The sequence below is a fragment of the Medicago sativa genome, chromosome 4 (assembly GCF_051527215.1).
Source record: "Medicago sativa cultivar Bolivia chromosome 4, Bolivia_mono, whole genome shotgun sequence".
Classification (NCBI taxonomy): domain Eukaryota; kingdom Viridiplantae; phylum Streptophyta; class Magnoliopsida; order Fabales; family Fabaceae; genus Medicago; species Medicago sativa.
Genome location: NC_140752.1, coordinates 25,408,145 through 25,552,323, shown reverse-complemented (window position 1 = coordinate 25,552,323; position 144,179 = coordinate 25,408,145). Strand labels below are relative to the sequence as shown.

At 34.5% G+C, this 144,179-nt stretch overlaps 8 protein-coding genes, 5 long non-coding RNA genes and 1 pseudogene across 18 annotated transcripts; 5 read left to right on the top strand and 9 right to left on the bottom strand.

Moving 5' to 3' along the window:
- Positions 1-10,358: 10,358 nt before the first annotated feature.
- Positions 10,359-10,745, bottom strand: LOC146927259 (uncharacterized). The gene has a single exon (XM_085707047.1). The coding sequence runs from the start codon at positions 10,743-10,745 to the stop codon at positions 10,359-10,361; it is 387 nt and encodes a 128-aa protein (XP_085563173.1).
- Positions 10,746-21,316: 10,571 nt separating this feature from the next.
- On the bottom strand, positions 21,317-23,772 carry LOC146927258 (uncharacterized). The gene is made up of 3 exons (XM_085707046.1): positions 22,755-23,772; positions 22,176-22,316; positions 21,317-21,411 (listed from the first exon to the last, which is right to left on the bottom strand). Exons 1-3 carry the CDS (start codon positions 23,770-23,772, stop codon positions 21,317-21,319), a joined length of 1,254 nt encoding a protein of 417 aa, XP_085563172.1.
- A 2,011-nt stretch (positions 23,773-25,783) lies between these two features.
- LOC146927257 (uncharacterized) lies at positions 25,784-28,280 on the bottom strand. Its single transcript, XR_015005625.1, has 2 exons — positions 27,760-28,280; positions 25,784-27,666 (listed from the first exon to the last, which is right to left on the bottom strand). It is a non-coding gene; the product is annotated as an uncharacterized LOC146927257 (long non-coding RNA).
- An 11,556-nt stretch (positions 28,281-39,836) lies between these two features.
- Positions 39,837-45,820, bottom strand: LOC146927255 (uncharacterized). 3 transcript variants are annotated; one of them, XR_015005623.1, is made up of 5 exons: positions 45,394-45,819; positions 45,063-45,307; positions 44,796-44,897; positions 40,638-40,759; positions 39,837-40,175 (listed from the first exon to the last, which is right to left on the bottom strand). It is a non-coding gene; the product is annotated as an uncharacterized LOC146927255 (long non-coding RNA). The 3 variants fall into 3 exon arrangements; XR_015005622.1 differs by having other exon boundaries at positions 44,796-45,307; positions 45,394-45,820; XR_015005624.1 differs by lacking the exon at positions 44,796-44,897 and having other exon boundaries at positions 45,394-45,816.
- LOC146927256 (uncharacterized) lies at positions 40,902-43,772 on the bottom strand. Its single transcript, XR_015005621.1, has 3 exons — positions 43,569-43,772; positions 42,156-42,242; positions 40,902-41,228 (listed from the first exon to the last, which is right to left on the bottom strand). It is a non-coding gene; the product is annotated as an uncharacterized LOC146927256 (long non-coding RNA).
- A 3,979-nt stretch (positions 45,821-49,799) lies between the features above and the next one.
- On the bottom strand, positions 49,800-51,322 carry LOC146927254 (uncharacterized). 2 transcript variants are annotated; one of them, XR_015008186.1, is made up of 4 exons: positions 51,082-51,322; positions 50,814-50,916; positions 50,601-50,722; positions 49,800-50,138 (listed from the first exon to the last, which is right to left on the bottom strand). It is a non-coding gene; the product is annotated as an uncharacterized LOC146927254 (long non-coding RNA). The 2 variants fall into 2 exon arrangements; XR_015008185.1 differs by having other exon boundaries at positions 49,800-50,722.
- Positions 51,323-80,345: 29,023 nt separating this feature from the next.
- On the top strand, positions 80,346-83,996 carry LOC146927253 (uncharacterized; annotated as a pseudogene). Its single transcript, XR_015005620.1, has 4 exons — positions 80,346-80,422; positions 80,704-80,775; positions 81,715-81,776; positions 82,349-83,996. The product of XR_015005620.1 is annotated as an uncharacterized LOC146927253 (transcript).
- A 3,467-nt stretch (positions 83,997-87,463) lies between these two features.
- Positions 87,464-89,218, top strand: LOC146927252 (uncharacterized). The gene is made up of 3 exons (XR_015005619.1): positions 87,464-87,706; positions 87,986-88,057; positions 88,996-89,218. It is a non-coding gene; the product is annotated as an uncharacterized LOC146927252 (long non-coding RNA).
- An 8,736-nt stretch (positions 89,219-97,954) lies between these two features.
- On the top strand, positions 97,955-100,734 carry LOC146927251 (vesicle-associated protein 1-2-like). The gene is made up of 8 exons (XM_085700590.1): positions 97,955-98,682; positions 98,787-98,857; positions 99,006-99,096; positions 99,283-99,398; positions 99,486-99,572; positions 99,940-100,017; positions 100,144-100,227; positions 100,412-100,734. The coding sequence occupies exons 1-8, from the start codon at positions 98,475-98,477 to the stop codon at positions 100,448-100,450; spliced, it is 774 nt and encodes a 257-aa protein (XP_085556716.1). The 5' UTR covers positions 97,955-98,474; the 3' UTR covers positions 100,451-100,734.
- A 9,280-nt stretch (positions 100,735-110,014) lies between these two features.
- LOC146927250 (vesicle-associated protein 1-2-like) lies at positions 110,015-111,942 on the top strand. Its single transcript, XM_085707045.1, has 6 exons — positions 110,015-110,198; positions 110,307-110,371; positions 110,500-110,557; positions 111,154-111,248; positions 111,365-111,499; positions 111,772-111,942. The coding sequence occupies exons 1-6, from the start codon at positions 110,015-110,017 to the stop codon at positions 111,940-111,942; spliced, it is 708 nt and encodes a 235-aa protein (XP_085563171.1).
- A 5,075-nt stretch (positions 111,943-117,017) lies between these two features.
- On the bottom strand, positions 117,018-120,066 carry LOC146927249 (uncharacterized). Its single transcript, XM_085700588.1, has 3 exons — positions 119,695-120,066; positions 119,494-119,574; positions 117,018-119,201 (listed from the first exon to the last, which is right to left on the bottom strand). Exon 3 carries the CDS (start codon positions 118,459-118,461, stop codon positions 117,304-117,306), a length of 1,158 nt encoding a protein of 385 aa, XP_085556714.1. The 5' UTR covers positions 118,462-119,201; positions 119,494-119,574; positions 119,695-120,066; the 3' UTR covers positions 117,018-117,303.
- A 4,092-nt stretch (positions 120,067-124,158) lies between these two features.
- Positions 124,159-124,617, top strand: LOC146927248 (secreted RxLR effector protein 78-like). Its single transcript, XM_085707044.1, has one exon. It carries the CDS (start codon positions 124,159-124,161, stop codon positions 124,615-124,617), a length of 459 nt encoding a protein of 152 aa, XP_085563170.1.
- Positions 124,618-125,693: 1,076 nt separating this feature from the next.
- On the bottom strand, positions 125,694-136,085 carry LOC146927246 (uncharacterized). Of its 2 annotated transcripts, XM_085700586.1 has the most exons (6): positions 135,861-136,085; positions 128,298-128,686; positions 128,087-128,210; positions 127,465-127,761; positions 127,283-127,384; positions 125,694-126,529 (listed from the first exon to the last, which is right to left on the bottom strand). In XM_085700586.1, the coding sequence occupies exons 2-6, from the start codon at positions 128,684-128,686 to the stop codon at positions 126,047-126,049; spliced, it is 1,395 nt and encodes a 464-aa protein (XP_085556712.1). In that variant the 5' UTR covers positions 135,861-136,085; the 3' UTR covers positions 125,694-126,046. The 2 variants fall into 2 exon arrangements, with proteins under 2 accessions (XP_085556712.1, XP_085556713.1); XM_085700587.1 differs by lacking the exon at positions 135,861-136,085 and having other exon boundaries at positions 128,573-128,686.
- On the bottom strand, positions 128,779-132,658 carry LOC146927247 (uncharacterized). Its single transcript, XM_085707043.1, has 5 exons — positions 130,324-132,658; positions 129,907-130,215; positions 129,729-129,828; positions 129,020-129,628; positions 128,779-128,784 (listed from the first exon to the last, which is right to left on the bottom strand). The coding sequence occupies exons 1-5, from the start codon at positions 132,618-132,620 to the stop codon at positions 128,779-128,781; spliced, it is 3,321 nt and encodes a 1,106-aa protein (XP_085563169.1). The 5' UTR covers positions 132,621-132,658.
- Positions 136,086-144,179: the final 8,094 nt, after the last annotated feature.

Here is a 144,179-nt window from a genome sequence, read left to right as displayed (position 1 = left end):
TCATTTTCTCCTTGGAATTTGTTGTTTAGTTTGATAATTTTGCATCGTTTAAGTTGGTTTTTGTCTCTGAAAACGTTTTGAAAAGATGAAGAAGGAAAGAGAGAGAGTAGTGGTACTGGGTTTGAGTTTTTTTTGGAGAAGAAGAAGCTTTTGAAACCGTTTTTATATTACTCTTGCTGGACCGGTTCGGTTGAACCGACCCGTTTTTGAACCGGTCCAGTCTCCTTTGGTCCAGCCCGATCCTCCTCAGGCCCAACGTTACTTGTTTGTTTTTGCTCTTGGGCCTGGCTGCTTCTTTCTTTCTTCTGTTTGTTTATTATCCTTGCTGTTTGAACCCCCTGCACGCTCCTGCACCCCCCTGTGTCTCATTTTGAATCCCTTGCATTTTTTTCTAGTTTCGTTTGGGATTATATATATATATATATATATATATATATATATATATATATATATATATATATCTTTTTTTATCATTTTAATTGTGTCTACTATCATGCATTATTTTCAGCTTATTTAATTGTTTTAAAACTTGTTTCATGCATTTTGGTTCAAAGCATTTTTATATCATACACCTTTCATCACATGTTTTATTTAGTTTTGGTTACATTTTCTTACATCCTAATTCAAGAATCATTTTTACATTATGCATTATTGTTAATTTGGCTTTAAAACCATTTTATACATCTTTTGGGTGTGGGTTCATCAAATATTCTTACAACCTAGCTTTAGAATTTGGACATCTTGCATTCTAAGTCTCGTGTGGTCTCATCCATTTTTAAAAGCTTTAATTTCTATACTTTATCTTTTTTTTGGGTATTTGCCTTAAGGTTTATCTCATGCATCCTTTAATGTATTGTTCAAAGTTTTTCCATATAAACCTTGCTTTAATTCATGCTTTGCTAAAATTTCCTCAACATTATTACATTTCATTTTTAGTATATGATGCTTTTAATTTTCTCTTCATCTCCTTATATCATGATTGCTTTAGTTTTGGTGCCTATTCTTTTTTTTCCTATTGCAAAGCCCCATATTTTTAGTGTGTATAATTAGGGGAATGATGTAATTCATTATGGGCTTTGTATTTAGGAATGGTATTTAATAGCGTAGTAATTGCACACACCGACACAAGCACCGACACTTCACCATTTTTTTCCTTGCTTTATGATTGCTTTATTTTTCGCATCGTTACGTTAGTTTACCGTTAGTTTAGTAAAACCTTCTTATCTCAAAAATCAAATGAGCAAAAGTCAAATTATTTTTCTTAATAAGCCTTGGATCCAAATCCAAGAGATTTTTCCTTTATTTTCTTAATCAAATTCCTAAATGAACTTTAATTAAACTTAGACTAAATTTCTCAAATAAAAATGAAACAGCCTCACTTCTATTTTATTCTTCTATACCTTGAGGTCTCACAACCCTTCTCAAAATCATTTTCCAAATCAAATTAAAATCAACCTAACCCACAAAAATATTTTTATAAGAGAGAACTACGGCGGTTTTGATCCCTTTTAAGGGTACGTAGGCAGAGGCTTTATTCCTTTCAAATCGATCAAATAAAAATAACAAAAAAACTCCCACTTCTTCTCCCTCCATTATTTTACTTCAACTTTAAACAACAAATTTTCGAATAAAAATAAAGTTAGAAAGAGGTTCTCACGGAGTACCGTGAACGACGCGGGTGCCTAACACCTTCCCGAATCGTAACCGAACCCCGGATCCAAAAAGGGTTTTTCAATCTCATTTTTCCCTTCCCAAGAATAAAATGGAGCAAGTCCAACATTTGAAGGTTCAATTCCAATCAATGGATTGACACCCGGAAATCAATGGTCTACAGAGTCATTGAAGAAGAAGTGTTTGTCAAGCAACCTCCTAGTTTTGAGGATCTTAAGAATCCTGACCATGTTTTCAAACTTAAGAAATCACTATATGGCTTGAAACAAGCTCCCAGAGCTTGGTATGATAGACTAAGTAATTTCTTGATCAAAAATGATTTTAAAAGAGGCCAAGTTGACACAACACTCTTCAGAAGGACTCTTGAGAAAGACATTCTTGTTGTGCAGATATATGTTGATGATATAATATTTGGTTCTACTTTTGCATCTCTTTGCAAGGAATTTTCTAAGTTAATGCAGGATGAATTTGAAATGAGTATGATGGGAGAGCTGAAGTTCTTCCATGGAATTCAAATCAATCAAAGCAAAGATGGAGTCTATGTTCATCAAACAAAATACACTAAGGAGCTTCTGAAGAAGTTCAAGCTAGAAGATTGTAAAGTGATGAACACTCCAACGCATCCAACCTGCACTTTAAGCAAAGAAGATACTGGATCAACAGTAGATCAGAAGCTGTACAGAGGTATGATTGGTTCTTTGTTATACTTCACTGCATCTAGGCCAGATATTTTATTCAGTGTATGCTTGTGTGCAAGATTACAACCAGATTCTAGAGAATCTCATTTAACTGCTGTTAAGAGAATCTTCAGATATCTGAAAGGAACAACTAATCTTGGACTCCTGTATAGGAAATCCTTAGATTACCAGTTGGTTGGATTTTGTGATGCTGATTATGCTAGTGATAGGATTGAAAGAAAGTTAACCAGTGACAACTGTCAATTTCTGGGTGATAATCTGATATCCTGGGATAGCAAAAGACAAGCAACTATTGCTATGTCTACAGCAGAAGCAGAATACATCTCAGCTGCAAGTTGTTGTACACAACTACTTTGGATGAAACATTAGTTGGAAGACTATCAGATTAATGCTAAAAGTATTCTTATTTATTATGATAATACTGCTGCTATTTGTTTGTCAAAGAATCCAATTCTACATTTAAGAGCTAAGCATATTGAAATCAAGCACCATTTTATCAGAGACTATGTTCAAAAAGGAACTTTAGATATACAATTCATTGATACTGAACATCAATGGGCTGATATATTTACTAAGCCTTTAACTGTTGAAAGATTTGATTTTATAAAGAAAAATTTGAACATGCACTCTGTGTCTGATTAAAAGTTTGCTTGCTCCTGAATAGGAATTTAGGTCCTGAAGTCTGTTCAGAAGCTATGGTCCATCAGAAGCTCTTCATTGAGGTTCTGAGGAAAATGTGCTTCTGATGATGACGTCAGCATATGAACTCCAGAAGCTGAATTTTTTGCTTATGAATAGCAGAGTTAGTGGAAACGCTGGAAGTTACTTTTTGGTGACACCTGGCCCACTAACTTGGCAGTTACTCTGAGAACTTCTACCGTGGTTTATGTGTACGGTTGTATAACATAAGAGGGCAATGATGATTTAAGCTTTGAATGTACTATCACGCGCCCCAATGTCATTAATGTTGTGTTTGTTAGTCTTTTTCTGAATTGCAATCGTTTTTACTCAAAACACTTAGACAATTCACACACTACTCACTTCACAACAAACACTTTCTACTCTTAACCTTTCTCTGCGAAGTAAGCGTAACTTCTCAACTCAAAACCTAGAACCCTAAAATCCTCTTCAATCAACAATGGCATCATCATCTAGTTCCATTCCAAAATCATCTTCGAGCATGCAACAACAAGATATTTCAGAATCAACTATGCAAGACACTCCAGCATATGAGATTGCAGGAAGGACTATGGCATTAGAAGAATGGGATTTGAGGATTCAAACAGAGAATCCAGCAGATTTCGAATCTCTAGCTTTTCATGGTTGCGATATCAGAAGTCATTATGAGAAGCAAGACTTAATGGCTTATTTTGATATGTTGAATGGACCAACATACACAACCCTGGTAAGACACTTCTGGGTAAGAGCTTCAGTATACGATAGAGCCGTTTCTAAAGCTGAAGAAAGATAGAAGATTCTACTTGACCCTACTCTGGAAGGGAAAACAAGAGATGAAATGAGATTGGAACCATTCAAATGTGTGGAGATTAGGTCCAACATCATGGGCATTCCGGTATTTATCTCTGAAGAGGCCATTGCTTTTGTACTCCGAAGAGATACTTTTGGTCAATACTCAGGATCAGAGATACCCAATCCTAAGACTAGCCCTTGGAAGGAAGTTGTCAACAGAACCATGTTTGGTAGCAAGAAGAAGGGTAAATACATTGACTTAAGCATGGAGAAGAAGATGCTTCTGAAAATTCAGAATGAAGGCCTACTTCCAAAAGGTGGTGGTAGTGATCAACCATCACTGGGACACAGAGTGTTTCTTTACCATTTTATCAAGAAAGAAAGAGTCAATGTGCCTAAGTACATCTTTAAGCACATGATCAAAGAACTCAGGGAAAGTCAGCAAAGCAAGAGGTGCTGGGTTCCCTATGGAAGATTGAAATCAGAAATCCTTCATCAAGGAGGGATTCTGAAAGCTCTAAGCAGTGTCGACATATTTACAGATAAGCAGCTTGGCACTGAAACAGGAAAGTTCATCAATGGGAGCACACTCAAGCACATGAAGTTGATCAGTAAAGTCATAAAACTAAACATTGACTTGAGTGAATCCAGTGCAAGGTCAAACCTAATGGAAGACTTTCCTCCCATTTGCAAGAAGGATCCTCTTGAAGTTCAGATGAACTTTATTAAAGATCATTATGCAACATCTGGGAAAGTCATTAGACTTGAGGATGTTCCTGAGGAAATGTATGGAGGTGCTCTGCCTGTAGCCAGAGGCAGAAAGTCCAAGAGGAAGGTGACCTCTAAGGAAGAATATCTGGAAGATGAGCAACCCTCTAAGAAGGCCAGGAAGGAGAAAGCCTCTGACAAACTGAAGATTGGTGGCTCTGGCTTACCATCATTCCAAGAGGAAGTTCAGGACCTGGACACTGATGTGGTTCTGAACAAGAAGACCAGAAGTGGAAAAGCTGCTGCTTGTTCACAAACTGCCTTTAAACCACCTTAAGTACCCAAGAAAAAGAGGAAGGCTACACTAAAAAAGCTGCAAGAGTCTGCATATATGACTGAAGAAGTAGAAGGTATTGAAGCTGCTACTGATTTGGTTATAAGGGAGGTGAAGAGAAGGACTGATGAGGATGCTACTGCACTCCAGAAGGTTATGGAGATGGCAAAAGAGACTGAGATTCCTGTATCCAATCTTGCTAGAGAAGATGTAGCTACAAATGCTGAAGAAGTTGTGAAAGCCACTGAAGAACTACAAGAGCTAGTAGCTTCAGAAACTGGCAACAGGTTGATGTTGTGAGTGCTACTGAAGGTGTCCAGGAGGACAAAGCTGCTGGGACAGAAGCTGCTGCTCCAGAAGATGTTACAGGTATTCCTGATTCTCCACACTCTCATTCTGTTATAGAAGTAGAATCAGACTCTACCAAATCATCTTCCTCTCAATCCACCTCCTCATCATCATCTACTGATTATGATGATGTACCTTTAGGGAAACTTTACCCATCCACTCAAAAAGGCCATTCAACAACAACCAAAACTCACGAAAAGCCTTCTCAGAACATACTTTTTGAGCCAATGATTCCTAGTGTCAATGAAATGATAGGTGAAATGTTTGAGATGAGAAACAAAGTTTGTGAAAGACTACCCCTCAATCATCCCTTTCAACCACAAATAATTCAACCTCTCAGCATGGTTGTACCTGATGAGAATGTTGAACTATCTTCATCTCAACCACCCTCAACCAACCAAACGCAAGACACATCTGTCTTAGACAATCTGGTTAGTCACTATTCAGGTGAACTACCAGAAGTTAGGCCAAGCTTACAAAGAGCCTCTGAAGTTGCTTCTGAAGAAGTTGCTTCAGAAAGCCCCCCACAACAAGCACCTAACCAAAATATGACCACATCAACTAACCTTGAACAATTCATCCCTGAATATATTGTCCCTGAACAATATGTTCCTGGACAAATCCTTACACCTACCTCTCCTGAAACCATCAGTGAATCTGACTTCATGATCACATGAGATGTTCTTGATGTTGAGATTGAGCAATCAACCACAACTATGATTGAGAAGCCAATTCCTGATACACCATCAACCAACAATTCAACACCTAACTCAATAAACAACCTACCCTCATCTAGCACTCAAACTCCAACATCCACAAACAGCCAATCATCATCATCACTATCCTTAGCTATCCAATCTGTAGCTCCTCCAAAACCTACAAAAATACCCTCACCACCAACCATCTTCCTATATTCTACTCTACTCCAGGATGTGTGTGAGAATATAGGTCAGGAGCTGGTCAAGCTCATTCAAGCTAGGACTGACTTGGTTCACAAAGAGAGCTATGAAAAGAAGTGGAGCAGACTGAAAGAAAGAGTTGATTACATCATGTCTGCACTCCAAACAACTTGTGTTGATGCTCAAAATATAGCTCAACAAAAGCTTAAAGACTGGCTGAAAGGAGTAGATAACAGCCTGCAGGAAGTCAAGATCCTGAGAACTTGGGTGCAGAATCCTCCAAGTATCAAAGGAAGAGAAGTTACAGACTTCATCCCCTCTGGTGTGCATCCAAGAGAACTTGATTTGACCTTCCTCAACAAGGTCAATCTGAAGACAACTTCTCCTTATCTGGCTCTGATTCAAAGGAATGCAGTTTTGGAAAAGGAAGTTAAGAAGCTTCAGAAGGAATTATTAGAACAGAAGCTACTCATGCTGGAATACAAGTCTTCTACAGAAGCTAAGCTGGAAGAAGCCAGAGCAAGAGAAGAGCATCTGATAAAGAGCAATGAGGACTTTAAGAATGAGATGAAACAACAGCAAGAAGCTATGCAAAAGAAGCAAGAAGAGACCAACTTGATGATCAAGCAGATGATGGACATGCTACATAAACAAGCCCAACCTTAGTTGCACACCATTTTCTTGCTTGTTTAGTTTTTTATTTATAGTTTAGCATTTTCATACTCTATCTGTGCTTCTGACTTCATTGTTTGCTTCTGAACATCCTTGCGTTCTTGATTAATATATATGTTTCTGAACTTAATTGGTTTACTTATGATATTTATGCTCTGATATATTTGTTGAGTTATGCTCTGATATATATGATTCATGCTCTGATTAAAGAATATTTTCTCACTATCTTTTTCTTACTTCTTACTTTTTGTTTTTAGTTTTTAAACTTTTTGTTGATGATAAAAGGGGGAGTAGTATGTATAGTATTCATAGGCTCTGAGCCCTGATGACATGCTGTCATTACGTAATTTTTAGGACTTAATTTGACATTTTGATAGAGTTCTGAGCAATATAAAGTATCCAGGAGGTGTTAAAAGCAAGAAAATTGGAAGACTTGGAAGCTAGAAATCATGGTGCGATTTACACCACCATAATACGATTTTGGCTTGGCAGAATGCATGTTTTTGAAGTAACCAAATCGCAGTACGATAACTCCTGGCGTGGTACGATTTCAAGAAGGATCTGGAAGGAAATTAGGGTTTAATGCACAATCATGGTACGATTTTCACTGGCGTGGTACGATTTTGGGCGCAGCCAGAATTGCCTATTTAAGCTGAAGTCACTTCCAAACATAAGGATTACAATTTTGGAGAGCTAAAGTGCGATTTTAACACCCAGAAGGCTGCAGAAGAGGCGATTTCATCATCTCTAATCCAGTTTATGTATGTTTTAATTCTTTCATTGATTATGCTATTTGTAAACTCAATTATGAGTAGCTAAATCTCTCAGAGATTATGTCAGAGATGAATCTATGTAACCCTAATTGATCTATGTTGCTGTGAAACTCTATTTATTATGAATGACAATCTAGTATTTATTTAATTCAACTGTTGTTATTGCTTTTTGTATCTTGATCACATATAAACCTAGTGAGATTGAATGACTACTGACCATAGCTTTCAACTTAGACCGAATTGAATTGTTCTAATAAACAGGGTTAATCTAGGAATAGATAATCGTTTGTTAGTGATATTAGGTTAACGTGCTTAAACCTTCAAGAATTATTAGATCACCTAAGGAATTAGGGGCTGTAGTTTAAGAAGAGGGTCCTAACTCAAGGGATTGATTTGGGCTAATTTGTTAACTATCGTGAAACTAGAGAATCATTCATAAGAATAGGTGCAGTATACCAATTAGGGGAACAATAGGGGATTCGACAGACCTGATCTCATCTATCTCCATACTTTCTTAATCAAATCTTTATTTTCTGTTACTTGATTTCATAAAATCAAACCAAATCTACTGCCTAGTGGCAAAACAAAATAACTTTTATACATCCTATTTTAATAACGCGATTGAATTATTGAAATTAAAAACAGTCCTCGTGGGATCGATATTTTTACTACTTCGATAGTTATTGGTACACTTGCCAATCGTCTATCAAGCCCCATTAATTTAATTTTAATCAAGCTAAATTAATTAGGACCATCTTCTTATCTCTTAGTCTATTAATGTGAGAATTGTAACACCCCGTTTTCCCACCATAATTTTTTTTAAAATAATATCAGAGTTTAACAACTTAAACGGAATGTCTCATTCTTTTCTTAAAAGTCATAAATGGAATAATAAATATTAATCCTTCAAAAATCCAACAACATAATTATTTTAAAACTTCGCAGCGGAATAGTTCAACAACTTAAATCATCGTTGGCACAAGGGCCTCAACATAAAATCTTATAAATACTAAGTTTATCAACAATTCTGGAAAAATTCAAAAAATAATACGTAAGGAATAGAAAACAATGTCAAAACTCCCATCCCGTTACGTATCAGAGCACCTAAGACACACTTGTCACGAGTCCACTCACGACCACGCCTAATCTTGATTACCTGCAAGTTACCCATACGAAGAGTAACATTTCGAAGCAGAAGGGGTGAGATTTCACAAAAAACAATATTAAGCATATAATTCATCAATTACATTTAACAACTTAAACGTTATTAACATATCATCATAATAATCATGTTAAATCATAGCATCATAATAATCATTCATCAACATAGACATCGTAATCATTTATCATCATTGAACATCATAATCAACTTCTTACGACAACTTAACACTTGACTCGACAAATGCAACTCAACTTGACTATGCAACATCTTATCATCTTAAATCATCTTGAATATGCAAATGCATGTGATACCAATACAGGGCATCAAGCCCCCAACATATATGAGCGTAAAAAGGCTCCAGGGCATCAAGCCCCCAACATAATTGAGCAAAAGCTCCAGGGCATCAAGCCCCAACGTGGTTGAGCAATGGCTCTAAGGCATCAAGCCCCAAACTTTGAATGAGTATGCAATGGACTCAACATCTTAGATCTTAAAACATCTTAATCATCTTAAACATCTTATGTGACTCCAATAATTTGGACGGCATCTTACAACTTGACAACTTAGACTGACATATACAATTTTATGACATCAATAGTCAACAACAGCAAAACAGCAACATAGGCAACATATAACCATCTTATACAACATATCATCATTGAAGGATGAATCACATTAACTTAATCATCATAAATAATTCATATAATGCATGTATAATAATATCACTTCATTAATAATCTTAGTCACCTTAATTTAGGCTCTCTGGACAACTTCTAATAATCTAAACATCCTTCATTTCCTACTCTAAGATCATCTCAAGACTACACGTGCGAAAGGATCGCAAGAAAACATAAAAGGACTGCTCGCGGTGGCGAGCGATTTGCTCGCGAGGCGAGCAATGAATGTTCTTAGCTCGCGAGGCGAGCTATGCTGCTAGCCGCGGCGAGCGATGAATGTCAGCTCGGGCAGAATTCTGTTTTTCTCAATTTTTCACCTAATCACATGGTTCTAACCTCAAAACTACTTCCAATTATCATCCTTTGGATATTCTAAGGTCTGTATACAATTTCTACATCAATTCAACGAGTTTTCATCATCTAATCATCAAAATCGCTCTTAAAACCATAATTCTTAAATCCTCACAAACTCATCCTACATCATGTTAAATCTAATTATCAGAATCATAGACTTAATATTACTGAAAGTTAGTCTCACCCTTACCTTAATATGCAGAAATCGCAGCTCTCCTTGGTCTCTCCTCTTCTTTTGACTTTTCTCCTTTTTTCTCCAAAACTGAACGTACGTTGTAAAACTTTTCTAAACCTAACTTCTCTTATTTATAACCCCTCATCTAATTTATCTTATTTCCTCTTTCTACAACCAAACTTTCTAAATTCACAAAACAGCCCCACAACTCAATATTTATTTTATTTTCAAATCTTATTTTATTAAATAATAAAATAAGTCACAACATCTCATAAAATTCCCCAAAATCTCATAATTCATATAAATCACATATAACTGATATAAATATATCTCAAAAGTCATTAAAATAATTAAATAATTAAAACGGGCGTTACAACTCTCCCCAACTTATAGAATTTTCGTCCTCGAAAGTTTACCTCAAGCAAACAACTGTGGATAAGACTCCAGCATCTTACTCTCTCGCTCCCACGTCATGCTTTCACCCGTCGCTCCGTCCCAAACGACTTTCACAAGAGGTATCTCTTTGCCACACAACTTCTTCACTTCGCGACCTTCGATCCTCACTGGTAAGGTCTCAACCGTAAAGTTATCTCTAACTTGCACGTCATCTCTTTGGATCACATGAGATGGATCCGGAACATACTTCCTAAGTTGCGACACATGAAACACATCATGCAAATTCGAAAGATGCAGTGGTAAACCCACTCGGTAAGCCACCATTCTAATTCTTTCTGATATCTGATACGGACCTATAAACCTCGGAGTCAACTTCTTTGACTTCAATGCACGACCAACACCGGTCATGGGAGTAACTCTTAGGAATACATGATCTCCTTCTTGAAACTCAAGGTCTTTCCTACGTTTATCATGATAACTCTTTTGTCGACTCTGCGACGCTTTCATCTTTTCTCGAATCATCTTTACCTTCTCAGTAGTCCATTGAACAATCTCTGGTCCTAAAACCACGTTCTCACCTGACTCAAACCAACACAACAGAGTTCTGCACCTCCGACCATACAGGGCCTCAAAAGGTACCATTCCAATACTAGAATGGTAACTGTTATTATACGTGAACTCTATCAATGGAAGATGACTATCCCAAGTTCCACCCTGCTCAAGTACACAAACCCTCAACAAGTCTTCCAGCGACTGAATCGTTCTTTCCGACTGACCATCTGTCTGCGGATGATACGTCGAACTCAACCTCAACTTAGAACCTAAAGCCTCTTGCAAACTCTTCCAAAATCTAGAAGTAAATCTTGGATCTCTATCGGACACAATGCTCGAAGGAACACCATGCAGCTTCACCATATCTCGAATATAAATCTCTGCCAACTGAGCTACAGTAAAACTAATATTAATCGGAATGAAATGAGCCGACTTCGTCAATCTATCAACAATCACCCAAATAGCGTCATTCCCTTTAGGAGTATTCGGCAAACTCGTCACAAAGTCCATGGATATACTATCCCATTTCCATTCTGGCACATCTAACGGTGTCATTAATCCAGCAGGTTTCTGATGCTCAACTTTCAATTTCTGACAAACCAAACACGAATGCACGAACTGTGCCACATCACGTTTCAATCCAGACCACCAAAACAACTTCTTCAAGTCATGATACATCTTCGTAGCTCCCGGATGAATACTCAAGCTACTTCTATGACTCTCTTCAAGAATCATCTTCTTCATCTCATCATTGTCAGGAATACAAATCCTACCTCAAAATCTCAACACACCTTGATCATCGACCTTAAAGTCGCTATCTTCAGTCTGATTACTAGCAACCAACAAGTCCACAAACTTAAATTCAACTTTTCGCGCTTCTTTAATACTTTTCAAGAAATCACTATCAATCTTCAACATTCCCAGCTTAACACTTTGAAGTGACAATTCACACACCAAACTCAAGTCTCTAAACTGTTCCAGCAACTCAAACTCTTTAACCATCATAGCAGACATATGTAAAGTTTCTCTACTTAAAGCGTCTGTAACAACATTTGCTTTACCCGGATGATAATTCAAACCAAAGTCACAATCCTTCAACAATTCGAGCCACCTTCACTGTCTCATATTCAATTCCTTCTGATCAAACAAATACTTCAAGCTCTTGTGATCACTAAACACCTCAAATCTCGAACCATACAAGTAATGTCTCCAAATCTTAAATACAAATACAACTGCAGCTAATTCAAGATCATGAGTAGAATAATTTCGTTCATGAATTCTCAACTGTCTTGATGCATAAGCAACCACTTTACCGTCTTGCATAAGCACACCACCTAAGCCCAACTTGGACGCATCACAATACACCACAGTAGGTGCATCAGACTTTGGCAAAATCAAAATTGGAGCCGTCGTCAAACGCTTCTTCAATTCATTAAAACTGTTCTCACACTGATTATCCCACACAAAAGCTTTACCTTTACAAGTCAACTGCGTTAATGGAAGTGCCAACTTAGAAAATCCCTCTATAAGTCTTCTATAATAACCAGCCAATCCCAAAAATCTCCTAATCTCCGTAAGCGACTTAGGAATCTCCCATTGTGATACCGCTTCAACTTTAGACGGATCAACTGCAATACCACTACCAGAAATAACATGGCCAAGAAAACTTACCTCTTTCAACCAAAATTCACACTTTGACAACTTAGCATATAGCTTCTTCTCTTTTAGCACTTGCAAAACGATCTTCAAATGCTCAGCATGTTCTTCTTCAGACTTGGAGTAAATCAAAATATCGTCAATGAACACAACCACGAAGCGATCTAAAAATGCATGAAAAATACGATTCATGTACTCCATAAACACACCAGGCGCATTACTAACACCAAAAGGCATCACCTTATACTCATAATGTCCATATCGCGTTCTAAAAGCCGTCTTTTGCATATCTTCATCTTTTACTTTAATCTGGTGATAACCGGACGTCAAGTCAATCTTGCTAAACACACGTGCACCCACTAACTGATCCATCATGTAACACCCATACTAGACGTATCTAGAAAGTCTAGCATGTGCGTTAAGTTTATGTTGGATACATTAAGATTTACAACAGTAAAACTTCAAATGAATTTATATACAACAAAACGCGTTCGTACAATATCACTACATCATATATTGTCTAGTTTAAAATAAATACATCCTTGAGATCCATATTCTTCATGCTTCAGGTACGAACGAGCTCTTGCTGAAAAATCCATCCGGCTACTACTTTGACATCCAACCTGATATCTGAAACAAATAAGGATTGGGATGAGACATAATGTCTCAGTGAGATCCCCTAATCCTAGGCTATAGGTAACCTCAGGAGAAACCTACGGTCACCATGTGTCTACAGTACAATCTGACGGTTGATTATACATGTGTGGTCATGCTTTCCTAGACGGTAGTGCATGCTAGACCCGTCATAGGTTCATCTTACTTGTTATAGGCTTCACTTCCTATACGTGTCATGGCAGTCGAGGGGGAATCTAAAACCGCATTGCCAAGAATACGCTCTACGTATCAAAGCCTAAACATATCATAATCATGGCACGATTCTAAACTGGACGATCAGGGGAAACCTAAGATCGTCATCGGTATATCATTCTTTACTTGTTCCATTCCATGACTTGTACTTGTCTAATAGTATCTAGTGCTCTTGTTCTTAACATGATCATACATGAAAACATTCTTGAATAATCATAATCATAATCATAATCATAACATGCTTGGTCGTACATAAGTTCATTTATTAGGTTAGCGTTGAACAAACAATCATTATCTTGATTCATTTTACGGAAAGCCCCGGGTGGAGTAACCCCAAGAACAATCCCATCATGACCGATGTACGTACATCAGACTCCCTCGGTGTCATGCTGGTCCCTTATGGCTTGAACCATTCCCCTTGAGTCGAGAACCTCCCGTATCCCCCTGATGTGGATAACAAGAGACACGAACACCTACGACTTGTTACTCGGTGACATGCGGGTCCCTTACGGCTTGAATCGTTCTCATTATGAGAACCCCTTGTATCCCCTTGGCGTGGATAGTAAGAGACATGCCACCTACATTGTATTAATCATGGTCTTGTCGTTCATGTAGGATAAACCTATTCATGCTTACATGTTTACCTCGGAACCTTGATCGATCCGATTAATGGTAAATTCATACTTGTTCATGCTTGCTATCTTATTCTTGTTCATATGCGAAGAGATTATACTTCGCGTCTTATCATTCTAGGGATTCTTGCTAACATGCTAGTTCTCGACTACTATGTCGAGGCTCTAGTTCTTTCCCTTGCTTAATGAGTAACTTACTACCCGATTCATGACATGTTTCTCTCGTATGTTATGCCTTACTATCATACTTAATACTTGCTTCATTATCATAGAAATCTTGCCTACAATGATCATCATTTAGGACCTTGGTTTGAGGGGTTTACTTTTATAAATGACTGCACGAGAAGATCCGAAAATTAAAACACCGAACCTGCCAGAACGAGCAAGCAGTACCAGAAGGCACCATTTCTCCCCATGGTGAGTAAAATCATGTGGGAGGCAAGTAGCTGCTCGCCATGGCGAGTTGGAGGTGAGCAGGACCCCCTGTTCTGCCTTCTAGCTTGCTGTGGCGAGTAATGGCTCGCTGTGGCGAATTATGACAGTCCAGAACATGTAAAAATGGTATTTTAAGCCCAAAAACCTCAAACCAAGTGTCTCTAATTGTTTTGGAACATATTTGATCATGGGATACTTATAAAACATTCATATGGCAAGTATTAACATGTTTAGTATGCATGGCAAGAAAAGGGGCAACTAGCATCTTACATAACCCTAGAATTTTCATAGTTTTCATATTAATCATACATGGCATAAACATAATCCCAAGGGTAGGATATCTATCTATGGAACTCACCTATCAATAATCTTGTGACAGCTCCAAGCTCAAGCTCAATCAAGCCAAAACCCTAGCTCTTGATCTACATGCTTCCTTTGATCATACCATATCAATCTTGTTGTTTTCTTGCAATCTAAGGCTCCATAATCCTTGCTTCCTCATCCATCTTTAAGTACCTATCCCAACTCAAAGATTCCACCACCCAAACCCTAGCTTCAAGATTCATTCCTTGTGATGATGGAGTTGGAAAACAAACTCAACCCAAGTCCAATATTGCTTCTTTGATCTTGAAGGAACTTTATCATGTACAAGTTCATGCTCTAACATGCTCAAAACGAAACCTTAACTCCATTAACTTCTCTTGATGAGGAGGAGAAGAGAATCAAACCAAAACTAAGCTTTCACATGCTTTAGAGACCATGAAGGAATATAGTTTGAAAGTTTACCATGAGGGAATTAAGTTTGAGGAAAGTTTGGTGGAGAGGTGAAGAAAGGATGGCGTGAGAGAAGAGAAGAGAGAAGGAGAAGAAACCTTGCCAACAAGAGAGAGAAAGGATGAGATCAAAATGAGATATTTTGGGCCAACCACAATTAAATATCCTTTCCCGTGCAATTACCAAATTGCCCTTGTCTTAAACGTGTTTAATACGACACTGATACTTTATCCGTATTAAGCTGGCATAACATAATAGATATTTCCATTAACTTACTTTTCCATGAATTTAATTCCTCTGGCACGATCACGGGTAATATACCGATGCTGACAGGCGGGATATTACATCCTACCCCCCTTAAAAAAATTTCGTCCTCGAAATTTAGAAATCGACTACCAGTCATCATGACAAAAACTTACCATCTTTGGGCTAATCCATATATATTCATAGAGTTCGTTGTATCATGTCCTCATCTTGTTTCTTAACCCACATACATACGTATATAACCTCCTCAATCTTGGTACATCATGATTTGGAACTTTCCTTGCTACCATAGACTTATTGCCTCGGTCTTGTATCTTCCCCGCCTAACATAAACCATTCATAAAGGTAGCTTATCTTAAACTTGAACACTCAGGATTTGCCTTTTAACTGGAATCCTACCGAAAACCAGGTTTGCCCTGCAGTGCTTACTTGCAACATTAAACCTCTTTCATACATACATCCTATCGGGTAAACATATATTTCATACGTCATTCAACTTATTGAACCATGAGACAAATGTCCCTTACTTTCATTACTCGTCTAGACGATTCCACGAATCTCTTTCCCAGTCTTAAGAAATCTCCCGATCTCATTGCAATCTCATTGCATCTTATCACACCCGAACTAATGGGTTATTCATATAACTTGACATAGAGGAGTGAAATCGTACTTGCCACTTCATCTGACAATTTAATAACCAACGTTGTGGTACACATGCTCTTGAACTTTCTAGTAAGTCCATTTGCACTTATGTCGAATACTTTTAACACAATTCCGTGTATCATGTATGATATTGGCTTCATACGAACATTGTCGTTTCCATAACATGTGCATACTTTCAAGTGCCACTTCTTGTTAAATGATAACGATACGTGTTCCATTATCTTGTTTTAAAGAAATTTTCTTAAACTTTGGTATACGGGTTCTTGGAACGAATAGATACATGACTAAAATGATTTTATCATTTCCAAAACTGAATTTGTAATGGTACCACAGAACCACCGGACGAGTTTCTATATTTTGAAAAAAGATTTTACAACTCGCCCTAAACTTGTCCACGACAAGTTGGTCTTGAAGTTTGTACGTCTTAAGTGAGTTTACTTACAACGTATCTCATCAGTTTCGAAAATGTATAATTCCATGAGTTAAAAAAAAATAAGCATCGTTCCTAAGTTCCATAATACCAATCTTAACTTTAAAAGTTATAAATTATACTTTAACATTTCTTAACAAGTATCGTTTTCACTCAACAAGTATTGCATACAAGGGCATGAAGCTCATTGCATAAAACTCAAGAGCTGCATCTCCTTTCTTGATAACATGCTTAACTTCGAAAATGGGTTCTTCCCTTTTTAACCGATATACAAACTCGCAATACCGCTTACATATCCGTAGGAAATCCTTGGTCCTCTTGACATTAACTTGTTCCTATTCTTCGGAACACTAAACTTGAATCTTCAAATAATCTTTTCAAGTGTTACTTGAACATTACTACCTTCTCTGAATACCGGTCATCATTCTTGATGCTTCGATTCTTTACTTGAGTCACAAAAGGTAACCTTCTGAATCTTACATGTTTACATTATCATCATTCATGCATCCTAACTAATTCATATATGGCAACTCTTGTCTTTCTCATCTTACTTAGGTAAAGACACATACTTAAAACTTTTACCTTAGCCAATGCTGACTTTATAAACATCCATACATACTTATCACATCGAGAACTCTTCGCTTGCCTTATAATGCTTCTTGTTAAACTTGTGTTACCAACCGAACATCTTCATCAAAATTCATACTTACTAAAATTCCATGTTCCGTGATTACCGACTAACTTTTGCGGCGCTACTCTGATTCCCACCGGTTGGCTTAAACCGTTACTCTATCCCGTTAGAGCGAGTGAAACTTCACATTGCTGTTCGCCACTTCTCTAAGTCTTCCATTTTGCAACCAATGTCACAACCTTACACTTGTCTTTACTAATGCCTTGTCAGATCAAAACTCATGATAACTTATCGTATACTCATAATACTTTACTTGGGGATAGACCTTACGTTCTTGCTGGCTGGGTTTACCTGCTGAGGTACACATATCATACTTGAACTTGTTTCTGAGCAAACTCGAATTCCCTTGACAAACTTATCTAGCACTTGTACATACCTTTCTTGAGCATCTAACCTTGTACCTTCGTATTTTCGCATACTATATTTTGCTTAATCATACCAATGCTTGCTCGTTGATTTTTCTTTTAAAGAAAACTTCGTAATCTAACACACGGGTTATTGACATTGGTGATTTTCTACTATATACAAATACTGAGTTTAGGCCCCGGTTGTTACTCTAAATTCATAGAACGAGTTGATAACACATACGTGTCATCAAATCTAGATTCTAATGAGTCTAGCTCGCTCTACAAGTGTCGTAGCAGACCGGTTCCTAGAAAATCTCGTGAATTTTCAAAATGTCAACTTCAATCACCCATACGCGTAAATCTTTCTAAAATTATTTAAACTTTATGATTCCACTTCATAACGAGCCTTAGCAAGTCTATTAAGCAAAACATAGGTTCGAGAGATACGTAATAATCCCACAAAATCCGAGAACCTTGTGATTTCCCATAACTTTGCACCGCTTTAACTTCTTACTTCATACCTTCACATCTTCGACTTCCATATCAATACCGGAACTTACAAACTCTTGATCTGAGCTCTTTCTTGAACTTGACACATTAACTTCCAAAGCTACCTTAAACCGTATCGATTTTGTTGATTGTTGCCCATGCCTTTTCCCTTGAAATTCTTAGGATATGATATGCATTCGTTACTTGATGTCATAAAAGATTTTTGTCACATAAAAGATTATTGTGAAGACATCTCCCCATTAGTCATTGCAGACCATAGGAACGAACTGATAGGTTTCATAAAACGGAAAGTTTCGTCCAAGGCTTGCTATTGGTGAGCTTCTCCGACTCTATTTTTCAAAAAAAAACATTCTTTGAATGAATTTTTTTTTATTCCCAAGTATACAATGCACATCATTCATTCCTATCATCGTGAAATATTCTACAACATATGCATGGCAACATCAACCTTTTTCGATACAATTCTTGGCACGTTGGAAATCAATGCCTTAATCCTGATAACATAAAACTTCCTCTACTACGAATAGCTTACCTCTTTACGTTGCCACTTACACAACTTTCCGAACATACATGTCCTTAACTTCATTCATATAATGCTATTCCTGAGAGTCTGCTGACTCCGTCATCATATGTCGACTTCTCAATATCTTGTAACCTCGTACTGACATTCCAGAGTGTCATAAACTCGTTCCAACAACAACTCTTATCGAAACTTTCGGTCATGCTTAGATATATATATCCAACTTCTTCACTTACGGGTACATGAATTATCGCTAACATTTTACCCAACGATGTCGGAACGTACTTCTTAACGTTGCCTTACATTCCGAGAGGATTCATACTCCTACTTGCTTAGTTCACCGGCCACCTACTGGCACGATCAACTTCTTACTAATACTCATTCCGAGTCCTTACTTCTGAGTTCACACTTTCCAGTGCATCTTCATCACATACTTCATTCCTCCTGGGTCCTATTCAGCTCTCAGGCATCCGTTCTAATCGTCGAATGCTAAATTGAGTTGATCAGGCTCAACTAACATCAACAAATAGAACTTTTACTCGGAACCCAATGGTCCCACTACCTTAGTTGTAATTTAATGACCCAAGGCACGGTCTGAATCGACCTGCTCTGATACCAAATGTAACACCCATACTAGACGTATCTAGAAAGTCTAGCATGTGCGTTAAGTTTAGTGCTGGATACATTAAGATTTACAACAGTAAAACTTCGAATGAATTTATATACAACAAAACGCGTTCGTACAATATCACTACATCATATCTTGTCTAGTTTAAAATAAATACATCCTTGAGATCCATATTCTTCATGCTTCAGGTACGAACGAGCTCTTGCTGAAAAATCCATCCGGCTACTAAGGATTGGGATGAGACATAATAAGGATTGGGATGAGACATAATGTCTCAGTGAGATCCCCTAATCCTAGGCTATAGGTAACCTCAGGGGAAACCTACGGTCACCACATGTCTACATTACAACCTGACGGTTGATTATACGTGTGTGGTCATGCTTTCCTAGACGGTAGTGCATGCTAGACCCGTCATAGGTTCATCTTACTTGTTATAGGCTTCACTTCCTATACGTGTCATGGCGGTCGAGGGGGAATCTAAAACCACATTGCCAAGAATACGCTCTACGTATCAAGGCCTGAGCATATCATAATCATGGCACGATTCTAAACCGGACGATCAGGGGAAACCTAAGATCGTCATCGGTATATCATTCTTTACTTGTTCCTTTCCATGACTTGTACTTGTCTAATAGCATTTAGTGCTTTTGTTCTTAACATGATCATACATGAAAACATTCTTGAATAATCATAATCATAATCATAACATGCATGGTCGTACATTAGTTCATTTATTAGGTTAGTGTTGAACAAACAATCATTATCTTGATTCATTTTATGGAAAGCCCCAGGTGGAGTAACCCCAAGAACAATCCCATCATGACTGATGTACGTACATCAGACTCCCTCGGTGTCGTGCGGGTCCCTTACGGCTTGAACCGTTCCCTTTGAGTCGAGAACCTCCCGTATCCCCTTGATGTGGATAACAAGAGACACGAACACCTACGTCTTGTTACTCGGTGACATGCGGGTCCCTTACGACTTGAATCGTTCTCATTATGAGAACCCCTTGTATCCCCCTGGCATGGATAGCAAGAGACATGCCACCTACATTATATTAATCATGGTCTTGTCGTTCATGTAGGATAAACCTATTCATGCTTACATGTTTACCTCGGAACCTTGATCGATCCGATTAATGGTAAATTCATACTTGTTCATGCTTGCTATCTTATTCTTGTTCATATGCGAAAAGATTATACTTCGCGTCTTATCATTCTAGGGATTCTTCCTAACATGCTAGTTCTCGACTACTATGTCGAGGCTCTAGTTCTTTCCCTTGCTTAATGAGTAACTTACTACCCGATTCATGACATGTTTCTCTCGTATGCTATGCCTTACTATCATACTTAATACTTGCTTCATTATCATAGAAATCTTGCTTACAATAATCATCATTTAGGACCTTGGTGTGAGAGGTTTACTTTTATAAAAGATTGCACGAGAAGATCCGGAACAAAAAACAACGAACCTGCCAGAACGAGCAAGCAGTACCAGAAGGCACCATTTGCTCGCCATGGCGAGTAAAATCATGTGGGAGGCGAGCAGCTGCTCGCCATGGCGAGTTGGAGGCGAGCAGGACCCCCTGTTCTGCCTTCTAGCTCGCTGTAGTGAGTAATGGCTTGTTGTGGCGAGTTATGACAGTCCAGAACATGTAAAAATGGTATTTTAAGCCCAAAAACCTCAAACCAAGTGTCACTAAGTGTTTTGGAACATATTTGATCATGCGATACTTATAAAACATTCATATGGCAAGTATTAACATGTTTAGTATGCATGGCAAGAAAAGGGGCAACTAGCATCTTACATAACCCTAAAATTTTCATAGTTTTCATATTAATCATACATGGCATAAACATAATCCCAAGGGTAGGATATCTATCTATGGAACTCACCTATCAATAATCTTGTGACAGCTCCAAGCTCAAGCTCAGTCAAGCCAAAACCCTAGCTCTTGATCTACATGCTTCCTTTGATCATACCATATCAATCTTGTTGTTTTCTTGCAATCTAAGGCTCCATAATCCTTGCTTCCTCATCCATCTTTAAGTACCTATCCCAACTCAAAGCTTCCACCACCCAAACCCTAGCTTCAAGATTCATTCCTTGTGATGATGGAGTTGGAAAGCAAACTCAACCCAAGTCCAATATTGCTTCTTTGATCTTGAAGGAACTTTATCATGTACAAGTTCATGCTCTAACATGCTCAAAACCAAACCTTAACTCCATGAACTTCTCTTGATGAGGAGGAGTAGAGAATCAAACCAAAAATAAGCTTTCACATGCTTTAGAGACCATGAAGGAATATAGTTTGAAAGCTTACCATGAGGGAATAAAGTTTGAGGAAAGTTTGGTGGAGAGGTGAAGAAAGGATAGCGTGAGAGAAGAGAAGAGAGAAGGAGAAGAAACCTTGCCAACAAGAGAGAGAAAGGATGAGATCAAAATGAGATATTTTGGGCCAACCACAATTAAATATCATTTCTTGTGCAATTACCAAATTGCCCTTGTCTTAAACGTGTTTAATACGACACTGATACTTTATCCGTATTAAGCTGGCATAACATAATAGATATTTCAATTAACTTACTTCTCCATGAATTTAATTCCTCTGGCACGATCACGGGTAATATACCGATGCTGACAGGCGGGATATTACACATCAAGTCGTCAATTCTTGGAAGTGGATACCTATTCTTTATAGTTACTTTACCCAACTGTCGATAATCGATGCACAACCTCATACTACCATCTTTCTTCTTCACCAGCAACACCGGCGCTCCCCAAGGTGAAACACTTGGTCGTATAAACTTCTTATCAAGCAAATCCTCTAAATGTTTCTTCACTTCAGCTAACTCAGAAGTCGACATACGGTAAGGTGTCATAGACACAGGCTTCGTTCCCGGAATATGGTCAATCGTAAATTCAACTTCTCTATCTGGAGGTACATCGGGAATTTCATCAGGAAAAACTTCAGGAAACTCGCACACTACTTGTAACTTATCAATCATTGCTTGATTCTCAATAGACAAAGACGCCATCAACGAAAACATCAAAATTCCATCGCGTTCTAACTGCTTCCGCTGCTTAGTAGACAAAAACTCTGCTCCACTTTCCTCTTCGGCAGAAGAGAAATACACCGACTTACTAAAACAATTAATGTGAACATGGTTGTACTCTAACCAGTTCATACCAAGGATTACATCCATTCCACTCAAATGTAAACAAACTAAATCAATTTCAAAGTCTCGACCAAAAATAGACAAAGGACATCTTAAACAAACAAGAGAAGTAGTCACCGAACCCTTAGCTGGAGTTTCGACAACCATCTCTTCAGTCATATCAGACATAGTAAGACCCAACTTAGAGGCACAATCAATAGCAATAAAACAATGCGTAGCACCAGTATCAATAATAGCAACTAAAGGAGTATTATCAATATAACAAGTACCTCTAATCAAGCTATCCTCATTCTCTGTCTGGGTACCAATCAAAACAAAAACTCTCCCAGTAGTCTTAGTCTTCTTTGGTTTCTTGAATTGAGACCCAATATGACCTTCTTCACTGAAATTAAAGCACACAATATCCTCATGCTTACACTCTGTAAGCGAATGTCCTTTCTGGCCACAACGGAAACACCGTTTCTCATCTTTAATACAAGCATTATTCTTATGACCTTTCTCGCCACAAGTGAAACAAACAATCTCAGCAGCAACATCATTCTTTCTCAGCCTCCTCTCATCATTAACTCTTTGCTTTCCTTTATCAGCCGGAGCACTGTAAGGCTTCGGACGACTCTGCTGACCTTTACCTCTCTTCTCATTCACAATCTTATAATGAGCTTTCGTATCATCCTCATAGATTCTGCAGCTGCTCACTAATTCAGAAAAGTTACGAATCTTCTGGTAACCAATTGCCCTCTTGATGTCAGCACGCGAACCATTCTCAAACTTGATATATTTGGAGAACTCAGCAGTTTCAGCAGTGTAGTGCGGATAAAAATTAGCCAGCTCCACAAACTTTGCAGCATATTTAATCACAGACATGTTACCTTGCTTCAGCTCAAGGAACTCAATCTCTTTCTTCCCGCGAACATCCTTCGGAAAGTATCTGTTTAGGAACTCCCTCCTAAACACAGCCCAAGTAACAACCGCACCATCTTGCTCTAAGGTAGGTAGAAGGGTCACCCACCAGTCATCAGCTTCCTGAGCCAGCATGTGCGTACCAAAATGCAACTTCTGATCCTCCGTACATTGCATAACCCAGAAGACTCTCTCAATCTCTTTGAGCCACGTCTGAGCTCCATCAGGGTCATACCTTCCTTTGAAAGTAGGGGGATGATTCCTCATAAAAGTCTCCAACATTGTTCCTTCAGCATTAGCACCAGCATTCACATTAGGCTGTTGCCCTAAAGCTTGAGCCACAACTTCCAAAGCAGCAGCTATAGCAGCATCATTTCTTCCAGCCATCTTAGTTCTCTGCACAACACACAACAATCAGAATAACATAATAATGGTATTCCAACTGTTAGACTACACTACTCGACTCAACTACTTGGCCGGATGGACCGGCCTGCTCTGATACCAATTGTAACACCCCGTTTTCCCAACATAAAAATTTCTTAAATAAAATCAGAGTTTAACAACTTAAACGGAATGTCACATTCTTTTCTTAAAAGTCATAAATGGAATAATATATATTAATCCTTCAGAAATCCAAAAACATATTTATTTTAAAACTTTGCAGCGGAATAGTTCAACAACTTAAATCATCATTGACACAAGGGCCTCAACATAAAATCTTATAAATACTAAGTTCATCAACAATTCTGGAAAACTTCAAAAATAATACGTAAGGAATAGAAAACAATGTCAAAACTCCCATCCCGTTACGTATCAGCACCTAAGACACACTTGTGAGGAGCCCACTCACGACCACACCTAATCTTGATTATCTGCAAGTTACCCATACGAAGAGTAACATTTCGAAGCAGAAGGGGTGAGATTTCACAAACAACAATATTAAGCATATAATTCATCAATTACATTTAACAACTTAAACGTTATTAACATATCATCATAATAATCATGTTAAATCAAAGTATCATCATAATCATTCATCAACATAGACATCATAATCATTTATCATCATTGAACATCATAATCAACTTCTTAAGACAACTTGACTATGCAACTCTTATCATCTTAAATCATCTTGAATATGCAAATGCATGTGGTACCAATACAGGGCATCAAGCCCCCAACATATATGAGCGTAAAAAGGCTCCAGGGCATTAAGCCCCCAACATAATTGAGCAAAAGCTCCAGGGCATCAAGCCCCCAACGTGGTTGAGCAATGGCCCTAGGGCATCAAGCCCCCAACTTTGAATGAGTATGCAATGGACTCAACATCTTAGATCTTAAAACATCTTGAACATCTTAATCATCTTAAACATCTTATGTGACTCCAATAATTTGGACGACATCTTACAACTTGACAACTTAGACCGACATATACAATTTTATGACATCAATAGTCAACAACAGCAAAACAGCAACATAGGCAGCATATAACAATCTTATACAACATATCATCATTGAAGGATGAATCACATTAACTTAATCATCATAAATATTTCATATAATGCATATATAATAATATCACTTCATTAATAATCTTAGTCACCTTAATTTAGGCTCTCTAGACAGCTTCTAATAATCTAAACATCCTTCATTTCCTATTGTAAGATCATCTCAAGACTACACGTGCGAAAGGATCACAAGAAAACATTCTAAGCAGAATGCACAAGTTGCTCGCGAGGCGAGTTGGTCTGCTCGCTGCGGCGAGCAAAACGTGCTCACTGGACCTCTCAAAAGGCTTGCTCGCGAGGCGAGCGATGAATGTGAGCTCGGGAAGAATTCTGTTTTTCTCAATTTTTCACCTAATCACATGGTTCTAACCTCAAAACTACTTTCAATTATCATCCTTTGGATATTCTAAGGTCTGTATACAATTTCTACATCAATTCAACGAGTTTTCATCATCTAATCATCAAAATCGCTCTTAAAACCCTAATTCTTAAATCCTCACAAACTCATCCTACATCATGTTAAATCTAATTATCAGAATCATAGACTTAATATTTCTGAAAGTTAGTTTCACCCTTACCTTAATATGCAGAAATCGCAGCTCTCCTTGGTTTCTCCTCTTCTTTTGACTTTTCTCCCTTTTTCTCCAAAACTGAACTTACGTTGTAAAACTTTTCTAAACCTAACTTCTCTTATTTATAACCCCCTCATCTAATTTATCTTATTTCCTCTTTCTACCACCAAACTTTCTAAATTCACAAAACAGCCCCACAACTCAATATTTATTTTATTTTCAAATCTATTTTATTAAATAATAAAATAAGTCACAACATCTCATAAAATTCTCTAAAATCTCATAATTCATATAAATCACATATAACTGATATAAATATATCTCAAAACTCATTAAAATAATTAAATAATTAAAACGGGCGTTACAAGAATATTCTGAGTGTTACTACATTTTTAACTGATGAATTTAATTAACATGGATAGAACTCAGGGGGAGCTGACAAAACTAACCTTAAGAACTATTAGACTCAGGGGGAGCTTGCAAACCTCATACCCTTACAGTCAACTTGTTAATTGGGTTAACAACAATTGCACATTTTAAATACTATTGTTTGTCATCATCAAAAAGGGGGATATTGTTGGAACAAAATGTGTTTAACAACGAACCTTGAGAGTTTTGATGATAACAAGGTATTAAAAAATTGTCAATTGGACTAGCTAATATTTGTTCAAGTGTACAAGACCATAGACAAAAATTTACATATTAAATAGGTTCTGGATGAACAAAATAGAGCTAACAAATCAACAAAAAGGAAGCTTAAAGCGTCTGAAGAGAAGTGCTCCTGAAGTCAAAAGTGCTCCTGAAGACAAAGTGCTCCGGAAGTGATGACATCATCAAAAACAAGTTCATCAGAAGCAAGTTCATCAGAATCAACCTCATCAGAAGTTGAAAATCACCAGAAGCTAAAGTTCATTAGAAGATGGAAGACTTAAAGTTTCAAAAGTTGTTTAATGGATTTAAACTCGTCTAAGCATTTCAGAAGACTGGAAATGTGAAGCAACGGTCATTTTGAAAGGATTTGAAGGCATTTGATGCTTATCTTCAAAAAGCGTTGACAAAGTACAATTGTACAAAGTGTACAACCACTACCTCCACTACTCTGCTGTGTCTCTGCTACAAGACAAGAAAACAGCTCTGAAATACAGCTCTGCCTGCAACGATATTCCTTCACAATGGGAATGTATTTGAAATTGATCCTTCATAGGACAACTACCATATCAGACAAAAGATCATTGGTGATTGATCAAAACTTCAAACGACTCTTTTTGATGCGCTGGCAATTTCACAATGTCTCTTTCACACCTCTATATAAAGGAGCGAAGACTCAGAGATTGGTAATGGTTAACAACTAAAATTTACAAGTGCCAAAACTCTGCTGAAATTGTTCTGCATTCAAAGTTCACTTAGAATTTTTGCTTTAGAGTTCATATCTTAGAAATTTTAGAGTCTTAAGAGTCTGTATCTGATTTGTATTGTGAACACCACTGATTGTATATCAAGTGTTCAACCTCAAACATTTTTCTTTGTAATTCTGTTTGATTAGAAGTCTCTTGCAGTTGTGCTTGAGCAATAGAAGTCTCTTGATTGTGTTCAGGAGCATAGGAAGTCTCTTGCTTGTGTGCTTGAGCAGTTTAAAGTCTCTTGCTAGTTGTAGCAGTGAGCATTTGTAATCAGATATTACATTTTAGTGAACTCTCCTTGGAAGTGCAAGGGGAACAGGACTACTTCCTGTTTGTGGAAGGAACCTGTATAATTGCTTTGTGTCTCTCTCTCTCTCTCTCTCTCTCTCTCTCTCTCTCTCTCTCTCTCTCTCTCTCTCTCTCTCTCTCTCTCTCTCTCTCTCTCTCTCTCTCTCTCTCTCTCTCTCTCTCTATTTTTATCCGCTGCAAGTTAGTTTTGAATATCACTCCAGAAGCGTAACTCTATTTGATTCTGACCAGTGTTTTCAGCTTAGGAGAAAACGAAGAAAAAACTAACACAATTCAACCCCCCTTCTTGTGTTTTTCTCACCTTCATATTTAACCTGCGTGCAATTCTTTTAGCATGTATAATTGGCCATTTGCACCGTTCTCCTTTACCAATCAAATCCATAAATGAATTGGTTTGTGCAATTATATTACCCATGTGTTATACCTCTGATGCCATTGGAAACCCAAGAATGTATTGCTGGATTGTTATATTTTCAATCGCGTTCTTCCAAGCTAAAACAAATAATCATCAAATTATATTCAAATAATGTTTAATTGTGGGTAATAGATAATAAGCGCATAATTAAACGCATCATGAACACATACCTTTTGCATGCTGGAACTTTTGAACTCTGGCATGATGCTACTTAACTGTAACTTACGCAAGGCCCCAACATGTCGCACATCACATATTTCTAAGATAATTGTTTATGGTTTGTTCACATAATTGTTTAGTGGAATCTATAAAGAACCAAGTGAGGGATCATTCGATGGATATAGTTTGCAGCAAAGTTATTAAATTTAAATATTAGAAGCTTTTTATTTGTTGACCTTATTATTAGGTGAAGATCATCTCATAAGAAAAACAAAAAATATTCCTTCTTATACACAGTTGCATATTTAAATCAGATTTACTCTGAATAACCTTCTTTTTTAATGAATCATGCGGTGTCTTTTTGGATTTGGTTATTTAATAGTGTTCTATATGGTTTATATCATCTCAGAAAATAAAATTAAATATTCCTTCTTATATACATTTGTATATTTAAAACCGATTTACACTGAATAATATTTTTAAAAGTTTTTTGAACAAATGATGAGGCGTATATTTAATTTAGTTATTTAATAATGTTATATATGGTTTATTGTGGCAAAGGGTGTGGCTAATCAAATCCTCACGGTTATTAATTCTAATGGCCCACATTAGTTTAAAAGAGGCAATTTTCTTTGGCTATATCATTTGCATACACTATTAACAAGAGTCAAGGTCGTATATGTGGAAGATGGTGAAGATTTTGATTTTACATCTAACGTCGTATATGAGGAAATATTTAGTAATATTTGATATAAACATTATTATGTACGTGATTATTTGACTCCACCGACTATTTATTACATTTTATTATTCCATACATTACTATATAATGTAATGTTAATTTATTTTTTTAATCATCACATTTTAATTGTCGACGGATGTGTTCCAGCTTATATGACCCGTGCGGCGCACGGGTCAGCAATCTAGTTTTATATAAGGTCGCTTGTTTCAACTTATCTGTGTGAGTTTTATTCATGAATATTTAGATAAAATGATATTTGATTAATATTTTAATATTTTTGAGAACTTCAGTACGTTATTTATGGATTTATTTGATCGGCAAGGCTAACTTGTGCCATTAAGGCACAAATTTAGAGCCAAATATAAAAACTAAATTTTAAAAATTGTACGTTCAATGTTTTGAAAGTTTAAAAATTTATTTTTTAATACAAAACTTATGTTTTAATTTCTTTTTTAATCTTTGTCAATTTTTTTTTTAATGCTTAACTTGTACCCTAACTGTCTTTATTACTTCGATAATTTTTAGTACACATACTAAAAGTCTATCAATATACAAGAGGGGGGTCCATTGATTATATAATTGATTCAAATAATTGATGTGAATAAGAAAGTGGAAAAAATTATGCAATGAAATTTTTTAAATATACATTATTTATGATCAAATGATTTAATCAAAAAATAAATTGCTCATAACATACATTCTACTTGTTCATAAATATCCAATAGTGCTTTATATTCGCACATATTTTTATGTTGGTATAAATAAATTGCTCATAACATACATTCTATATATTGATTATTATTTTTATTACATGAAGTACTTCCTAAGTGTATTAAAAGGATAAAAATAACACGTTGATATATTTAAGTGACATTTAGTAATGATTTTAAAATTCTGAAGGGTTTTTAAAATTTTATAATGCTTAAACTATTTAATTATTTCTATAAGACCATGAAATTTATTATACATTATAAAGAGATCAAGTCATTTATTATTATTTGGATGCAAATAGGAAAAAATATGGTTGAAACACCAAAGCTAGTTTATGTTATAACTCTAATTCTTGCCATATTTCTTGGCATGACAGTATGTAATTCTTCTTTTAGTCAGATTTTTGAAGGTGCTTGTAAAACAGATAAAGATTGTCCAAAATTTCGAGGATCTAACGTTAGGTGTCGTAAAGACCATTGTGCACTGATCTAAAACATCCTAATGAGATAAATGAGTTCTTTCTCTAGCAAGAGAATTGTACCATATACCTTATGCTAGAATACTCCACATGTTGTCATTTAGTTTTTGTGTATGCACTCAATAATTATTATTTTCTTCTTATGTTTTTCCCAAATTTCATGAACCTTAAAGTTATGATTTTGTAATGTAAGATGATGGAAATGAAATAAGACAACAAATAGTTTTATTTATAAGATCTCCTTATCTCGTAATTTTTGAGGCATCGCCATGGCCTACAATCCAGATACATCACACCTTTTCGCCTGCCCCCACCTATAATAATAAGTTTAATAGTTATGTTGAAATTGGTAAACTACATTGAAAATAACACAAACTCAACATCACCAAAATTGAAATAGAAGACTATGTCCACTTTTAGTGTATGATTTGAGGTTTTTGATTGAATCAAAGAGAAGATATTTTTATCTCTTTACAGTGTATAATTTAGGTACAAAAAAGCTAAAAAAAAATTAGTTTTTAATTGTGTTTACTAGTCTAAAGTCAATTCGTCTAAAATCGAAAACAACACTCCGTTCAAACAAAATTTTAAGAGATGATGATAAAGTTAGCAAGTGCACTAAAATGTTTAAGTAATTTAGTAGTAAGATTATCATCTCCACAAGGATTGTTGTATGACGATAATGTTCTATTAAAGACATGAGTAACCACTCTCAAGTCAAAATTGCTTTGTTTGAATTCTATTCTTCCAAATCATATCTTGAACAGTGATGGAAAATTCATGGATCATCCTATGTCTTTTACTAGTGTAACGTCCCGCACGGGTTACATTTTATTTAAATTTTTTTAATGGGTTTTACACGTAAATAAGTTTTTTTAGATATTATTTGATTTTTTTTAGTTTGATTTCATTCCAGAATTTTGACATTATGTGGTACTTTATCCTCATATTTAAAATTGAAAGAATAAATCACCGTTTATTGGGAATTAAAAAGTTAAAATTTATAAAGATATAATTATTTTTGTGAGAATGATAAAATAGTGGGCAAAAGTACAATTATGCTTAAAATATAAAAATACTATGAATAATTAATATATTATGGGAGTTCTCTTTTTTCACTCATCTCTCTCAAACACAATACCCTAGCCGCCACCCACTACTTTCCCTGTTGTGTCCTCTCCTTCAAGGTCATCATTTAATTGTCGTGTGAGTGGTGTGGTCGCTTCACTGTTGCACCACTTGAAATATGAGGATAGAGTGGATTTGGTGCCCACGTTGCCACTGGTGAAGGAAAATCGAAAGATATCATACACAGCGGAAGAAGAAGAAGAAGAATTTCGATTTTCTTTCCTTGGATCATTACGAAATTCAAACATGAATCAGTGATTCGATTGTTACCTCGAAGTTTGGAATCTGAACGTGGGAAACTGGAAACTGGAATCTCGATCACAGCCAAGCAAGCAGCAAGCAGCAAAGCCTCTAGCAAGTCCACACGAACAGTGCTCCTCCAAAACTCGGTGCTAGCCAATGAATCGGAAGTGCAGAGAAGAAGGGTTGCTCCAAAACGTGTAACCAAAAACTTCAGCACCAGAGTTCTATTTATAGAACTTCTAGTGTGCTCTGCAAGTCATACGTCACTATTGGGCTTCAGTAAGCCCAACAACGAGTTTAGTAATTTTGCTAACTAATTAGCGTTATTTACTAAACGCACCCCTTATATAAGTCATACTTATATATTTCTCTTTTGACTGTTCTTTGTGTGTGACCCTATAGGTTCTAGTCACGTTGGCAATAATATTAAATCTAATATTTAATATTATAAACAATGAGCGGTATCTAGCAACACATCATTGCTACCCAAGTGACAAGAATGTCAAGTGATCTGACGAAACCTTTCCATGATAATACTCATGTGTACACTTACTCCTTTGTCTCGATATCTTTATTGATCCCAAGGCATAGATATTGTCACCCTTGTATAGATCAATGTTTATATTCCTTGATTCCGAAATATACTGAATAACGAATAAGTCCAATATCTTATATTGACTTAGTTCGGCATGGCCATGCAGTTTTACAGTCATATTTCATCAAGAGGCCTAAAGATATATCTCCCGTTTATGAGGAGGGACAAATCCCATCTAGGACACTCATGTCCCTCAGCATGCTTCATCAAGTACCCATCAACCAACGTTATGGTTATCCTTTTACAGACAACGTTAGAATGGCAACAAAGCACTTGAGTCCACATCTAGGGATCATAGTGGTTTCAGGTCTAAGAGCGATATACACTATTATCATTGTGAGAATATCTTATGACAATTTCATAACTTACTATGTAGTATTCTCACGGCGGGTCAATCCAATATAAATATTACTCCTAATATTTATATCTATGTGAAGACTTGATAACTCTTTATCCATGATCTGTGAGATGTGATCATCAGTCTACCCACATAATAGTCTCTATGCTTTAATGATATCCCACTTCTCATTAAAGCTTGACTACGGATACTTTTAGAATAGTTTCCTTATGTTTAACGGGGGTCTCACAATTAAGTTATACTTAATGTTCCATTAAACGGACTAACTATTCTAGGGACTTTATTATTTTGAAACAAAACAAAATCAATAAAGAAATGCCTTATTATTATATATTCACAATATATACTTATATCAATATCATGATACAAAGCCAAACCCAATTAACATAGATTGGCTATTAGGGCTTACTCCAACAATCTCCCACTAGCACTAAAAGCCAATCAAATATTAACTCAATATATATTGATCAAGTGTTAGCATCAAGCACACCCTGGGCATGATACTATTCTAGTAGATAAGGAACTCTTTCCTATGTTGGTAGGTTACACTTCTTTCAATTTCCATTTTCGATCTTCCATCGAAAAGAAATTGAAGTGTCAAAGTATACATTTGGATTATTGGTGAGATCAAGTATTCATTGCTCGCAAGATTAAACCAATTTCACCTCAGACGGGATCAATGGAATCCGCAACGCAAGAGACACATGGTTTCGCTCAGTTACGAGCTAAACAATCCAAATCATATATATTTGACATCTGTAATAGAAACAACAACTATTTGAAGCTTGTACTTTTACAAATTTCATAGTTGATATCCAAGCATAGCATTTATTCCAAATTGCGATTTGGATATACTGTACACCGATATTAAAGTCAGCATCATTGTAACTTCTTTACAATGTTCCTTTAATCCGTGTTCAAGAAACAATCCTTAGTCCTTTAAGACATCCATGGATATTCTTGAAAGTATTCTAGTGTCGAACACTACAATAAATTTTGGTACATATTGAAAATAATTTTCTAACCATGTCTCACATGTGTAGATAAATTGTTTTGGTGACTAGTATGTAATCCACATACTCCACCAAACTAATATCAATGCTCCCACTATTCTCCTTGTGTGCACAAGATTTTTATTAATCAAAGTTTTTCATAAAACTTCACTAATAAAACAAATAATTCAACTTCAAGAAGCTTGCTCCAATTCATACATGAATTTTGTAATATATATACCTTTCTAGCATCCTTTGGATTAACGAAAATCTACATATATGTCAAATACATATACAAGGTCATTCTAATTAAAGAATGCAACATCGTTGTCCATCTCCTAGAATTTGCATTATACAATAATGACAAGTGGGATCGTTAGATTTAAGCATTATGATGATGTAATAGTTTCGTCATGATTTGCATCACGAGTTGCATGAAACCTTCTACAATCAATTACATCTTAAATGTATTCATAATACCATCCATGTCAGCTTTCTACAAGAAAACTCACATTCATCTCACGAGTCATACTTATTTGGATGATTTAACCAATATCCATATATGGTTTGTGTACATGGATTCTTTATAAGATCCCATGGCATTTAGCCATTTCTCAAAGTTCAGGCCATTTACGACCTTCTAGTAAGTTTGGGGCTCATCTACCATGAAAATCATAACACCTTGTTGAGCCATGACAAAATCATGTTACTCATTGTAGTGATATGACATACCAAACTCATCTAGATCTTGTGCTACTTGAACTAGTGATTTAACAACAACCCTTTGTTGAATTAGTTCATGTTCCATTCTTAAAGATACATGTATTTTGTGGTACTTGACTTAATTCAAGTTCTACAACACTCCCACTGGCTCCTGCAGAGACATACTCCTTTAATAGGAATACTCCAGATCTAGAGACAAACGACTATTGTCATGAAAGGTGATGTATAATCAGTATCCCTTAGTTTCCTTAGGGTACCTCCACAAATGTACATTCATTTAATTTGTAGTTTAGTTTATCTAATAAACCATATAACCTCAAATTATCATAAAGTCAAAAACTAGGTACTCTTACCTCCATATCTAATATGGTGTCTTTATGATTACTCTATTGGAACTTGTAGTGGGTGAAGAATAACTGTAATTTAATTTAACATCAAAAGTCAATGAGTTATAACCAAACTATTTTAGATCGATTCATGTCAAACATGAAGCGATATAAATAATAATTATACTCATTAATCAAGCATTTACCATCACGATTTACTCATATGGTCTTTATACTTTTCAAACCTATTTCTTTTACTTCATTGTTAAACTCTTTGAACAATTTCAAAGATTTCTTGAATTGTGTCAAATACACTTTTCTCATATACTATTAATTAGTAATGTTAGATGAAGTAAGAGAAATAAAATATCCAGCAAATATGTTTAGTGCTCCATATACATCTTATATGTATATCAACTCAAATAGATTATGTGTCATTTTCACCTTTACCGGTATATTAATCTATTTCGAAAGGTGGAACTCACATCCTTCAAATGATATAAAACCAAATGAGTCCAATAGTCCATATCCATGGATTTTGGAAATGTGAATCACACTTGTTTGTACTAAACAGTGATGCCAATGATATACAAAAGGTTCAAATCTCATTTGATCCTTTTCTCATTTGTTATAGACTAGCTTATCAAGATCATGGAACTCAAATCCATTACTTGATCAGCACATTGTATAGAAAACATTATTAGGACAATAGGACAATATTTGTCTATCATTCAACTACATAATCCTTCTCTTGTCAATACAAGATTTATGATTTAATGTTTCTATTTTATGTGGAATTTAATAACAAATATTTGGTTCCATATCAAGTTAAGTTTAAGTCCAAGCATAAGCTCTTATAGTCAATGAAACAATTTGTTCCATTCCAGACGTAGGTGAACTTCACTTATAGTTAATGTTCTGCTTCTTTAAAACTCTCTATATTTCAACAAATATGAGATTAATCATCAAGTATCAAATACTTATGATGAAGAAGTAAAAATTTAACTTTCTATAACTATATGGGTAAATAAGAAGTCTTACTTCTTTCTTATATTTTGACCCTTTCAAAACTACGAGCAATTTTTGTTTTTCAACTTTTGAAATAATTGCTTCCCCTTTTTGCAACCGTGTTTAATCTTTCAAAGGTAGAAAAACAGAATTTGAATTTTATTCTTATCCATGTACATCTACTTGATAGGCTTAAACTATTCATCTTATAACATTGAGGTTGAATGATCATATCATTCTCCATCGTCGTTATCACTATGAGATATCCTATATCTACTCATTTGACCCAATGCTTCTGATAAGCGTTGTTTTTCAAATATAGACATAGAAAGTTGCTAGGAAATAACTGCTCGAGAATATACAGTTTTTCTCATTCTTAAGAACAATTCTTAAATTTTGTACCAATTCAGAAACTCTTTTCTGAAAATTTTGTTCTTCATAAGAACTTTTAACAGTATAATAAAATTTATATGCTAAAGAAATTCTAAATACAGAAAATAAATAAAATAAATGTATCATGATTTAAAACATATTTAAATAGGTCTTTAATTAAATACGCTCCCACTATTTTACTCAAAAAAAATGACCTTCAACATTTGAATCGGAAAATCTCATTGGAAGATTTTCTAGTGGGTTGAAATCCATATTTCACCTTGCTTTAAGTCAACGGGGGATGTACTCAAAACTCAGTTATTTAGGTAGGAACTCCTTCCAATTGTATCTCATACAACTTTCAAATCATTTGAGTGAATAACTCCTTACTCTAATCTATCATATAGATGTTCCCAAACATTGCTTCTAAATTTATTTTAATCTTATTAAAATTAATTTAGTTAAGTTAAACCCAAAAGAATAACACTTGGGTAAATTGGATTACCGCACCGCAACTTACTAGTATAGAAAGTGCACCTCGCGGAGGCGAAACCTACACATTTCGATATTAGTCTTGAAGGGTGTTAAACTTTTGGAAAGCATTAAACTTAATATTTTGAATTGAAGGATTTTTATTAAGTTTGATCTCACCTCACCACGACTTATATATCATATATATTCGCACTCCAATCATAACATGCATAACGATTATACAATAATAAAAGTGACATGATTATGGCCATCCTAACGCTATGACTCTCTCAAGCCAATGAGAGAATCTAAACTAATCATAGAAACGACCTTGCTTCTCCAAGCTTGACCTCCTGGACTATCCTAACGTCATGAGCCCTATTACTTCTTTGCATTCTATTTACATTACATATGAAAGAAACTCGTTTTACATACGAGGGAGTGGATGAGAAGAGAATGTACAATAGAGATATAAGAGAGAGGCACGACACACATGCCGTATTTTAATATCCAAAAGAAATAAAATAAAAGGACTAGGGCCATAATCATTCACATGATAATAATAACAAACACACTTTTATTATTATTAATTATACCTTATAATTAAATAAATTAAATTAAAATTTGACATATGATCACACTACGCAGATTAGCTAGGGGTTTAATTGAGTACCAAAATATATTATATTGAGTACAAAAATATATTATATTAAGTACAAAAATATCTCATATTATGTACCAAAATATATTTTATTGAGTACCAAAATATATTATATTATGTACCAAAATATATTTCAGATCAAGTACTAAAATATATTAGATTGCATACCAAAATATCTCAGATTGTGTTCCAAAATATTCTAGATTGCGTATTTTGCATCAACACTTGACACGTTTATGAACACCCAAATCGTTTCGGCAAATATTATGATCAAATCCAAAAGATCATATATGATATTGAAACTCTTTCAAATCATGATTCTTTTAAATTATAAACAAATCAAGTTAAAGTCATGCAAATCGAATAAATAATTTCAAAAGATCATATATGACATTGAAACTATTTCAAATCATGATTTTTTAAATTAACTATCAATTTAGGATCGTTTATTACCTTTCAAACAACTTTTGAAAAACAATCCAAAAGGTAGAACTTTTTATTTACTTAATTATATTAATATTGACACTCAATAATTATTATAATTAAATCTGCTTTATTTAGGCAATCAATTTGTTTCCAAAACAAATTACAGGGCTAAAATTAAGCAAATATTTTATTACCAAATTCAAAAATCATATCTGATATTGAAACTCTTTCAATATCATGATCTTTTAAATTTACTACCTTTCTCCAATTAAATAAATTAATTAAACATAAATATTTTCAAGGATTGTTTGTTTAGCATGAACAACCGGATCTATGATGCTTCACCAGATTCGGATATTGAAGCTCACTCTCACGAATTGTTCAAATTCACAACAATCTCTTTGAAAACAATTGATCGAATGATACAACCATAATAATACAACGCTTGTATAGTTGGGTATCCTAATACAACAATCAAACATCAATAGTTTTAACAATTGTTTGTTCAGTATGGACAACCGGATCTTTGATGCTTCACCAGAATCGGTATTCGAAGCTCAATCTCACGAGTTGACTACAAATTCACAATCAATTATATAAAACCTATTGAACGAATGATATCATCAATATATCACATATAATGATGTTGTATTAAAATCATATATCACATATATGATATTGATCAATCAATTTTAATTAATATTTAAATTTAAATAATAAAATATTAACACTTAATATTCTATTTTATTAACGGATTTGCATTCCAAATTAATTCCTTATAGAATATCAAAATATTAGCAAATCAAATATTTGCGAAAATATTATTATCTCTTAAAACAATTTTAAAAGATAATCTAATTTGATTTGTTTCCAATCATGTTCCCGTCGATATGTATAATCGATATGTCGATACTTCACCATAAACGGTTTCTGAAACATCAAACAAATCGAAAAGTCATGCACAGAAAACATGATACGATGCCAATTTTAATTCTCTTTATTATTTAATTCCGATTCAAAATGTTTAATCATATTAAAACATAAAGCAGTAACAAAGCAATCTGATTCATGGTTTCATAATTGGCTCTGATACCACTGAAGGAAAATCGAAAGATATCATACACAGCGGAAGAAGAAGAAGAAGAATTTCGATTTTCTTTCCTTGGATCATTACGAAATTCAAACATGAATCAGTGATTCGATTGTTACCTCGAAGTTTGGAATCTGAACGTGGGAAACTGGAAACTGGAATCTCGATCACAGCCAAGCAAGCAGCAAGCAGCAAAGCCTCTAGCAAGTCCACACGAACAGTGCTCCTCCAAAACTCGGTGCTAGCCAATGAATCGGAAGTGCAGAGAAGAAGGGTTGCTCCAAAACGTGTAACCAAAAACTTCAGCACCAGAGTTCTATTTATAGAACTTCTAGTGTGCTCTGCAAGTCATACGTCACTATTGGGCTTCAGTAAGCCCAACAACGAGTTTAGTAATTTTGCTAACTAATTAGCGTTATTTACTAAACGCACCCCTTATATAAGTCATACTTATATATTTCTCTTTTGACTGTTCTTTGTGTGTGACCCTATAGGTTCTAGTCACGTTGGCAATAATATTAAATCTAATATTTAATATTATAAACAATGAGCGGTATCTAGCAACACATCATTGCTACCCAAGTGACAAGAATGTCAAGTGATCTGACGAAACCTTTCCATGATAATACTCATGTGTACACTTACTCCTTTGTCTCGATATCTTTATTGATCCCAAGGCATAGATATTGTCACCCTTGTATAGATCAATGTTTATATTCCTTGATTCCGAAATATACTGAATAACGAATAAGTCCAATATCTTATATTGACTTAGTTCGGCATGGCCATGCAGTTTTACAGTCATATTTCATCAAGAGGCCTAAAGATATATCTCCCGTTTATGAGGAGGGACAAATCCCATCTAGGACACTCATGTCCCTCAGCATGCTTCATCAAGTACCCATCAACCAACGTTATGGTTATCCTTTTACAGACAACGTTAGAATGGCAACAAAGCACTTGAGTCCACATCTAGGGATCATAGTGGTTTCAGGTCTAAGAGCGATATACACTATTATCATTGTGAGAATATCTTATGACAATTTCATAACTTACTATGTAGTATTCTCACGGCGGGTCAATCCAATATAAATATTACTCCTAATATTTATATCTATGTGAAGACTTGATAACTCTTTATCCATGATCTGTGAGATGTGATCATCAGTCTACCCACATAATAGTCTCTATGCTTTAATGATATCCCACTTCTCATTAAAGCTTGACTACGGATACTTTTAGAATAGTTTCCTTATGTTTAACGGGGGTCTCACAATTAAGTTATACTTAATGTTCCATTAAACGGACTAACTATTCTAGGGACTTTATTATTTTGAAACAAAACAAAATCAATAAAGAAATGTCTTATTATTATATATTCACAATATATACTTATATCAATATCATGATACAAAGCCAAACCCAATTAACATAGATTGGCTATTAGGGCTTACTCCAACAACTGGTCGATTTGGGCTCGTTCATAGTCACTGGTGCTGCACCCCGTGACTTGTTTCACAACACGGTCTCGTCGTTCTCACTTGGTGGTTCGAGGTCACAGTGCGGGTCTTTTGACAAAGAGAAGGTATATTTTGGGTCATGATTGCTTTGGTGGTCTTGAGTTACATATCTGGCCTAAATGGTAGAAATAAAAAACGGTCTTTAATTTTTATATATATTTTAGAATTTATGCAAAGTTTAAGACATAAGTAAATTGTAAATTGATAATATGAAAATCGAAATATTTTTTAGTTGAAGGGTCAATACATGGAACAATATCGATTTATTCAATTGAAAATAGTAATTTCATTTGTCATTGACATGGACCTTATTTTGGTACATTAAGAACAGACATAGAACATTGATATAATGGACAAACAACTTGAACGCAACAAAACAAAGTCACTTGAAGACACTATTTCTCTATCTTCACAATTTTTTAACCGGTTGAACAATTGCGTCAGTTGTTCAACAATCTTCATTTGTTGGTAACATTCTCTTCTTAGGAGGTGCAAATGATTCACAATCCAATTCAATAACACCTTTCGGGTCCACAAATGATGGAGTTGTGGGACTTATTTCAGAAACCTTATCCATTAAGTCCTATAATGAAAAATATGTCAATTTAGAGTAAAATAAGTATATATTATAATTACAACTGCCATTTACTCTTCTTCCAAAAAATCAAATAAAACAAACTTCAAATAGTTATTAAATATCATAACAGCAATGTCTTTCTCGAGACCAACTGTTTTCGAGAATTGCAGGTTCAACCAAATCATCCTGTTTGTTTAAATATGCAGACAAACAATAAAAATTACAATTTTGTATTACATTAAGGAAACTAATGTCCACAAAACTTGTTTCAAACAATTAGAGTGTTACGATACCTCAAGTGTCTCAACTTTTTAAAACTTTAAAAGGATGTTTGGTTCGTTGCTAAGCTTCATAACACGATAGCTATTATTTTACATTTGTTATTATTATTTGTGTACAATTATACATTTCCAAAGTAAATATAATATTAGAGCTTTGTATTATAAAAAAGGTTGATAAAATACATACGACAATGTTGTTGGACTCGATAATGTCAGAACATGATTTATTAAAATCCAGAAACATCTCGATCAAATAAAACAAAAAGTGCACTTCTGCTGTTATCAACTACTCGAGTCTTGATTTTGAACCTGCATCAAACGGTTGGATGTGTTAGTAACTGTAACAGCCCGATTTTCAAAACAAAAGTGCATTTTTTTTTTAAAACAACTCAATGTCATGCACTAAAGGATTCAGGATTGTCTTTAATTTAAAATCAGAGTAAGTAAAACATTTTGAAAGCATTACCAACAATACAATCTGAATCAAATGTCACATTTTATAAAACAATATTAGGCAATGAGCTTTTACTATCAAATCATGCACTACGGAAGCATAAAATAATGTTCGAGTATTCATTTCTCATGGAAGTATCATTTACAGGTGCCCAAACAAAAGAAGTAAAATTACATAAACATAAGACACCACAAGTAAAACATCTAAGCTGATCCTTAACTCTGAACTGGGATGACATGGTACAAGATCCCACCAATGGCATCAAGCCTGATTGCCAAACTGCTACACCTCCAAAGCCTTTGCTATTCCCACAAAGCACACTCCCTATTTGGATATGGGGCAAAGCCCGAGCCACAGATTAATGTAAAGGGTCACGATCTAATAACAACATAATTACAAAAAATACTGCAGGCATACATACTAGCATGGTAAATGGCATCAGCATAAACATTCCTCACACAAAATATAATGATGCACAATTAGCCTAGCAAATGCAGACTCTACATGTGTGATACAACCTCCACTGGCCTATCACATGCAAATGATTCCGGAATAATCCACTCCGTAGAGGGTAAGAAATTCATGATTCTCATACTGACACATCTGAGGTAAACCCCCCACAATGGTCGAGCAATCATGTGGTTCTCATTCTGACACATCTGAGGTAAACCCCCCACAATGGTCGAGCAACCAAGACTCAATAATCTCATAGATTTAAGGTGGGTTCCTTCACGGCAGTCCACACCCCGCGCGTCCGTGCGTCTCCACGGACTACCGCATACTATAAGACCAATAATCCCATAGATTTAAGGTGGGTTCCTTCACGGCAGTCCACACCCCGCGCGTCCGTGCGTCTCCACGGACTACCGCGTACTATAAGACCCGTGCGTCCAACGGACTAACACGTACCATGAAATGCATGAGCATAAATTGTCGACTCAATATGTGCAAATGCAACTCTTGTACATCATTCAACATATGTAGTAAAAAAATATGCCTCAACTGGCAGTTCACATATTATCTTTCAATTCATACCAAACAACATTTCATAAATCAACATGCATTTCATATATTTATTCACAAATCATATGAAAGCAACGCACATCAACATATCATAATCAAGTTGATTGCAAACAAATCTCACACTGGGCAAACACATTCACTTAACATATCATATTCACAATACACACAATAACACATACACCATCCAGGCATTTAAGTAACTATGATGTTGAAGAAAGTGCCCTTTACCTGAGCAAAGCATTCCTTATAATGTACAGCTCTACAACTCGTAAGCATCTACATCAGGAACGTCTCTAAACCCTCGAGCTAAGTATCCTAACAGATACAATAACTTAGGTAAATATCGGCTCTAAAGATTCCTACCCATTCTAGGTGAAATTCAACTCACTCGGAAATATGATCAACTTCAATAATTCCAAAAACTTAAATAAAATGTTTTCCAAAAGAGCCTTCGTCTCAAAACCTCTCAAAACACTTAATCACCCTAAATTTGACAAAAGTAACTATGGAGAACTCTCTCTCATCAGAGACTTTTCTTTCGAAAATTTATCTACTTAAAACATTTTGTTCTTAGACAATTTCAAAATAACAATGTTTCTAAAATATTCTCCAAATACTTCGATGAGACTAATTTAAATTGCATTTTTCCTTAAAATCACCCAAGGAAATATTTTCTCAAATACTCTAAGTCTTCTGAGAGACCTTAAAGATTTCCAAACAATTTGACAAATACTTTTCATGTTCAGGTGAATCCCAAAATATTATTCGTTTTGAAATCTCTTTTCAAAACCACTCAAAAATAAGATAAAATGAATCTGACGAATTTTCGACAGAGTCTCCTTTGTGTTTACATCGCCTACCAGAGCCTCTTGCTCAGTCAATCTAACACAAATTCACAGACAAAATATTTTTAGAAAATCATAATAAATTCATCTGTCGTCAGAACGTCGCGAACCATAGGTCCATTTCGAATGTCTCGATGACGCAAATCCATTGGTCAACTCATTTTCAGATTTTCAACAGCCTTAAATTGACGAAAATACCCTTTTTCGTTTCAGCAATTACATCCGGACAAATATTTCCAAAAATGCTAAAATTTTAAAACAATCCGATCATAAATTTTCTTGCGGGCCTATAACCATATGAACTCACAAGAAGGATCAACAACATTTTTCAAAAATAATAATATTTTCATAATGCTCAAAATAATATTTTCGTTCAGCTTTATATAATCATCAGCCATGTAGCTATAACTTTGGCCAAGGGAAATTTGAAAAGATAGAGCTTCTAAAACACAAAGACCATTTTAAATCAACAACAACATGATAAACTACAATCCATAACTTGATCAAAGAGTTGGATTTTATTCTTATAACTACTAATTTCGATACAAACTATTTTGAGTGAACAAAGAGCAAGAGTCCAAAATAACTCTTTTCACATATTACCACCAAAGATCAAAATAAGTCATCAAAGAAAATCAACACAAACTCTTGTCCACGTACAAAACCACACGGGTTTGGAAGGGAAAGCATAAGGGAAAATTTCTCAAACAATATACACTAACATGGTTAATTAATGAAACAAGAGAAAAGGTCCCTCACATACGGTTTCAAGAGGGAAAGAAGAAAAGATGTTTACCTCACACAACACCAGCAATCTTGATCTATGTGTCTCAAGAATCACCAACTACTCCTCTAAGGTTGTAATGCTTGAGAGATTTGATTCTTTTTCTTCTCACACTCACTTTTGAAATGAAGAAAGAAAAGGAAAATTGTTGAAAGGAGAGATGAGGGTTCGGTGATGGCAGGAATAGAGAGGAAAGATTTTAAGCCTAAACCTCCTATTAATAGATAGAAAGGAAGGAATGACCATGTCCACATAATCTTACTAACACTCACAAATATCTTAATTAAAATAATAATATCTAAAGCAAATATCTAGATATTTTAGGAAATCTTACTTGGTCACTAAGAAACACAAAAATATATAGTGTTTGGTTTTGGAAATATACCGAACCCGGTTCTCGCGGTTCAAGGTACACGTAACTGACAAAGTTCTATCCTAACTCTGATGACTTCTAATCGGTTTCAAACATCTTAGAATTACCTCCTTACTCAAAATCACTATTCATTCTTTGTTATTTTCTTATCAGAACTTTTCTCAACTCGCAGGTATAATATTCCTAAATTCTCAAAACGTCATCTCAATGACAAGTAAATTCCTTGAATGAATATTAATGACTCCAAAGGTCCAATAATATTTCATTTGCAGGCGAAAACATATTTGATTCTACCCGAATCTCAAACTCACAAAAATGCTCAAGATTAAGGAAAAACAAAATCTTGACATATCACATAACACAAGTCACAAAAACATATTCATTCTTAACAAACATTATGAACATCATACTCAATCACACAGAGTAGAAAATAACATATGTGAATCAATTCTAGATCTCACATAATAAAATTGCTCAACCAGTTTTCCATTCAAAATATTAGTTTTGAAATCAAAATAATTTTCCGACAAAAGTATTATTTCCAAAATTTGGAGAAATATAACGGGATCATCTTCCCATTCTAACAATTTATAAAACTCTTGTTTAAATTTTCATGACGCTCTTGATCCGTTGAAAATTTAGACAAGTACATCCAACACGTTTTCTCAAAATGGATAGAAAACAAATTCTGAAATTCTGACAACGTCAAGACATTTTGTAAAGGCATTTATTAACAAAGAAAACATCAGAACAAAATACAAATCCCTAAATTTAGTCTTAGCTAAATTACGGGTCTTACAATAACAAACTTCAGGATAACACTTTACGCTGATTAAAAATCTCAACAAATTTAAGTTAGCATATACCTAGGTGTGACATGCACAACATGACGATCACACTTTCACAAAAGTACATGTTAGAATTAACATACACTTTTTTGTTGCATGAGCAAGCGGTGTTCCACCATCCTTATTAATTTAACCATTAAGATAATTATATAACGTCTAAAAATAAACCGTAACATTGAAAAATAAAATTATTTTCACAAAAAAATAATTAAATTATTGTGTTATTTTTGTAAACAAACAATAATATTTCTTCCAATTTATAGAAAGAAAATTATAGTCACTTACCAATCAAGTAGTTATTCTCGTAAGATTCATTGAAAACATCAGGTGCAGGGGTAAACGAATACACGTTCGTTGGGACCAAAGCAGTTTTAGATAGTTTGACTTTTGTATTCGCTGCGTGATGGTCGATACGAACTACTGTTGCAAGCAACATTAAATGAGGAAATCGTGAACACCATTCCCTCTTGGAGCTGCTCCTTGAACTTGTAGATCAATGTTCTTTGTATAGGTGCACCAATTCGATCACCCTAGATAATAAAGATTAAAACATTATACTTTAAACAAAAAAGTACAAAAAAAAAAACAAAAAACAAAAACGATATGAAAAAAGTACCTTTCCATCCATTAGAACCAACTCCATGAAAAATGGTAGTTTTTTATTTTTGTATTCTTGAACAAACCAAGGACGAACAACCCTCACAACCAATGTCCACGATTGTTTTCTTGACGAAACATCAGAGATGAAGTCGTGCTTCATAGACATTTTTCTTTGCATAGAAAAAATTACAGAAATAACTTAGAATATAGATATCAGAGAACCAGAGAACAGAAGAAGAAGAACTATATTTTGTGATTGTTGTGTACTCGTATCCGAAAGCTCTACTATTTATATAGAAATATAGTATCATAACGGTTAATATCTATTAATTATTAATTTGACCATTTTAATCTTAATATCATCAGCGTCTTTAATATTATAAAATGTGCATTAAACGATTAGATTATATTTCATGTAACCTACAAAAATATTAACTTTATAACATTTGAAATTTAATAATACCGTTCCTTCAAGAAGAAACATTTGAAATTTAATAATATCTTATTAATATTATGTAATATAATTTTGTAACGAATAAAAATTAATTATATAACCTTAAAAACTAATTACTACAATTAAATTTTTAATTAGTACGTTATTGTCATAGTGTAACTGATCAAAATTCAAAATATAATTTACCCAAGTTATTTATTATAATTTTGTAACCTACCAAAATTTTAATGTACCGTATATATGTTAATCGAATACTAATTATATTAATAATTATTTGATTGTAACGTACCAAATTTTTAATGTAACATATATATTTTAATCGAAACAATAATTATATTAATAATTATTTGATTGTAACGTACCAAATATTTTAAAGTAGCATATAAATTTTAATTGAAACAATAATTATATTAATAATTATTTTATTGTAACCAACTATGCATTTGAGTAGCCTTTCTCCTCCTGCGCCTTCTCTCTACACTAACCTAGCCGCCTCACTCCCAAAATCCACACTCCAACCGTCACTATGTAACAAATGAGATGGTGATGCGAGGATCGGCGATGGCCATCCGCATCACCGAGTCACCAGATCTACCGGGATCTCTTTACCGGCGGGTTTGGTTACTGTGGGTTGCGGCTCGCGGTGGCTCTGTTATATCCGGCGACGGTGGACGGAGCTCTTGCTTGCCTCCTCCTAATTTCCTTCCGCGGTACAAGCCTCAGTCGCCTCCCAACCTTCTTCGGTAGTCTTTTTGACCGCCGTCGACTTTAAGGTCCGTTAAGGGTCGTGATGTCGTACTGTACTCAGTTTTTCTGGGTGGTTTTTTCCACTATCGGAGGGAATGTGTTTTTTGATATCAGCCGCAGTTTCAACGTCAGTGGTTTTGGTGTGGCTGTATCTGGGTTTCTTAGAAATTTGGATCGGTTCTTGATGTTCTAGGTGGTTGGTATGTCTGACTTGAATCTCTGATTCTTTTTCAGAGCTGTTGAGCCCTGCAGGATTCATGGCTCGTTATACTGACACTGCACCGGTCTCTCCGTAATTTGTGATTTTCTTGAATCCTTATCATTCTCTATGTTTGATTGGGACTGTTGAACTCGAAAGAGTCGTTATACTTGCTGCCGTTTTTTGCAGGGAGTTGTGGCTCTTGGATTTGCACCGTGTTGACGGTTTGTCCATACGCCATTCATTTTAAGATTCGCCATTCTTGTTGCTTGGTCTGAACTGTGGGGCTCGAAAGGGTCGTTAAGCTTGTTGCCTTTGTTGCAGGGAGTTGAGGTACATGAACCGCCTCAGTGTTGGCTGAAGGTTCAATCACCGCATCGAAGACCTTTAATTAGTTTTAGGATTAATTATAGGTTGATACATACACTTGTGTGTTGTTTTCATTTTTGTATCACCCGTTTGGGGTCGACCTACACTCATGTGTAGTTTACTGGGTTAGGTTTATGTCCCCCCAGTTTTTATGTAATTTTTTTCCCCTTTTTTAATAATATTCATGAGCATTGGACAAAAATTAGAGTCGGGTACCAACTTACTTGGGAGCCACTCTTTTTTTATGTCATTTTGCTCTTGCCTTATCAAAAAAAAAAAACTATGCATTTTATGTACAATTTAATGTTAAATAAAAAACGGTTTTCAATAATAATTATAATTATTAAGTTTGTATTAAAAATTAGAAGAAACTTTTGGAACAAATGCTAAGTATGATGATGATGTGAACAAATTGCTCATAATATACATTCTACTTGTTCATAAATATCCAATAGTGCTTTATATTCGCACATAACTTTGTGATTTTTTTTCCCTTTCCTCTCACGAAAGATTAAAAACATAATACAATTATTTAAAGGAAAAAGTAATCTAAAGTTTGTAAAATTGTATTCAATTATATTGATTATTATTTTTATTACATGAAGTACTTCCTAAGTGTATTAAAAGGATAAAAATAACACGTTGATATATTTAAGTGACATTTAGTAATGATTTTAAATTCTGAAGGGTTTTTAAAATTTTATAATGCTTAAACTATTTAATTATTTCTATAAGACCATGAAATTTATTATACATTATAAAGAGATCAAGTCATTTATTATTATTTGGATGCAAATAGGAAAAAATATGGTTTAAACACCAAAGTTAGTTTATGTTATAATTCTAATTCTTTCCATACTTCTTGGCATGACAGTATGTAATTCTTCTTTTAGTCAGATTTTTGAAGGTGTTTGTAAAACAGATAAAGATTGTCAAAAATTTCGAGGATCTAACATTAGGTGTCGTAAAGGCCATTGTGCACTGATCTAAAACATCCTAATGAGATAAATGAGTTCTTTCTCTAGCAAGAGAATTGTACCATATACCTTATGCTAGAATACTCCACATGTTGTCATTTAGTTTTTGTGCACGCACTCAATAATTATTATTTTCTTCTTATGTTTTTCCCTAATTTCATGAACCTTAAAGTTATGATTTTGTAATGTATGATGATGGAAATGAAATAAGACAACAAATAGTTTTATTTATAAGATCTCCTTATCTCGTAATTTTTGAGGCATCGCCATGGCCTACAATCCAGATACATCACACCTTTTCGCCTGCCCCCACCTATAATAATAAGTTTAATAGTTATGTTGAAATTGGTAAAGTACATTGAAAATAACACAAATTCAACATTGCCAAAATTAAAATAGTAGACTTTGTCCACTTTTAGTGTATGATTTGATCTTTTTGCATGAATAAAATAGAAGATAATTAATAGTTATGTTGAAATTGGTAAACTACATTGAAAATAACACAAACTCAACATCGCCAAAATTGAAATAGAAGACTATGTCCACTTTTAGTGTATGATTTGAGGTTCTTGATTGAATCAAAGAGAATATAATTTTATTTCTTTACAGTGTATAATTTAGGTACAAAAAAGCTAAAAACAATTTAGTTTTTAATTGTGTTTACTAGTTTTAAGTCAAAACCATTTCGTCTAAAATCGAAAACAACACTCCGTTCAAACAACATTTTAAGAGATGATGATAAAGTTAGCAAGTGCACTAAAATGTTGAAGTAATTTAGTAGTAAGATTATCGTCTCCACAAGGATTGTTGTATGACAATAATGTTCTATTAAAGACATGAGTAACCACTCTCAAGTCAAAATTGCTTTGTTTGAATTCTATTCTTCCAAATCATATCTTGAACAGTGATGGAAAATTCATGGATCATCCTATGTCTTTTACTAGTGTAACGTCCCGCACGGGTTACATTTTATTTAAATTTTTTTAATGGGTTTTACACATAAATAAGTTTTTTTAGATATTATTTGATTTTTTTTAGTTTGATTTCATTCCAGAATTTTGACATTATGTGGTACTTTATCCTCATATTTAAAATTGAAAGAATAAATCACCGTTTATTGGGAATTAAAAAGTTAAAATTTATAAAGATATAATTATTTTTGTGAGAATGATAAAATAGTGGGCAAAAGTACAATTATGCTTAAAATATAAAAATACTATGAATAATTAATATATTATGGGAGTTCTCTTTCTTCACTCATCTCTCTCAAACACAATACCCTAGCCGCCGCCCACTACTTTCCCTGTTGTGTCCTCTCCTTCAAGGTCATCATTTAATTGTCGTGTGAGTGGTGTGGTCGCTTCACTGTTGCACCACTTGAAATATGAGGATAGAGTGGATTTGGTGCCCATGTTGCCACTGGTCGATTTGGGCTCGTTCATAGTCATTTGTGCTGCACCCCGTGACTTGTTTCACAACACGGTCTCGTAGTTCTCACTTGGTGGTTCGAGGTCACAGTGCGGGTCTTTTGACAAAGAGAAGGTATATTTTGGGTTATGATTGCTTTGGTGGTCTTGAGTTACATATCTGGCCTAGATGGTAGAAATAAAAAACGGTCTTTAATTTTTATATATATTTTAGAATTTATGTAAAGTTTAAATATGAAAATTGAAATATTTTTTAGTTCAATATCGATTTATTCAATTGAAAATAGTAATTTCATTGTCAATGACATGGACCTTATTTTGGTACATTAAGAACAGACATAGAACATTGATATAATGGACAAACAACTTGAACGCAACAAAACAAAGTCACTTGAAGACACTATTTCTCTATCTTCACAATTTTTTAACCGGTTGAACAATTGCGTCAGTTGTTCAACAATTTTCAATTGTTGGTAACATTCTCTTGTTAGGAGGTGCAAATGATTCACAATCCAATTCAATAACACCTTTCGGGTCCACAAATGATGGAGTTGTGGGACTTATTTCAGAAACCTTATCCATTAAGTCCTATAATGAAAAATATGTCAATTTAGAGTAAAATAAGTATATATTATAATTACAACTGCCATTTACTTTTCTTCCAAAAAATCAAATAAAATAAACTTCAAATAGTTATTAAATATCATAACAGCATTGTCTTTCTCGAGACCAACTTTTTTCGAGAATTGCAGGTTCAACCAAATCATCCTGTTTGTTTAAATATGCACACAAACAATAAAAATTACAATTTTGTATTACATTAAGGAAACTAATGTCCACAAAAATTGTTTCAAACAATTAGAGTGTTACGGTACCTCAAGTGTCTCAACTTTTTAAAACTTTAAAAGGATGTTTGGTTCGTTGCTAAGCTTCATAACACGATAGCTAGTATCTTACATTTGTTATTATTATTTGTGTACAATTATACATTTCCAAAGTAAATACAATATTAGAGCTTTGTATTATCAAAAAGGTTGATAAAATACATACGACAATGTTATTGGACTCGATAATGTCAGAACATGATTTATTAAAATCCAGAAACATCTCGATCAAATAAAACAAAAAGTGCACTTCTGCTGTTATCAACTACTCGAATCTTGATTTTGAACCTGCATCAAACGGTTGGATGTGTTAATAACAAACTTAAGGATAGCACTTTACGCTGATTAAAAATCTCAACAAATTTAAGTTAGCATATACCTAGGTGTGACATGCACAACATGACGATCACACTTTTCACAAAAGTACATGTTAGAATTAACATACACTTTTTTGTTGCATGAGCAAGCGGTGTTCCACCATCCTTGTTAATTTAACCATTAAGATAATTATATAACGTCTAAAAATAAACCGTAACATTGAAAAATAAAATTATTTTCACAAAAAAATAATTAAATTATTGTGTTATTTTTGTAAACAAACAATAATATTTCTTCCAATTTATAGAAAGAAAATTATAGTCACTTACCAATCAAGTAGTTATTCTCGTAAGATTCATTGAAAACATCAGGTGCAGGGGTAAACGGATACACGTTTGTTGGGACCAAAGCAGTTTTAGATAGTTTGACTTTTGTATTCGCTGCGTGATGGTCGATATGAACTACTGTTGCAAGCAACATTAAATGAGGAAATCGTGAACACCATTCCCTCTTGGAGCTGCTCCTTGAACTTGTAGATCAATGTTCTTCGTATAGATGCACCAATTCGATCACCCTAGATAATAAAGATTAAAACACTATACTTTAAACAAAAAAAATAAAAAAAAACAAAAACGATATGAAAAAAGTACCTTTCGATCCATTAGAACCATTTTAATATCATCAGCGTCTTTAATATTATAAAATGTGCATTAAACGATTAGATTATATTTCATGTAACCTACAAAAAAATTAACTTTATAACATTTGAAATTTAATAATACCGTTCCTTCAAAAAGAAACATTTGAAATTTAATAATATCTTATTAATATTATGTAATATAATTTTGTAACAAATAAAAATTAATTATAGACTACCTGTTTGGAAAGCGCTGCTCTGCTAGGGTTTGGAGACCACCTCTGCTCCGGCCACCTTTCACCACCATTTCTCTCTGGTTTTGTCCGGTAGGATCAATAAATTTGGGGAAACGCAGTCGCGCTAATGCTCTCGGGTGTTACAAAGGCTGAAACACGTTATCTCCATAACTTTGAACCTTCCGGATTTAATCTCATCTTTCTTCTCTGAACTTTTTTTGCGAGGGGTGCTCTCAGCTACCATATTCGACTGGCAGGCTGAGCTGATGGTTCCAGCCCCAATTCCCAGTGCCGAGAGGGTTCACACGCCTCACGTATCAGTGGTTCCCTCGCCAATTTCATTTGCACAGGCTCTGACAGGCACGGATAAGGCGGTATCGAATGACAATTTTCCAGTACCTTACATTCGAGGTGAAACACTTGGTGTTAAGATCAGGCAGGACTTTTATGAACGTGAATGGAATTTTTGCAAGACTAATTTGCGTGGATGGCTTGTTTTGAACAAGGGAGACAAACCTTATACTACAAAGGACATAGAGTCAAAATTACAAAAGCTTTGGAAGACCGGAGGGGCATGGCGTATGCTCTCTCTAGGAAGGGGATTTTATGAATTCTTTTTCTCTAATGAAACTGATATGCGCACAGTCTGGTCAGCGGGGACGATGAACTTGAAACCGGGTCTACTTAGGCTCTTTGAATGGTCGAAGGACTTTAACATGCACACTCAGTGCAACACACATGCACAAGTGTGGATTCGCCTTCTTGAGCTGTCCCAAGAGTATTGAATGGAGCGGACGCTTCGTGAGATTGCAAGTGCGATGGGCACTCCTCTTTTGATCGACAACGCAACGACCAAATGTTTGTTCAGTCATTACGCTCGCATTCTGGTGGACATGGATTTATCTCGCAAGCTCTTTCATGAAATAGTGGTTGAGAGAGAAGGGTTTGCTTTTACGTTGGACGTAGCATATGAAAGGTTACCGGATTTTTGCACCCATTGTCAGAGCATAAGACATGATGTGTCTGCTTGTCGCAGATTGTACCCTCGGAAGGAAATTACCGCAGCTAAGGAGAAGATTGCCCAAGGGAAGAAACCAGTCCTCGTTCTGAAGCAAAATTGGGTTCCAACCAAGGATAACCAATCAGGTATTGGTTCTTCCGCTGCCTTTGGTAATCATGAAATTGAAGCGGAGGCAATTCCACAACAGAATTTGGAGGTTACCGTCCCTGTTCAGATTGTTGACAACCCAACATTTGAAAAGGAAACAGAAACCGTACACATAGATGCAGGAACAGCAATAATGGACCACACAGAAACAGAAACCGTACACAAAGATGCAGGAACAACAACAATGGGCCACACAGAAACTGAAATCGTAACCATGGACAGAGAAGTGGCATTAGAAGTTGAAACTGTGGAGCAGGAAACAGATGCAAGCCAACACGAATCTCCGAACTACATGTTAGGTAGCAGAAGGGGCAGCATTACAAGGGGCAGCAACATCTCTTGATAATATGGATGCTACTCTTAATATTACAAAGGAACTCCCAACATCCATTCCGACTACGGTGGTAACTGATTTTGTACTTATTAATAATAGTTTTAGCATGCCACTCCCAAATGTTTCTGATGATATTGTTAGGAAAGATGTAGAATATCATGCGCATATTTTGTCTCCCATCCGTGAAAAAGCATTAGATGTAAGTAGCATTGTGGCTCCGAAGGGTGCTCCAATACATTCGATTGTTCATAATGACTTGAGTTTCATGCAAGAATGGTTGTCAAAAGCTGCGGTGAATGAGGAGGTACCTTTTACAGAGGTAGTTTCGAAGTCACAGAAAAAGAAAAAATTAATTATGCCAAAGGTTCCACCAAAAACCCGTTCCAGGGGGCCACTCCCACCGTTTAAATGAATATTATCTACTGGAACATCAGGGGAATCAGTAACAATGATTCTCGTCTTGCGTTTGCTGATATGTGTCGGTTGCATAATCCGTCGTTGGTTTTTATTGCGGAGCCTATGGTGGATTATGATTCTGTTCCTACTTGGTTTTGGAGAATAGAGTGGATTTGGTGGTTTTTATCAGCGTCTTTAATATTATAAAATGTCCATTAAACGATTAGATTATATTTCATGTAACCTACAAAAAAATTAACTTTATAACATTTGAACTTTAATAATACCGTTCCTTCAAAAAGAAACATTTGAAATTTAATAATATCTTATTAATATTATGTAATATAATTTTGTAACGAATAAAAATTAATTATATAACCTTAAAAACTAATTACTACAATTAAATTTTTAATTAGTACGTTATTGTCATAGTGTAACTGATCAAAATTCAAAATATAATTTATTCAAGTTATTTATTATAATTTTGTAACCTACCAAAATTTTAATGTACCGTATATATGTTAATCGAATACTAATTATATTAATAATTATTTGATTGTAACGTACCAAATTTTTAATGCAACATATAAATTTTAATCGAAACAATAATTATATTAATAATTATTTGATTGTAACGTACCAAATATTTTAAAGTAACATATAAATTTTAATTGAAACAATAATTATATTAATAATTATTTTATTGTAACCAACTATGCATTTTATGTACAATTTAATGTTAAATAAAAAACGGTTTTCAATAATAATTATAATTATTAAGTTTGTATTAAAAATTAGAAGAAACTTTTGAAACAAATGCTAAGTATGATTATGATGATGTGGACATCTTTAGAGGAGAGGATTTTAGAATAGGCTATTTCTAAAAACTCTAAATTGTTAGTATAAAGATGATAGAATCTCCATGCATATGATCATGCATTTTCAAATTTGATAATTCTCCAATCAATATCATTAATGAATGACTTAATGAATAATTCAATATTCAGGAATTGATTTCTCTTCAAAAATATTTCTAATTATTTTGATGAAATAACGAGAATAATTTCAAGTGTAATAAGATAACGAGTGTAATCTCTTCATGAGAACATTCTTACATCGGTGTTGATAATGTTCTCTTCTATATGAGACGACAATATCTTCTTTGTCAATTAACCTTGATTTTTTTTTTGTTGATGATGAAATAATTCCCATAATTCCTCTTAGTGTTTGCACACATTGTTTCTTGTCACATTAAATATCTTTGAGATGTTTTAGTTTAGACATGAATATAGTCATGAAGGTACAATCAATCATTATCTTGAATACAACTTTTATGCATTTTCCTTAAAATCTCTTTTAGAAACTATTTGAAGATCATTCTTGAATCTTCATATCTAGTAAGCACTCAAGGTATGCAACAAAACTCAATGCGTGTTTTATCACGTGACTTTAAGAGTAATATTGTGTAGCTTTCAACTATTAACCTCTTATTCCTTAAATCTTTAAGGCTTTGTTGAAAAGCATGTGGTGGAGAGAATGAATCAATTAACCATTAATCTCATCGGCTTTTTGAATCTTGAATCAACACTCTTTTGATTCAAACAATATTCTTTCAATATCTTCTTCGAGCTTGTTATTTGTGATATTAATGTTTTGGTATTCTTTCATCGAGTAGATACATGCACTTGCAAGATACTTTCTTTCCAGTCTACTTCCATGAAAAGACTTATGTCCAAACATCAGTAAATAGAAATATACCCCCTCTTCATCGAGTGTTTACAATACTGCATCCGTCCTTGATTATAAGACCACTTACAAAAAATGGATATCCTTAAATATACGACTCACTACAAATTACTATATGAATTTATTATTTCATTTCCAAATATACCCCTTATTAATACTATCAATTTATTTTGAAATATGAAAAGGAACATTAAATTTATTTATATACAAAAGGTAATTTGGTAATAATTACACATATTTCAGACATCTTTATTACTCCAACAACTTTTCTTAATACTCGTGTTTTTTAAAGTGTTCTTATAAAAAGGGACGGAGGGAGTAAAATTTATTATGTTTGTTACAAATTTATTAAATTATATTCTACCTATAAAATGTTTCTCGAAACAGAAAAGTTTCCTAAAGATAATGGTGAGAATAAATGTAACATTCATACTAGACATATCTAGGAAGTTTAGCATGAGTGTTATCTTTAGTACTGGATACATTAAAAATTTACAACAATAAAACTTTGAATGAATAATATATACAACAATATGTGTTCGTACTATAGCAATAGAACATAACTCATCTAAATCATAATAAATACATCCTTGGAAGTCCATATCATCCTGCAGCGGGTACGAACGAGCATCTGCTGAATTATCCATTCGGCTATTAGCTTGCATAACCATCCTGCTTATCTGAAACAAATAAGGATTGGGATGAGACATAATGTCTCAGTGAGTTCCCCTAAATCCTAGGCTATAGGTAACCTCGGGGGAAACCTACGGTCACCACGTGTCTACAATACAACCTGACGGTTGATTATATGTGTGTGGGGACTTTCTTTCCTAGACGGTAGTGCATGCTAGACCCGTCATAGGTTCATCTAACTTGTCATAGGTCTTACTATCATCATACGTGTCATGGCGGTATAGGGATCCTAGTACCGCTCTCTCAAGATACGAAATACGCATCAAGACTTAACATAACATATTCATGACACGATCCTAAACCGGACGATTAGGGAAACCTAAGATCGTCATCGGTATTCGTTCATGTCTTGTTCTATTTCATAACTGGTTCTTGGCTAACATCATAACATAATCATCATATCTTGATTCATTTTACGGAGAGCCCCGGGGTGGAGTAGCCCCAAGTACAATCTCATACCTTTCTCAGTGACGTGCGGGCCCCTCTTACGGAGCTTATCCCGTGCTCATGACACCTACAACTCAATGACATGCGGGCCCCCCTTGCGGAGCTTATCCCGTTCCCATAAAGAGAACCCCTTGGGATCCAACCTAGCGGGATTACAAGAGACATGACACCTACATCATTCATTAAGTCATAGTCTTAATCATTCACGAAAGGTTTCTAACCTACACATGCATACTCGTTTACCTCGGATCCGGGGTCGATCCGATTAATGGTAAACTACCTTATTCATTCATATTCATACCTTTATTCATTCTTATTAATGTGCGAAAAGAATATACTTTGCGTCTTACTTTCATAGGCATTCTTATTCCCATAGTTGCCATACTTAGGGATTCATGCTATCTTTCTAGTTCTCGACAACTATTTCGAGGCTCTACATTCATTCCCTTTCTTAATTCATCATTTACCCGAGTAATTCGGCTTAAACTCTCTTATGCCATCATTGCCATACATGCTAAGATTACCATGATTTTCATTTTAAGAATCGTTTGATGTTATGGCCATTGCTTAGATGTTGTTTTGGGGTTATAAAGTTGTAAAACGATGAAATAAAAGCTTCGGAATGCACCACCGACCCTACATTGAGCCAACAAGCCAAAAAGCGTGCTGGCAAGTCAGAGGGTTTCGCTATTAGCGACCCTGGAGCGTGTTTCTTCTGGAAAATTTTGCTATTAGCGAAATAATTTCGCTAATAGCGAGTTTCTTCAGGTCAGTGGTGCTGATTTTGCATTTTTGACCCAAAACTCGTCAAATTCGATCCTGCAATGCACTATGAACATCCAGCAACTTAAATATCATTATAAAACATCTTTCATGGCAATTTTAACATGAACAAAGAAAGATCAAAGGCAAGGGTATACATTCCTATTTTTCCTAAACTTAACATAATTCATGTTTTCTTGTAAAATTAAGCACATAATCCCAAAGGAGGGTTCTATCTAAGAACTCACCTAACATAATCTTGCAATTCTTCAAGTTCCTAGCTTTCTCAAGACCAAACCCTAGTTCAAGAATCCAAGCTCAATCCATTCTTTTTGTTGTTTCTTGACCTTGAAGCTTCCATGGTTCATGCTTTACCTCCATTTCATGTATTTGGAAGCTTTGATGGCTTAGAGAGGGAGAGGAGGGGGCGGTTATTAGAGAGAAGGAGGAGAGAAAATCTCTTCTCAAACCTAGAGAGAGAAAGGGCAAGGTAAAATGAGTATTTTGGCCCCCAAAACACTTACATACTCCCTTGCGGCTTTTTACCATTTTGCCCTTCGTCTTAGTCGTGTTTAACCTGACACTGATGGCTCAACCCGTAGTAGACCGAAATTACATAATAATATATTATGTCGTACTTAGCATTCTTCATTACTTAACATTTGATACATCCGACGGGCAAAATTATTATTGCTGAAAAGCGGGATGGTACACTCTTCCCCCTTAAAAAAAATTCCGTCCTCAAAATTTAGAGATTACTTAACATTTACCGAGTTCAAAGCAAAACATCTTGAAGTAATCCTCAAATTTTCGAAATTAACTCTTTCGTAGAGTTGGCTTAACTTAAAACATCTTGGTCATAACTTATCCTTGCTACAAGTGGACTGGTAATCTCAGATCCATAAGTTATCTGCTTAGCATTAACCATTCATACATATAACTTATCATTACTTGGAACACTCAGGATTTACCTTTTAATTGGGGTCCTACCGGATTCCAGGTTTGCCCTGCAGTGCTCGATTGCATCTAAGACATCTTATCTTGTACACACATAGTTCATACATAATCTTCCTTACTATACCTTGGGACTCATGCCTCTTACTTACAGTACTTATCTGGACGATTCTACGAATCTCTTGTCTCTTTTCAAAGTCTTAGGAAACCTTCCGATTTCATTACGACCTTATTTCATCTGAATTCATGGGTAACTGATATAACTTAGCTTGGAGAAGCGAAATCAAATACACCGCTACACCTGACATCCATTAACTAGTCTTTTAGTTCGCATACTTTTAAATTCTCCGACTTTAACCATTTGTACTTGAATACTCTTAACATAAACTTGTACGTCTCATATATCCCTTCGTAAAACATTGTTGTTCACTTCGTCAAACCTTAACTTCCATAGTGCTTGCATACTTTATAGTGCCGTTTCTTGTTAGATAATAATGATACTTGTTCCATCATCTTGCTTCAAGAAATTTTCTAAACTTTGGTATACGGGTTCATGGAACGAACAGGTGCATAGTCATTTTAAAAGAATTTTGTGAAATTGAATCCGTAACGGTACAGTAGAACCATAGGACGAGTCACTATATTTTTAGAAAAAGTTTACAACTTGTCCCAAGCCCGCCAATGACGAGTTGGTCTTAAAGTCTGCACGTCTTAAGTGAGTTTACTCGCTTACGACGTGTGTCATTAGTTCCAGCAATATAAAAATGTCATGTTTAAAATAAACTTCATTTCCAAGTCCCCTACTACCTATCTTAACTTTAAAAATTATTAAAAATCATAGCTTGACATATCATAACAAGTATCGTCATCATTTAACAAGCATGGCATATGGGGTATATATCTCAGAGACACATATTATTACATAACTTAAATCATGCAGGATCCTTGACCCATACAATATCTCTTTCCTTTGTCTCAAGAACACTGAACTTAAATCATTACTTCAAGTCGCAAGAAGAAACCTTTGGAATCTTACATGCATTCCTCTTATCATAACACACATTCTTTCTATCCGACTAACAGTTCCTGCACGTATTCGATATCACCAATCAACAACCTGATTACTTCATTTGCAGTGACTCCAGCCTTTCATATCTTACTTGGTGAAGACACATCCATATACTTTGACCATATCCATTACTGAATGTATAAATCTCATTACCTACTTAACATTTCGAGAACTCCTCGTTCGTCTCATAATGCTTCTCACGAAGATTCTCACTATAAAATTCCATGGTCACTGTCAACTAATTTACCAATTAATTTCCGTTGCGCCACTCTGATTCCCACCGGTTGGCTCAAACCAATACTCTAATCCATTGAGACGAGTGAAACCTCACATTCCTTTTTCCTATATGTCACCATCCTCTTGAATTCTTTCGCAAAACCATTCATGTGGCAATCCAATGCCACAATCTTACACTCCTTGTTGCGTCGTAAGATTGATTCTCACGATCGACTTATCAAATTACTTCCTTGAACAATCAACATTGCATCTTCGTATCCTCGCTTGCTATGATTTGCTTAATCATACCAATGCTTGTTCGTTGATTTCATTCTCAAAGTAAACTTCACAAATTAGCACACTGGTCATTGGCGTTGACGATTCCTCATTATATATATAAAAACATAGTGAATCTGGGTCCTAGTCGTTACTCCACGGAATGAGTTGACAACACAATTGTGCCATCAAATCTTGCTCCCAGTGAGTTTAGCCCGCTCTATGCGAGTCGTAACAGACCAATACCTACAGAATTCCATTTAAATTCAAGAACGCCATCTCCAATCACCCATATGCATGTATTTATTTTCAAAATTTGGCAAACTTTAGAATTCATCATTACAACAAGCCTTAGCAAGTCAATTAAGCAAAACATAGATTCGAGGGATACTCATTGCTCCACCAAAATCCAGAAATCTTGTGATTTAACATAACTCTTTACCACTATTACTTTCCGTCTCATGACTTACATCCATAACGTCCATTCCATAAGCCGAAACCTCTAACCTCTTGCTCTAAACTCCTTCTTAACTCTTGACACATAATTAACCCCCAAAGTTACCTTAAATCGAATCGACTCCGTTAATAATTGTCCATGCCTTTTTCCTTTGGAAATCCTAGGATGTAATATGCATTCGATACTTGATATATAAAGGGTTTTTATTGCATAAAAGATTGTGAAGACAACCCCCCAATAGCGCTTGCGAACCATAGAGACGAACTGACAGTTTTCGGAAAAACTGAAATTTTCACCCCAGGTTCGCTATCAGTGAAACCTTCTGGGGTAATTTCGCTAATAGCGAAAATGTTGCTAATGGCGAGTTTCTTCAACTCAATTTTCTAGAAAACATGTTTTGCATAAAAATATTATTTCTCAAGTAACCCAATGCACATCATTCATTCCGATCATCTCAAAAAACAATTCTATAACCTTTGCGTGGCAGGCATTAACATCAATCGATACAATTCACGGCACATCAAAAATTAATGCCTTAGTAGTTCTAACTCTTAACATAATTCTTTAACTTCTTCCGTTACGAGTGGTTCAACTTGTTTCTCTACCAACTCACTGAACATTCCAAACATTAGAACCTTTTCCACTTTGGACATTCAAATCTTTGGCTTGGTTCACATATCTCTATCCCTGAGAGCTTACTGATTTCATTAATGCTCAACTATGTCGGAGCTCTACATCTTACTCTTAACATACTTGTACTCCCGGAGGAAACAAACTTTGACTGTCCAGTTCAACGACCACCTACTGGCACGATTAACTCTTACCTTCACTTGCTCCGTTCAACTCCATCAAATACTTCATTCCACTGGGTCCTATTCATCTCTCAGGCATCCGTTCTAACCGTCGAGTGTTAAATTGAGTTGATCAGGCTCATCTAACATCAACAATGAGAACATTTACCCGGAACCCAATGGTCCCCCTACCTTAGTTGTAATTTAATGACCCATGGCATGAACTGAATCGACCTGCTCTGATACCAAATGTAACACACCCATACTAGACGTATCTAGAAAGTTTAGCATGAGCGTTATCTTTAGTACTGGATACATTAAAAATTTACAACAATAAAACTTCAAATGAATAATATATACAACAATACGCGTTCGTACTATAGCAATACAAGATAACTCATCTAAATCATAATAAATACATCTTGGAAGTCCATATCATCCTGCAGCGGGTACGAACGAGCATCTGCTGAATTATCCATGCGGCTAATAGCTTGCATAACCATCCTGCTTATCTGAAACAAATAAGGATTGGGATGAGACATAATGTCTCAGTGAGTTCCCCTAAATCCTAGGCTATAGGTAACCTCGGGGGAAACTTACGGTCACCGCGTGTCTACAATACAACATGACGGTTGATTGTACGTGTGTGGGGACTTTCTTTCCTAGACGGTAGTGCATGCTAGACCCGTCATAGGTTCATCTAACTTGTCATAGGTCTTACTATCATCATACATGTCATGGTGGTAAAGGGATCCTAGTACCGCTCTCAAGATACGACATACGCATCAAGACTTAACATAACATATTCATGACACGGTCCTAAACCGGACGATTAGGGAAACCTAAGATCATCATCGGTATTCATTCATGTCTTGTTCTATTTCATAACTGGTTCTTGGCTAACATCATAACATAATCATCATATCATACATAGTCATATCATTCATTCATTCATTATGTTAGCGTTGAACAAACAATCATATCTTGATTCATTTTACGGAGAGCCCCGGGGTGGAGTAGCCCCAAGTACAATCCCATACCTCCCTCAGTGATGTGTGGGACCCCCTTACGGAGCTTATCCCGTGCTCACGACACCTACAACTCAGTGACATGCGGGCCCCCTTGCGGAGCTTATCCCGTTCCCATAAAGAGAACCCCTTGGGATCCAACCTAGCGGGATCAAAAGAGACATGGCACCTACATCATTCATTAAGTCAAAGTCTTAATCATTCATGAAAGATTTCTAACCTATACATGCATACTCATTTACCTCGCATCCGGGGTCGATTCGATTAATGGTAAACAACCTTCATTCATTCATATTCATGCTTAATCATATGTGAAGAGATTGATATCAATTCACGGCTTATACTCATTCTTATTCATGTGCGAAAAGAATATACTTTGCATCTTACTTTCATAGCCATTCTTATTCCCATACTTGCCATACTTAGGGATTCATGCTATCTTTCTAGTTCTCGACAACTATGTCGAGGCTCTACATTCATTCCCTTTCTTAATTCATCATCTATCCGAGTAATTTGGCTTAAACTCTCTTATTCCATCATTGCCATACATGCTAAGATTACCATGATTTTCATTTTAAGAATCGTTTGATGTTATGTGCATTGCTTAGATGTTGTTTTGGGGTTATAAAGTTGTAAAATGATGAAAGAAAAGCTTCGGAATGCACCATCGACCCTACATTGAGCCAACAAGCCAAAAAGCGTGCTGGCAAGTCAGAGGGTTTCGCTATTAGCGACCCTGGAGCGTGTTTCTTCTGGCAAATTTTGCTATTAGCGAAATAATTTCGCTAATAGCGAGTTTCTTCAGGTCTGTGGTGCTGATTTTGCAATTTTGACCCAAAACTCGTCAAATTCGATCCTGCAATGCACTATGAACATCCAGCAACTTAAATATCATTATAAAACATCTTTCATGGCAATTTTAACATGAACAAAGAAAGATCAAAGGCAAGGGTATAAATTCCTATTTTTCCTAAACTTAAAATAATTCATGTTTTCTTGTAAAATTAAGCACATAATCCCAAAGGAGGGTTCTATCTAAGAACTCACCTAACATAATCTTGCAATTCTTCAAGTTCCTAGCTTTCTCAAGACCAAACCCTAGTTCAAGAATCCAAGCTCAATCCATTCTTTTTGTTGTTTCTTGACCTTGAAGCTTCCATGGTCCATGCTTTACCTCCATTTCATGTATTTGGAAGCTTTGATGGCTTAGAGAGGGAGAGGAGGGGGCGGTTCTTAGAGAGAAGGAGGAGAGAAAATCTCTTCTCAAACCTAGAGAGAGAAAGGGCAAGGTAAAATGAGTATTTTGGCCCCAAAAACACTTATATACTCCTTTGCGGCTTTTTACCATTTCGCCCTTCGTCTTAGTCGTGTCTAACTTGACACTGATGGCTCAACCCGTATTAGACCGACATTACATAATAATATATTCTTTCGTACTTAGCATTCTTCATTACTTAACATCTGATACATCCGACTGGTAAAATTCTTATTGCTGAAAAGCGGGATGTTACAATAAAGTTCTCACAAAATTAAGAATAACTTTTAGTGTAACGGCCTATTAACCTCCATATCATATTAATCAAATATATTTTCTAAAGGTACGCACCCCGTAATAAAACTCTCATCCTTGTATTCCAAACAAAATTATTCCTAGAAATAAATCTAATAATATTGAAATAAACACCCTTAAGTGTTGTATTTGAGCAACTAACTTTAAATTGTAAAGTATATAATATCAATCATTGATGAACAAATCAACAATTGATTTTACATGTATGGGCATTGCAAATCGTATGTTTATAGACATATCAATTTTTAATTTTTGTATCCAATTCATTTATAGATGAGCCTCAAGATCAAGTGATGACAGTCCTTGATTCGTTGCCATGGGAGACCAATCAATTGAATTGAATTCTTGTTGTTGTAAATTAATTTCCTTGAGATTACAATTCTTGTTTTTGTTTTTAATTTTTTTTATCAAAACAAATTAAGGACGATAATCAATAGTGGGTAGAGGGAGATAAATAAAGATTGTGGCTGTTGTTCAAAAGAATTGTTCAGTATGGCCATCGATTGAATTATACAATGAAGCTTTTTGAACGCTAAAGTTTTTTAAATACTAAATTTTATCAATTTTTGTTCTTATTGTGATTTTGTCCGTCATGAATCTCTCTTCCAGTGATAAAGAAAAACTTTATTCAAGCATTCTATATGTAAATTCTGGAAAAACTGATGGGGTGAGTGGGTGAAATTTTTGAAAGGGTTAAAATTGGTATTTTTGATTATTTGTTGGGGTAGAGGTTAATTGTTGGGGTATTTGGTAAAATGTCCTTAACTTCACTAGTAATTATTATAACCAGGACAGTTTCTGAGATTTTGTGGCCCAAGGGCAAACCTACAATTTGAGCCCTAACATATATGTATGTATTTTAAATTCTGTGTTAAATAATTTAAATTATAGTTTTTATTACGCAAAAAAATAATATAACAAAAATACCAAACTTTATAAAAAAAATATTGAATTTTCTATGTAATATTCAAATGCTTGTACAAAATAAATCCTACAAGCATTTTTATATTCAAAGTCACTAATAATTGTGTTTACATCAATATGTTCTATCATATCTTTCCCGGTACATAAAAGGGCTAGAGATTCAACTTTTCTTGTGACATAGACGATCTCAAGTAGTTTTTCAATATTAATGATATGCTAAACACTATTCTCGTGTTCTTTGGTTTCAAACTTAAATTTCAACCATCGATTAGATTGGCATCATTCAATCATTATTCAAAGACTCTCTTACTCATTTATAAACAAAATTATTTATTGCCGCCTTTTGTGATTCTGTTCGCTCATTTATTTATTTATTTATTTTGTATTTTGGGGTCCAAACTTTAGACTTATTTTTTGAGGCATAGGACGGTCGCCCTCCTCACACTGCCTCAGATACAACCCTAATCATAGCATACGTTCTACTTGTTCATAAATATCCAATGATGCTTTATATTCGTACATAACTTTATGATGATAGAATTGTTTTTCCCTTTACTCTCACGAAATGTTAAAAATAATACAATTATTTACAGGAAAAAGTAATATAAAGTGTGTAAAATTGTATTCAATTATATTGATTATTATTTTTATTACATGAACTCCTTCCTAAGTGTGCTAAAGGGACAAAAATAACACAATGATATATTTAAGAGACATTTAGTAATAATTATAAAATTATGAAAGGGCTTTTAAAATTTTATAATGCTTAAACTATTTAATTATTTTTCTAAGACCATGAACTTTTCTATACACTATAAAGAGATCAAGTCATTTACTATTATTTGGATGCAAATAGGAAAAAAATGGTTGAAATTTCGAAGTTAGTTTATGTTATAATTTTATTTTTTTTTCTATATTTCTTTGCATATCAATATCTTATTTTGCTTGTAAAATAGATAAAGATTGTCCAAAACTTCATGGAGTTAATGTTAGGTGTCGTAAAGGCGCATGTGTATCGATCTAAAACATCATTATGAGATAAATGAGTTTTCTTTCTCTAGCAAGAGAATTGTATAATATACCTTATGCTAGAATATTGCACTTGTTGTCATTTAGTTTTTGTGCATGCACTCAATAATTATTATTTTTTTCTTCTATTTTCCTCTAATTTCAAGGACCTTGAAGTTATGACCATGAAGTTATGAAATAAGGCGTCAAAGAGTTTTATTTATAGGATCTCCTTATCTCATAAATTTGGAGGTATCACCATGGCCTGCAATCCAGACACATCACACCTATAATAATAAGTTGAAAATAACACAAACTCAACATCGCCCAAATTAAAATATAAGACTTTGTCCAATTTTAGTGTATGATTTGATCTTTTTGCATGAATCTAATAGAAGATAATTTTATCTCTTTACAGTGTATAATGCAGGTATAAAACAGCTAAAAAAATGTTAGTTTTTGATTGTTTTTACTGTTTTAAGTCAAAACCATTTTGTTTAAAATCGAAAACAGTACTCTGTTTAAACAAAATTTTGAATGATGATGATGAATTTGGCAAGTGCACCAAACTGCTTAAGTAATTTAGTATTAAGATTATCGTATCCGCAATGATTGTTGTGTGACGAGAATGTTCTATGAGAAACCTTTCTCATTGTCAAAATCGCTTTGTTTGATTCTATTCTTCCAAATCATATCTTGAATAGTGATGGAAAATTCTTGGATCAGCCTAAGTATTTTATGATAGAATCTCCATGCATATGATCATGAATTTTCTTCTTTGATAATTCTTCAATCAATATCATTAATGAATAACTCAATGAATAATTCAATATTCATGAATTGGTTTCTCTTCAAAATTAATCCTAATCATTTTGATGAAATAACGAGAATAATTTCGAGTGTAATAAACATCTTCATCATGAGAACATTCCTTCACCAGAGTTGATAATGTTCTCTTCTATATGAGACGACAATATCTCATAATTTCTCTCGGTGTTTGCACACATTGTTTCTTGTTCATTAAGTATCTTTGAGATGTATTAGTTTATACATGAATATAGTCATGAAGGTACAACCAATCCTTATCTTGAATGCAACTTTTATGCCTTTTCCATAAAAACTCTTTTAGAAACTATTTGAAGGTCATTCTTGAATTTCCATATCTTGTAAATACTCAAGGCATGTAACAAAACTCAATGTGTGTTTTGTCACGTGACTTTAAGAGTAATGTTTTGTAGCTTTCAATTATTAACCGCTTAGTCCTTGAATCTTTAAGGCTTTTCTAAAAACCGTGTGGCGAAGAGAATGAATCAATTAATCATTAATCTCATCAGCTTTTTGAATCTCCAATCAACATTCTTTTGATTCAAACAATATTCTTTCAATATCTTCTTCGAGCTTGTGAATTGTGATGCTACTGTTTTGGTATTCTTTCACTGAGTAGATACATGCACTTGCAAGAGACTTTCTTTCCTCTCCTCTATGAAAAGACTTAAGTGAGAACATCAGTAGATTATCATTCATAAAACTTAGCCTTTATTCCATAAGGTTTGTTATCAGAAAATTGATCCACATTTTGGATTAAGGAAAGTTGATCCTCACTTTGTCAATTAAGAATTTTATTGGTCATTTTGTGTGTTAGACAAAAAAAGGTTTTAATGATAAAAAATACCAATTGCATTGTGGTATCAATATCATAGAGTCGCCAGACTGCACTGATGGAATTTAATGGACCAAGAAATACAAATCTCATGAATGTCCTTCCATGAATAAAAATATGGAGGTATATCATTAAATTTTGTTTAGAAACGGTTGTCCATATATCTCTTCAAAATATCCATCTTTGATGATTCATCTAATTTCATGTTAAAGCTGAAGATTGAAGACATAGAGAAGAAAGACTACGAACAAAACAATGTTACACAATGATGAGGAAATCACAAAAGAAAAACTTAATAGATGTGAAAATAATTTATTTGATAAAAGGGAAGCATAAAAACGATTTAGATGGATGATTTGGGGTCAAGAATTGACCCTAAATCATTCTTCTTTGATGGATAAAGGAGAAGAAACTAGGGTTCTAGGTGATGGCTACCTCTATAACACGGTAAGTAGATAGGATGGGAAAAGTAAACCCTTATGGAAAACACACATGTTTACTATCAATCTTCCTTTTATGTTGGGCCTTACAAAGAAGTCACGGTTGGTTAATAACTTTTGCGTACAAAGCAAGAAATATGTAAGTTGGCCACTTACCTTGATTTCCCTATTGTGTGCTCATACAACGGATCTTTATCACGGATCCTTCCATGCTGTTTCTCTTGATCTCACTAAATATCTATTCTCATAGCTATAATTTTCGTTATTCTCATTCAAACCCTAATCAATCTCACTCTCTTAAACTGTAATTTTCGTTATTCTCATTCAAATTCTAAAACCTCATTCTTCTAAACCCTATCAACTCTTTGTGACACACAAAATGGGACAAAGGGTCTCTTCTTTCTTTTACATCAGATTGCATACATTTTCACCAGTGGGCTCCCTCATATTCTTTTTGATGACTTTCGGACCCGTCTAAGCGTCCGTGAACCTCCCGCTTCGACTGGGGGAGTGTGGTAGAATAGAATATTTTGTTGTAATTAGTCATAATTAGTTTCCGATAATTATGTTGTATCATAATTATCATTATTAGATAGTTGACCAAATGTTAACACTTTGATATGTGTGTGTTTATATATATATATATATATATATATATATTCTATTTAGATCAATGAGAAAACCAAGCATTACATGCAGTTAAAATATCATAGACACGCCTTTAATTCAAGCAATACATCTTCAAACTTCTTAAAGCGATATTATCCGAAATGGATAGTGAAACTTCTCACTGATGTCTCCTCCTGACCTTTAGGCTATGAGAATGGAATCCTACTCCGAGGCTTTGGGGAGGATAAAATTAAAATAAAAGGCATGTCTGTTTTTTTGAGTCTCAAAAACCATGCTCACTAGAATCATTGTTGTGAATTTGATGAAAAATCAAACCAATAAAATACTTGATGTGTGGAGCAAGTAATAATCAAGCAACCAAAAACAAAGTGTATGGAAGTTATAATCACAAACCAAAAGTAGAAAACAGCGAGAGAAAAGAAAGAGAGAACACAAAAGAATTTGTTTACCCAGTTCGGTCCAAAACTAACCTAGTCTGGGGGAGAGAGAAGCTCTCCATTCCACTATAATGATGAGTAACTTTACAAAAGAGATATCAATGGGTTACAAGAATAAGTCTCCCGCCTAATTCTATCCAAAGTCCCAATCTCTTTCCGTGACCAAGAGACTCAATCCTAATAGTGTTTCCCATGGTTAATCAAATCACAAGCCTAGTGTTTGTTGCTAAGAGCTAACTCTATACAAACCCTAGTTTGTTATTTGTTTCTAAACCCTTGTTTTCAGCCCCCTCTATCTCAAGGTTTCATCTGATACAAGGTATATATTTATAGTAAAAGCAATCCCTAAAAAATTGGAACAAATCTCACGCTGAAAAATAGGTTTTATTTTTATGCATCAGCGTAAAATCGTACTACGATTTTCCAGATTGTACTACTATTTTTCCAGAATCAGAAGTCCAAAACTGGTCCAAAAATTGTACTACAATTTTCCAAATCGTGCTACGATTTTAACATATTTCAAACTTCAATTTTGAGTCATTTTCACAACATTCTCCACCTTGACTCTAAATTAGTGATAATGTCAATTTAACATCAACCACCTTGCTGCTCTTTCCCTTGCTTCCCACTACACCAAGTAGCTCCACAAGTTTACATTTTACCTCTTCAACCATCGGAAGAATTCTGCCTCTTGAAGATTCTTGCATCCAACTACGCTAGGAATTTTAGGTAGCTGCACAAGTACACACCTTAACCTCTTCAGCCATCGAAATGTCTTCCGCCTTCTCGAAGATCCTTGTATCCAAACTACACTAGGAATTTTAGGTAGTTCTACAAGACTACACCATACCTATTCAATACGGAACATCTCCCGCTTCCTTGAAGATCTCATTGCATCCAATCACACTTGCTATTTTAGGGTAATACCACAAGGCATGCTATACATTCTTCAACCTCCAGAATGCTTTTCGTCTTCATGAAGAATTCCCTTGCTCACAACTAGAGCATAACATCCAAGGTCCTCCATAGTAGTACTATTCCCGGTGTGTTCAAGTCCACCTAAAGCTGAGCTTCCAACCTCTCAACTAGCAAATGCATACATCCCACTATGTCTTCCACCTTGAAACTCCACCTCAATAGGTAGATCATAAGTATTCTTATCACCGCCTCTCCAGGCTGACCATGAGTATTCTTACCACCACCTCGCCAGACTGATGTTGAGTGTTTAACGTCTCTTCAGACGATCATCGCTCTACAACGCATCACTCCCAAGGTGAGAAACATCACCTTCTTCATCCTCCAAACAACACACCACCAAAGCACCTACATCCTCATAACCCTCAGAGACAATTTGTGCGGAGTTACCATTAATCTCTGGACAATCCTTCTTGAAGTGACCCAATGCAAAGTTACCATTAATCTCTGGACAATCCTTCTTGAAGTGACCCATCTTGTTCAGTTAAAGCACTTAAACTTTGACTTGTTACTACTCTTTTTCGGGTTACCTCTGCCTCCACCATTCCCTCTTGAAACACTTAGGCCTTCACCGATTTCATCAGTTCTCAGGGTTTTGGACTTGGTCAACTCCTTGGTTCTCAAAGCCGCTTGAACTTCTTCCAAGGTAAAATTGCCTTCTTTGCCATAGAGCATGTTATCTTTGAACAATTCAAAAGATCTCGTTAGAGCACACAACAAGAGTATAGCTTTATCTTCATCCTCAAGTTTCACCTCAATATTCTCCAAGTCATCAAGGATTTTGTTGAACTCCGTAAGTTGCTCCATGATGGCCTTTGACTCCATAATCTTGAATGAGTAGAGTTGTTGCTTTAGGAATTGCCTACGAGCCTAAGACTTTGTCATATACAAAGACTCCAACTTTGACTACATCGATGCCGTGGTTGGTTCCTTCGCTACTTCTCTCAAAACTTTATCCCCGAGGCCGAAGACAATGGCACTCCTGGCCTTGTCCACCCTCTCGGTCTTCTCCGCTCGTGACATGGTGACCAGTAACGCACCTTCACCCTTCAAAGCTTTCTCACACTTTTGTTGTATTAACAACGCTTCCATCTTTACCTTCCATAACCCAACATCATTATCTTCGGTAAATTTCTCAATATCCCACTTTGAACCCATGATACGATTATCCTTTGACCCTTGATCCCTACGGTGGGCGCCAATTGTTGTTAATTCGATGAAAAATCACACCAATAAATACCTTATGTGTGGAGCAAGTAATAATCAAGCAACCCAAAACAAAGTGTATGGAAATTATAATCACAAACCAAAAGTGGAAAACAACGAGAAAAAAGAAAGAGAGAACACAAAAGAATTTGTTTACCCAGTTCGGTCCAAAACTGACCTAGTCTGGGGGAGAGAGCAGCTCTCCGTTCCACTATAATGATGAGTAACTTTACAAAAGAGATATCAATGGGTTAGAAGAATAAGTCTTCCGCCTAATTCTACCCAAAGTCTCAATCTCTTCCCGTGACCAAGAGACTCAATCCTAATAGTGTTTCCCAAGGTGAATCAATCCCAACCCTAGTGTTTTTTGCTAAGAGCAAACTCTATACAAACCCTAGTTTGTTATTTGTTTCTAAACCCTTGTTTTCAGCCCCCTCTATCTCATGGTTTCATATGATACAGGGTCTATATTTATAGTAAAAGCAATCCCTCCAAAATTGGAACAAATCTCACGCTGAAAAATAGGTTTTATTTGTATGCATCAGCGTAAAATGGTACTACGATTTTCTAGATCGTACTACTATTTTTCCAGAATCAGAAGTCCAAAACTGGTCCAAAAGTCAAACTACGATTTTCCAAATCGTGCTATGATTTTAACAGATTTCAAACTTCAATTTTGAGTCACTTTCACAACAATCATAATAATGAAAACAACAAAACCAATTTAAGATCACATGAAAAAATATGTACGGGGTGAGAGGATACGAAGTGTGCAGGTGTTGAATATAATGAAGTAATTCGAGTTATACAAAGAATGAAAGCTTATGAGACAACAAAAGATTACTGAAAAAAACATTCTCGTAGCAATACTAAAAGATATGAAGGTTAGATAATTTTCTTGGGGAATACCAAAAATCCACGTAAGATCACTCTAGCAGAAGTGTTATATGCAATTTATTCCCTAGACCTAGAGCAAGAGGGGTCTATGGATGGTGCATTTCAAGTCAAATTGCAGATTAATAACAGCAAACAATGTGGTTTTGAAAATAGTAAGATCAACAAACGACCAAAGCAATAATACTAAGGTTTTCCCATCATGTCCTCATTGCAAAAAAATAACACAAAAAAGATGGTGGAGGCCAAACGCATAGCGTGGTCAATTACGACACATGGAAAATATATGCAAGTCTTGTTGACAGAAGTAGAAGTTATGGTTGTCAGGGACTAACCACAATTGCCTGCTGTAACATGTTTTGCTGCCAATAGCTCCACCGATAGGTGGCTTATAGTCATAGATAGTGGTTGTATAAACGATATGATTTATGACAGAGCTTCAGAAAACCACTCTTTCTAAAGTTATAATTTGTAACCGAACATATATTGTTGTCTAAGGAAATGGAACAGTGGTAATTGAAGGAAAAACATGTTTGAAATTAGTTTCATATGTTCCTGAAATTAATCAAAATCTCGAGTGTACCTCACCTGTTGAAAATTGGCTATAAGGAATGGAGAGTAAGCAAAAGCTACAATTTATTCAGTCAAATGTTGGATGACCTATGGACACACCACATCTGAATGGAAGTTAGTACTATATTATCTTGGTTTGAAACTCGAAGCAATGTGAAAAGTGTAAGTCCTCAGATTCGACAATGATGCTGAATATACCTTTGGAAAATTGAATATGTTTTGTGAAGAAAAACACATTTTGAAGCATTGTACGGTTGCTTGTGTTTCTCTAACATTCCTCGGGTAAAGAAATACAAACTAGACAACAATTTAGAGCCTAAAAATTTATGTGGGCTATAGTTTTAAACTTAGAGCATTGAATTGCCGGTTAGTGATGTCTTATGTTAGATATGTTTTAAACTTAGTGTATTATTTGATAATGCCTAATTTATCTGCTATGTATTGTTATCATGAATATGTTAGATATGTTTTAAACTTAGTGTATTACTTTAACTGTTTGCACAAACATTTTTAGTTGCCATTCTTGCTGGAATTGTAGCTTGTTCAATATTAAGTTCTTTAGACATTGTTTTTATTTTCTTTTGTATAGAAAGTAACTTGTCTTTTGTCAACTGGGAAAGTAACTTGTCTTTATATTGTTGCAAGCAAAGCAGTGTGAGGAGCTATCAGTGAAAGTGCAATGTATCTCTCTTTAACTATCTTTTTTTCTCTCTCTTAACTATCAAAGCTTTTCAACAAACAACATGAAAGTGACATTATCCACAATAGGGTTTCCCTCAAAAAAAAAAAAAAACCAACAACCCAGAAAAAAAAAATTTCGAAAAAATAAAATAAAAATTGACATTACCTCAACTCATTCATCGATTTGAAGCTTTTGATGCGGAAACGAAGTTTTGCTCTTAATGCTAATTGAATTCTCGAAACCTTCCATTACTAACAACAAGAAAGTGTTGTGAATACGAAGAAAAGTTTTGTTGACATTTGGTCCACGTGTCAGGGTTGGATTGGCCTTTTGATCGGTCCAGAATATTTTTTTTTATGGATTCTTGCCTTTTTGATAGTTGTACTTTTTGTTGAACCCTCTGATGTTCTTAACATTATGAACCTTACAGAGGTTGTTGTTTATTTCATTCTAGTCTATATGAAGCATATGGATGAGAGACCATTTGTTTTTGACAAATATGATGATTCGTCCTTTGAATTTCAAGCGAATATTTCTTTGCATTTAGTTCAGCAGCCTTTATGGGTTCATGTTCATTATCATCATGAACTTCATTCATGAAGAAATCCTTTATTATTTCTAGAAATATTACGGGTTCATGTTCATGATCATTATGAACTTCATTCATATGAACAAAGCCAAATTAGCTTCTTCTTCGGTTTCTTTTTTCTTAGATTCTAATTCTTTGTCAAGATCATCCCTTGTTGCCATAAGACTTTTCTTGATCTTGTTTCTGAAGTTGCTAGATTTGAGACATGTTTTCTTTGACTTCTCGTTTGACTTGTCCTTTTTGTAAGTCTAGACAAAAGCAATGAAGTGACCAAGTTTTTTGCAGTTGAAACAACCTTTCCGATCTTCTTTCCTTGAGCTTGAACCACCACTTCTGTTTGAGAACCTCTTATTTCTTTTGGCCTGGTACTGAATTCTCTTGGTAATCAAAGTCATATCTTCATCTTCTGGATCTTCTTCAGAACCCCCACTAGGAAACTCTTCATCAGACTCATCCGCTTTGAGAGCCTTTGAAGACTTAACCTTTGACTTCAGTGCAATAGACTTGGATAACCTTTGACTTCAGTGCAATAGACTTGGATTTCTTAGCAGGTTCATCCTTGTTGAGTCTTAACTCAAGAAATGTGAGGGAATTTATAATATCTTCAATACTAAAAGTATTCAAATCTCTTGCTTTCTCTATGGCAGAAACCTTAGGTGTCCACTTAGCAGGAAAGTTCCTTAGAATCTTATTTACATGATCAGCAATTGAGCATCTTTTCTTTAGAATCTGAAGTCTAGATAACATAGTATGAAACCTTGAGAACATAATCTCAACGTTTTCATCCTTTTTCATCTTGAACATCTCATACTGTTGAACAAGAAGATTAACTTTGGCTTCCCTAACCTTGTTGTTACCTTCATAGTTTGAGCACAAAGATTTGAAGATAGTTTTTGCAGTTGACTTGTCACTTAACTTAAAGTATTCACTGTGAGGTAAAACAACAACAATAATGCCTCTAACTTTGTGATGCATTTTGTAGATCTTTTTCTAAGCTATAGTGTGTTTCTTTCTGTCAACAGCTAAACCTTCTTCATCTACTGGAATGTCAATACAATCTTCAATGATGTCCCAAGGTTCATCATCAACACCAATGATATGACTGTATATCTTACTTTTCCACCAAAAAAACGTCTCAGGATTTCCATTAAACATTGGAGGTTTATAAGAATTAGACTGCTTGTCATCAGTATCATAGTCGTATGAAACATTTCTGGAATCTCTATCACCTGTTCCGTCACCACCAGTAGACATGTTTTTCTTAGGATCTTTTCTGTTACACTGTTAAGTGTTAGGAATAGAACAACAGAACCAGACGGTCTGATGCCAATTGAAGGTGAGAAAACACGAGGGGGGGGGGGGGGGGGGGTGGGGGTTGAATTGTGTTTGTTTTTTTCTTTGTATTTTTAACTAATTTCAAAGTTCGACTTCTGATAGAGTTCAGAATTTGAAGCAATGCAGCGGGTATAATAAAGATATATATATATATATATATATATATATATATATAGATAGATAGAGAGAGAGAGAGAGACACAACAATTTATCCTGATACTTTCCAGAATCCGGAAGTAGTTAAGTCCGCTTGTTACTTACAAGAGATTTTTCACTATAATCACACAAGATTATAGTTGCTCAAGCACACAAGCAGGAGACTTCCAATGCTCAAACACATAAGCAAGAAACTTCTAACAAACAAAGATTACAAAGATAATTATTTGGTTGAACACTTGATGTACAATCAGAGGTGATCACAAAATACAATACAATTCAGACTCTATAATTAAGAATTTCTAAGATATGAAAGATAATAAGAAATTCTTAGTGTTTGATGCATATATATTTTGACATAGTAATGGCACTTGAAAAATATTGCTGAGTCATGTTTATTCTTCATGTCTTCAATCTTTTATATAAAGTCATCAATAGAGTTGTTTTAGAAATATGATCAATCAACATTGATTTGTTGCTTGATTTGGTTAATATCCTATGAATGAATGATTTTGAATTCTTTCCTTGATAAGGAATTAACCGTTCTTTTTCAAAGGAGACACAACTGGAAGCTTCAGTGCACATAGGAATGTTGGAGGTAATGATCATACAATTTGTCCTTCATTGTCCTTCGATGAAAATGACATCCATTGACTCTCTGACACTTCAGAACTACCAATGCTTGATCTTCAGAACTATCATAGCTTGACATCCATTGATTCTACTCCTTTGTTCTTCAGCTATCCAGAGTCTGAGGTCTAGCTACTGGGTGATCATCAGAGTCTGACTGCACCAACTTATGGGTAGTCATCAGAGTCTTACTACTTCAGATTCTAACTTGAACTTAGCTTCTCTTGCAAATTCTTTGTTCTACATTTGTTCTTTCAGAACCAATAATTGACTAAGACATTGTATAATTTTTGTGTATGGTCCTGCACACTTGAACAAATATTAGCATATTCAATTGATCTTTTAATACCTTGTTATCATCAAAACTCAAGAGGCATTATTTAAATTTATTTTGTTCCAACAGACTCCCCCTAAACACATGCATGAGTATAATTCTTATCATTCTCCCATAATATCTCTCTCTCCTTATCCTTGGTTTCTATCTTATCTATATATATATATATATATATATATATATATATATATATATATATATATATATATATATACAAAAAGGGATATATATATATATATATATATATATATATATATATATATATATCCCTTTTGTCATCTATCAAAAAATATTTGGGATGATATGAAAAAAAAGTGACCTAATTTTGAAAAGCAAGAACAATAAGATATTCTTGAAGAAAAAAAAAAGAACAATAAGATATATCGTATAATTTTATGTAATTCATAAGTGTATTAACATATCAAACTCATTAGGTTTGAATTTAACACTTAAATCATATATCATAAGCCATGATCAATTATCATTTGAAACAGTTTTGTAAGCATGACATGACATGAAAAATGAGAACACATGCAATCATTTCAACACATTCATAGCTCGAAGTGTTTTAGTCTTCAATTTTGATATAAATCGTAAGACAAAGAGTATACTCAAGTGTAGATCGCAAAATTAAAAGTTTTTTTTTATTAAAAAAGAACATTCTCTGTTTAAAATATTCCCATGTTAAAAATCTTGCTAGATTTTTTCAAAAGATAAATGTCCATTTGGATTGACTTATTTTTTAGCTTATGCAAAACAACTTATACAAATAAATAAATTTTTATGTAGCTTAAGCTTGTCAAGGTAGGTTATAAATAATAACCTATGAAGATACAATTTTTGTTAGTAAGAACTTATGAATTAAAATATAAGTTTATTTATTTGAACAAACTATTTTTCATAAGCTCCAAAATAAACCAATCTTGTTTTTGGTTTGGTAGTGGCCGGGGTTTGAACCCCGAACCTTGCATATTTTATGCATTGTCTCAACCAACTGAGCTAAGCTCACGAGGACAAAAAAAAAATATAAAAAAATAAACCAATCTAAAAGAACTCAAATTTTTTTAAAGCATCATATGCAAGAGAATTTTTTTAAGAATTTTGCTCTCCACCCAGCACGCTTTGCTCGCACCCTGCATGCCTACCAAAAATGCCCTTGCACAAGTTAACTTGCGCAAGTGTTAATTTCTGCGCAAGTTAACTAACACTACGTGAGTTAACATGCGGAGCGTTAGTTAACTCACGTGGCGTGCTGTCTTAAGCATGCAGACCACCTCATTTCCTCATTTCTCATCTAAAATCTCAAAAACCTCTCTCAAATCACCCAACTCCAAAATTTCTTCAAGTTCAAATCAAACAACACTCCAATAACAAGTAAGTTCTCATGATCAAACACCATTAACCTTTTATGTTTGCATGTTAGATTTTTTCTCTTAAATTAGAAATTTTTTAGATTTAGAGTTTGTTTAAATTTTGGTGTTTTTGGAAGGAAATCATACAATGTTAGGATGTAAATGACTTGTGTTGCTTAAATGTTTAGATGTTTGCATGTTTATGTTGATTTTTTTAGAATTTTTTTTTAGAATTAGGGTTTGTTTAAATTTTTTTTTTTTGCAAGATATGCTACAATGTTACATGCAAATGAGTAATATTGCTTAATTATTTAGATTTTTGCATGTTTATGTTGTAGTTATCATTTTTAGGGTTTATGTATAATATGCACACCAAGTGTTTGATTAAATGTTTGAATGAGTTTTTCATTGATTATTTTTAATTTCTATGTTCGTAGATTTGAAACAATGGCCGGGTGGATCGACGTTCATGCAACATTCAACGGCAGAGAACCTCAGAGGTTGAAGGTTCGGTGCCTTGATGTAACGCTAAGAGATCTCAAGGATCAACTGAATGAATTCAACCAAGGAGTCAACCCAAGAGACACAAGGAGGGTGCAAAATGTTCGATATAAATGTCCAAAGCTTGACGAGGGGAGCGTATCATTCACTTGGGTGGAGTTAAAGAACGACGAAAACGTGACGAGTTTGTTTTGGGAGCACACCAAGTTCCAGGGAATCGATATGCGGGTGACGTTGCTGAGATCAACTGAAGATATCATCAACAACTTGATTCTGCCAGGAGATCGTCATTAGTTAGGGTAAGGTGCATTCAAACTACAACATTTTTCTCACCTCTGAAATGGGGTAATTCGAACTTGCCAAACGGCGAGGACTCATGCATTTCGCTCAGCCTTCATGTTTTTCCTTTGAAAAGATTAAATTTTTGTTTGGCTGGTTTAGATGAAGGTATTAAGTGTCAAGGAATGGACCTCATTTCAAAGGAAAGCATGAATGCTGAGCGAAATGCTTGAGTCCTGTTGTTTGGCAAGTTTGAATTTACCCCATTTCAGAGGTAAGACAATTGTTGTAGTTGGAATGCACATTCCAACTACAACAATTGTCTTCCTCTGGATGGGGTAATTCAAACTAGTTAAATGGCAGGACACCGACATTCGACCGAGAGTGTTTTTATTCCATTCTAAATGTTAATTTCTGGTTGGCTTCGTTTAAATGATGGTATTGAAGTGTCAAGGTCTGGACCTCATTCCGTTGGCTCTTAGATACTATCATTTAAAACCAAGACCAACCAGAATTTAACATTTGGAATGGAATAAAAACACTTCTGGACGAATGCCGGAGTCCTGCTTTTTAGCTAGTTTGAATTGACCCCATTCAGAGGTAAGATAATTGTTGTAGTTGGAAGGTACATTTCCGAATGTAATGTAATGATAGTTGACGTACATGTCTTTTACGTAATGTAATGTAATGATACCACAATGTAATGTAACGTAGATGAAATTATATCTAAATAAAATTGTCTAAGAATTAATGTTGTGTACTTATCGAATTTATTTATTCAATACGCCATTTTTATTTGAATTAATGTTGTGTACTTATTATAATTTACTTATTTGATACACAATATTTATTCGAATTCACGCTATCGCAATATTTATTTGAATTCACGCTATCGCAATATTTATTTGAATTCACGCTGTCGCAATATTTATTTGAATTCACGCTGTCGCAATATTTATTTGAATTCACGCACTCGCAATATTTATTCGAATTCACGCACTCGCAATATTTATTCGAATTTTATTCAAATTTATTTTATTGACTTTATTCTTCTAATTTATTTTTTTTACTTTATTAGGAAAAATATATTGCGTTAATTAAGTCATACTGCGTGACTTAACTAACGCACCATATAAGCTGTGCGTGACTTAAGTCACGCACGTTATAAGCTCTGCGCAAGTTAACTTGCGTAAGTTGGCCGGTTCTAAAAACTGAAGCACAAACGTTTCTTGGACGGTAGTCAATGGTCTTCAATGGTTTTTGCACGTTTTCCTTCACATTTGACCACGTTTTTTGACTCATTAATTGCTATATACCTAATACCCCCTATAAAAACCCTCACATACTTCCTCTTTTCCTCACATTTTCTCATCTCACTCTCCCCCCCTCTTTCTCTTCTTCTTGTTCTGCTTCTTTGTTTCTTATTAGTTTCTAGGGTGGTTATACCGCTTTAGGTATATACCAGTGGCTTTTGGGGGAAGTAGTGGTCGGTCCGGTCGGGAAAAGGGCATCTTGATGTCGTTTTCACCAGGACTAATCACTATTTCCCCCAGGAGCTATTTGGCATATACCGAAGAGGGTATCAAATAAGTTTTTACCTCAAGAGGGCAGAAAAAAAAGAAGAAGTAAAAATCAGTCTTAATTGTGCGACTTAACTCGCGTATTGCGTGACTTAAGTCACGCATAAATACAACGTGCGTTAGTTAAGTCACGCTGTGTGACTTAACTTGCGCAAGGGCATTTTTGGTACGCTTGCAGGGTGCGAGCAAAACGTGCTGGGTGGAGAGCAAAATTCATTTAACTTTGTCTTGTTTTGTTCTTATGTCTTTTGGGCCGTTATTAGAGCACATGTAAAGGAAGTCAATATAAATGTTTTGTCTTAGAATTGTGAAATTAATTATTATTTAAACATTCAATGGTTGTTAACATGTGTTATGAAACACACCGTTTCATTATATAAGGAAAGAAAAGAAATAAATAAGTAATAATAATAATAATAATAATAATATATATATATATATATATATATATATATATATATATATATATATATATATATATATATATATATATATATATATATATATATATGGTAACACAACACACACGTGGGAAAAAAAAAAGAAATAGTTAAATAATAATGATATAACAAAACACACACATGCTTTCCCATTCCTTTCTCTCTTTCTCCCGAACCTTCCTCATTTTTTTGAAAGAATTTTAAGGTTAGGGTTTGTGCTTTGGTGAAGAAGAGGAGTACCCACTCTTATTAATTGCTCATTGAGGTATATTTATCAACATACATTTCAATTAATACATAGTTAGACATGATTATTGAGTTAGAAATTAATTTTAGAGGGTTGATTATATATAACTCAACATATGAAAGTGATACATACTTTAATTTGATTTGAATGGTTCTATATAATTTCAGCAAGGTACCTTGTAGGCATATGTTATCAATAATGCTATAATATACATAGTCAACTTGCATTTCATGGTCATTTAGTGCTACTACAGTTTTGGAATGAGTTCTAATTTATGAGAAAATATTTTTGGTGCTCAGATACGATACCGGACGCTTCACACGCTTCTCCTGGGGTGATTGGAGAGCACACTTAGTGGATTCGTCATAACTGTGAGTTGATGACGATCATTACCACTTATTTTCAATATTGTTATTATTGATATTTTTATGGTTTTATATGTCAAAGTATTTAAAAAAAATGGGGAACACACCTTTCGAATATTTTTCTTGTCTAGATACATGTTTAAAGTCGGTGATATTATTGTGGTCGCTATTTAGATTTTATTTATGACTTAGAAGCAAAGAATTACAAATTGGGATTTAATTGTATGCTTGGCCAAGTTTGATATTTCACGAATTGTGGTTTTAAAGCTATATGTTTTGAGAAAAACGATTATTATTGCGACGATCTAGGTGCACCTAGTATGTGAATTCAATTAGGTAAAGTTACCCCATTAGATGGAGCCGCCCCTATGGAATGGCCACCATTAGGAGGAGAGGGCTATCAATGAGAGGTAAACTCCCTAATTGAAAATGTTTTACACTTTGTTTTGAGTCGAGAGAAAAGAGCTATCCGTTAGATGGAGCCGCCCCTATGGAAAGGCCACCATTAGGAGGAGAGGGCTATCAACGAGATGGAGCTAGTTCTCGATTCACCCATTTTGTTTGTTTTCACTAAATGGAGTATTCTATGTTTTCTTTAAAGGCTTTTATCAAGATTTTCGGCAATATACTTTAGAGGCTTTTATTATGATTTTCGGCAATATATTTTAAAGGCTTGTAATGTTATCATCATGTCTTTACGATGTTGGACTTTTCGTTGAAGTATACCTATTTGATTGTAAATGTATATACAAAGTGTGGATTTTCATGCGTATAAAGGGTTGCGGATTGTTAGAATTTTAAACGGTTATTATTTTTATAAATTGACATTAAATTTTGAGAAAAGAAAATAATCGTGCCCTTGTGTGTTTCCCTTCTAGTCGGTGGTAGTTGTTGTCTCCTCACTAAGTCCTTGTGGCTTACTCTTTCTTTTCTATTTTTTTTCAGATTCCCGAGCAGCTGAGTAGGAAGCTGCAAGTAGATCCGAAGTCCATCATTTCCACTTTTTGGTAGGCCTCCTTGCTGGATGGCTCTTTTGTTTATGTAAATATTCAGTCATTGTATCTGCTGCTACATGGAGTTTAAAATGTCTTATTTTGAGTTGTACACTTATGTAAAAAAAATTGTTTTTGAGCTTCTGGATGATGGAACAGGTTTATGGACAGGATTCATATCTTGGAACATTAAAGATACAGGGGATACTCTGTCCAAATTTCTGTAAATATTGTTTTGATAAAAAATGGTTATCTGTAAATTATTTATGTCAATGTCGAGTTTGGTCGTTAGGCTTGCTGGACTAAAATGTATAAGTCTGTGCGCCGGTCACGATTTTTGGTCTTGGGTCGTGACAAAGTTGTTATCAGAGCTCCGGTTTTAGGTCCAAGTAGCTGCAGACATAGAGTGATAATAGATTTTTGCTAGTAAATTGTGAACCGCGGCACCATTTACTCGCAAAAAGCTATTATAACTCTATGATAGTCTCATTTGTTGTCTGAATTTGTGTCTTTGATCCATGTGATCCTTGAGTGGTGTCATTTTCCTCGTTGTTTGCTTCTCTTTCTAATGAATGTTATCTTATTAGGTGAGGATGCCACCCCGGACTAGGAACGGCACTAGAAGGGAAGTTGTTGATGAGTCAAACGCACCTCCTCAAGGCACTCGTCAAAGGGGTCGAGGTCGTGGTCGAGGTGGATGTGGGGTTAACGTTAGAGGACGTGGAGTTAATGCAGATAGGCATGCCTCTGTTGAAGGATTATTCAATGTTGAGGTTCCTAGAAGAAGTCGTGGAAATCAACCTGTGGAAAATGTAAATTTACAAGGTCTACAACAGGTTGTGCAACAACTTGTTGGAATGGTTGCTGGGCATCAACAAAGAAACCAAATACATGAAAATGTTGACGCTCAGCAAGAAGTTAGACAAGTTAATCAGGTGATGGAAGCTCCAACAAGTGGGATTCAGGTTACTTTAACATAATTTTTGAAACTTAAACCACCCACTTTTTCCGGGTCTAATGTGAACAAAGACCCACAACGATTCATCGATGGATTAGAAAGGTTATGGAGAGCATTGGGATGTTCAGATGTAAGGGCAGTGGAATTGACCTCTTATCAGTTGGAAGGTGTGGCACATGACTGGTTTGAAACAGTGACACATGGAAGACAAATGGGATCACCTCGCATGGCATGGAAAGAATTCTCGGAATTATTCATGGCTCGTTTTCTTCCTGAAAGTGTTAGAGATCAATTAGCTCATGAGTTTGAGATATTCGAGCAAACAGAAGGAATGTCGGTTTCAGAGTATAGTGCCCGTTTTACACAGCTTTCTAGGCATGCTCCTTATCATATCACAGAAGAGATGCGTATCAAGAAGCTCATCAGAGGGTTAAGGGAATACATATTCAGATCAGTGGTCGGTTCTAATTGTAAGACTTTTGCGGATGTTTTGAGTCTAGCACTTCAGGTTGAACAACGACAGAAGGATAAAGGAAGTAGTAGACAAGATTCTCGCAAGAAACAACGAGTGGAAGGATCTCACAGTAATTATTCTAATCGTTGGGGTGGATCTATGTTTGGTTATCAGGGGCAACAAAAATCAGTATCACATAAGGGTGGTTTTAGTGCACAATCATCTGGTATAGTGCAAAGTCATAGGTCGGGTCACCGGGGGTCAACGGGATCTACTTTTCCTTATAGGCATTCTAGTGGTACGACTAGAGCTTGTTCTGTTTGTGGTAGATTTCATTCTGGAACTTGTTTTAATGATGACAGAGAGTGCTTTCAATGTGGTCAAAAAGGTCACATTAAGAAGAATTGTCCTGTACCTACAACACAACCATCATCTAGTCATGCATCAGCACCTGCAGCATTAGCATCTTCTCATACCCCTGCTACACCTGTCAGACAAGGGGGAAATTCTTTTGTTTGAGGTTCAGGATCATCTCAACATGGAGGTAGAGGACCTGGAGGTAGAGCTCAGTCAAAAGTAGGAAGAGGTCATGCTCGAGTTTTTGCTTTGACCCGTCAAGATGCTCAGGCATCTAATGCAGTGGTTACAGGTACACTTTCTGTTTGTTCCCAAGATGCCTATGTTTTGTTTGACCCTGGAGCTACATATTCTTTTGTATAACCATGCTTTGCTTCTCGACTTGGTAAAAGTTCATCTTTTCTAGATGAGATCTTAGTTGTGACTACACCTGTTGGTAATAATGTGATAACAAAGTCTGTGTATTGTTCTTGTGATGTATCTATTGAGGGTAAAGTGTTACCCGCAGATCTAATAGTCCTTAATATGGTAGATTTTGATGTGATTCTGGGTATGGATTGGTTGTCTTTACATCATGCCACTGTAGACTGTCATAATAAAGTAGTGAAATTTGAACCACCTGGGGAAGCAACCTTCTCATTTCAAGGAGAACGCAATTGGGTACCAATCAATTTAATCTCATCATTGAGAGCTAACAAACTGCTAAGAAGGGGTTGTCAAGGGTACTTAGCATTGATTAGGAATATCCAAGTGGGTGAAGAAAAATTAGAAAATGTTCCCACAGTGTGTGAGTTTGCAGATGTGTTTCCAGAAGAGCTTCCGGGATTACCACCTGATAGGGAAATTGAGTTCTCTATAGACTTAATTCCTGGCACTCAGCCCATATCTATACCTCCTTACCGAATGGCCCCAGCAGAACTAAAGGAGTTAAGGGAGCAACTGCAAGATCTTCTTGACAAGGGTTTTATTCGTGCTAGTACTTCTCCATGGGGTGCACCAGTATTATTTGTAAAGAAGAAAGATGGATCCATGCGATTATGTGTAGATTATAGACAATTGAACAAGGTGACTATAAAGAATAAATATCCTTTACCCCGAATTGATGAGTTGTTTGATCAACTTCAAGGAGCCCAGTGTTTTTCTAAGATTGACTTACGATCTGGGTATCACCAATTGAAGATCAAGAATGAGGATATATCTAAGACAACTTTTCGCACACGTTATGGACATTATGAATTTCTTGTTATGTCTTTTGGGCTTACAAATGCTCCAGCTGCTTTTATGGATTTGATGAATCGTGTTTTTAGACCATTCATGGATCGATTTGTGATTGTTTTTATTGATGACATCCTTATTTATTCCAAGATTAAAGAGGAGCACGAGCAACATCTGAGGTTGGTTTTACAAACTTTAAGGGAGAAACAGTTGTACGCCAAATTTTCTAAATGTGAATTTTGGCTGGAGAGTGTGGCATTTTTAGGACATATTGTATCAAAGAATGGAATAAGTGTTGACCCAAGCAAGGTTGAGGTAGTACAGAATTGGCCTAGACCCACTTCAGTGAAGGAGATTTGAAGTTTTCTTGGTTTAGCTGGTTATTATCGTCGTTGTGTGAAGGATTTTTCCAAACTTGCTTTTCCATTAACTAGATTGACCCAAAAGGAAGTTGAGTTTAAATGGACCGATGCATGTGAAGAAAGCTTTCAAAAGTTAAAGGAATGTTTGATTTCAGCACCTATTTTGGCATTACCAACGAGTGGTGGAGGTTATGTTGTTTACTGTGATGCTTCTCGAGTTGGTCTTAGTTGTGTTCTTATGCAGCATGGTAAAGTTATCGCCTATGCATCTAGACAACTTAAAAGGCATGAGCAGAACTATCCTACACATGATTTAGAGATGGCAGCAGTGATTTTCGCTCTTAAAATTTGGAGGCATTACTTATATAGAGAGACTTGTGAGATTTACACCGATCACAAGAGTCTTAAGTATATTTTTGAGCAGCAAGATTTGAATTTAAGACAGAGAAGATGGGTGGATCTCTTGAAAGATTATGACTGCACGATCTTATATCACCCTGGTAAAGCTAATGTTGTTGCAGATGCTTTAAGTAGGAAATCCATGGGTAGTCTTGCTCATTTGACAACAATTAAGAGGCCTATAGTTAAAGAATTTCAAGAAATTGTTGAAAGTGGAGTTCAATTTGAGATTGGTCATTCAAGGACATTGTTAGCCCACATGAAAATCTGTTCTACCTTAATTGATGACATCAAACAGGCTCAAAGTCAAGATTCAGATTTGATGAAGACGATGGAAATGTGCGAAATGGTAAAGCTTCAAACTTCTCAGTTGACTCTGATGGTGTTTTGCGGTTGAAGTCTCGAATGTGTGTACCAAATGTTGGTGATTTAAGGAGGAAAATCTTGGAGGAGGCTCATCATTCTTCTTATACTATTCATCCAGGTTCTAATAAGATGTATCACGATTTGCGAGAATTTTATTGGTGGGAAGGAATGAAGAAAGATGTAGCGAATTTTGTCTCTAAATGTTTAGTGTGCCAGCAAGTGAAGGCAGAACACCAGAAACCTGCGGGTTTACTTCAACCTATTGAAATACCTGAATGGAAGTGGGAAGGCAGTGCTATGGATTTTGTTACGGGTTTACCACGGACTCAGAAGGGTTATGATTCTGTATGGGTGATTATAGACCGTTTGACAAAGTCTGCACATTTCTTACCTGTGAAGACTACCTATACTGCTTCTCAGTATGCTAAAATTTATTTAGAGGAAATTGTTTCTTTGCATGGTGTACCAATTTCTATTATCTCTGACCGTGGGGCTCAATTTACTGCTCAGTTCTGGAAGTCTTTTCAAGCTGCATTGGGAACTCGTTTGAATCTTAGTACAGCTTTTCATCCTCAAACTGATGGTCAATCTGAGAGAACTATTCAGATTTTAGAGGATATGCTCCGTGCTTGTGTTCTTGATCTTGGAGGAAGTTGGGATCGATATTTACCTATGATGGAATTTGCATACAACAACAGTTACCAATCAAGTATCCAAATGGCACCTTTTGAGGCATTGTATGGTAGGCGACGTAGGTCACCTATAGGATGGTTTGAAGTTGGACAAGCTAAGTTAGTAGGTCCAGAGTTGATTCAAGATGCCATTGATAAGGTTAAGTTGATTCGAGATCGCTTAGTAACTGCTCAGAGTAGGCAAAAATCTTATTCTGACAAGAGGCGACGCCCCTTAGAGTTCACAGTGGGGGAGCATGTATTTTTACGTGTTTCACCAATGAAGGGTGTTTTGCAGTTTGGAAAAAAGGGCAAGCTAACTCCAAGGTTCATTGGGCCATTTGAGATTTTGGAGAGAGTCGGACCTGTAGCTTATCGACTAGCACTTCCACCGGATCTCTCGGGAGTTCATCCGGTCTTTCACATTTCTATGCTTCGGAAATATCTTTATGATCCTTCTCATATGATTAGTCATGAAGATGTGCAATTGGATAAGAATTTGTCATTCACCGAACATCCGGTAGCTATAGTAGGTAAGGAAGTGAGACGTTTACGCTCAAAAGATATTGTTTCGGTGAAGGTTCTTTGGAAAGGACCGTCCGGCGAAGAAACCACTTGGGAACCCGAAGAAGTAATGCGTGAAAAGTATCCACATTTATTTGAAAATCAAGGTTAGTGGTATTTATGTGATGATCAAAATCCGAGGACGAATTTTCTTAAGGGGGGAAGATTGAAACACACCGTTTCATTATATAAGGAAAGAAAAGAAATAAATAAGTAATAATAATAATTATTATTATATATATATATATATATATATATATATATATATATATATATATATATATATATATATATGGTAACACAACACACACGTGAGAAAAAAAAAAGAAATAGTTAAATAATAATGATATAACAAAACACACACATACTTTCCCATTCCTTTCTCTCTTTCTCCCGAACCTTCCTCATTTTTTTTTCTTTCAGTTTTTCTTCTTCTCACAACCCACCAAATTCCATCACCAAATCAAACCCCATGAGTAAAATTACACATATAAGCAAAGCTTTTTCATAATACAAGTGAGATTTGAAAGAATTTTAAGGTTATGGTTTGTGCTTTGGTGAAGAAGAGGAGTACCCACTCTTATTAATTGCTCATTGAGGTATATTTATCAACATACATTTCAATTAATACATAGTTAGACATGATTATTGAGTTAGAAATTAATTTTAGAGGGTTGATTATATAACTCAACATATGAAAGTGATACATACTTTAATTTGATTTGAATGGTTCTATATAATTTCAGCAAGGTACCTTGTAGGCATATGTTATCAATAATGCTATAATATACATAGTCAACTTGCATTTCATGGTCATTTAGTGCTACTACAGTTTTGGAATGAGTTCTAATTTATGAGAAAATATTTTTGGTGCTCAGATACGATACCGGACGCTTCACACGCTTCTCCTGAGGTGATTGGAGAGCACACTTAGTGGATTCGTCATAACTGTGAGTTGATGACGATCATTATCGCTTATTTTCAATAACGTTATTATTGATATTTTTATGGTTTTATATGTCAAAGTATTTAAAAAAAATGGGGAACACACCTTTCGAATATTTTTCTCGTCTGGATACATGTTTAAAGTCGGTGATATTATTGTGGTCGCTATTTAGATTTTATTTATGACTTATAAGCAAAGAATTACAAATTGGGATTTAATTGTATGCTGGGCCAAGTTTGATATTTCACGAATTGTGGTTTTAAAGCTATATGTTTTGAGAAAAACGATTATTATTGCGACGATCTAGGTGCACCTAGTATGTGAATTCAATTAGGTAAAGTTACCCCATTCGATGGAGCCGCCCCTATGGAATGGCCACCATTAGGAGGAGAGGTCTATCAATGAGAGGTAAACTCCCTAATTGAAAATATTTCACACTTTGTTTTGAGTCGAGAGAAAAGAGCTATCCGTTAGATGGAGCCGCCCCTATGGAAAGGCCACCATTAGGAGGAGAGGGCTATCAACGAGATGGAGCTAGTTCTCGATTCACCCATTTTGTTTGTTTTCACTAAATGGAGTTTTCTATATTTTCTTTAAAGGCTTTTATCAAGATTTTCGGCAATATACTTTAGAGGCTTTTATTATGATTTTCGGCAATATATTTTAAAGGCTTGTAATGTTATCATCATGTCTTTACGATGTTGGACTTTTCGTTGAAGTATACCTATTTGATTGGAAATATATATACAAAGTGTGGATTTTCATCCGTATAAAGGGTTGCAGATTGTTAGAATTTTAGACGGTTATTATTTTTATAAATTGACATTAAATTTTGAGAAAGGAAAATAATCGTGCCCTTGTGTGTTTCCCTTCTAGTCGGTGGTGGTTGTTGTTTCCTCACTAAGTCCTTGTGGCTTACTCTTTCTTTTCTATTTTTTTCAGATTCCCGAGCAGCTGAGTAGGAAGCTGCAAGTAGATCCGAAGTCCATCATTTCCACTTTTTGGTAGGCCTCCTTGCTGGATGGCTCTTTTGTTTATGTAAATATTCAGTCATTGTATCTGCAGCTACATGGAGTTTAGAATGTCTTATTTTGAGTTGTACACTTATGTAAAAAAAAATTGTTTTTGAGCTTCTGGATGATGGAACAGGTTTATGGACAGGATTCATATCTTGGAACGTTACAGATACAGGGGATACTCTGTCCAAATTTCTGTAAATATTGTTTTGATAAAAAATGGTTATCTGTAAATTATTTATGTCAATGTCGAGTTTGGTCGTTAGGCTTGCTGGACTAAAATGTATAAGTCTGTGCGCCGGTCACGATTTTTGGTCTTGGGTCGTGACATGTTAGGATGACCTTTGCTTTTGCACAAAGTCTACCTACTAGTTGTAAGAGTATTAATCAATCCCACATAATCAGCACCTAATTATTAACAAAACAACGATGCTATGATTCACAAGGCAAATTGTAGGATTTGTAAGTGTGTTGTGTATGGACATCTAATTTCATATAGGATCCTTACTTCTTTTACTTTTCATTCAAAAAAGGTTTGGTTCTTAATTTTTGTTTTGTTGGTAAAATTGGTAATTAAAATGGGTATAGGTTCGAGTCGTTTTTTTTTTTTTTTGTTAAAAGGTTGGAGTCTTTTTACTTAAAAGTCTCACATCGATAAGTAAAAGACTAATAATGTGTTTATAAGTGAGGGTAATTCTCACATCATAAGTCAATTTTGTTAGGATAAATTAGACCCCAATTTCAACATGGTATCAAAGTCTATCAATCAGGTCACCCACCATTTATATACACGCACCAAACCCAATAGTACTAGGCGTAAAAGGGTGTATTGAAAAAAATCCAAGTCACACATCGGATATAATATATATATGACTCTTGATAAGAGTTTATAAAGAAATAGCAATCCTACTTTAAATGTATAATTAACTAATGGTTTAAATGTATAATTTTCATAAAAACTTACCTGTCTCCGATACACTCTTTAAAAAAAAAATGTACCAGTGGCACTCCTTAGCATTTTCCATATCTAAAATATCACACAATATGTATCACAAATCTCAAGTCATTAAACCTTATTGTTAAACCGTGCTAATTTGTTTTATTTTGTTCAAAATTATAAGTCGGTTTAGCTATTTCACTCATATTAAAAAGGTAATGAATTTCGTATAAAAAATATTATAAGTTGTTTTACAAATTTGTCTGTAATAAATTGTATGGTATGAGAAAGATAAATTAAAAAATTGAAAGAAGATAAAGTAATTAATAGTTAAGGATATAATAAGAAAGATAACATTAATGTTTTATTGGTATTGTATATTGATTTATAATTTAGGACAAATTTTTTACTAAAGCGACTTATAATTTGGGACGAAGAGAGTTTGGTTGAATGATGTGCATTAAAAGTCCGAAACTTTGATGTGTTGTGCACGTCAATGCTTGTTATAATATTTGGTTTACTTGAATGCTCTTTGAATGATACTAGTAGGGACATGGAATCTTATTAAAAAAATATATTTGTTTGCTTGGAATAACCAAGGCCGTTTATCAGATTTTTGTGGTTCAAAGGTGAATCTATAATTTGAGCCCTTACTAATAAATATATATTTTGAATTCTTAAAGTTTTAAAATAATTTGTTTGAATTTATAGTTTTTATTACGTAAAAAATAATCTAATAAAAATCATCAAATTTAATTCAAAAAATATTGAATTTTCTATTTATTACTCAAATGATCGTACAAAATAATTCTTATACGAGCATTTTTATATGCGAAGTCATTAATAATTGTGTTTACATCAATATGCTCTATCATATCTTTTCCAATGCATAAAATGGCTAGACAATTCAACTTTTCTTGTGCATATATAGACGATCTCAAGTAGTTTTAAACATTCAATAGTTGTTAACATGTGTTAGTATGACCTTTGCTTTTGCACAAAGTCTACCTACTAGTTGCAGGAGTATCAACCAATCCCACAAATAAATATTAGGCTTAAATAAGTAAAAGGTCCATGTAAGTTCGCGCGTTTTTGGTTTTAGTCCCTGTATCTTTTTTTGTTGCGAAACAACCCTTGTAATTACCAAACGTTTTGAAAGTCGTCCCTGCAGTCAGGTTCCGTGAAAAAAATGCATTGCTGGCTAACGGACACCTACGTGGCACTTGCTGATATGGCAACTGGTGCCAACTGGTATAAGTAGAGGGACTAAAACAAAAAACGTATTTTTACATAGGGATGTAATTAAAAAACGTAATCATTAATTTTTGAATTTTAAAAACAACTCTTTCCTTCTTCTTCCTCTCTCTGGTCTTTCTTTATTCTTCAACCCTTCCATGCCCACCCTTCAATTGCTTGCACCCTAAAACCCATTTCCTTCACCAATCACTAAAATTTAATATTAATTGGATCCAAATACTAAAAAAAATCTAAAATTGAAACACAACAATTCATCAATTTCTTCCTCCATTGAAAAAGAAAAGGCATAGAACACAACCCAACATGGCAGAATAACACAATCCAAAATGGCAGAAGAACTAAAATTATAAAAGGAAAAGGATTGAGATGGTGGAAACGTAGACATGTTATCTTCCTTCTCTTCTCCAATTTCCAATTCCAAACATATGCAACACAACAACACTCATTCTCCTTCTCCCATTTTCACCATGATAGAACCACCCCTAATTGAATCACTATCATCAACTCCTCCATCGCCTCCCACACAAACGAACACGTTCTATTGCATTTTTCGAGCCACTTCAGATCAATGTTGAACAAACAAGGATGGTTTTGGATGCTCTCGCTTTAGTTCTTCCATTAAAGTCTGAATCTGGATTCAATAATGATATTATTGATGCCAATGATTTTGTATAAGAGTCAAAGAAAAAAGGGTTGAAGAGAGAAAAATATTAAAATGGTGTTTTTTTTTCTTCTGGAAATGGTGAGAGTAAACTAAACATGGAGGATTGAAGGAAAAGTATTGTAATTGATTTTATGGGTTGATTTTGCAAAAGAAGAAGAGGTGCGGTTGAATTTTCAATGAAGAGAAATGTGAAGTGAAAATGGATTAGCGGAACTAGAAGGAGAAGAGGGATGATGATAATTCAAGATAATTTTTGTTGGGTTTGTGTGTTGTTTTTTGTGTTGGTATGAAGATTATGTTGAAAATGATGAAGGAGAAGAGGATAGAAGATAAAGAAAGGAAAAATAAATAGTTGTTGATGATTATAATTTAATAGGTTTTTTATGTTTGCGTTTTTTCAATTTCATCCCTCTGAAATTTTGCGTTTTTGGTTTTAGTCCCTCTAATCACAACACTTATAATCTCTCATGCCACATAAGCGTGTTTTGCCAACTCAGCAAGTGACACGTAAGCCTCCGTTAGCCAGCACAACTTTTTTTAAACGGAAGTTGACGTTAGGGACCAATTCCTAAAGGTTAACAAGATGCAAGGGTTGTTTCGCAACAAAAAAAGATACATGGACTAAAACCAAAAACGCGCGAACTTACAGGGACCTTTTACTTATTTAAGCCTAAATATTATGATTTGTTTTATAAAATCGTCTTTAATAAATAGTATGAGAAAGATAAATTATTGAATTGAATTAAATTGAAAGAAGATATGATAATAAATAGTTGAGAATATAATAAAAAAATAACATTAATATTTATCAGTATTCGAAAATGATTTATAATTTATGACAACTTTTTTTGTTGAAACAACTTATAATTTATGACAGAGAGTACTATCGAATGATGTGCATTGAAAGTCCGATACTTTTTTTTTTTTTTGAAAGAAAGAACCGAAACTATGATGTGCTCGTTAACGCTTGTTATAATATTTGGTTTACTTGAATGCTCTTTGAATAATACTAGTAGGTACATAGAATCTTATTGAAAAAATAGATTTGTTTGTATGGAATGGCACCTTTGTACAAGATCTGTTTGTTTACTTGCTAGATTGCCATGAATTTAACTTTGTCTTGATTTGTCCTTATGTCTTTTGAGCGTTATTAGAGCACATATACCACATATACTCTTAACAACTATTGTCTTCTGATGTATTTTCTTGATCAATTATATACTCTTAATATTTTAACTATACCTTTACCTATCACTCACCTCACAATGTAGGATACAGGTACAAAATATAATAAAACTATCCAATCCTACTTAAATATGGAGAAACAATAACACAAAACTGATTCCACTTTTTCAAAAATAATCTCTAAATGATTGAATATCAAAATATATATAACTTTTATCCAGAAGTCCTAGCTCAACTGGCAAAAATGCTAAAATTGTTAGGCCGGATGCCATGACCGGGGTTCGAACCCCGGTATCTCCACTTAATCCACTTATGTGTGTAAGTTTATAATATGTGTGTAAGTTTATAATGGCTTTGCCATTTCGTCTATCAACCGTTATATATATATATATATATATATATATATATATATATATATATATATATATATATATATATATATATATATATAACTTTCTATTCAATATCAAAATATATTAAATAAAAAGAAATAGATAAAGAGTCTGAGGGCATTAGACCTAACTCAAGTACAACCCAAGACGGGGATACAACATAATAAATCAGATCAAGAGGATCGACCCAAATCTATCCTAACAAAAAATTCACTAATCACGGGTGCAACCTAGCAAACCCATATACGGGCGCGAAACCAGGTTACAAAAAAATATGAAACGTGAACCTCTGCCAAAAACAATTAATGGATCGACCGTCAACACAGTAAATAATACAGTTGTACAATTTATAAACAAGACTCATAACGACATTTTTATCAATAATGAAATCTTTACTATTTTAAATATTTTTACATATAATTACACTAACCTCCCTTAAGATCTTCTTAAATAACACAAACACCCGCTCTATTTTTTAACTAAATATTAATATCCCTTTTTTTTTTTATCAAATTGACAAACACTTTTCTTATAATATAACATGGTTTAAACTTTGTTAATTCCATTTATTTTGAGCAATTAACTTCTTCATACAAGTATGAATCTCATCTAATTTTCGACCATTTTTCTTTCCATTTTTCATGTAGGTAATTTTCCCCATCTTATTGTTCCTGGGTCAAGGTGGTTTAATTTTTAAACTCTAATGTAATAAAACGGATATATCGAAGATTATTTCTTTTTCGTTGATCAACCATAATGTCCATCCACCAAAAAAATTCTCATTTCTATATTCTCTTTTGACCTCTTCTGTAATTGTCGATGTTAGATTCTATTTGGTAGTAAAAACAAATGTTGTTATTGTTTCTCCATTGCGAAAAAAACACTTCATTTAACTTATCTGTGAAAAGAGAAAGCTGATACAAACAAACCAAAATGACGAATTAAATTGTATAATATATGCAGGGGTTGTGGTTTGAACCCAATACATCTCACTTATTCTCTTTAAAAGGAGAATTTCTAAATAATTAAAATTTTATATTTATTAATCTTAAAGTATATCTATATCATTGAGAATCAAGTCAGATGCCAAGATCAAAATCATTTAGATACACACTCATAAAATGCATATTATTTAACTATTTTAAAAATAATTATTATTAATTTTGAGAAATGATATTCGTACAACCATTTTGTGACAACTTTTATACAACTCTCTCACATATTCACATTATGATCTTACTCACTACCAACAAAAAAAACATTATGATCTTACTCTCCCTTTCTTTATCTCTCTTTTATTTTTGACTAATAAAAAAAGAGAAAAAGAGGATTGTCACAAAAGTTATCATGGTTATATAAATATCATATTACTCTTTAATTCTCTCTCTCTCTCTCTCTCTCTCATGCATTTTACATTCATATGAATGTTTCAAAACGAGTCTTACTAATGTGAGGAAGCAAGTGTACTTCCTATACCATTATACAATGACATTAACTATCATTAATATGTATAATTTCGATTCACATTATTTTGCGACACGAAAGGAGCAAATCATGAGACACTATTAGGAGAGCGCCAATTTTGAAATTTGAAAGTTAACGAGAAACCGTGGCACGATTTAGCAAATTGGGTCACAAATTTTACGTTACAAAATGAGATCTAAAAAAGGCAAACTTCATTTTAGAGCAAGGGTTCAGATTTTTTGGAGATTGAAGACACATTTGGAGTTAAGGATTGCATAAATCGCAGTGGCTTGCCATGCAATTCAGAGTTAGTCCCAAATTCATGTAATGTTATTTTATTTTACTTTAGTTATTTGTTCATTAGCAATGAGTAACTAAACTCAAAGAGAATAGGTCTCAGATGATTATGTTCTAGCTTTTTGAACCATGTGTGAAACTCAAGATTGATTATGTTCTACATGATTATGTTCTTTGCTAAACTCAAGAATGTTATAGATATCGTGGAGCACAATCAAATTGATTCTTTGGGAATTCAACACATAGAGATAAATACTCCTATTTTAGAGCCGATTCAGCCGTTGAATACATCAGGTGTTGCCTATTGTGTCTAATGCCACTTAAACTGAATCCATTGTTGCTTGTTGCTTGTTATCCCTTGCTTTTAGTTAGGTATAACTCCTCTGTTATCTCCTTGTTCTAACCCTGTTGCTTCCTTTGAGTTGACTCAGGCACAGATCCATTTACCCTCTGCCTCGACGTCACTCCAATAGCCGATGTCGGGCAAACGATTTCTCTTTATTGCCTATCCCTCTTCTCTGAGGGAGATGATTTCTGAAACACAGCAGGTGCATCAACCAAGTATATGCCTAATTCTACAATAGGATCTTAATTTGATTCGGCACATTTTGGTTCCAATGATGGAGGATTCTTATGAACATTTTACACCCTACCTAACTAAGAAGCAGAAAAAAGAACTTTATCGAGTTTCCTACAAAACCCGATCTAAGGGCGCAATTTTTCCTCTAACTCAATGAAGGTCTTCATATTAGAGGCTTCGAAACCGGTGGCACAATTGTTTCACATTTTATCGTCACATATTTACCGGGAAGGGAATGCTTGTGCTGATAAGATGATGGCTAGTCATGATCATGTTATTACAAATGTTGTCTGGTGAGATTCTTTACCTATTTTTATTAGGTAGGATTTTTACAGGGACAAACATGGCTTTCAAATTTTAGATTCCCTTTGTTTCCACTTTGGTTGTTATTATTCAGGGTTTTGGCCTAGTCTTCCCTCTTGGACAATTTTCACTTTTTTAATAAAATTTCAGAGCAGGTGGTAGAGGATGGGATCAGCTATGGGGTGCCAACTTAGTTGGGATGTCTAGCTTTTCCTTGATGTCTTCCTTGCTCTCTTGATTCATAAAAGAAAATTTAGATTGTTAAACTCTATTCAATATAACTGCAATTCTAGTTTTATTCTGTATAACTTGTGTTTAATGCTATTTATATCTTGATCACATATGAAATGAACTCAAAGATCAATTGACTATTACTATTCAATCAAATCGGTCACTTTAGAGATATCGAACTTTTAGGTTGTGTAATGGGTTACCGTTCCTTAAAACCTTCAAAGATTACAGAATCACCTAAGAGATTAGGAGGTTGTACCTTAGATGAAGGTTATGAGTCAAGAGATTCATTAGAGTTATTTTGTTATTCTTCATGAATCTAGAAGAACAATAATAGGGTTTTGGTGTTGCTTACAAAACAATGAGGAATAGAATTCGAAAAACCTTATCATATTTCTCCAAAAATCTTTACAAACTCATTTACATTTTGCTATTTAATTTATGATTGTGAAACCAACTATTTGCCATGTGCAACCCCCCAAATTTTAATACATCCTTAATAATAATGTCCTTGCCGAGCAGAGATTAAAGCAGTCCATGTGAAGATGAATCTTAAATTTTATTACTTCGATAATTTGAGTACACTTGCTAAAAGTTTATCAAGTTTTTAACACCGTTGCCATGGGTTTGTTGAATTATTTCAACAAGGTAATTTCGTTATTATTTATGATTTCTATCATTTTAGGTTTTATGTAATTCATAAATGCATTCACATATCAAACTCATTACGTTGGAATTTGACACTTAAAGCACATAGCATATGTCATGATCAATTGTCATTTCAAATAGTTTTGTTAACATGACATGAAAAATGACAATACATGCAATCATTTCAACATATTCATAACTTGAGTTATTTTCCTCAGTTTTGAGAAAGTGTTTTAGTCTTCAATTTCAATTTAAATTGTGAGTTATATAGATGGATATTATTACATATCAAATCTTTTGATTTAAAGGATGATAATTTTTTTCTTTTATTTTTTGTCCTAAAAGAACAATTTTCCATTTAGACACAGTAATGCTTATAATTTAGAAAATTATTACCTAATATAGATTGTAGCATTTAAAAGCAAAAAGATCAATTGGTTTTGTTCCGGACCGGCCATAAGGTCAATCCTATAATGATACGTGGACAAATTGTCCACCGACTTAAGGCGAGTCGCCTGGAAGACCACACCAACAACGGTACCCCTTGCCCCACTAGAGCGCTCCCCCGTGCATCAGGCACCGTACACGTGTCCCTCAGCGGACCCGAATACGGCGCCGCATCACACGGAGACGGTTATCCCTCACGCACGCCTATATAAGGGTGACCTTGCTTCACCCTCAAGGTATGATTCAGTTTCCCACACTTTCTTGCACACTCCTCTCATTTCTGATACTGACTTGATTGTCGGAGTGCTAACGTTTTTGCAGACACCTTTCGTTCCACCATGAGATTGCTTCGCCACCGCACCAGAGCACTGTGCCGCTACCGCTGCCACCATCCATCCTTACGTGACAGATCAGGTTTTATTTAGCAATTTCTGAAATAGAAAGAAAATGAAGTATTTGTGGAATAATATCAGCTTTTTGTTTTTTTATTAAAAAAATGTTCTCTTTAAAATATTTTCATGTTGAAAATCTTGCTCAATTTTTTTAAAAGACAAAATTCTTTAAAGCATCATTCGATGCATGCGATTTTACTTAAAAGAAATCAATTACAAGTTGGGCCTTAGAAAGAAGCTACCACGTTTGCATACAAAGCAAGAAATACCACTCTTTTCCTTATGTGCTCATACATACAACGGCTCTTTCTTACAAGTCACGATCCTTCCGTGCTCTTTCCCTTTATCTCCCTATATATATATATCTATTCTCTTAACTATAATTTTTGTTATTCTCATTCAAACCCTAATCAAACTCTTTCTCATATCTCTAGTTTTTGTTATTCTTGTTGAAAACCCTAATCAACCTCTTTCTCTTAACTCTAATTTTTGTTATTCTCGTTGAAACCCTAATCAACCTCTTTCTCATAACTCTAGATTTTATTATTCTCGTTCAAACTCTAAAACCTCATTCTTCTAAACCCTATCAACTCTTTGTGACACACACAATGGGACAAAGGGTCTCTTCTTGCTTTCACCCACGTTTTACTTGTTCTTCCAATTCTGTGTATCCAAATTACAGGGATTATGAAAAGTTGAAATCACAACCTGATAGTGTTAATCTTCAAAAACATCATCAGGATTGTGAGAAATTAAAATCAAAAGAAAAAGATCGGTTCTATCTTCAGATACATCCTCAAGAGCTTCACTTTCCAAGTAAATTAAATTTTTTGAAGTGAAATTCATTTTTTTTGTTTGCTTCTGGACCTTGTTTTTATTATATATAATTTTTTTTTTGTCTTTAATTTTTTGTGAAACAGTTGAATTGAGGAAGGAGTCATCATGCACTTTGAGACTGTCTAACAAGTCAGATCATTATGTTGCTTTCAAGGTTTTTTGATTATTAGTTTACTTTTCAATCATGTTTCTGTTTTTCACTCACTTTTTCTGATTTTTTTACCTTTTTTGCTTGTTTTTTAAAATTGTGTATTATGGAGAGTTGTAATTGATTTCTAGTGAAATTGATGGTGTTGTTGCAGGTTAGGTCTACTTGTGGTAATGCACAGAAGTATTATGTTGATCCTTCTTGCATTGGAGTTGTGCTGCCTATGTCTACTTGTGATATTTTAGGTTTTCCTCCCTCTATTTCACCATTTTTTCATCAGCACTTGTGATTGCTTACTGCACCCTCTTTAGTGAATTATTTACTCTAAACGAGCTAAATCCATGTGTAAGTTAGGATAGGTATAAATGTCATTTGTTTTGTTACTCACTTTCATTGACTGTTTGTGTCAAATTTGCATTTTCACATTGTAGTTACAATGCTAGGCCAGAAAGAGGCCGCTCCTGACATGCAATGCAAAGATATGCTTCGCATTCAAAGCATAGTTGCAAGGCCTGGAGTAACCGCAAAACATATCACTTCGGAAATGGTAACCACAAATACCAAATTGTTTCTTTATATAAATATCTCATATACCTTGCACAGTTTAATTGTTTTCTTTCCTCATTGCTTGTAGTTTCATAAAGATTCCGGTTATGTGGTTGACGAGTGCAAACTGAGAGTTGTTTATCTTGCTCCTCCTAGCTCTGTCTTTTCCAAGAAGGTATTTTTCCAAATTTTTTAAGCAGTTAAATAAAATATAATTTCTATGCAGCAAAAAATATAATTTAGAGACCTAGAGATATATATAAAAGATCATGATGATTCTAATTTAGTTTTATGAGTTCGGAATCACATTCGAAATGTATTTGAAAATTGAAATGCATAATTTCTCATGTTTTCTGAGGTTATGTACTGATTTATATAACTTTACTAGCCTTTGATAATGATCTTGTTGTAATACGTTAGTTGATTGAAGTTGATTGATTCTTCGCCCTTGTTTACATTTTTAACTTTGATATTGGAAAAAAAAGTTGATATGACCCCGTTTCCATAAATTGGTATTCATTTTAAATTATGTATTATTTTAGGAAGGAGCGCTTATTTCAAAGTTAACAAAGGAGAGGAACTCTGCTATTAAGGAAAAAAAACGGCTTCAGAAAGAAGTGGTATGGAACTTATTCTGTAAATTTTATTTAAGGATGCTTATCTTAGTCATCTGCATTAATACCTGATTCATGTCTATTTATATATGTACGGATTTTTCCTAGTAAGATGTTGATTTTGAAAAACAGGAGTTCGTGTACGAAGTTATGTCAAAGTTAGCTAAGGAGAGGAGATCTGCTATTGAGCAAAATAAAAGGCTTCTGCAAGAACTGGTATGGAATTTATTCGGTACTTGGAGTTTTGTCGCAATATATTTTCCTATCATTGTTGCTTTTTCCTTGTCAAAATTGGTAAATGTTTTGTGTAGAAGTTAATAATTGCACCATATTGTACATTCTTTTAATTAATGGTTTTCTTGAAAAATAATTGATTGATTGAATCTTGTGTCATGCGTAGAAGCTCTTGAGGCATGAGGAGGAACGCAATATAAAGTAGACAGGTTGATGAAATCCATATCATGGGCATGAGGCACGAGACGTAATATGAGACAGATGGAGTACTTGATTGGATTACTCTTGAAGCTGCCATATAACCGCAGATCAGATTTTTATCATATTTCCTAGGAAAACAAAAGTCATGTTGACTAATAGATTAGAGTTGTGTTATCTGTTCTATTTTTAGCCATATATCAGTGAATATTCGATTATTCGAACAACACTTTCTGTAGTTTTTTTGTTGTATAAATTGCTCTTTTTTCTAGTAAAATAAGATTTCTGCAGTCTAAATATCACAGACAAGCCTTTATTTAAGCAATACATCTTCAAACTTCTTAAAGCGATATTACCTGGAATGGATACTGAAACTTCTAACAGATGTCTCCTCCTGACCTTTAAGCTGTGAGAATGGAATCCTACGCCGAGGCTTTGGGGAAGGTAAGATTAAAATCGAAGGCATGTCTGTTTTTTTGAGCTTCAAAAACCATGTTCACTAGAATCATGATAGTGAAAACAACAAAAGCAATTTGAGATCACATGAAAAAATATGTAGGGAATGAGAGGATACGAAGCGTGCAGGTGTTCGAGTTACAAAGAATGAAAGTGCATGAGACAATAAAGCAATACTGAAAAAAACTGTTCATCATTGCCAACAAGGGACGGTTAACTGAATTTCCTTATTCTAGAATTGTAGAAAAAATTCTTGTAGCAATACTATAAGATATGAAGGTTAGATAACTTTCTTGGGGAATTCAAAAAATCTATGCAAGATTACTTTAGCAGAAGTGCAATATGCAATGCATTCCCAGTTTAATAACAGCAAACAATGTTAATAATTGATGTTATTAACAGCAAACAATGGATGGTGCATTTCAAGTCAAATTGCAGTTTAATAACAGCAAACAATGTGGTTTTGAAAATAGTAAGATCAACAAACAACCAAAGCAATAATACTAAGGTTTTTCCATCATATCCTCATTGTAAAAAAATTAATCACACAAAAAAAGATGGTGGAGGCCAAACGCATCATAAGCGTGGTCAATTACGACACATGGACAAACCACAATTGCCTGCTGTAACATGTTTTGCTGCCAATAGCTCCACTGATAGGTGGCTTATAGTCATAGATAGTGGTTGTATAAACGATATGATTTATGACAGAGCTTCAGAAAACCCCTCTTTCTAAAGTTAGAATTTGTAACCGAACATATATTCTTGTTTAAGGAAATGGAACAGTGGTAATTGAAGGAAAAACATGTTTGAAATTAGTTTCATATGTTCATGAAATTAATCAAAATCTCGAGTCTACCTAACCTGTTGAAAATTGGCTATAAGGAATGGAGAGCAAGCAAAAGCTACAATTTATTCAGTCAAATGTTGGAGGACCTATGGACACACCACATCTTATTAACCTGTTGTGGACATTTGGTCCACGTGTCAGGGTTGGATTGGCCTTCTGATCGGTCCAGAAGATTTTTTTTTTATGGATTCTTGCCTTTTTGATAGTTGTACTTTTTGTTGAACCCTCTGATGTTCTTAACATTATGAACCTTAAAGAGGTTGTTGTTTATTTCATTCTAGTCTATATGAAGCATATAGATGAGAGACCATTTGTTTTGACAAATATGATGATTCGTCCTTTGAATTTCAAGCAAATATTTCTTTGCATTTAGTTCATCAGCCTTTATGGGTTCATGTTTATTATCATTATGAACTTCATTCTTGAAGAAATCCTTTATTATTTCTAGAAATATTACGGGTTCATGTTCATGATCATTATGAACTTCATTCATATGAACAAAGCCAAATTAGCTTCTTCTTCGGTTTCTTTTTTCTTAGATTCTTATTCTTTGTCAAGATCATCCCATGTTGCCATAAGACTTTTCTTGATCTTGTTTCTGAAGTTGCTAGATTTGAGACACGTTTTCTTTGACTTCTCGTTTGACTTGTCCTTTTTGTAAGTCTAGACAAAAGCAATGAAGTGACCAAGTTTTTTGCAGTTGAAACAACCTTTCCGATCTTCTTTCCTTGAGCTTGAACCACCACTTCTGTTTGAGAACCTCTTGTTTCTTTTGGCCAGGTACTGAATTCTCTTGGTAATCAAAGTCATATCTTCATCTTCTGGATCAGAACCCCCATTAGGAGACTCTTCATCAGACTCATCAGCTTTGAGAGCCTTTGAAGACTTAACCTTTGACTTCAGTGCATTAGACTTGGATAACCTTTGTCTTCAGTGCAATAGACTTGGATTTCTTAGCAGGTTCATCTTCATTGAGTCTTAACTCATGAAATTTGAGGGAATTTATAATATCTTCAATACTAAAAGTATTCAAATCTATTGCTTTCTCTATGGCAGAAACCTTAGGTGTCCACTTAGCAGGAAAGTTCCTTAGAATCTTATTTACATGATCAGCAACTAAGTATCTTTTCTTCAGAATCTGAAGTCTAGATACCATAGTTTGAAACCTTGAGAACATAATCTCAAGGTTTTCATCCTTTTTCATCTTGAACATCTCATACTGTTGAACAAGAAGATTAGCTTTGGCTTCTCTAACCTTGTTGTTACCTTCATAGTTTGAGCACAAAGATTTGAAGATAGTTTTTGCAGTTGACGTGTCACTTAACATAAAGTATTCACTGTGAGGTAAAACAGTAACAATAATGCCTCTAACTTTGTGATGCTTTCTGTAGATCTTTTTCTAAGCAATAGTGTGTTTCTTTCTGTCAACACCTAAACCTTCTTCATCTACTGGAATGTCAATACAATCTTCAATGATGTCCCAAGGTTCATCATCAACACCATGATATGACTGTACATCTTACTTTTCCACCAAAAAAACGTCTCAGGATCTCCATTAAACATTGAAGGTTTATAAGAATTAGACTGCTTGTCATCAGTATCATAGTCATATGAAACATTTCTGGAATCTCCAGAATCACCTGTTCCATCACCACCAGTAGACATGTTTTTCTTAGGATCTTTTATGTTACACTGTTAAGTGTTTGGAATAGAACAACAGAACCAGACGCTCTGATGCCAACTGAAGGTGAGAAAACACAAGAGGGGGGGTGGGGGTTGAATTGTGTTTGTTTTTTCGTCTTTTTAACTAATTTCAAAGTTCAGCTTCTGATAGAGTTTAGAATCTGAAGCAATGATATATATATATATATATATATATATATATATATATATATATAGAGAGAGAGAGAGAGAGAGAGAGAGAGAGAGAGAGAGAGAGAGAGAGAGAGAAGAGAAAGACACACAACAATTTATCCTGATACTTTCCACAATCCGGTAGTAGTCCAGTCCGCTTGTTACTTACCAGAGATTTTTCACTATAATCACACAAGATTATAATTGCTCAAGCACACAAGCAGGAGACTTCCAATGCTCAAGCACACAAGCAAAAGACTTCTAACAAACAAAGATTACAAAGAAAATTATTTGGTTGAACACTTGATGTACAATCATAGGTGAGCACAAAATACAATACAGTTCAGACTCTATACTTAAGAATTTCTAAGATATGAAAGGTAATAAAAAATTCTTAGTGTTTGATGCATATATATTTTGACATAATAATGGCACTTGAAAAATATTGCTGAGTCATGTTTATTCTTCATGTCTTCAATCTTTTAGATAAAGTCATCAATAGAGTTGTTTTAGAAGCATAATCAATCCACATTGATTTGTTGCTTGATTTGGTTAATATCCTATGAATGAATGATTTTGAATTCTTTCCTTGATAAGGAATTAACCATTCTTTTCCAAATGAGACACAACTGGAAGCTTCAGTGCACATGGGAATGTTAGAGGTAGTGATCATACAATTTGTCCTTCATTGTCCTTCAATGAAAATGACATCCATTGACTCTATGTGTAACGCCCCGTTTTTCAGCACCAAAAATTGCGTCTGTTTTTTTTATAACGAAAGAAAAGTGTTAAACCTTTTTAAACTCAAGTCATAGACTTTTATTAACAAAATAAATTAAAGATTCCTTTTTAAAATGAACGTCAGAGTTATATAGCGCTTTGTATGACGACTGATCAATTTATAATAAACGATTACATCCCTACGCAGAGGGTGGATTTTCTATCAAAAGTACTATCCAAAAATTAAAAGATTGCTAAGCTGATCTTTCACTCTAACACAAAGAAAGTTGGGTAATAGACCCTCTAATGACATTAAACAAAACATGGCTCCCTACTAACTATATGGCTGGCCGCGAGTACGTTACCCGTAGATGTGACCCGTCATGAGGCCGGGTCAAATCCCCAAGACATAGTAGTCCAGTTGTCAGGGAAGTTGAACTTTGCCGCCTCCGATGGAAGCGTCTCAGGATCCCATGGTGCCGTCATAATCTATGGCATATAGCCCACATATCCACTGAAAGGGTCACCAATCCAAAAATAACAAATATCCAGGAAGCATAAACAGAGCAAACATTATACGTGGATTGAAGATCTCATTTCAACCCACGTATGAAAACAAGTTGAAGTTAAGATTACTAAATTTATCAAGAATCGATTCCTAATGCAATGCCTATATGTCGATGCATATGATTCCAGAATTAATACCGCTCCGCAGAGGGTTGTGGCCGCGCCACTAAGGACATGAGTATCTACTCATCTATCAGACTCAATGATCCACTACGGGATAAGATGGTTTTAAAACGCACTCCGTGCCACCTCTCCGGTGTGCACCTCGTGACTCCTCTCTGGTGGCCACGTTTACTATGAAATGCATGAGCATACGATTCCCCTTATATGCTAATGCAACAACTTACATATCTCAAAAGCATATGTAAACAATATATCTCATGCATTAAAGACTGCACATATATACTCATTTATTCACCTTGGAAATTAAGCATCATAAATCACTTATGAAAATACGGAGCAATTATACATAACAATTTATCATATATAAATATATCTAAAAATGGATAGGTGCCCTTACCTGAGCAAAGCATTCCCTTTTATTTCTTTTAGTCATGAAAGACCCTTAAGAATCCAATAGCCATCCAACTAAATGCTTTTATTTCTCATTTGTTCAAACTCTCACTCAAACTCTCACAATCTCACTTTCTCAAAGTTCATGACACAAACACTCAAGGGAAGAAAAAGAAACCGAAGAACTAGAGAGGGAAGACCAAATTTGAGAGAAAGCAAGAAAAATAAAACTTGACCATATTCTATTCAAGGAAACCACAACTTTGAAAGTTAAGAGTTAGGCCAATATCTATTTATTATTATTAGATCAAAGTTTAACACTTTTAGAAGTCTTCTTAATTTTTCTAAAAATAAACCAACACTTCAAACATCTTTTGATCAAGAAAAGTTTTCTAGTTTTAATTAAAGTTATCTTATTTCAACGAGTCTTGAATTATAATAATTCTTAACGTATTCGTCTCAATAGAACATCATTTGTTTTATGTCGTTTCTCAAACTTCTATAAGTTTGTTAATACTTTACGCGCAATGTCTAAATTTATCAATAACAACATAAACATTATTTCCCATTGTTTCAAAATAAATTGAGATCATAAATCAACCATTTATTCATTATTATTTCTAGAGGGCCAAAGACACACATAAAGAAACTATTATTTTCTAAAACGTTATTTTGAGAAAAGAAATGTAGCCGGTATAATAAATATTGATTCTAAAGTTCTCTTTCTAAAAATATTACTATCTTTAGGGTCTACTAACTATTCTTTTAGGTCACTAACTAAATCATTAATTTTAGACTAAAAGTAGTAAGAAAGGTAACTTTAAGTTTTCCTTAAAATTATCAAAACTAGTAAAAATATAATCATACTCCATAATCTATTTTCACACTAAAAATAAATGTCCTTCTCAAAGACCATGACTATAACCTATGAGTTTAATAAATCAATTTACCATTTTTGTTTTACACAACCTACCCACATATAGTTATATTTATACATATTTTTTTTCTTCCTTAAAAGTCATTATACTACACGTTCAAGGCTTATCTAAAAGTCTGTAGACCATATAGTTATATTTTTCTTTCTTTATAGATCGATATTAAAGGATATAGGTGATACTTTCTTTCAATAATAGATAGATTAAAGTTGTAGAAAACAAAAGGGAAAGAGGTAGCAATTAAACCAGGTTACTATCAATAGGATAAAGAAGTGAAAACATTAAACGAATATTATTTTCCATTATTGCTCAATCAAAAGTTCATCTTTAAGCCATTTATTTATCATTATCTCTATAGGACTAGGGACACACAATGAAACTATTACTTCAAAATAAGTTTTGATTATGAAAGTGGTCTAGCTTAGATCAGAAGAGAGAAAAGAAACAATAGTACCAGAGTACTCTTGTAGCATCAAAATTTATTAGATGTGAGAAATAATTTTAGGATTTAGAAATAGTAACGAATGAGTTTTAAGGAGGAAATCATAGGAAGAAAACATAGGAAGGACTAGAACAAAACGGGATCTGAACTGGGAAATGGAAACAACAAAAAGTATATAGCAAAATATCTAAGATAGAAAGGAATGAGTTATGTTAGGGATAAAAGGAATAACACATAAAGAAAGGATAATATACACACCTTGAAGTTTTTGGTTTGGCTTAACTGATTGTGCGACTCTCTCTTTAAGACTCAAAACTTCTATATAAAGGAAAGTTAAGTCTCATGTGAAAATATCTAGCTCTCTTTCCTTTTACATTTTTATTTATTATTATATTTTACTTTTACGATCATGAACCTTCTTCCATACCAATAACTCTTTACCTATTAATTTGTTAATCACTTCTCATTACTAAAACTCATCATCATAAATAAAAGTATAACATCTTCCTAAGCTACATAGTGTCTCGTCCAAATATAAAAGAAAATAGGAGAAGAGGATAGTTTCCTCTTTATGAGCTCTTAATGACCACAAAACTATCATGAACTATTCTTTTTCAAAGATCTAGTGCTAACTCTCTCTTGATTTACCTCAAAATGGCAATTTGTGTGTCACTCATACTTAGAGAAAAGCAGAAGGTGAAGGAACAAGAGAGATGGGAGGTATATGATTATGTAGAGAGAAAAGTATGAAGAGAGAATAACTAGAGAGAAGAACTAGAGAGAAGAGAGAAGTGTGTAACTAGAGAGAGAAGAAAAATGAGATGAGGGGATGAAGTAATTGGTTTGGATATATATAACATAAGTGCATGCCTCTCAACATAAATAACTTAAGTAAAAAGATTTGGATCATAAAATGTTGGTGCCGTGTAAAATTTCTACGAGGATAAGACTAGCTATCTTCACCATAGAGTAGATATTTTCTTGGTTGCTAAGTAATCCTAAATAGATCACATAATTAATTCTAACCCTTTGATTATAGTAGAAGCATGTGCATTATATCTTGACCACCAAGATTTCTTATTAAAGAAACTAGGATTAAATGTAGGCCATTGGATTGAAATAATAAATACATGTGCTATAAATCTTAGCCATTCGTTCTCACTTGGTCATCAAGTTAATTTTCGTTGCGTATGGATGCCGTTGACAATGATACGTGATACCGAGAAAAATTTCCGACATCATTTTTGCCGATAAAATAACTTTTTATCCGAGTATTCTATACGACGTTTTCTGCTGTGAAAATTTCCGACGGAGAAATTATTTTTACTGCATTAATCTATCATGAATAATTTTATGAGTCTATACAAAAAATTTCGTACAAAACGGAGTTTGTTTTAAAAATCATGTGCGGTCAAATTTCTGTTGTTGAAGAGACTGAAAATTAAATTCTTGGTAAATTTTTCCCAAAATTTTATCATAAGTCGCTATCGCGAAAAAACCACAAAATATTCGAGTAGCGATAAAAAATTCATCGTCGAAGGTATATTTATTTTTACTTAAACAACAATTAAAATAAATATGGAAACATATTATTATATTATTAATATTTATTTCTTTTCAAAATTACGGGTCTTACACTATGACACTTCAGAACTACCAATGCTTGATCTTCAGAACTATCATAGCTTGACATCCATTGATTCTGCTCCTTTGTTCTTCAGCTATCCAGAGTCTGAGGTCTAGCTACTGGGTGATCATCAGAGTCTGACTGCACCAACTTATGGGTAGTCATCAGAGTCTCACCACTTCAGATTCTAACTTGAACTTAGCTTCTCTTGCAAATTCTTTGTCTACATTTGTTCTTTCAGAACCAATAATTGAATAAGACATTGTATAATTTTTGTGTATGGTTCTGTACACTTGAACAAATATTAGCATATTCAATTGATCTTTTAATACCTTGTTATCATCAAAACTCAAGAGACATTATTTAAATTTATTTTGTTCTAACAGACTCCCCCTAAACATAAGGATGAGTATAATTCTTATCATTCTCCCATAATATCTCTCTCTCCTTATCCTTGGTTTCTCTCCCATCATATATATATATATATATATATATATATATATATATATATATATATCCCTTTTGTCATCTATCAAAAAATATTTGGGATGATATGAAGAAAAAGTGACATAATTTTGAAAAGCAAGAACAATAAGATATTCTTGAAGAAAAAAAAAAGAACAATAAGATATATCGTATAATTTTATGTAATTCTTAAGTGTATTAACATATCAAACTCATTAGGTTTGAATTTAACACTTAAATCATATATCATAAGCCATGATCAATTATCATTTGAAATAGTTTTGTAAGCATGACATGACATGAAAAATGAGAACACATGCAATCATTTCAACACATTCATAACTCGAGGTGTTTTAGTCTTCAATTTTGATATAAATCGTAAGACAAAGAGTATACTCAAGTGTAAATCGCAAAATTAAAAGTTTTTTTTATTAAAAAAAAATCATTCTCTGTTTAAAATATTCCCATGTTAAAAATCTTGCTAAATTTTTTTAAAAGATAAAGGTCCGGTTGGATTGACTTATTTTTTAGATTATGCAAAACAACTGATGCAAATAAATAAATTTTTATATACTATTCTTAAGCTTGTCAAGGTAGGTTATAAAAAACAGCCTATGAAGATACAATTTTTGTTAGTGAGAACTTATAAATTAACATATAAGTTTATTTATTTGCACAACCTATTTTTCATAAGCTCCAAAATAAACCAATGTAAAAGAACTCAAAATTCTTTAAAGCATCATATGCAAGAGAATTTTCTTAAAAGAAATCAATTACAAGTTGGGCCTTACAAAGAAGCCATCGTTGGTTAATCACGTTTGCGTACAAAGCAAGAGATATATAATTGGCCACTTCACTTGATTTCCCTTATGTGCTCATACAACGGCTCTTTCTCACAACTCATGATACTTCCGTGCTCTTTCCCTTTATCTCCCTATATATATCTATTCTCTTAACTATAATTTTTGTTATTTTCATTCAAACCCTAATCAACCTCTTTCTCTTATCTCTAGTTTTTGTTATTCTCGTTGAAAGTTGAAACCCTAATCAACCTCTTTCTCTTAACTGAAATTTTTGTTATTCTTATTCAAACTCTAAAACCTCATTCTTCTAAACCCTATCAACTCTTTCTGACACAAACAATGGGGCAAAGGGTTTCTTCCTGCATTTCTCCACGTTTTGCTTGTTTCAATTCTGTTCCAATTCTGAAATCACAACCTAATGATAGTTTTAATCATCAGAAACATCCTCAAGATTGTGAAAAATTAAAATCACAAGAAAAGGATAGTTTCTATCTTCAGATACATCAAGAGCTTAACTTTCCATGTAAATTAAATTTTTTGAAGCAAAATTCAATTTTTTATGCTTTTTACCTTCCGGGTCTTATTCTAATTATATATAATTTTTTTACGTCTTTAATTTTTTGTGAAACAGTTGAATTGAGGAATCAGTTATCTTTGCGATTGTCTAACAAGTCAGCTAATTATGTGGCTTTCAAGGTTTTTTTTTTAATCATGTTTCTTTTTTTACACTGGTTTTTTTTCTTTCCTTTTTTGTTTGTTTTTAAAAATTGTGTATTATGGAGAGTTGTATTTGATTTCGAGTGAAATTGATTGTGTTGTGGCAGGTTAAGGGTAATGCAAAGATCGGAGTTGTGCGGCCTAGGTCTACTTGTGATATTTTAGGTTTTCCCCTCTCTTTTCTACCTTTTTTACTATCCCTCTTATAGCACACAAAAGCACAAAGACAACAAAAAAGGACTAATCATGTTCATGTTTATTACGGTTTTAAGAAAGAATGTAATTGGTTGAAGTAACACAATTGTTGTATTTGAGAAACTAACTTTAAATTGTAAAGTATATAATATCAATCATTGATGAACAAATCAACGATTGGTTTTACATGTACGCGCATTTCAAATCGCATGTTTATTGACATATCAATTTTTAATTTTTTTTATTCAATAGTTGAGATTACTTACTTTATATCCTATTCATATATAGATGAGCCAAATTTTCAAAGATTGTTCTTTGTTCAACCTAGGTAACTAGCTAGGATTTGGTTCATCTTAAGTAAGAAATTGACAGCAATCTCTACGGTTGATGAATAAATCAATGGTTGATGTTACACATTCTTACAATAACAAATGATCGATATATTGGAATATCAATTGTCTATTTTTTCAACATTTCTTGTGATTGCTTACTTCACCCTCTTACTGCATTCATTGGATAATGTCATGTGTTCTGTTGCTCACTTTGATTGACTGTTTGTGTCATAGTTACAATGCAAGACATGCAGTGCGAAGATAAGCTTATCATTCAAAGCATAATTGCAAGGCCTGGAGTAACCACAAAAGATATCACTTCGGAAATGGTAAACACAAATACCAAATTGTTTCTTCGTAGAGATTAAAGAATATCGTTGTATGTGTGACATAACATATACATACCTTGCATATTTTAATTGCTTTTTTTCCTCATTGCTTGCAGTTTCATAAAGACTCTGGTTATGTGGTTGATGAGTGCAAACTGAGAGTTGTTTATGTTTCTCCTCCTAAATCACTGGCCCCAGTTCGAGAAGGATCTAACGAAGATTCGTTTCCTCAAGCATCTGTGTTTTCCGAGGTATTTCTCAAATTTTTTTAAGCAGTAACAGATCATTTCTATACTGCACAAAATACTATTTAAATTCCTTATTGACGCATTTGATCTGTCACAATCATATTGTTACAAACATCGACCAGAAGACGCTTGCAACCCAATAGGACAAGTTACATGTCATTGTATAGACCAGAGATATATATAAAAGATCATGATGATATGATGATTCCAATTTAGTTTCATGAGTTCGGAATCACATTCCATATGTATCTGAAAATTGAAATGCATTATTTTAGGGACGAGAGCTTATTTCAAAGTTAACTAAGGAGAGGAACTCTGCTATTGAGCAAAATAAAAGGCTTCGGCATGAACTGGTATGGAATTCATTCTGTACTTGGAATTTTGTTGCAATATTTTCCTATGATTGTTTCTTTCTCACTGAAAGATTGAAATCGTACTTGGAATGATTCAATTTTTTTTGTTTCAATTGCTTAGTAAGAAAACATGATAGTCTTCCTCTTGTGCTCTTAATTCCTCTTGTGCTCTTAATTCATACTATTCTTCCTCTGAACACTAGATATAATTTATCCTAGACTATGTCATTTTGAGTGAATCAACAATTTAGTACCTAAAATTATAAGCATTGAGAATTTTGATATATGAACTTAGTTCTTTCTGTTGGTTAGTTTAGGGATTAAATTTTAGGATTCACTCTTATCATTTTCCTTGAATATAAGCATCATAGGGAAAATGTTATTAGCGCTATGTCATAGAATTTATATAAGTATCATAGGAAAAATGTATTAGTGCCAAGTCATAGAATTTGAGAGACTAAATTGGTGATTAATCAAATCATTTTCCTTGTAAAAATTGTTAAATGTTGTGTAAAAGTTAATAATTGCACCATAGTGTACATTCTTTTAACTAATGGTTCTCTTGTAAAATTATTGATTGATTGAATCTTGTGTCATGCGTAGAAGCTCTTGAGGCGTGAGGAGGAAGAGGAATGCATTATTATGTAGACAGGTTAATGAAATCCATATCATGGGCGTGAGGCACGAGACATAATATGAGACCGATGGAGTACTTGTTGATTGGATTACTCTTGAAGCTGCCAACTAACTGAAGATCAGATTTTTATCATATTTCTTAGGAAAATATAAGTCATGTTGACTAATGGAGTTCTGTTATCTGTTCTATTTTTAGCAATATATCAGTGAATATTTGATTATTCCAGCAACACTTTCTTTAGTTTTATTGTTGTATAAATTGCTCTATTTTCTAGATAAATAAGATTTCTGTAGTCAAATTATCATAGACACACCTTTATTCAAGCAAAATATATCTTCAAACTACCATAAAATTGATATAATAAGCTAACTTCTTAAAGCGATATTACCTGGAATGGATACTGAAACTTTTCACAGATTTCTCCTTCTACTTTTTATTATTAAAGCTATGACCATTAGGCAGTGATAATGGAATCCTACTCCGTGGCTTTGGATCTCTAGAAAGTTGTGGAAGGTAAAATTAAAGGCAAAGGCATGTGTGTTTTATCGCGTCTCAAAAACCATCTTCCCTAGAATCATGATTTTGAAAAAAACAAAAGCAATTTGTGTTTGCATGAAGAAATAATACGTAGGGAATGAGAGGATATGAAGCATGCATGTGCTGAATTTAATCAGGGTATTCGAGTTAGAAAGAATGAAAGCGTCTGATACACAATAAATGAATACTGAAAAAAATTTGCTCACCAACGCCAACAAGGGAAGGTTCTTGGGAATTGAATTTTCGTATTCTAGAAACTTAGATAAAAAATGAAGCTTAGATAACTTTCTTTGGGAATAGAATGGATCTACGCAAAGATTACTTTGGCAGAAGTGTCTTATACAAGCAAAGAAGGCTAATGAGGCAAGAGGGATCCGTATGCGTGCATTTCAAGTCAAATTGCAGATTAATAACAACAAACAATGTGGTTTCAAAAATAGTAAGATCAACAACCAAAGCAATAATACTAAGGTTTTTCCGTCATGTCCTCATTGCAATAAAATTAATCACACCATGAAAAGATGGTGGAGGCCAAATGCATGGTGTCATAAGCGTGGAGAAATTAAGGTTGTCGGGGACTAACCACAATTGCCAGCTGTAACATGTATCTCTCTTAACCCTATGATCTCAATTGCTTTACCGTTATCGTTCTCCCTCATTTCACTCTAAATTCTTTCGCAATTTTATCACTTTGATTCATTTTGTTTAATTGTTTGATAATGATTTCAATGGAATGTTTACTGTGTCAAAGTTATTTGCTGGTATCCTGCTATTTGTTTGCAAATAAACTTGTTTGATGATGATTATCTAATACTAGTAAGTGTAGTTGTGTGTCATGCTGACCCATTGTTCATGGAAAATATCCTCTTCACCTCCCATTTATTGAGCTGGAGAATGCTTTTGGGCATTTTTGGAATTTCTCTTTATTTTATAGATTAAAAACTACACTTTAGAACTTATAGAAAATCACGATGTGATTGTGTTTGACAGGGTGTGACTCCAAACATGCAAGAGTTGAGTTGTAATACGAAATATGGCTTTATTCTTTAATTATAGTGACCCTCTTGTGCGAATTTTGTAGTTTTTCGACCCTTTTTCGATCGTTCTTCCGTCTTTAAATGCCTTGGAACTTGAAATAAATTTTATTTATCTTGTATTGTATTCAACAACCTACTAAGAACCATTGGACTTCTTCATATCCTTGACCCTTCACTTGATCTCTTGTCTTGTTTTGCCGATTTACATGATTTCTCACTAAAAAGACTCAAAACACCTATGAAGTTGCATGATTTAGGATAAAAGTGAATTATAATGACTCGAATGAAAACAATACAATTTGTTCCTCAAACCATTGAAACTCCTCTAAATTACAACTAATTTGCCTTGAAATGCAAAGAAAACTACTGAAAACATATCCTAAAATATCATATGATGCTCCGTCATCAAGAAGCCTGATAAGAGGTGTTGAGATGTTGCCTCATATGGTTAATGTCATTGAGTAGTCATTCAAAATTCCTTTGCTTCTATTAGAATGACCCATTACATTCTCTTTATCCATAAATTCCTTTGTTTGTTTCTACACGTGGTCAGAAGAAGACAAACTGTACTATTCTGAGTTTGATAGTGACATTCTTTCAGAAGATAACAAACTAGTTTAGACTCTTCAGCTTCTAACGTCACCTTCAAATGCTTCTTCCATCAAAGGCTTCGATCCTTCAAAGTCTGATGGAAATTCTCTTCAAATTTGAATGTTGAGTTTGTGGTTGACCTTTCTTCATATAATGACACATATACATATACATATTTATATGATGACTCCATATCATATGATGTTTAGTCAGCTATTTTGAATCATTTTAGTAGAGTTTTAAGTAGTTTTAAGATGTTTTGAAGCTGGAAAAGACAGAAAATGAAGAAGCAAAGGAAGTTGAAAACCGTGTCATGAAATGAATGAATCATGCCACGATTTTAAGGAAATTTTTAGCAATTCAATTCTCATTTTTTCGTGGCACAAAGTGAGTAAATTGTGACACGATTTGAAGAGCCCATGATCAGAATTTTGAATTTAATGAGAAATTGTGGTACAATCTCACCAGATCGTGACATGATTTTGACGTTACAAAATGAAATCTATAAATGCCCAACTTCATTTTATAGCAAGGGTTGGGATTTTAGAGATTTTGAAGACACATTTGGAGTTGAGGGTTGCAGAATTCGTGGAGGCTTGCCATCCAATTCATAGTCAGTCCATCTTTCTTGTATAGTGTCTTTCTTTAATCTGGTTATTTCTGTTCTAGCTGTTCGAACAATGTTAACTGTGGAACTCTATTCCATACAATTACAATTCTAGTGTTTATACAATGTAAACTGATCACATCTGAAATTAACTCAAAGGTCATTTGACTATCAACACTAATTGTTGACTTAGATCTAGTTATACTCTTCAATCAAACATGTTTCTTTAGAGATATCAGGATGCTAGGTTGTGATTAAAGATTAACATTCAATAAAACCTTCGATGTTACGAACTCACCTAAGAGATTAGGGAGTTGTAATCTAAGAAGAGGACTCTGAGTCAAGAGATTGATTAGAGCTATTTTGTAAATTATAATGAAACTCGAAGAACAGTTTGTAGAGTTTAGGTGCAGTTTACCAAATAGTGGCGGATAAACGATTCGAAAGACATAATCATTTTTATCCAAAAATCATTACAAATCTATTTACATTTTGTTATATAATTTATGATTGTTAAACGAACTATTTTTGTTGTGCAACCCCCGGATTTTAATACATCCGTGATGATAAAGTATTTGCCAAGTAGAAATCAAAGCAGTCTATATGGAGTTTAAGGTTATACTTTATTACTTTGATAATTTTTAGTAAACTTACTAAAGTTCTATCAATATACAAGACGGGGTCCATTGATTATATAAATGATTCATATAATTGATGTGAATAAGACAGTGGAATAAATTATGCAATGAAATTTTTTAAATATACATTCTTTATGATCAAATGATTTAATCAAAAAATAGATTTCTCATAACATACTTTATACTTGTTTATAAATATCCAATGGTGCTTTATATTAGTACATAACTTTATGATGGTATAATTTTTTTCCCTTTACTCTCACGAAAGGTTCAAAAAATAATACAATTATTTAAAGGAAAAGTAATCTAAAGTTTGTAAAATTGTATTCAATTATATTGATTATTATTTTTATTACATGTAGTACTTCCTAAGTGTGCTAAAGGGACAAAAATAACACATTGATATATTTAAGTGACATTTAGTAATGATTCTAAAATTCTGAAGGGTTTTTAAAATTTTATAATGCTTAAACTATTTAATTATTTCAATTATTTCTATAAGAACATGAAATTTATTATACACTATGAAGAGATCAAGTCATTTACTATTATTTGGATGCAAAAAGGAAAAAATACGGCTGAAACTCCAAAGTTAGTTTATGTTATAATGCTATTTATGTGGCATGACAATATATAATTCTTCTTTTAGTCAGATTTTTGACGGTGCTTGTAAAACAGATAAGATTGTCCAAAACTTCGAGGATCTAATGTTAGGTGTCGTAAAGGCCAATGTGTACAGATCTAAAACATCATAATGAGATAAATGAGGTCTTTCTCTAGCAAGAGAATTGTATAATATACCTTATGCTAGAAGATTTCACATGTTGTCATTTAGTTTTTGTGCATGCACTCAATAATGATTCTTTTCTTATGTTTTTCTCTAATTTCATGGACCTTGAAGTTATGATTTTCTAATCTAAGATGATGGAAATGAAATAAAACATCAAAGAGTTTTATTTATAGGATCTCCTTATTTCGTAAATTTGGAGGCATCACCATGGCCTACAATCCAAACACATCACGCCATTCCCCCCACCCATCACCTATAATAATAATTTTAATTATTATGTTGAAATTGGTAAAGTACATTGAAAATAACACAAATTCACACATCGCCAAAATTGAAATAGAAGACTTTATCCACGTTTAGTGTATGATTTGAGGTTTTTGAATGAATCAAATAGAAGATAATTTTATATCTTTACAGTAAGTAATCTAGTAGTAAGATTATCGTCTCCACAAGGATTATCGTCTCCCAGTGGACATCAATTTTACTTGCTTCATAACTTAACTAAATTGAGAGTTCAGCAGAGTTACCTGATTATTAAGTTCAGAAATTGTTGCTTGATGACTGAAGCTTTCATCCAACAATTTGTTGGTGATATTTTTCTCCTCCTCGAGTTGTTTCTAGGCATCAGTGTTTCTGTTACTCCGGCTTGTGTGAAACACATCTAAATAATCATAAGTCACTTTTTCTTCACATGACTCAGTATCAGAAAGAATTCTACTGGATAATCCAGCAATATGTTTAGCTGATTCTCTTTCTCCATGTCCTTCAGAGTCATCATCATCAGACCAGGAAGCAGCCAAACTTTTCTTCTGTTTCTTTAGAAAATTAGCACATTTTGTTCTGATGTGACCATACCCTTCACATTCATGACATTGTACTCCTTTGTAGTGAGAGTCCATTTCATCAGGTCTTGTTACCTTCTCTTTACTAGGTTGATTGTCAATGTTGGGTCGGATGTTCTGACCATTTTGCCTGGACCTTCTGTCAAACCTTTTGAAAATCTTCTTGAACTGTCTCCCAAGAAGTGCCAGAGACTCTGCCATGTCTTCATCATCTTCTTGATTTTCTTGTGACACATCAGGTTCTACACAAGAAGCAAAAGCAATCCCCTTGCCTTTCTTATCAGTTTTGTTTTTTATAGTTATTTTAAATATTTGAAGGGACCCTATCAATTCATCAACCTTCAAGCTTGAAATGTCCTGAGCTTCTTCAATAGCTGTAACTTTCATGTCAAACCTCTTAGGAAAAGACATGAGAATTTTTCTGACTAGTTTTTCATCAGAAATTTTCTCTCCAAGAGACTCAAAAGAGTTTGCAATATCAAGAATATTCAGATGATAATCTTGAATACTTTCATCCTCCAGCATTCTCAAATTCTCAAACTTTGTAGTCAGGAGTTGGAATTTAGCACTCTTTACCTTAGTAGTACCTTCATGTGTAGTTTTGAGAATCTCCCAAGCATCCTTAGCTACAGTACATTGCTTGATCAACTTGAACATGTTCATGTCTACACCATTGAACAGAGCATTCAATGCCTTTGAGTTTCCAAGAGCTAATTCATCTTCAGCAGCACTCCATTCTTCTTCTGGTTTCAACACATCAGTCCTGTTACCATCAGCATCAAGTGTCACAGGATGTTCCCAACCTTTAAGAACTGCCTTCCAGGTTTTGCTGTCAATGGATTTGAGAAAAGCACTCATGCGTGATTTCCGATAGTCATAGTTAGACCCATCCGATAGAGGAGGCCTGTTAACAAATCCACCTTCCTTGTCCATGATGCTAGAATAGAACTCCCAGGAGCTCACCCTAAAACAGGCAGGGTGCCCGCTCTGATGCCAATTGAAATTCCAGCGTACTTGTTTTAATATGTTATGTCAGATGTTTTAACGTTTGCAATGTTCCGTTTAATGTTTCAACATCACGTTAGAAACATAAATAAAAACAAGAAAATAAAGGACAGAAAAGTAAAGAACACAATAAATTTGTTCACCCAGTTCGACACAACACGCCAGGATGGAAATCCACTAGTGTAGTCCTTATTCAATAGCTCTCAGCAAACTCCTCGTTTACACCTTATGACCTAGGACCTACCCGTATAGACTTCAACCTAGGAACTCCTAGATCTAAGATCCCATCTCACTATCCTAATGGTCAGTCACTGCCCTAGTGACCTTATCAGACCTCAACCAAAACAAAAGCAGAAATTACCTTCCAACACAAACAACTAGCACCTTGTTTCACAACTTCGGTCTAGTGCACAAGAGTATCAAACTCACACACACAGTGTTAAACAAGTATCACAGGCGATACAAAAAAGGCACACAGTAAGAAATTCTAAACTTGCATCACAAACGATACAAGAGCAGAATACATGAAGACTCAAACCCTAAAAATCTAAATTTTAGAATGACAGCTTGAATGAGAAATTAGGTCTTGATGTCTTCCTTTTATACTGAAGCAGCTTCGGCTAAATAATTCATTGGGCTTGAGCACATTGCAGATCGGTTCAGCTAATCTGCAAAACAAGAATCAGAAACAAATCTAGAAACTCCTAAAATGTTGGAACATTTATAGGATCATTCCAAACAATAAAAAATATTTCCTAAAATATAATATCTACTTTAGAAATATTCAACAGGTGATTCTTAGATGATATGCGCGTTGCTTGATTAATAAGTTAAGGAAATATTGTTTCCTTAAACAATAAAGGGCGCGCGTTGCTTGATTATAGAAGAAGTAACATCTAAATCCTTTGTCTGTTTTGTATTATTTGCCTAATTTATTGTTTTAAGGGTTTATGGTGTTACATGTTGAAGCTTCCCACATCTTCAGCGATACATCTTCAATCTATACTAGAGCTTTATACATCCTCAGTGTCATTCCTTAACCTACATCATCAAACATCATAAACAAGAATTACTAGTTCCAAAGTACTAAAAACAATTGAAACCATAAAATCCTAAAATAAACACATATTAGATGCTAAAGCAATGCAATCACTAAATTACTTGTCCAATATATGAGTTAAGTGCAACGTGGTAACCAATTTATTTACTGGTTATCAATTTTCTTACAACAAGATGGAGTATGTTTGTGATTTCTAAAAAACTTCTTTATAATTCATTTGGCCATTCATAAGAGTATATGAAAAACTTTTTATAACATGTTTTTGTTCATGTGTTGAGGCAATGTTCCTTTAATAGGTTGCTTTTTTAATCTCTGTTTGGTTGTATTAGGTGAGGCGTAGTTAACTTCATTAGTAATAAACATAACATACATTCTACTTTTATTTTTTTGAAAGAATAACATACATTCTACTTGTTCATAACTATTTAATTGTGCTTTATATTCGTACATAACTTTACGATGGTATAATTGTTTTCTCCTTTATCCACAGGAAAGGTTAAAAAAAAAATACAATTATTTTCAATTATATCGATTATTATTTTTATTACATGAAGTCCTTTTATGTGTGCTAAATGAACAAAAATAACACATTGATATATTTAAGAGATATTTAGTAATAATTCCAAAATTACGAAGAGCTTTTAAAATTTTATAATGCTTAAACTATTTAATTATTTCTACAACAAGGTGAAGTATGTTTGTGATTGCTAAAAAACTTATGTATAGTTCATTTGGCCATTCATGAGAGTATAGGAAAAACTTTTTATAACATGTTTTTGTTCATGTGTTGAGGCAACGTTCCTTCAATAAGTTGCTTTTAAATCTATGCTTGGTAGTATTATGTCAGGCGTGGTTAACTTCATTTGTAATTAACATAACATATGTTCTACTTGTTCATAAATATTTAATTGTGCTTTATATTCGTACATAACTTTACGATGGTATAATTGTTTTCCCGTTTACCCTTACGAAAGGTTAAAAAAATAATACAATTATTTACAAGAAAAAGTAATCTAAAGTTTGTAAAATTACATTCAATTATATTGATTATTATTTTTATCACATGATGTCCTTCTATGTGCACTAAATGAAAAAAAAATAACACATTGATATATTTAAGAGACATTTAGTAATAATTCTAAAATTCTGAAGAGCTTTTAAAATTTTATAACGCTTAAACTGTTTAATTATTTCTATAAGACCGTGAACTTTACTATACACTATAAAGAGATCAAGTCATTTACTATTATTTGGATGCAAATAGGAAAAAATATGGTTGAAACTCCGAAGTTAGTTTATGTTATAATTTTTTTTCTTTCTATATTTCTTTGCACTAATTCTTCTTTTAGTCAGAAGATTAATTTTAGTCGTTGTACAACAGATAAAGATTGTCCAAAACTTCGAAGTGCTAATGTTAGGTGTCGTAAAGGCTATTGCGTACCGATCCGATGAGATAAATGAGTTCTTTCTTCTAGCAAGAGAATTGTACAATATACGTTATGCTAGAATATTCCACTTGTTGTCATTTAGTTTTTGTTCATGCACTCAATAATTATTATTTTCTTCTTATGTTTTCCCTAGTTTTAAGAACCCTGAAGCTATGACTTTGTATTCTAAGATGATGGAAATGAAATAAGGCAGTAAAGAGTTTTATTTATAGGATCTCCTTGTCTCGTAAATTTTGAGGTATCACCATGGCTTGCAATCCAGACACATCACACCTATAATAATAAGTTTAATAATTATGTTGAAATTGGAGAAGTATATTGAAAATAGCACAAATTTAACATCGCCAAAATTGAAATTGAAGACTTTGTTCACTTTTAGGTATAATGTAGGTAGCAAAAAGCTAAAAAAAAGTTAGTTTTTAAGTGTGTTTACTAGTTTTTAAGTCAAAACCATCTTGTCTAAAATCGAAAACAATAATCTGTTTAAATCGTCTCAGCAAGGATTATTCTGTGACGAGCGTGTTCTATTAGAGTCATGAAAAACCTTTCTCAATGTCGAAATTGCTTTGTTTGATTTCTATACTTCCAAATCATATCTTGAATAGTGATGGGAAACTCTTGGATCGTCCTAAGTATTTTACGATAGAATCTCCATGCATATGATAATGAAGTTTCATCTTTGATAATTCTCCAATCAATATCATTAATGAATAACTTTATGAATAATTCAACATTCATGAATTGGTTTCTCTTCAAAATTGATCCTAATCACTTTGATGAAATAACGAGAATAATTTCGAGTGTAATAAACATCATCATGAGAACATTCTTCCATCAGAGTTGATAATGTTCTCTTCTATATGATACGACAATATCTTATTGGTCAGTTAATCTTAATTCATGTGGATTTCGGAGTTGTCATGTGACTTTAGGAGTAATAGTGTGTATCTTTCAACTTGAAATTCTAGCGCACTTGTTTTAATATATTCTGTAAGATGTTTCAACGTTTATAATGTTCCGTTCAATGTTTCAACATTACGAATTAAACAGAAATAAAAACAAGAAAATAAATGACAAGAAAGTAAAGAACACAGTGAGTTTGTTAACCCAGTTCGGAGACAAACACACCTACTATGGGGGCTACCAAGCCAGGAAGGAAATCCACTAGTGTAGTCCTTATTCTATAGCTCTTAGCAAAATCCTCGTTTACACTAAAGACCTAGGACCTATCCGTATTTATTTCAACCTAGGACCTCCAAGATCTGAGATCCGATCTCACTATCCTATGGTCAGCCACAGCCCTTGTGACCTATCAGACCTCAAACAACAAACAAATGATAAAGATACCTTCAAACAAACAACTAACACCTTGATTACAAGCTTTGGTGTAGTACAAAAGAGTTTACAACTCAACACACAGTACTTAACATGTAAACCAAATGATACAAGAAAGGCTCACAATAAAGGTACTAAACTTGCATCAACATGATACAAGAATAGAACACATGTAACCCTAAAAATTTAAACTTTTTAGAATGACGGCTTGAATAGTTCATTAGGTCTTGAAGTCTCCATCTCAGGTCAAATATACTTGTTGGGCTTCAGATCAGAACAGATCGTCCAGCTGATCTGCAAAACAATAATCAGAGACAAATATGGAAAGTCCTAAAATGTCGGAACATCTTTATGATCGTCCAAAACAATAACAAATATTTCTCAAAATATAAACACTACTTTAGAAATATTCCACAACTAATTATGTAAAGATATGCGCGTTGATTGGTCAATAAGATAAGGAAATATTGTTTCGTTAAACAATAAAGGGCGCACGTACAAATAGGCATGAACCCAGGCACATTTAACCGTGCCAAGATGTTGGAACATTGGTTCCAACAACACAGACAAGGATATTTGTTTTAGCAAAAATGCAGCCAATACGCAAATACCCAACAATCTCCCCAATTGGTAAATATTTGGCTAAAACAAATTAAGGCCAAATGCAAAGAATAAAGAGGGATACAGAAGACATCCATTTCTCCAAGTAGCATGAACACATACCTATGAAGAAACAACTAGCAAACACAATCTAAAGAGACACCTTAGATACACTTCCTCAAGTCATCACGAACACATATTCAAGAAGAAGGAGTAACAGGACAGTATCACTAAAGAAATATCAGAAGTGTGCATACAAGAATACCTCACATAATCTTCAATCACAGCTTCAGCTGTAGAGGTATTACAATTATCAGAGACTTGCAGCAACAGAGAAAATAATAACGTAGTCTTACAAGAGCACACATCTGTCGTGCAAATCCAACAACCACTCTAATACACTATGTTCGACTAAATAGCAGCTTTCTGCCATCCACATAAATAACAGATGCTGCAGTTCAATGAAACTTCCATTCCCTTCAATTCTATCTCCACCAACTGCAAGTATATCACCGACTCATTCTTCATCAAAAACTGATCTCTCCAAACCTTGTATTTCTCTCTCCGTTCAATGAATTTTTTTTCACAATCCTCATCAAAAACTTCCCTCTCGAAACTTCATCTCACTTCAGTGGCATCGTCAAAGTCTTCAACTACGACGAGCTTCTCTATATCAGTGTCGTTGCACCATGACCCAACGTCGTCGGTGTTGCTGATGAATCTCCACTAAATCAGAAAATCCCTTGTGTCGGTGTCAATGATACGTGTTCAGAGGTGGTATTTTGAAGTGAGAACCGTGGCGGTGAAAACAATGACAGCGAGAGGCAACAACACCAAGGAGAAGCAACAATGTGACATTGAGAATTTTTTTGATAAGATAACATTCAGAAAAGGATGGTTTAATTGTTGATACTGTGTGTTCGTGTAATTGTCATGCTTTTGGCTCTCGTGATATATAACACTGCTCTTTGATAATTCTGCGTAGTAGCCTAGTAAGCTTAGAGATGAATGACAGAAAAAAATTATTCATGGACAAAATTCGGCTTAGATATAATTATTTGATAATTCTGCGTAGTAGCCTAGTAGGCTTAGAGATCAAATTCATATTGCAACTATTCCTACAAGATTGTGTTGAATTCGTGAAAAAATGTGACAAGTGCCAGCGATTCTCAGATAAAAAGCATGCCCCAACAAATTCTAGCTGACAGGCTTGGTCCCATTGCTTCAAACATTGTTTCTGAAAATCAGAGGGGCTTTATACCCAGTCACCATATTCATGATTGTATTATGACTGCCTCAGAAGGTGTTAATTTGCTTCACAAACAATTTGCCGGTTCAGGGATTGCTCTTAAAATAGACATAAGCAAGGCCTCGGACACAGTTAATTGGGACTTTTTACTTAAGGTGCTGAAGTGCTTTGGTTTCAGTCAATGTTTCTGCAATTGGATACACACTATCCTCCTATCTGTTAAACTTTCTGTAAGTGTGAATGGCAAGTCAGTGGGTTTTTTTGGTTGTACGAAGGGAGTCAGACAGGGTGACCCCTTGTCCCCCTTGCTATTCTGTTTGGCTGAAGAGGTGTTGAGTAGAGCGTTAACTGCTGGTTCAACATGGCAATATTACTCAGCTCAGGGCCTGTAGAAATATGCTGATACCCAGCCACTGTTTATATGCAGATGATGTTCTTATTTTCTGTCAGGGTACCTTATCCAACATAAGGGAAATCATGCAGTTGTTTGATAGTTATGAGAGCTTTGCTGGCCAGAAAATCAACTCCAGAAAACGCAAGTTCTACACTGTCCATGTGCCTATGAATAGAATCAGAGCCATCTCCTCTCTAATTGGATTTGGTCAGGGCAGTTTCCCTTTTAATTATCTGGGGCTGCCTCTGTTCAAAGGGAGACCTAAGGCTATGCACCTCAAAGCTATTTTTGACAGGCTTCTGGCCAAAATGAGCGCCTGGAAGGGGAGACTGCTGTCAATCATGGGGAGAGTCCAGCTGGTAAATGCTGTCATTAGCAGCATGCTAGTTTTCTCCTTTCAGATTTATAAGTGGCCCTCTAATCTCACTACTAAAAAAAGGTCATTTTCGGACAAAATTTCGGACGGTTTTGGGACGGAATTTACGGACAATTCCCACGGAATTCGGACGGAAATGTGTTTTCGGACGGAATTCGGACAGATAGGGCGTTGTCCGAAAAAGGCGCGTCGCAAATTGTATTTTCGTCCCAAATTCCGTCTGAAATATATTTCAGACGGATTTCGTACAGTTTTCGCACAAACACAGTTGTGGGATATTGGACTAAACTTCAAACGGATTTCGGACGAAATTGAATTTATTTTCCTACGGTTTTCAGACGGCATTTAATTGAATTTCCTACGAATTTCGGACGGAATTGTTTTAAAATTTCCTACGGATTTCAGACGGAATTGAATTTAATTTCCTACGAATTTCAGACGGAATTGAGTTAAAATTTCCTACGGTTTTCAGACGGATTTAAGATAAATTTTCCAACAATTTTCGGACGGATTTAAACTGCTTTAAAATATTTTCCACGCTTTTCAGTCGTGGTTATAATTTTTTTTATTTTAGAGAATTGCCACAATTCATATTTTTAATGAATTTGGGATAAATTCCAATATGTAAAATTTATATTCAATAATATATACTAAATCAAATAAAAATAAATAATAATTCAAAAGTAAACAAATGTTCATTGTCTGAAACAAAATTATATAAACTAGATTCATATAAGTGCTCAATGTTCTAACACAATATATCACAAACTAACATGACTAAATTGTTCATTAGTTGGTACTCAACAATAAAAGTAACACAATCAAGTGCACTAGCAGGGATAGGGGAGACAACAACTGCCCTCAAAAAGTAAATAGCCAAAAAAACAAGGTAAAGAGGTTTGGAAACATAACTCCAACCAAAAGGAACTCCCATGACAAAGCCAAATACAAGACAGCAGCAGTCAAACACATAATTCATCAAAAAAAAGAGAAATTGGCAGCAACAACCACAAAACAGTAGAACAACATAAAACTAGTTGGGCCAAACTTATCAATCAAATCTAAAATTATCATCATTGTTTGCATTAGAGGCTTCAGCAACATCATTTGGTTCATCTTGAATAGGTGTCGCACAAGCAAAGTTTGGAGGCAATGGCATATTCAACTTTTCAAATAAAGCTGCAAGCATGCTTTCATTTGACTCAATTCTTTTTTGTTGCTGCTCCAATTTTTGTTTTTGCTCTTGGTTTATACGTTCTTGCTCTTTTGCCTTTTCTTTCCATTTTAAGAGCTCTTGTTCCATGTTTTTTTCCTTAAAGATATTTGAGCATGAACCAATAGTATACTTCGAAGCATTTGTTCCTATAGAACCTAAACCATATAGTTTTCCTTTTTTACCTTTGGGAGCTACTTCCTTCCAAATAGTCAAGTCATCTGGCATATTATGATGGCTTTCAGAAGACAATCCTCCTTCCTCTTGATTTTGAGACATAGATATTTCCAAAAGCTCTGCTTTTCTCTTCTTAAAAGCTCCCTGCAATTTTGAATTATGTTAGTCATTTGACTAACAACCAATTAAAATCTGTAATTTTAGTAAAATCATAGATGAATTATGGTCGTGGCTGTTTTGGTTAGGCTAGTTGCCGTGCGCAGACAGCTGTCCAAACGCAGTTACCTGTGATGGCAGCCACTCAATAAAAAAAAAACCTTATCAAGGAAAACAAAGGGGTACAACAAAAAAAATCAATCCCAAAGAAAAACTCCCAAAGAAACCAAACGGCTAAGCCTTCCACACACCACCTGCTAACAACACAGACACTAACCACTGCCAAACCTGAAGCCTGAAATCCACTAACACCAACCAAAAAACCAAGGCTGCACAAACACCAGCGCACCCCACCCAAAAACCAGCAGCTGGCCAAATCAGTCCCTGCAGAAAAACAGTAAAAACCAGCTCCCTAACCAAGCTACAGAAGCAGGAAAACAACACCAATAAAAACGGCAGCGCCACACCAGCAGGGAAAACAAAAAAGCCAGTCATCTATTCAAGCATTCCCGGGGATTCCAACACCACTCGTAGTACATACAAGTCAGAATATTAAAACTTCCTAACAACCACCTCCACGACATAACCTTTACCTCCTCCACCAAGTCATCCCACCTAGCAATCTAATTATTAAAAATGCACCCATTTCTAATCTTCCAAATCACCCAAATTGCTACCTCCCATATCAATATTATCATAACTAAATTATATATAAATATGTAATGTTAAATAGATACTTACATAAGCATGCTCAGCTCTACTATCAACCCATTTCTTATCCTTTCGAATGTGGCAAAGAGCAAATACCTCCTCCACTGCAGGCGTGGCTCCTGTTTCATTCTCCTACATTTTTTCCATAACTTCAATGAGAAAATTTCCAATATGTTGTTCACAAATTAATGAGAAAATATCACGTGTCTTACCATCCTACGTCCCTTCTCACCCATAGATATAGAACCAGCAGTATGAATGGAGCTACCTTGAGTTGAAGCACGATTTGCAATGTTTGCCACTGATAAATTCTTAAAATTTTTATCGGATGCCCAATAATGTATTAATTGATTCCATATTGGCTCAGAGATGTACTTTGGCCTGTATTCGGAATTATTTGCATAGTTTTTCCTCTCTTGCCACATCATACCTCTGAATCTAGCTTCTCCCTTGATTTCAAAAATTTGGCGAATCTTAGCATCATATTTAGGATGCCATGTACAATACTTCTACAAAAGTGCACCCAATTAACATGTTAGCAATTCAAAAATTTCAAGAATCTTTAATTGTTCAGTAAATTACATTTAACTAATGAAAAAAAAGAACACTTAGATAAAGTACTTTGTGCACTGTTTGTACTGTTCTACACTAATATTCATCTTAACTACCAAAAACTTACATCAACAAAGGCATTTTGTATCATTAAAACAAAGTCGTTTAGCAAAATTTATGTTAAGAACAACTGAACTTTATATAAAGCATTGTAGCTAAGTATTCTTCTTAAAGAAATATATTACTAATTAACTATAAAATTACTAATTATATAACTATTACCTTAAATTCAGTAAACCATAACAACTTCTGGTCAAGAGATGCATGTCCCCATGTAGGAATAAACCAATCAAATTTGCTCTTAATGGATTTCGTCAAGAAACGAATAGCAGTTGATGGATTGAACCTGTTAATACAAATTGTTAATATACATGCATCAATTATTTTCTACAAAAAAAAAGTTAATTTCTCAAAAGTATAATATTTAACTTACTCATTTCCATACGGCTCTATTTCGTCAAGGCCTTCTTGATCAATTCCTTCATCATCATCAGGTTCAATGGCAGATGATTGAGTGTGTGGCAAAGTTTGTTCAGAATTTTGAGGTATGGTAGTTGATGCGTTCGGAGTTGGATTTTGAGGTATAGTAGCTGATGGGGTTGGAGTTGGTGTTGGGGTTTGAGTTGGTGACGGTGATGATGATGGCATAGTGTTTATGTGTGGTGATGGCGTAAGTTGTGCATGTGATAATGATTGATTTAGAGGTACCTGTGGAGATGGTATAGTAGGTGTAACTTGTACAACAATTCTCCCTCTGCCAGTTGAGTGTCGGCCTCGTGAGGATAAAGTCCTTCCACCTCTGTTAGTACCTCTTCCAGACATCTAAAACAACAATTTGATTAACTACCTAAATAACTACATCAAAATTAAACAAATGGCATACTGTACACATCAAGGCTGAGCATAGTAAGACATCAAGGCTGAACATAGTAAAAAAAAAATCATTAGAAATATTAAAATACACAAATTCATTCATTTTTATCACTTTGATCCCTAAACCCTTCATCCCTGTCTCGCTCACCAACCACCATCCATTATCTCTTCTTCTTCTTCTTCTTCTTCTTCATCTTCTTCTTCTTCTTCCTCCTCCTCCTCTTCCTCATCCTCATCATCATTGTCCATGGCATGATCAACTATCAACTCATGGTCATCAACCTCATCAAATCTTCCATCAACATCTAACAAAGTCACAGGCAAATCAGTGTCAACTGAGATGCCAGCAATATTTTGATCCAGAAAATCCTCTTGATATGCAGAGTCATCAACTTGTTGATCCTCAATCACACCTCTTGCCTTTGTTTTGACTACAAACCACCAATCTGCATTACTCCTAGAGCATATTGGATGTGGAGCAAAATAAATTTGAATTGCCTTATCTGCAAGAATAAATGGATCGTACTTCCCATAACGTCGATTATGTCGAATTTGAGTGATTCCATATTGTTTATTAACCTTTGTTCCTCTATCAATTGTAGGATCAAACCACTCACACTTAAACAACACGACCTTTTTCAGAGGTATTCCAGGATATTCAATTTGAACTATTTCTTCAAGTTGACCATAAAAGTCATTTTCATATTCACCATATCCCGTACCTTTAACACACACTCCACAATTCATAGTAGACTTTCCAATTGAATGTGCTTTCGTGTGAAATTTGAAGCCATTCACAAAGTAAATAGGCCATGTTTTTACAACTCTTAAAGGACCCCATGCTAAAGCATGTATATGTGGATCTAGCACATTATTTGAAGGATTGTCAACCTATTCAAAATCATTCAACAATAAGAGTGTTACTAAAAGAAGGCGTACAAAATAATATGTATGTAATCAGCATGCAGAAAAGTTTTCAAAATATACTTACATAATCTTTTAGCCATGCTGCAAAGTTTTCTTCAATGCATTTATCAGCATGTTCGTCGCTCATGTTAGGATGAGTTATGCGTAGTGTCTCAACAAAGATCCTATTGTTACATAATTTAATTCAATTATAATTATCACAATTAGGAAATGAAGAAGTTTTTATTTTAGAAAGTACTTACTCAATATAGGGTTGAATCTCATCACAGTTGATTAATACATGATTCATGGCAGCAGTAAATTCCTTATCCTCCAAAAAACGACTTTTGCATTGACCAGCAAATCTACCAGGCAAATTAAAAATGGGAAATAAAGATTGTGCCAAATCCTCATCACCCTCTGTTCTTCCAATGCTAGTATTATTGGGTTGCACACTTGTCTCAAAATAATATGTGCAAAATTGAGCAATCTCCTCTATAAGGTATGACTCAATTATTGATCCTTCAACATGGGCCTTATTTTTAACCTTCTTTTTAAGGTGATGGAGAAATCTGCGATAAATAAAGAATTTTTTAGTAACACAATTTACAAAAAAAAAAAAAAACTATTAATGTAGACAATAAGCTAAAAATTATGTCTATGGTGCATGTAAATAATACCTCTCAAAGGGATACATCCATCTATATTGCACTGGACCTCCAACTCTTGCTTCATATGGTAAGTGAATGGGTAAGTGTTCCATTGAGTCAAAAAAACCCGGAGGAAAAATGCGTTCCAATTTACATATCACCACTGGAATATTTTTCTCAAGGCTAATAAGATCATCTACTCGTAGTGACGTTGAGCATAAATCTCTAAAGAATTGACTAAGCTCGGTTATAGCTTTCCATGTTTGGTCTGGTAATGAGCTAAAAGCAAGTGGAAGTAAGCGTTCCATGAACACATGAGCATCATGACTTTTCATTCCATGTAACTTTCCTTCCTTCATGTCAATACATCTAGCCAAGTTTGAAGCATATCCATCTGGCATCTTTAAACATTTTACCCATTCACAAACTGCTCTTTTTTGCTCCAGAGTAAATGTGTAGTTTGCCTTGGGCTTTATGGTCCTCCCATTACTCTGTTGAAGTAATTCTAGGTCCTTGCGTTTGCAATATAATTTCAAATCCATTCTTGCCTTTATATTATCTTTAGTTTTTCCTTTGATGTCCATAACAGTATTAAACACATTATCAAATACATTTTTCTCAATATGCATGACATCAAGATTGTGTCGAATCAAGTTAGTGCTCCAATAAGGTAATTCCCAAAAAATGCTTCGTTTTTTCCAATTATGATCTTCTCCATAACCCAGAATTTGAATTTCATCAATATTGTCCATTATCGTTGGCATTGTCCGAACTTTATTCCATACTTGTTCCCCGGTCAACCTAGGAGGCGGTTCTGATCTCACAACCGTATTCTTATAAAAGCCATCCTTATTTCTTCTAAATGGGTGCTCATTTGGCAAGAATTTTCTACTACAATCAAACCATGATGACTTACCACCATTCTGCAATCGAAATGCTTTTGTGTGATTCATACAACAAGGACATGCCATTTTTCCGGCTGTCATCCATCCTGACAACATTCCATATGCGGGAAAATCATTAATTGTCCACATTAAAGCAGCTCTCATTACGAAATTTTGTTTTTTGGAGACATCATAGGTTAAAGCACCCTCGTCCCACAATGACTTTAACTCATCAACCAACGGCTGTAAATACACATCTATCTTACCTTTGGGATTACTACGGCCGGGAATGATCATTGTCAAAAACAAATAAGGAGTAGACATACACATCCATGGAGGGAGGTTGTATGGAGTCACAATTACAGGCCAACATGAATATGGAGAAGCAGATTGACCAAAAGGAGTAAATCCATCGGAACATAATCCAAGTCTCACGTTGCGTGATTCAGAAGCAAATTCTGGATACTTTTGATCAAAATGCTTCCATGCTTCTGCATCAGAAGGATGTTCAAGGACACCCTCAACTTGTTGGTGCTCATAATGCCATCTCATATGGCGTGCAGAATTTGCTGACGCGTATAGTCTCTTTAACCTTGGTGTGATCGGTAGATAATGCATACTCTTTAAAGCTAACTCTTTACCCCCTTTACCTACCCTATACCTTGGAGCATGGCAGAACCGACATTCTTTGGCCATTTCGTAGTCTTTGTAGTACAACATACAACCGTTGATGCAACAATCTATTACTTTACTTTCCATTCCAAGCTTTGATACCAACTTCTTTGCATAGTAGAAATTAGGGACGAGACAGTTATCCTTAGGCATACCCTTCTTCATAGATTTTAGTAGCTTATCAAAACTTTTTATAGACATATTCCCCTCAGATTTAATAGTCAACAGTTCAACCGCCATAGATAATTCAGAGTGGGTATCACAACCCTCCCACAATGGTCGTTGCGCAGATTGTAACAAATCATAAAAGAGTTTGGCTTCCCTGTTTGGAGGTTCCTCTGGTTGTGGCTCAAATTGGTCCAAATTTTCTGGCCTAATAGCATCAAAAATCATAGCCTCGTAAGTATTTCGTTGTGACTCGAAACTTGACGACTGGCTGCATGTGTTTTCTCTGCTCACGTTATTTGCATTTCTACTACTTGAGCTTAAAGAACTCTCCCCATGAGAATCCCAACACCAATACTTCGGCTTGAAACCATGCTTATACAAATCGAGCGTAACCTCACCAGGAGTTAAGAAATCTATGTTTCTATGTTTATTACAAGGACACCTAAGTTTACCCCCATTATCTGTAAACTCGGGTTGCCTAATTGCTTGTTCTATAAAATTCTTAACACCACTAACAAATTCTGTTCTCATTCCTGCCCGATTGGGAAGAAGTCTTTTATACATCCATTTTCGATGTTCAGGGATTCCCATATTCTGTTTCATGTGAATAAATTTAGCAATGCATGTATAAATCTAGCAATTTCATAACTTCTATAGTAAAATGTCCATGGTGTCTTAGATCTTACAAGACTGTTCACAATGTGTTAACTTGTTATGTCACTATAAGTTTTCATATAAATCAAATCAACATAAAACAACTAACTCAGAACAACAACTAATAATTTTCATATAAATCAAATCAACATAAAACAAAATATACAAACAAGAATACAACACAAATGTGTGACAGCATTACCTCACCACAATAAAACACCAAAAAAAAAACTAGGTAAACCTCAAGATTATCTTCTAACAGTGAAAAAGGTAAATCATCTTCCTAATTTTTGGTCAATCTCAATCCTTTAAAAAAGACTTTGTTCAAGACCAGAGATACAACATTTTAATATAGATAAATAAACAAGCATTGTGATATGCACAACCTTGTTAATATAAACGAGTACCGGTACAATAAGACAACTTGAATCAAATTTTGAATTTAGAGTTAATTTATCACACATGCAACTCAATAGTAACATATATTTGGCTTAAATTTGCCATATCCATGTACTGTAAATGAACCAACATTAATTTTACTTCTACTAGTAGGAGATATTGAATAAAGAACTGAAAAGTAAAAACCAGAAAAATAAATGATATTCCCAAGCAAATTATTATATTGCTTATTAAGTAGAAATCAAATTGCAAAAAAATAGGTGCACCATTTTTAAAGCACACCTTTAGTTGTAATGTAGAACTATATACTACTATTGTCTTGAGTAGATAACCAAAGAGTGTTAACCAACATTTTCTTATAGAAAAAAATATCATAATCTCTGTTCAAAATCTTCTGCATGTTCAACAATAATAATGATTTCATGTAACAAAAGTACGATAAAAAGCAAAATAAAACATCCACATACATATTTCATTTCCATAATAGTACATGAGGATTTAAACATTACACAACATAAAACAAAATATACAAGCAAGAACACAACACAAATGTGACAGCAGTACCTCACCACAATAAAACACCAAAAGTATGCCAACAGAAAAACAGAACCGAGATACACACACTAAAACACCAAGGTCATAATTTGTATAAGGAGCATTGTAGCATCTGGCTAGAGCTAAATTGTATAGTACCAGTAACTTCTTAAATCCCTTCACAACACCATTGGAAAAAATTGCTCTAGTTTTCCCTATTTTGTGCCACAACTGTCAAGACGAAAGTTGGTCCGAAAACACAATACAACACCCCATCGCAAAAGCTTACAGGGCAGACCAAAACAGAAAAAAAAAAACAGCAGCACAAAAACACTAATTGCACCTAGAAAGAACAACCACCTAGAAAAAAAACAGCAGCACAAACACACTAGATGCACCTAGAAACAGCAGCAGCAAAGCAGCGCCCCATACATAGCTGCTAAAGGCACCAAAACTAGCTAAAAAAAGAAAGAAAACTCAGCACTAAAACAACCACAACAGCAGCACTCTAACAACAATGCCAAAAATAACCACCGGATAGCTATCTAAGTAAGCATTCCCGAGGGTTCCATATCTAACCATATGAGTTCCTTTACAAATTCTTCTTCATTTCTAAAATAATCGTTGTTAATGTCATATTTAATGAATAAATAAAAGAATATTGCATTTTTACAAAAATGTCTTTATTAACTATGAGAAGGAATTGAAACAAGGTGGCACAAAACAAGGAAAACTAGAGCAATTTTTTCTAATGGTGTTGTGAAGAGATTTAAGAAGATACTGGTACTCTACACCAACTATTGCAAAGAAGGAAAACCAGAGAAAATTGAGTCTTTAACAAAATTGGGTATGCAATAAGCAGGTGGTTTATGATCCAATGTTGTTAAACAAAGAAACTTCACATGTAGACCAGGTGGTTTCAAGTTTTACTCTATTTAATGTATGGTTTCAAGTTGTTTAACTACACATAAACTACACATATAAGAAATTAAAAAACTCAGCCATAAAGCACTAAAACTTTTACTCTATTTAATGAAATTGAACAAAGAGATCGCGAAAGTGATTACAATGGCGATAAAAATTTAAAGGTTAGGTGTGCTTTAAAACTATTAAGGAAGTAAAGGTTTAGGATTACCCTGGTACTGTTAAGGATGTAGAAGCTAGTCAGATTCAACTAACTTCATCTAAAGTCAATTAGGACAGTTTTCCATCTGTTAGCAGTAGATGTAACTTAGTAGTTAGTTAGCTAGCTATTGTGATTTGTGAGCCGCATATATAGCTCAAACACTTGTCTTTTTTCAGCAGTCTATGCAATATGAGATTTCTCTCAATTCTCTATACTTAAAACACAACTAATAAAAATTGCATTGCAATGACATTTAACCGCGATATCAATAATTGCTTTGTGATCGCAACCACAAACAGTTTATTTCTTACTAGCATCTTAAAAAAGTGGCTGCATTTATCCGCATTATCAATGATCAAAACATAATTGAAACCGTAACTGTAACTCTATAACCACAATTCAGAACTTAAAAGTGAATCCAAGTCTTTCAACAGCAAAAAGTGAACAAAGAAATAAACCCACAATTATTTTCAACACAAAACCCACAATTAACATGATGCCTAAGAATATATGCAAACGACATTAATCTATCTTTAAAGAAAAATATATATGAAATTTATCATTATAAACAAAAAAATTCCTAGCACAATCCAGCATTTAAGTCTAAGAAACTCTCCCTCAAAAAACAAAAAAAAAAGTCTACGAGACTCAATTGCATTCATCTAGTTTTTTTAATGTTCAATTTAACCCTCCTAATGTCTAACTGGATGCAGTTTAGTCCTATCGAAGAAGAGAGTAAATTACGTTAAATTGTAACTCAGAAGAAAAAGATGGGAAAATAACAATACTCAAGAAACAAAAAATGAAATTTTTATAAACTACAGTAACTAAAAGAGATTCTAATCCTTTTCGATTCTGACAACGAAATTAATCTTCAAATTAGTAAAAGTAAGTACCACAAATTACTATTCAATCACAATTATTTTCAACACCAAACGTGAATCCAAGTGTAGGTAGTTAAGCACACTAAAAACCTTAATAAGTAAAACAAAATAAACCCTAAAATTGAACCAAGAATCAGGTACAAGTTTATGGGAACATGCTTGATTTGTTGAAGAAAACACTGAGAAATTAAAAAAAAATACAGACAATCCACATATCTGGAGAGAAGAGAAGAGAATCTTGGATACCTTGAAAGATTGATTGACCAGCTTGAGAAGTTTTTGGAAGAAATTGATTGAAGAGCAGCACAGGAGAAGTTGATTGAAGAGCACCACACTGAGAAATTGATTTTGAAGTTGGTTTTAGGGTTATGAAAGAGGGAGATGAAATTTTAGGGTTATGAGAGAAGCACACGAGGGAAATTTTGTGAGATAAGCGGGAGATGAAATTTTCCCAATTAAAACCCTTAAAAATATTAGCCGTCCAAAATCCGTCTCAATATTTCACACGGTTTTGGGACGGAATTGTTTTTTTAAATAAATCCGTGCGAAATCCGTGGGAAAAAACCCTGTTTGAACATGTGCTAAAATTTTCACACAATTTTGGGACGGATTTGAGACGAAAATTCCGCTCCGTTAAAACCGTCCCAAATCCGTCCAAAAAATTCAGACAAATTCGTATCCGTCCGAAAATTCCGTCCGAAACCACTGTTTTTTTAGTAGTGATCTTCTCACTCTTCTCTCCAAGCACATCCGCAATTTCATTTGGAGTGGTGATATCCATCAAAAGAAAATCTGCACGGTGGCTTGGATTGACATTTGCAGACCTCACAATGAGGGTGGTTTAGCCATCAAAGATCCCTGTCTGATGAACAAGGCAGCGCTCATGTTACTCTGCTGGACGTTTCTAACATCGAATGAACAATGGGCCCTCATCTGCAGAGCCAGATTTCTTTCCCATGGTCTCCCCAAACATTACCATTTCGCTTCTTCTATATGGTTGGGAATCAAGCAATTTCTGTCTGTCTTTCAGCATCATGCCACTTGGTGTGTGGGCAATGGCCAAAATATTTTTTTTTGGACAGCCAGATGGCTTGATAGAATTATAGTTGATCATTGGAATATTCCTTCTCATATGCGTAAGAGTCTCTCAATGACTGTTGCTGATTACATTGTCAATGGCTCTTGGAGCCTACCTGAATTCTTTATTCATAAGGACAAGGCATTAGCGGAACAAATCCTCAAGATAACTATCCCTGTTGAAAATGTCCCAGACTCTCTGAATTGGAATGCTTCTGTTGATGGTATTCTCACCAATAAACTTGCCTACCAGTTCCAATTAAGACATGGCCCTATGGTTTCTTGGGACAAGCTTCTTTGGAATTCTTATATTCCTCCCTCTAGAGCATTCATCTCCTGGAGATTTATTCTCAATAAACTGCCAACTGATGACAACCTTAGAAGAAGAGGTTGCACTATTGTTTCTGTGTGTTGCTTCTGTAGGAACCATGAGGAATCTTCATTGCATTTATTTCTCAGCTGCCCAGTCACTTATCAACTCTGGGATTGGCTTCAGAAGGGTACTGATATCATTTTGGATACGACCTCTATCACCTCTCTGCTCTGGAGCAGTCAGCAGATCCCTAGCAAACTAGTGCATCATATTATTAACTCTGCCATTGTTCATACGGTATGGGGCATCTGGTTAGAAAGAAATAACCATTATTTCACTTGCAAGCAGAGTAGCATGAGTACTATTTTTCACTCTATGTTGGCTGAGGTCAGACTTAGTTTTCATCTGGTTCTCAGCAAAGGTGCTTCAGCTATGCAAGATTTCTAAGTCTCTAGACTTTTTGGAATCCCTATGAAGTCTAAAAGGTTCACATCCACTCAAGATGTTGTTTGGTCCCCCCCTTCTGCTGGATGTGTTAAAATTAACTGTGATGGCTCATCCTTTGGGGCTCCTCCTTACGGTGCAATTGGGATTGTGTTTCGGAGTTCAGCTCCTGCGTTTCTGGGTGCATATGCTCAGAATATAGGACATGCCACACCTCTTGAAGCTGAGCTAAGTGCCTGTATGTTTGCTTTTGAAAAGGCTGTTGAGTTGCATTTGAGGGATATTTGGATAGAAACTGATTCTTTAGCTGTTGTCAAAGCCTTTAATCAGAATGTTGGTGTGCCTTGGAGAATGAAGACAAGATGGCATAATTGTTTAGCTTTTTGTAGGCAGATTAATTGTTCTATCACTCATGTCCTCAGGGAGGGCAATTTGGTAGCTGATGCGTTGGCCAAGAATGGCCAAAACCTGCCTGTTCTAACCTCTCATTGGTGGGATCATCCCCCCCTTTTGTGCAATCGTTACTCGCTAGGGATGCCTTAAGTTTACCTACTACTAGACTTGAGATGTACTGATTTCTTTTTGATTTTCTGTTATCGGATTGGTGGTTGTATTTGGTTCAGGCCTCACCTGATTCTTTTATTTCATTTCATAGCTTTATAAAAAAAAAAGAGTTAAGTTTTTATTCTATTCTTGTTAGTTTAGTACTTAATTTAGAATCATTTTAAGTTTTTGATTTATTGAGTCATATTATTATTATTATTGGTCAATTAATGACTAATAAAGAGAATGAAACAAAAACATGGTTTTATGATGAATGTGATTGGTCAAGAAAAATGATAACAAGTTGAAACAAAAGAAAAAAGACCACACAATGTTGCGTGAGGGTGCAGGAATTAAAACCAATATAATTGGGCTTTCTTTCATGACGTTGAACCAAGAAGAAAAAGAAACTTGCTGCACAATGTTAATTTGGGAGGAAAAATAGGTTTGAGGAGCTAATATAAGAAAGGAACAGCCGCAACACACAAGGACAATCACGTTTTGGCAGAAGCAACTTGTTCACGTTTTGGAAGGTTTTGGAGGCACGGTTTCCGAGAGCAGAGAAGAGGCAAGGCTTCAACACATGCACAAAGAAAAAAAGGCATATCAGTTCAAGAAATTCTCAATATCAAAACATTGTAATTTCTTTTATTTATATTGCTGAATTCTTTTTATCATGTCTAGCTAATTCTCTAGGTTAGGTCTGATATGATTCTGGTGTAACCCTAATTGAACCATGTTGCTGTGAAAGTCTATTAGTATGAATATCTATCTAGTTTTATTCAATTCAATTGTTCTTAATGCTTTTTATATCCTGATCAAATATAAACATGTTTTCATGAGAATGAATGACTACTGACCATAGCTTTCAACTTAGACTTAATTGAATTGTTCAAATAAATAGGGTTAGTCTAGGAATGGGTAATCGTTTATTTGTGATATTAGGTTAACACTCTTAAAACCTTCAAAGAATATTAGCTCACCTAAGGAATTAAGGACTGTAATCTGAGAAGAGGGTCCTAAGTCAAGGGATTGATTAGGGCTATTTTAGTTAACCATCGTGAAACTAGAGAAATATTCAAAGGAAATAGGTGCAGTGTACCAATTAGGGGAACTCAGAGGATTCGAATGACCTAGTCTCATCTCTCCATATATTTTCCAAACAAATATTTATTTTCTGTTATTTAATTTTATGCAATCAAACTTACTGCCTCGGGCATTTATAAAATTTACACATCCTAGATATTAACTTTATTGCTAAGTTGAGATTAACACAGTCCTCGTGGATATGAACTTATTTTTATTACTTCGATAGTTTTAGTACACTTGCTAATTCTCTATCAAGTTTTTGGCGCTGTTGCCGGGGACTGTTGAATCATTTCAACTTGGTAATTTCGTTATTATTTAGGATTTCTGTCATTTATATTTTTGTTTATGCTCTTCACTTTTATTTCTTTGTGCTTTGCTACTGAAAAGTTTATCCAAGTTTTGCAGCTATGATTGACAGGTTAGTAGACAGGTTGCACCTTTATGACACAGAAGAGATTGTTACGTTGCAGTATGAAAAATATCTGCAATCTTGGAAAATGAAACATTGCGACGATAAAATCTCAAGATTAAATATGAGATGTGATCTTTATGTGGCAAATCAACCAGGTAGTGATTATGAAAGGAAGACTCATTCTTCTGTATGGTGGGAGGTCACGATGTCAAGAAGCCTATTGGTGGGTGCATGGGAACATCTACTTCTTTGTGCTAAGTTCATGGAATTCCTACCAAACAAGAGAAAGAAGAAGGATGATATATTTTTTGTGCCATTTTTCCACCCTAACAGTGGTAAAAGCGTCAAGCTCAATGACGTAAAAGAAAGCGCTTGATGGGAGGCAACCCATCCTTTTTCTAATTTTGTTTATTTTGCAGGTATTTTTATTCAGTAAAAAAACAAAAAAAAAAACAAAAAAAAAATGAAGACGATTTGTTGTTGAATGTATGCATTGTTGAGTCATATGTTCATGTATTCATAAGTCGGATATTTATATCCAATGAAGACGACTAGGATATTATATATCCAATGAAGACGACCAGAATACTTTGTATTCAAATCACGACGACTATGATACATTTTTATCTTGAGGTGACGACCTTGATGACGACAAGTAGCACATGCATATAGAGTCGTGTTTAGGCGCATTACGTACACTTGATAATTGATTAAATAATGTGTCGTATTTGTTTATGTACTTGGTGAACCTTGGTGATTTATGTGCATTGGTGAACTTGCTGAATTACGTTCTTGGTGAATATGTAATGATGTTGAAAATGTACTTGTGTATTACTATACTTGTATGATTGATGATTATTATCGATGTTGAGCTGCTTAAGTGTTGTTTAATCATTTGAATTTAATTATGTCGTTCATTTTCATTTGATTATACTTTAATTGTGAAATGTGAACTAACCCCCAGTGGTCATTTGGTTAACAAGCTACCTTATTTGTATGGATGGGTAGACGGTGTGCAAGCATAGATTTGTTTTACTTGTTTTACTTGGTGAGTTGTCGGAAGCTAGCATTGGAGCTACCTCGTCGTTTTCTTTTAGAGTCTTAATGTGTCAGCTCTAGTTAGGGTGTCTATCTGTTATATACATTCTATGACTTGTCGAGAGTTTATTCACTCAATAGTTAGATTTATTATGGAGATGTTTTATGATTATGTGAAATTCTAGCGTACTTGTTTTAATATGTTATGTCAGATGTTTTAACGTTTGCAATGTTCCGTTTAATGTTTCAACATCACATGAGAAACAGAAATAAAAAAAAAATATAAAGGACAGAAAAGTAAAGAACACAATATGTTTGTTCACCGAGTTCGGCACAACACGCCTACATCTGGGGGCTACCAAGCCAGGAAGGAAATCCACTAGTGTAGTCCTTATTCAATAGCTCTCAGCAAACTCCTCGCTTACACTATATGACCTAGGACCTACCCATATAGACTTCAACCTAGGAACTCCTAGATCTGAGATCCCATCTCACTATCCTAATGGTCAGTCACTGCCCCAGTGACCTTATGAGACCTCAACCAAAACAAAAGTAGAAGTTACCTTCCAACACAAACAACTAGCACCTTGTTTCACAACTTCGGTTTAGTGCACAGGAGTATCAAACTCACACACAGTCCTAAACAAGTATCACAGGCGATACAAGAAAGACACATAGTAAGAAATTCTAAACTTGCATCACAAACGATGCAAGAGCAGAATACATGAAGACTCAAACCCTAAAAATCTAACTTTTAGAATGATGGCTTGAATGAGAAATTAGGTCTTGAAGTCTTCCTTTTATACTGAAGAAGCTTGGGCTAAATAATTCATTGGGCTTCAGCACACTGCTGATTGGTTCAGCTAATCTGTAAAACAAGAATCCGAAACAAATCTAGAAACTCCTAAAATGTAGGAACATTTATAGGATCATTCCAAACAATAATAAATATTTCCTAAAATATAATATCTACTTTAGAAATATTCAACAGCTGATTCTTAGATGATATGCGCGTTACTTGATCAATAAGTTAAGGAAATATTGTTTCCTTAAACAGTAAAGGGCGCGCGTAGATGTAGGCATGAACCCAGGCACACTGAACCGTGCCAGGATGTTGGAACATTGTATCCAACATCTTACAGATTTGCCTAACCACATGTTGAAACATTGGTTCCAAGTTACAGAACAAGGATATTTGTTTTAGCAATAATGCAGCCAACACAAATTCCTTTACCGACTTCTCATAATAATGCAGCCTAACCTCATGGGAGAAAAGTTGCCACATTCATCAGAGATGTTTACTAGAAATTCCTTTACCAACTTCTCATAACAATCACCGAGATCACATATTGTCTTCATTAGACCTGCTTCTTTAATGAGCTCCATTACAGACTCAATTTCTAGAGCCTCTTTACCTAGTTCTCTTTCCAAGGATAGTCTCGTATGATAGATAAATTTCCATCTTAGCGCATTTTCAGGCGAATGAAAAGAAACTTTGTCAATAGGCACACTTGCCACCGTCTGCAGAGTCTTCTTCCCAGCTGTCTTTTTATTTTTACAGGAGGCGATGTTTAGAAAATCCTCCTCAACATTGTACGTACTCAGACTCACTTGAGGAGATAACCTTCCTCTTCCCATGAATATCCAACAGCAGTTTTCACTATTACTTTACTCCAAGATTTCTTTGGGCCAACAGCAGATTTTGTTTTCTTAGGGTGCTCACTTATAGGGAAAACAACTTTTCTTTTGTTGCTCCTTAATCTCTTCGCCACACTACCCTCAAAGGTCTGTGCCTGGGGAACATTCGCCAAGTCATAACATCAATCACATCTTCATCATCTTCTTTGTTACCAGAGTCTACTCCCTCATCATTCATCTCAGATTCACTTTCTATTCCTCTGTTTTCCTTAGCATTAGAGTTGTTGTTGGAATTTCCAGAATTTACATCCTTCTCTGGAGGAGTTTTAAAACTAAGATCTATTTCATTAGTCCCAGTCTCAGCACCCTCTGTGGGGTTATCAGGTTGTCCTAGAGATGTTTCAACATCTAATTCAACATCCATTTGAACATTGATTTCTTCAGGATCACTTATAACTAAGTCATCAACTCTGATCCAATTACCAGAGTCATCAACACCCCTGTTTTCAGAATTTTTTATGACAGTACTCAAATTTCTGATCCTAACTTTCTATCAGATATAAGCACATCACTATTCATAGTTGAATTAGGATTACCTTTTACACAAACTAGTGTTGCAACATTTGAAGATATCTGGCAAGCCTCTTTATTATCAATCTTCTTCGAAACCTGAGTGGTGACGCCTTCATCAGTAGCATTAGGTTGGTTTTCCTCCTCAACAAGAGTTTCAGATTCTTTTAAGCTTCCCTTCTTTACAGGTTTCTTTATCTCTGTAGTAGACTTGGAAACAATTTCCCTCTTGGAATCGATGGAAGGAACAATAGTGAGAGGCTTGACCATTTTTGGAGTGCAGAAATCAAACCTTTGTTGCTCAGTAATGTTCTTGTCTTCAGGACCAGAAATGTTGGTGTTAAAATTCATGGTGGAGTGATGTTGCTGGTAAGGTTCTGAGAGGAGAAGAGTTGTGCGAAGTTTGATAATGGGAGGGAGAATGCGAACTGTTTTCAGAAACTTGGTGGGAGTAGGAGAGAGAGTGAAATGATTGTGTTTAGTGAATATAAATCCCGACTTGAGGTGCACCAATGAGCGGAGATAAATAAACAAATTACTTGCACGCCTACTACCATAGATTGATTGCAACTCCTTGTTCTGAGAAATAACCAATTTGCCCTTTAACTTCTTAAATTGTTTCGTATTTTTGTTAGAGACAAGATCCTTCACAAACACCGTTTTTTCTTTAACACAATCCTTCATAGGAAATGGTTGAAAATTAGTCTTATTGATTTCCAAGGAAGGGCATTTCCCATAATTATTTCTCTTACGACTGAAATGTGAAGGTTCAATCAAATTTGGGGATATACTGATGTTTCCACATTGTGTGTAACATTCCATATTGATTTTCACTATGTTCTTTTTGTCTTCAAATCCCTTTGAAGCACTCATTTGTTGATCTAACCCCTTTCACTAACATATCACCTCTCTTATTATTTATACTATCACGGAACAGACTACCAGGTTCCTTTGAAGTTACTAAGTGTTTCAACATTGTACTCAACATTCCAGTTTGATCAGCAGCCCGACTGTTCCATTGTGATGTCCATGAGCAGCAATTTTCCATATTTTAACATTTCTTATTAGTCATCTCCTCTCTCAGGATGTGCAGCATATGATCATTAATGATTTGACTATTTGTCCCAGTGGACATCAATTTTACTTGCTTCATAACTTAACTAAATTGAGAGTTCAGCAGAGTTACATGATTATTAAGTTCAGAAATTGTTGCTTGATGACTGAAGCTTTCATCCAACAATTTGTTGGTGATATTTTTCTCCTCCTCGAGTTGTTTCTAGGCATCAGTGTTTCTGTTACTCCAGCTTGTGTGAAACACAGCTAAATAATCATAAGTCACTTTTTCTTCACATGACTCAGTATCAGAAAGAATTCTACTGGATAATCCAGCAATATGTTTAGCTGATTCTCTTTCTCCATGTCCTTCAGAGCCATCATCATC

What these genes read in the sequence shown, in the direction of transcription:
- LOC146927247 (XM_085707043.1), bottom strand. Translation starts at nt 132,620, where the DNA reads ATGAAACAGAATATGGGAATCCCTGAACATCGAAAATGGATGTATAAA. An exon ending in TGGATGTATCCCTTTGAGAG is followed by an intron (nt 130,216 to 130,323) that starts GTATTATTTACA and finishes TATTTATCGCAG; the next exon opens with ATTTCTCCATCACCTTAAAA. An exon ending in CAGCATGGCTAAAAGATTAT is followed by an intron (nt 129,629 to 129,728) that starts GTAAGTATATTT and finishes GATTTTGAATAG; the next exon opens with GTTGACAATCCTTCAAATAA.
- LOC146927250 (XM_085707045.1), top strand. Translation starts at nt 110,015, where the DNA reads ATGGGGCAAAGGGTTTCTTCCTGCATTTCTCCACGTTTTGCTTGTTTC. An exon ending in GTCTACTTGTGATATTTTAG is followed by an intron (nt 110,558 to 111,153) that starts GTTTTCCCCTCT and finishes TTTGTGTCATAG; the next exon opens with TTACAATGCAAGACATGCAG. An exon ending in AAGATATCACTTCGGAAATG is followed by an intron (nt 111,249 to 111,364) that starts GTAAACACAAAT and finishes CATTGCTTGCAG; the next exon opens with TTTCATAAAGACTCTGGTTA.
- LOC146927251 (XM_085700590.1), top strand. Translation starts at nt 98,475, where the DNA reads ATGGGACAAAGGGTCTCTTCTTGCTTTCACCCACGTTTTACTTGTTCT. An exon ending in GCTCTGTCTTTTCCAAGAAG is followed by an intron (nt 99,573 to 99,939) that starts GTATTTTTCCAA and finishes GTATTATTTTAG; the next exon opens with GAAGGAGCGCTTATTTCAAA. An exon ending in AAAGGCTTCTGCAAGAACTG is followed by an intron (nt 100,228 to 100,411) that starts GTATGGAATTTA and finishes TGTCATGCGTAG; the next exon opens with AAGCTCTTGAGGCATGAGGA.
- LOC146927258 (XM_085707046.1), bottom strand. Translation starts at nt 23,772, where the DNA reads ATGGCTGGAAGAAATGATGCTGCTATAGCTGCTGCTTTGGAAGTTGTG. An exon ending in TGAGGATAGCTTGATTAGAG is followed by an intron (nt 22,317 to 22,754) that starts GTACTTGTTATA and finishes TTGAGAATCAAG; the next exon opens with CAATGATTGATAAGTTACAA. An exon ending in TGTGTCTATGACACCTTACC is followed by an intron (nt 21,412 to 22,175) that starts GTATGTCGACTT and finishes CATCATCACAAG; the next exon opens with GAATGAATCTTGAAGCTAGG.
- LOC146927249 (XM_085700588.1), bottom strand. Translation starts at nt 118,461, where the DNA reads ATGGACAAGGAAGGTGGATTTGTTAACAGGCCTCCTCTATCGGATGGG.
- LOC146927246 (XM_085700586.1), bottom strand. Translation starts at nt 128,686, where the DNA reads ATGTCTGGAAGAGGTACTAACAGAGGTGGAAGGACTTTATCCTCACGA. An exon ending in TATGGTTTACTGAATTTAAG is followed by an intron (nt 127,762 to 128,086) that starts GTAATAGTTATA and finishes GCACTTTTGTAG; the next exon opens with AAGTATTGTACATGGCATCC. An exon ending in GTAGAGCTGAGCATGCTTAT is followed by an intron (nt 126,530 to 127,282) that starts GTAAGTATCTAT and finishes TCAAAATTGCAG; the next exon opens with GGAGCTTTTAAGAAGAGAAA.
- LOC146927248 (XM_085707044.1), top strand. Translation starts at nt 124,159, where the DNA reads ATGCCCCAACAAATTCTAGCTGACAGGCTTGGTCCCATTGCTTCAAAC.
- LOC146927259 (XM_085707047.1), bottom strand. Translation starts at nt 10,745, where the DNA reads ATGACCGGTGTTGGTCGTGCATTGAAGTCAAAGAAGTTGACTCCGAGG.